Source organism: Ovis aries, chromosome 15 (genome assembly GCF_016772045.2).
Source record: "Ovis aries strain OAR_USU_Benz2616 breed Rambouillet chromosome 15, ARS-UI_Ramb_v3.0, whole genome shotgun sequence".
In the NCBI taxonomy this organism is placed as follows: domain Eukaryota; kingdom Metazoa; phylum Chordata; class Mammalia; order Artiodactyla; family Bovidae; genus Ovis; species Ovis aries.
Genome location: NC_056068.1, coordinates 30,523,042 through 30,625,841, shown reverse-complemented (window position 1 = coordinate 30,625,841; position 102,800 = coordinate 30,523,042). Strand labels below are relative to the sequence as shown.

At 47.5% G+C, this 102,800-nt stretch overlaps 1 protein-coding gene across 3 annotated transcripts; it reads right to left on the bottom strand.

The window, feature by feature from the left end:
* Positions 1–1,275: 1,275 nt before the first annotated feature.
* Positions 1,276–90,377, bottom strand: POU2F3 (POU class 2 homeobox 3). 3 transcript variants are annotated; one of them, XM_015100962.4, is made up of 13 exons: positions 90,204–90,377; positions 83,018–83,086; positions 58,966–59,000; positions 26,214–26,318; positions 24,898–25,000; positions 21,790–21,872; positions 18,751–18,933; positions 18,205–18,346; positions 15,876–16,012; positions 13,748–13,909; positions 7,849–7,915; positions 6,471–6,606; positions 1,276–5,520 (listed from the first exon to the last, which is right to left on the bottom strand). In XM_015100962.4, the coding sequence occupies exons 1-13, from the start codon at positions 90,229–90,231 to the stop codon at positions 5,481–5,483; spliced, it is 1,290 nt and encodes a 429-aa protein (XP_014956448.1). In that variant the 5' UTR covers positions 90,232–90,377; the 3' UTR covers positions 1,276–5,480. The 3 variants fall into 3 exon arrangements, with proteins under 3 accessions (XP_014956448.1, XP_042088928.1, XP_042088927.1); XM_042232994.2 differs by lacking the exon at positions 13,748–13,909; XM_042232993.2 differs by lacking the exon at positions 58,966–59,000.
* Between the last annotated feature and the right edge of the window lie 12,423 nt (positions 90,378–102,800).

Below are 102,800 nucleotides of genomic sequence, written 5' to 3'. Positions count from 1 at the left end.
AAGTTCTGGCCTGTTCAGGGAACAGGAAGCTCTCCATCAATTTATTTTACTAACAATAACAATCATAACCATAATAATCACAATAATAACAGATAACACTTATTAATCAAGCATCGTTCCAGGCACTTTACATATATATACATATTAAGTCATTAATTCTCACAACAACTCTTGGAGATGGATATTGTTGTTATCCCCATTTTTGCAGGTGAGAAACTGAGTCACAGAGCACTGAAGGAAATTGTCCAAAGTGACATGATTAGTAGGAGGCAGATCTGGGTAATGAACCCAGGCAATATGGCATTGGATGTCATACTCTTAACCACAAAGGTAGGCTGCCTCCACTCCCCTAGAGTCTCCTCCAAGATGGTTCTATGTGTTCTTCATTCACAGCTCCTATTAGAAGTTGTTTAGAGGTTAAAAGAAAGAATTCAAGTTTTGAAAACCTGAATTGCCTATTGCGTCCTTGTCACAGTACTAGTCATGAGGATACAGAGAAAAAGACAGACAGCTACAAGGAGCTCCCCACAGTCCATCAGGAAAACAGAAGAGTCAGCAAACACAGTCCATGAATGTAGCCAGGGGAAGCAGAGTACACAGTGGGAAGGGGCACCGAGCCAGCAGTCTGGGGGCCCAGGACAGGATTCTTTGTTTTTTTAGCTTATCTATTACTATTTTTTTTAATTATCAAAGATTATCATTGTACAATATTGAGAGGTATAGAACAAAATACAATTATTGGAGGACAGTTGCTCTTCAATATTGTGTTAGCCTCTGCCACTCATCAACACGACTCAGTGACATATATCCCCTCCCTCCTGAACTCCCTCCCATCTCCCTCCCCTTTCCACCACTCTAGGTTGTCACAGAACATTGGGTTGAGCTCCAGGACAGGATTCTTAATTTGAGTCTGCAACTAAACTCATCCTCTCACCTCTCAGTTGGACCAAAAGCTCTTAGTATTAGGAGCCCACAGCTGAACCCATCAGTCTTGAGTCTACTAAAGATCAAAGTTTGAAAGTTCACAAAGCAGCAGCAACAATTCTTTTTCCCTTTCTTTCCTCCTAGACAATGACTGGTTGTTGCCCTTTGATTCTCTTGTGCCTAATTAGATGCTGAAGAAGCTAACCAGGCTTCAGTTAAACTTGACTGGAATGATGAGTTTTACAGGATCTTGCAGACATGAAAAGTAAATTGGTACCCCCTTTTAGGTTTGAGTCTGTTTAGCAACATTCCAAGGCAACAGTTAATGGAAGCTACTGGAGGCTTAGCAGGTAGGCTACAATTCTGTTTATTTCTTTTATAAAAAGCATGGTCAAATAGCCCAGAAATAGACCCCCATAAATATAGTCAACTGATTTTTGACAGAGGAGCAAAGGCAATACAAGAGGATAATGATACTGTCTTCAACAGAAGGAGCTGGAACAACTGTACATCCACATGTGAAAAAATGAACCTAGACTCAGACCTTACACCATCACAAAAGTTAACTCAAAATGATCACAGGCCTAAATGTAAAACACAAAGCTATAAAACTCCTGTAACAGAGGTCCCTGACCTCCAGGATCTAATGCCTGATGATCTGAGGTGGAGCTGATGTAATAATAATAATAGAACTAAACTGTGCAATAAATATAATGTGCTTGAATCGTCCTGATATACCATGATGGTAATCATACCATTTGCTCCCCCCTGGTCCATGGAAAATTGTCTTCCATGAAACTGGTTCCTGGTGCCGAGAAGGTTGGGAACTGCTTTTAGAAGATAATGTAGGAGGAACCCTAAACGATGCTGGGTATGGTGTTGCCTTTTTAGATATAACACCAGAGACAGACCATGAAAGAAATAATTAACAAGCTGGACTTCACTAAAATGAAAGGCTTCTGTTCTGCAAAAGACAATAGCAAGAGAATGAGAAGAGAAATCACAGACTGGGAGAAAATATTTGCAAAAGACACATCTGATAAAGGACTGTTATCCAAAATATACAAAGAACTGTTAAAACTCAACAGTAAAAAAACAGACAACTTGATTTAAAAATGGGCCAAAGATCTTAATAGACGTCTCACCAGAGAAGATACACAGATGATAAATAAGTGTGTGAAAAGTTGTTCCACATCATATCATCAGGGATATGCGAATTAAAACAACAACGAGATACCACTGTATTCCTAGTAAAATGACCAAAACCCCAAACACTGACAACAAAGGCTAGCAAGGATGCAGAGTGACAGGAACTCTAATAACATTGCTGGTGAGAATGCAAAGTGGTACAGCCACTTGGGAAGACAGTTTGGTGGTTTCCTACAAAACTGAATGTACTCACAATCTGGCAATCACACTCCTTGGTATTTGCCTAAATGAACTGAAAATGTATGACTACACAAAAACCTGTTCACAGATATTTATAGCAGCTTTATTCATAATTGCCAAAATTTGGAAGCAACCAAGATGTCCTTCGGTAGGGAAACGAATAAATAAACTGTGGTACATCCAGACATGAGAAATGAGCTAGCAAGCTCATGAAAAGACATGAAGGAAACTTAAATGCATATTACTAATTGAAATAAGCCTATCTGGAAAGGCTATATACTATGATTCCAACCATGTGACATTCTGGAAAAGGCAAAACTATTGTGACAGTAAAAAGGCTGTAAGGGTGTGGCAGGGAGAGATGAATAGGTAGAGCACAGAGGGTTGTTAGGGCAGTGAAAAATACTCTGTACGATACTATAATGATGGATATGCGTCATTGTACATTTCTCCAAACCTAGAGAAGGTACGACATCTAGAGAGAACTCCAAGGTAAGCTAACAAATGTTTAATGCTGGACTTTGGGTGATTGTGATGTGTTGGTGTAGATTCATTCTTGGTTAAAAACAAAAATTACTTCTTGTGAATAACGTTGATCATGGGGAAAGCTATGAATATATGGGGGCAAGAGGTGTACAAGAAATCTCTGTAGCTTCCTCTTAATTTTGCTGTAAACCTAAAACTGCTCTGAAAAAATAAAATATTTGTTAAAGGGTCAAGTGAGTGAACACCAGACTCATGGACAGTGCAGGACGTAACTTTCAGCACTCACCTGAACAAGGTGTCAAAGTAGCCAATACTGCTGCAGGAAAGTGTCTACTCTGGCACCCACAAGTGTACAAAGAACAGTGCACACTCAAGTGTGTATGCACAGATGGGCCTATGGGTGGCAGAGTAGTTTCTTTATACAATTAAATTATTGCTGCAGGCTCCTCTTGTCTCTTTGGTGCATACCTAGCTCCTTTCAACTAGATCTTTTCTTGACAAAGTAACCACTACCAATAGGCTTTCTCCCACTTCACCAAACGAAATATTACTTTTTATATAAGCCCCATCCAAAAAAGAAAAAAACCCAGTTAATTTGTGGTTATCTGGATATAGATTTCCCCTTTGGATATTACTATTTGCAACAAACGTTTAATGCTAATTTTAGTTTCTTCCCTTCAGTCATTACAGTTTTGAAGTGTCTCTTTTTCCTACAGCTCAATGTTTGCCTCAAAAATGGTTAAGTATTTAAATTTTTATTAATCCAAGAAAGACCACAAGGATAGCTTCCTTGCCTCTCAACTGCCTCTTCAAAAGTCACAGTGCCTTCAAAAGCCAAATATTCTTGACTTTTGAATCATCCCTTGTCTCAAATATCCATCACTTTCACGACCTTTAGGATTTCTGAGATATGAGGGATAAACCCCAGACTTCAGCTCATAAGTCTCCAAACAACTTGACCTTATACGTTTACCATTTTCCCACTTACAAAATGAGGAAGCCAATCTCGTACCTACACTTCCCTCAAGGCTGCTCAGTCAAAAAGAGTAGAATCTCTGACCTCTCCAGAGCCCTGTATTAATGTATGTCATCTTCAGCATCAGTTGAGGGAGTAATAAACTTAATCCACCAATTTGAAACACTTTATCCATCCTGTTTCATTATATGCATTCACCTTCCCCCACAACAAAAGACACAGAATAATCTAAACCTCTTCTTACCAATTGGAGAAGGAAACTGCAACAGACTCCAGCATTCTTGCCTAGAGAACCCCATGGACAGAGGAGCCTGGTGGGCTGCTGTCCGTAGGGTCGCACAGAGTCAGACACAACTGAAGTGATTAGCATGCATGCATGCCTTGGGGAAGGAAATGGTAACTCACTCCAGTGTTCTTGCCTGGAGAATCCCAGGGACAGAGGAGCCTGGTGGACTGCTGTCTATGGGGTCGCACAGAGTCGGACATGACTGAAGCAACTTAGTAGCAGTAGCTTCTTACCAATAGTGGAATACTGTATATATCATTATACAAATTTATTTAGGAACAGAGAGATTCCTTTGAATCTCAACATTTTCTTGGCTATGCAGTCTTTAAAAAAAAAAAAAAGTGACCATTTCTACAATGGCTTCATGTTACAGGTCTACACACTGGCCCACAAAGAAAGAGACTGGAGAAAGAATGTTCCTGCAGAAATCAACAAGGATTCCCAGCCCACATGGGAACTCCTGTGGAAGCTAGCACAGTAGTTCACACTTTGGTATTTTTCTTTCTTTCTTTCTTTTTTGTTAAAGAAGATAATATATTACAGAGACATCTTCAAAATTCACACCTGAGTTAAACATTTTGCTGGAAAATTCCACATTAAGGAGAGAAGAACATAATGCAAAAAAAGGAAAGGGCTATATACAGGTATGTTGCCAGCATAATTGTTGTGTGTTTGGTTTCGTGTTCCTCCTTCTGCAACAGGAGACAGGGGAGAGAAGGAGAGAAGGAGACACACAGGGAAGGAGAGAAGAAACAAGTGTTCCTGAACTCTGGAGCAGACAAAGCAGACACAAGAGCACCTGTGGGCAGAGAAATGTGCCCAGGGGACTGAGTAAAGAGGAGGGAATTTGGAGAACATGATTATGAATGGATTTGGTTCTAGAAGAAGGGACAAGGCTAAAGAGAAAGTGGGGGGAAATGAAAATTTTGCTGAACAGAAAAAACATCAAAGCTTTGGTGGAGACATCAGATTCAAATCTTTTCGCAGATTCTAGAATCAGTTCTTGGACTGTGGCTAAGTTCAGAGTCAAAACCCGTTCTCTCCCCTCTGGTAGTTTGGCACCAGGTGAATGGCTGTGCCCAGAATGAACTGGAGACGAGCTGGAGAATAATAAAAAGTCCTTTTTCAAAGGCCACTGCAGCAGGGAAACTGTCTGAAATATTTAGAGAAGGGTGCAGGTGAGGAAGGCAAAAATGACCAACTCCTAGGAGGGATGTGCGTTTCAAGAGCGCTAGGAGTCAGCACACGGTTCAATCACAGTTTGGATCTCTGGAGGCGCTTGCTCTGAAGAAGACAAGAGTTTGGGTTCGTCCTCTTCCGCTCTCTCCTGAAAGTAATCTGTCCATACAGAGAAGGCATGATTCCCTTCCTTCTGGTGGGGAATACAGGGCCAGGTGGCAGAGGAGAAACTTTTTGGTCTCAGTGGAGGTACGTGGGATGACTCCATCGATACCAAGATCTAGAAGGAAGGAAGGAACGAGTCAGTCGGACAGCTTCTAACCATGAGGAAAGGGGAATGAGCAGCGAGCACTGGCAGGTACATACAGGGTTTTTTCCTAGGAGTGCTGAAAGTGTTCTAGAATCAGATATGGCGACAATCGCACCATCCTGTGAATACACTAAAAAGCAGTGACTTGTACACTGAATTGGTAAATTTTATGGAATGTGAATTATATCTCAGAACAATTTTTTTAATGTCCATTATATGTTTTCCTCTCTTCTTTTTGGTGGGGGTGGTTGAGGAGCTCCTAGCTTTGGGGGTATGCCACAGTTGGCCCTTAAGAGCTGGCTGCCTTGCCGAACAGTTTGGGTTTGGACAAACAGGTTCATTTCTTCAAACAAGCTCACGTCTTTAATTGCCTGACTTGCAATCTCTTGTTTTGTTCTGTACTGGGGAAGAAACCTCTTGAGGCATCCACTCTGGGAACACTTTTTAGAGGAGAATCTTTGCATCAAGGCTCTGGAGGCTGCTTCTGTCATTGCATCCCGGGTGGGAGCACAAGGTTAGGATGGAGCACCCCTCCCCTCTCCCAGGGCATCAGCTACACAGGGAAGCTCAGGCTTGGGGCAGAATGCCCCCACTGCAGCTGGAACTGGCGTGAAGGGGAGTTCTCTGAAGCCCAGTGAAGGACCTGACCCTTTTCAACAGGAGTGTTTGGAAATTTCCACCCTCCCAGTGAGGATGGAAATTTTGGCTTTGTTGACATCAGCTCTTTGCCAGGACTGGCTGAGGCTTCTCTTTTAAATCCCACTCCCAAGGGATAGAGTCCAGTCTGGCTCGGCACCCCGCCCTCTCCCTGCATCCCCCGTGACAAGCCTTCTTCCCCAAGGTGTTGACCCCCAGACGCAGCTTCTCACATGTCCCTTGGCCCTAGAGGAGGTGTCTTGGTTCTCTTCCCTCCACCTTACCCTGAAGAGTTAAAACTGGAGGAGGAGTTCACGGCCGCTTTGGAGTTATTTTGAGATGCAGTGGGGCTGCTGGCCTGGAGTCCTGAGCCGGGAGAAGATGGCCTGCTGTTGTTCCCAGGGGAACAGGATGACGTTACTGAGCATGAGGAGAGGCAGAAACAAGGGGGAATTAATGAGGCTGGCTCCAGGGACCTCGTGACCTTCAGGCACATATCCCCCAAGGGGTCTCACCCTCTCCCTACTCCACTCCCCCTTCCACCCATCTGCCCACCTCCTATCACGGTAGCATCAACACCCTGCCCCAGAGGGGCCCTCATCATACATACTGCTCCCCGGCCCAGGCCCTGAGAGTGGCATGGCTGGTTCCACAAGTCCAAGACTTGCCAAACACAGGGAGGATGGATGCCAAAATCTTCCCATTCCAAGGGCACACCCTGGGCTGGCTATATCCAGCCTGGGACCCAGGGGCAGGATAAGAAAGAGAAGCGGAAGCTTAGGGAAGGAAGCGAGGAGGAGAGAAGAATGCTTGGGGAGGAAAAGAGAAGCTGAGAGCACATTAAGATGGCCAGCCTCTCTGGGGTTCCCATCTCCACATGGTACATGGTCTTCCAGAAGGAGCATGGGAGGAGTCCTGGGCATCCACTATAGAGCTCTGTGGCCTGTGGCAACTTGCTTCATTTCCCTGAAACCTCTTTGTGACCTCTCTAATATGGCAAATCTGGATAAAACTGAACTCCTGTATTCAGGTTTCCCAAACAACATTCCATGGGTAAGGTGACATAGATTTCATCCTCCAAGCTAAGATGATTTGAAGGGTCGAAGGCAATAGTATTGATAATGAGATCAGCACAGGGGACCATCAGATACTGGGGCTGTCCTGGGCAAATCCAGACATATGGTCACCCTATCTAATTCTTTGAAATACTTTTTGAAAAACAGAGTTCTGTAGAAAATTGGTTTAGAAAACCCTGCCTTCTGTTCAGCTCATTTTTATGTATAAGGCATTTGTAGGTAAAGTGGGCCAAGAAGTGCAACAATTAAAACAAAAACACTTGTTCAAACTTTACCTACTCAGCATTCCCCAAACTTACTTGATCACAGAAGACTTTTCCTCCTAGAAAAAATGTTAACATCTTCTAAAACACATTTTGGGAATGCTGAGGATGAGATGGTTGGATGGCATCACTGACTTGATGGACGTGAGTTTGAGCAAGCTTTGGGAGTTGGTGATGGACAGGGAAGCTTGGCGTGCTGCAGTCCATGGGGTTGCAAAGAGTCGGACTGAGCAACTGAACTGAACTGACTTAGGTCAATATCTTGCAGTTCTGTTATCCCATTATCTAAAAGAATGTTAGTAGACCTTATTTTTAGAGCTCACCTGTTCCAGGCATGGTGCTGTGGACAGGAGGGACAGAGAGGGGGCCCAGAGATCCAGAGGGAGACACCTGAAAGGTGAGAGAAGCTTGTAAATTCTCTTCTGCTTCCGTCTCCATCTTCTGGAGCTTCTCCCAGGGTGCTGGGCCGTAAACTCCACAGAGATTAGGGCTTCACTTCCTGGATGGTTTCCTAATCCCAAACCGATGCCCTGTGCTCTGTGTCACAGGAAAGGCTCTGGACCATGTACACCACCCAGCTCCAGCTCTGCCCTGCTCCTGCCACTCCCTGCGGACCCCTGGCCAGGGCCTCTCTGCAGTGTGACCCCTGGCAAGGCTGCTTGGCCACCAGACCAAAGAGGCCTTGCTCAGATGCCCTGTGAGGAGAGGACCATGCCTCCAGGATGCTGCTGTGGCTGACACTGTGGGATGGCTACTTTATTTCCAGTCCCTTCTTCTTCCTTCTTAAAAGACCCCTGTGGGGACTTCCCTGGGGGTCTAGTGGTTAAGAATCCACCTTCCAATGCAGGGGATGCAGGTTTGATCCCTGGTCAGGGAACTGATATGCCATGGGGCAACTAAGCTCACGTGATGCACCTACTGAGCCCTCACACTGCCTCAAAGATCCCACATGATCAATGAAGATCCTGCATGCTGTAACTAAGATCTAATGCAGCCCAATATATAAACGTTAAAAAAAGAATAATGGAAATGCTTGTTTTTTATTTTTAAGACCCCTGCACTTGCTTGGGCAGGAGAGCTCAGCCCTAACCATCCTGTCACAGGCTTCACATCTTGATGTATGAGAGGACCATCCACTCTCCGGAGGTCCCTGGAGGAGATGAACTGTGTGAGGTCTCTGAAGCTTTGCATCTTGCCCTGGAGACCTCACAGCATCATCAGCTCTGGGCTGGGAAGGGACCTAAGATACTGTAGCTTAACCTTCCCATACAGTCCAGGAATCCCTACCCTCAGTATTACTATCCTAAATAGACATGGGGGCCCAACAGATCTGGGAGTGAGGCCTGGCTCCACCACTGTCTATGTAGCTGGGGCACATTACTTGAGCTGAGATTTGGTTTTCTCATCCGTAAAACAGCAGTAAAACCTCCCTCATATTTTCTTTTAATTAAGGTTTAACGAGATAATGTCCATTAAGCTTCTAACTCAATGCCTGGCAAAGAGTACCCGGCTTGTTAAATGTTAGTTCCCTGCCCTCCTGCAGAAGCTGTCAACTCGTGTATCTTGAGCTGCTGTTTACCTCTTCATTGGAGCTGAACTCGGCATACTTTTCCTCCCCCTTCATCTTCTCATGCTGTCCTGGGACACTCGGATCAGCCTCCACCCAGGACCTCGCAGGGAGGTTCTGCTCAGGGAGCTGCGACTGGGCACCGCTGCCTTCCCCTAGTTTGGAACACCCCGTGCCGACAGGATGCAGCATGTACTCATTTCCTAATCAGTCTGCAATGGTTCTGCTGCTTTCATGGACCTGCCCTTCCACAAGGGGCCTCTTTAGTAGGCTGGGGGCCCATGAAGGGCGGAGACAGGTGTGGGGCAGCATGGTGAGAGATGCTATCAATAATCTCCCTCCCTCTTTTCCTCTGCCTACCCCTTGCTGCCACACCCCAAGCCATTTGTTGTTGTTTTTAAATAATTATTTCATCACTGCAACCAGCTTCTTCTCTTCTGTCTGGAGACAGGCTATACATGTGCAAGCGGAGATATGGCTCTCCCTTTTTTTATATAAATAGTAGCATTCTGCCCATACTGCTCTGAATAATTTTGCCTTTTTTGCTTTCTTTCTTCTTCTTTTTCTTCTTCTTTTTTTTTTTGCTTAACAGTATACCTTGGAGATTACGTCACACCAGAAGTAGAAGAAACTATGTCCCAGTCCCAAGGACAATGTTCCAGTGAGACCCGAGCAGAAGACCGGATTAGAGCATTTTCTCTACACTCTTACTTCAGGACGCCACAAGTATTGTTGTTGCTGTTCAGGAGCTCAGTTGCGTCCGACTCTTTGCGACCCCATGGACTGTAGCATGCCAGGCTCCTCTGTCCTTCACTATCTCCTAGATTTTGCTCAAATTCATGTCCACTGAGTCAGTGATGCCATCCAACCGTCTCATCCTCAGCTACCTGCTTCTCCTCCTGCCTTCAACCTTTCCCAGCATCAGGGTCTTTTCCAAGGAGTCTGCTCTTTGCATCGGGTGGTCAAATTATTGCAGCTTCAGCATCAGTCCTTCCAATGAATATTCAGGGTTGTTTTCCTTTAGCATTGATCGCAAGTATTAATGTGACTATTTATTTAACATCTTTCTCCCTGACTAGGCTGGAGCCTTCATGAGGGGAATGTGATGCTTGTGTGGTCCCCTGCTGGATCCTCAGTGTCTGCCACAGCACCCAGAACTTGGCAGGTGCTCAGTATCCAATGCACGATGAGAAGGCATGATGCTCCTTTACGGGTCTTCCATGCCTCCCACTTCTTTTCTCCACGTTGGTGTCCCCAGCTCGGATTGAACCAAGGTGATAGCTACCTCCCAGCTATTCTAGACAAAGCCCCATCTTTAAAGATTCCAAATCTCTCATGGCATGGTTCGGTTTCCTTCACGTGGCCTACCGTGCCCTACAGGATCTAACCCGCCTACTGCTCCAGCCCCCTCATTCACACACTGTCTCCCTCCCTGTGTTCCAGTCCAACCTTCTGTGCTTCCTCTCCCTGCCCACCCCAGCCTTAGGGCCTCTGCACACAGTTTCCTCTGCAGAGAATGTTCTTCCCAACACTCCCTCCGCCCCGCCATCTTGCTCCCCTTCCCCACCTCCAACTCAGACCTTTACCCCATTCGGGTCTACTCTTTCTTCTGCCATCAACGTGACCATCATTCCAAAGAGGAGTCCCCGACACCTGAACTAGGCTTGGTCCCTCAAATACCCACACGCCTTCTCTGGAGGCTTCATCACAAATTGCATTTTGTTTAATGTCTGTTTTCCTTGCTAGACTCTAAACGGAGATCACCAGTAACGATCCTGTGCGCTGCCACATCTCAGTGCCAAATAGATGGTGTGTGCTCAATAAATACTTAAGAAATGAATGGTCAATGAACATCATATTGTCTCCAACTCCAAATTGTCAATGGCTCCTCATAGCTTCTAGGGTAATTTAGCATCCATGGCCCCCCATGATCCAGCTCTCATCAACCTCCTGTCTTAGGCCTAAACCCTTAGCTCCAGCCAGAACAAAAAGCTTGTGGTTCCCCAGATGCACCATGTTGTTTCAGAGCTCGATGCCTCTCCCAGACTATTCCTTCTGCTGGCTATGCTGTTCTTTGATGAATTCCTAACCTGTTCTCCAAACAAATTAGGGAGTCATCCCTCCTGCATCCCATCCTGATTTGGGGGTCTTTCATCGGTGTTCCCATGGCTATCCTTCAGGGCTCCTTACAGCTGCTTCACCCACTTCATTGCAATTTCTTGCCTTTTCTGGCTCCACCTTCTCATTTTCTCCCCTTGGTCCTCTTCCTTTGCCCAGCCCTCAAATGCTGGTGTTTCCCAGGGCTGGGATTTCGATTTTCCCCTTTGCTTCTGTACAAATTACACAGGTGAGACCCTCCTGACCCAGGATTCCAACCACCACCTGTGTGCTTATGACTCCCCAGCTCACTTCTCTATCCTGGCTTTTCCTTCTGAACTCCAGACCCATTATTCCAAGTGCCCAGGGACTTTCCTACTTGGGTGACCCATAGGCCTTACTGTATATCATAATGGTGTAAAGAACTAAAATCGGGACTTCTCTGGAGATGTGGTGGCTAAGACTCTGTGCTCCCAATGCAAGGGGCCCAGGGTTTGACCTCTGGTTAGGGAACGAGATTCCACATACTACCACTAAGACTCAGCACAGCCAGATGAAAAAAAAAAACAAAAGGAACTGAAATCATTTTTTCCTACTCCTAAGCCAGCTCCTCCCCTGTGTATAATCATTCCGTCATCGGCACCAACTTCTACCCTGTCAGTTCGGCCTGAATGCAGAGAGGCATCCCAGAGTGCGCTCTTCCTTTTGTGGTTCTTCCTGCGCCCACCCAGTTTTCAAGTCATTAACCAAGACCTAATAATCCTACCTTCTAATTACCTCCTGAATCTCTCCCATCCCCCTCATTCTTACCAAATGGCTTTGCTTCGGCCCTCATCATATCTTTACTGGATAACTGCAGTCACATCTAACTCATCTCTGAAACCAAACCTGGTGCCTCTCAAGCCACCCTCTATGACTGCAGTCAGAGTGACGGTTCTAAAAAGCAAATGTGGTCATGCCAGCGCCCTGCTTCAAATCCGTCAGCAATTCCCCAAGCCCTCACCTCCCTCAGCCCTGCCCACAATCCCGTCCATCTGGCCCTTGCTGATCTATGCAGTCTTATCCGTCAACGGTCCTCCACATGGACCCACCTGCTGTTCTGTGCACGCGCCCTCTTCACCCTGCTTCACACCACCGCACCACGGTTCTCCTGCTTTCTCCTCCGGAACTCTACCCCCTATACACTTATTTGCCTCTTCACTCCTTCTTATCTTTTTAGACTCAGCTCAGGTATTAATTATCTCCTTGGGGAAGCTTTCCCTAACCACCACCTCCCAAGGCTTTGTTAGCCGCTGCTCCTAAATTCTCTGAGAGAAACCATCGTGTTTGTCATTTGTTTATTTGTCTGTCTCCTCTGCTAGGCAGGGAGGTCCTCTGGGAAGAACAATACATAGTAGATGGTTGATCAATGTTTGGTGAAAGAATAAGCAATAGTATGCCTTTATGAAATATGCCAGGACGAGGCTGGATTTCAGCCACCCTTGAGTGCTAGAAACATGGGGACAACACCATTATCCCCACCTCCCTTAATCTCCAACCTTCATCAATCCCAGGGATGGAGAAGATATTTTCTACCCTCCAGGCCTCCCAGTCTGCCTGAACTTCTCCCAGCCCTGACTTCTCCCCCTGCACTCTAGATTCCTAGATATAACCATCTACTTGACGCTTTCTCTTGGATGCCTAGGGTGTTAAGTCTATCTTAATATAACCAGCTCTAAATTCTCCGCTCATCCCCCCACCCTTCAAACCTGTTCCTCTACAGTCTTTATGATCTCAGAAAATGGCAACACCTTCCAGTCTGTTGCTCAGGTCAGAACCGCTGAGGTCATCTTGGCCTCATTTTTCGTACTTCCTGTCTGAGCTAACAGCACACACTGTCACCTTCATGGTGGAGATCCATTTAGAGTCCAACCACATCTGCCCCCGCCATGCCCTGCACCCTCGCCCAAGCTTCCCCCCTCGAAGCCTGACTGTTGTACCTCTCTCAGGTGGTATCCCGCTTCCACACGGATTAATCTCCGAATGGCAGCCCGTGGCAGCTCTCTAGTGGTACCTTATTTCACTTAAGATGAAGGCCAGGGTCCTCTGATGGCCTCTGAGACCTTTCCTTGGTGAATAGCTTCCTGTCACTTCTCTGCCTTCATCTCCAGCTCCTCACCTCCTTCCTTGCTCTGCCCTGGTGACACTGGCTTCCGTGCTGTTCCTCAAACATGCCAGGCCTTCTCATTTTCTGGTCCTGCTACCTGGAACAACTCTTTCCTCCAGATATTTATATTTCATTCCCTTTCAATACTTAGATCCCTGATAAAATCTCACTTTATCAGAGAGGCCTTCTCTCACCCCTCTACTGAAACACCAGCTCCTTACAATCACATTCGATCTCCTTATTCTTCTTTACTCTACTTTATAGTATATATATTTGATATACAGTATCTCTTAGATATTTATTTGCTCCATACTCCTCCACCCCCATCTTCCTTAGGATGGGGAAGATTCTTGGCCCTCCAGGCTTCATCTCCCCCAGTGCTTGGCAGGCAGTTTGGCTCCTGGCCACTCACCAGCCGGGAACTGTACATGGGTGATTTGATAGGTGTGGCCACAGGGCAGTTGATTCGCTTCTCCTTTTGTCGTCGGTTGCAGAACCAGACCCTCACCACCTCCTTCTCCATGGACAACTGCTCTGCAATCATGGAGATCTCCTCAGAGCTGGGTTTGGGGTTCTACAGAAACCAAAGGGGCAGAGTCATCAGGAGGAGAAGGGAACAGGACCAAGAATTGAAGGTGGGGGAGAGATGTTCCAGGAAGCAGGATAGAATAATAGATGGAGCAAAAGCTTTAGAATCAGACCTAAGATGGAATAGTGGTTTTAGCCCTTATTCTGTGGCCTCAGGAAACTTTCCGAACCTCTCTGAGCCTCAGTCTTACCATCTATGAAAGGAGAGTAATAATGATTACTGTATAGGATTATTGTGGAGACTGAAGGAGGAAATGTGTGTCAACTGCCAAGTGCAGGGCCTGACACAGGGTGGAGGCTCTCCTCTCACTTCTCCAGAGAAGTTCTGAATAAAGAAGCTGATGAGCTTGGTGGGGCAGGCTGCATCCCCAGAACCCATGCTCCCCTCTTTCCTCATAATCTGAGGAAACCTTCTCTCAGCTGGTTTCTTCCTGCCTACCTCAGAATAGGAAATGCTAGTTAAAACGTGTGGACCCATCAAGACTATAGAGGAGATAAGCGTGTGTGTATGTGTGTGTGTGTGTTAGTCAATAAGTTGTGTCTGACTCTTTGCGGCTCCATGGACTATAGCCTGCCAGGCTCTTCTGTCCATGGAATTTCCCAGGCAAGAGTACTGCAGTGGGTTACCATTTCCTTCTCCATGGGATCTTCCCAACCCGGGGACTGAACCTGCATCTCTGTGTCTCCTGCGTTGGCAGGTGGATTCTTTCCCACTGAGCCATCAGGAAGCCCATACATTTGTATACACACTCAAATATACATATATATCCGTCACTCCTTTGTTTTGACCACTTCCACCCTCAACTCAATCTTTGATCTTAGCCCCCTTCCTCTCCTTTCTACAGCCTCCCTGACTCTTGCTCCTCTGAGAAACTTCAGCAAAAGGAAAAGCCAGCTCTCATCATCCTGCCAGCAGGATGCAGCCGTCAAGTCCACAGTCACATGCACGGGGGAATCTGCTGGGCGGGCAGCAGCCCTGGAGGCCTGGGGCCTGCAAGGCAGAACTAGGCCACGGGCACATCCTTGAGGGACCTGAGCGGTGTGGATGGAAACTCTGGAGGCCGGTCCCTAAGGGACCCTGATTAAAGGCTCTTTAGGCCACGCATGTTTATCCCTCTTCTCTTCCCCGGCTCCCATGGGGCACATAACTGGTATTATTAGCTTCCACATATTGACTCCAGAATACACTTTTGCTGCAAGTTCAAAACAACGTGTGTATGTAATATGATCACAAGTATTTAAGTGCATGTGAAGTGAAAGTGTTAGTTGCTCAGTCATGTCCGATTCTTTACAATTCCCTGGACTGTAGCCTGTCAGGCTCCTCTGTCCATGGAATTCTCCAGGCAACAATACTGGAGTGGGTTGTCATCTCCTTCTCCAGGGGATCTTCCTGACCCAGGGATCAAACCCAGGTCTCCTGCATTGCAGGCAGATGCTTTACCATCTGAGCCACCAGAGAAGCAAGTGTATGCAGAAGAGAGAAACAGAAGGACATACGTAGATGACATTTGGTGGTGAATTTTTTCCTACTTCCCCGTGTTTTCCAAATTCTTTACAATGAGTATTTATTTTAGGTATATAATTTGAAAAATACAAAGCAATGTGAGGAAGGTAAAGAATATATACACAATGACCTGGCTTTGCTTCCTTTATCTCAACTGGATACAGATACAATCCTCTCCACTAGGATTCTAGATCCCAGTCTAAATCTCTCGGCTCAAGGGATCATGGATACCAAATAGAGGTCAGAGCCAGCAGGGTCTGTAGGGGAGGAAGTTTCTGGAACCCAGCCTGTTGCTCAAACGCCTGGAGAAGGAGCAGGTCTCTGTTTTCTGACCCTTTCCCAGGGCAGGTGTTGGAGGGCTCAGGGGTGGTGTCCAAGGACCTGTGCGTGTATGCTCACCCTCCTGTGCAAGTCAGCCCACTTGCCCCCACCCCAAGGATCTGCTCACATCTTGAAATCTCTTCTCCAGAGTCAGACGGATGTTGGTCTCAATGCTGGTCCGCTTCTTCCTCTTCCTCCCGAACACCTCACTGAGGGCGGGGTAAGAGTTGGGGGTGCTCATGGAGGGGTCCGACGGGGAGGATTCTGCGTGGAGTGGGAGAGGAGAGGAGGCTCAGAGAGGGGAAGGCAGCCGGTGCAGGCTCTGTCTCCCTGGACCTGAGGTCCCATGACCCTCTCCCAGCAGGTCCGTGGACCCTCCCCTCGCAGGGGAGCAGGAACAGCCAGAGAATCCTGCTTCTCCTCGCTGCTCTGGGCAAAGGTCCTCCACGCCTCCCACCTCGGTGCCTCCAGTGTTTGCGGTCATGGTTCAGGGACACCCAGACATCAGCGGCATGTGTGGGTGTGAGTGGGTGAGGGCAGGGCTCCAAGTGGCACTCACGGGTCTGTCTTTTACAAGGAGGCCTGGATGTGAATCCTGAGGGAAATGGGAACTGGGGTTTTGAGCTAAAAGCAATGGCCCTTGGCGGTGGGAGGCTGGTGTGAGGCCACTTCCTTTGCAGCATGAGTGCTGCAGCTGAGGTGATGTGAGGGGTCAACTGGGAGGGCCCTCCAGAAGCATTCAGGTGCAGACGGGAGTCACGCCAGAAGAGATCAGCAAGGTCCTTTCCCAAAGACCCTAAGACTCTCTCTCTGGTCATCTCAGTCCAGCGCTCCAGTCAAACCTGCCAAAGGGACAGCCTGGTGGGGAGGCTTCCTTACCCACTCCCTTGTTTCCATGTGGAAGGACTTCCGAGAGGGCCCCACCCTTGGCTGCCCATCTCCCACTCTCCTCTCTCCATAGTAACCACTGGGAAGTGAAGTGTTAGTCACTCAGTCATGTCTGTCTCCTTGTGACACCATGGACTGTAGCCTGCCAGGCTCCTTTCTCCATGGGATTCTCCAGGTAAGAATACTGGAGTGGGTTGCCATTCCCTTCTCCAGGGATCTTCATGACCCAGGGATCAACCCCGGGTCTCCTGCATTGTAGGCAGAATCTTTACCATCTGAGCCACCAGGGAAGCCCTGTAGTAACCATGAACCCACACTATCTACAGACTAGAGCCCAGCCCCACCACTGGCTCTGCTCCTCCCTCTCCACCAAGACCAGTGGTTCTCATCCTGGGATGACTTTGTACTACCCCCATTCTTCCCCCAGGGACATCTGGCACTATCTTATGGCATTTTGGATGTTACAACAGGGGGCGGGCATCTAGTGTGTAGAGACCAAGGATGCTGCTAAATAGCCTACAATTCATGGGACAGCTTCCATGAAAAAGTATTATCTGTCCCAAGATGCTGCTAATGCTGTGGTTAAGAACCCTGTCCCACGCTGTTCCCTGACACCAAACTCTTCCATTCATTATTCCAAATGTTTTGCCCTTGGCTTATACCCTGGGCCTCCTGGAATTGCCTCCATGGCCACCACGCCTGACTGAATCTTCCTGCAAACCCCACTCCTGCTGGAACGCTTTCCCAACCAGTCTTCTGCTGCTGCTGCTAAGTCGCTTCAGTCATGTCCGACTCTGTGCAACCCCATAGACGACAGCCCACCAGGCTCCTTTGTCCCTGGGATTCTCCAGGCAAGAACACTGGAGTGGGTTGCCATTTCCTTCTCCCAACCAGTCTAGCTTTCAGTAACTTGCTGTCCTCTGAAAACCTACTCAAGAATTAGCCAGATAAAGATCTTTTGTTGTGCCTGTTGCCTCCGCCTCCCAGCCATGAGACCCTGGAGAGCCCCCTTCCCTATCCCCCTGCTCTAGACACAGTCCAGACAGTAGTCTGGATGTGTTGGCTCTGCAGACCCCACCTTTGTCTATGGTGAGGCCAGGCAGGTCTGGAGTAGGGAATAAAATGGGGCAAGTCTTTGTGGCCACAGACCTAAAGCCATGTCCTCTATGGCTTTTTCCATAATGAAGCTGACACCTTCATCTCTATTAGCCTGTCCCCAGTGTCCTATTTTTCTGTTGGTTCCAGACTCAGGAGGAGAGGAAAGGGCCTTGTGCGTTGACCACTGAAAGCCCCAGCATAGACCAGTCACCAGCCCCTTTCTGCAGACCTTCAAAGGCTGGGGCCCCTCACCTCTGGGATCTAATGCCTGATGATCTGAAGTGGAGCTGAAGTAATCATAATAGACATAAAGTGCACAGTGCACGTAATGCGCCTGAATCATGCCGAAACCACTCCGCAACCCTGGGTCCGTGAAAAAATCTTCTTCCGTGAAAACCAGTCCCTGGAGCCTAAGAGGTCGGGGACCACCGCTCTAAGGCATCATCCATCGTCACGTCCCCAAGGCCTACCTGCATCGTTCAGCCACTTCTCCAGCAGCGGCTTGAGCTTGCACATGTTCTTGAAGCTCAGATTGAGGGCCTCAAATCGTGAGATAGTCGTCTGGCTGAAGTCGTTTCCATACAGCTTTCCCATGGCCAGACCCACATCCCCCTGCACGTAGGGGTGGAGAGGGGCGACCTTGATTGACAGGCCCCTTCTCCCCTTTGTCCACATCCCCCACCATCCTAGCTCCTCGCCGCACCTTTCGCGCTCCCACCCGTCCCCCTGGCTCCCTTCCAGGTTTCTTCCCCTAAGATGGAAACCTGGTTACTTCTCTTCTTAGACTCTGAGTGGTCTGTGCCTTGCCCCTGGCCTGGCTCTCATTCCTCGCCCCCTCCACCAGCAGGGTCCCCGGCTTCCCTACCAATGGCAACTGTGCCCCATTGTTAGGGGACACAGGGGCACAGTGGGTTTGTCCCAAACACCATGAGTTTGAGGTGCTCTTAAACCTACACTTAGGAAGTCCAGTCTCTATACAGCCCAAGTTCTTCCACCTCCCCAGTCCCAAACCAAACCTGTGTGAAGCCCAGCTTAATGCGCCTCTGCTTAAAGGTCTTGGCAAACTTCTCCAGCTCCTCCAGGTCACTGGGCTCATCAGCTCCTCCAGCGCTGGGGAGATGCTTGGGCACCGGGAGATGCTGAGATGCTTCCAGATGGGGTTCTAAAGAAGATCCTGGTAGCCCAGGGCGCCCAACTGCCTAAGAGGAGACACACACCAAGCTCACCCACAAATAGTCAACAGATGAAATGGCATTCTCTGAGCTTTTTGCACTAAAGGCCCGCTTAGAGGCTAACAGGTTAGATTCCTATTATTTCAGTGTTGTGGAAGTGGAAATTGGAGTTTCTGGGAAGGGACTGGGCTTCCCTGGTGGCTCAGTGGTAAAGAATCTCTGCCAATGCAGGAGATGCGGGTTTGATCCCTGGGTTGGGAAGATCCTCTAGAGAAGGAAATGGCAACCCACTCCAGTACTTGCCTGGGAAACCCCACGGACAGAGGAGCCTGGCGGGCTACAGTCCATGAGGTCGCTCAGACATGACTTAGCGACTAAACAACTAGATGAAGGGACCAGCAGGAGTAGCTGGCGCAGAAACAGCAGGAGTGTGGGACAGGGCGGTGGCCTTTCTGGGTTTTAGCCTATGACTCACAGTTTGACTCTGAGCAGGTAACTTCCTCCTTTCAGTTTTCCACCATAAAAGGAGCTAGCAGGGTTGTCTACAAAGATCCCCAAAACACATCTCAAAATGGGATAAGGCAAAGGTTGTCTGTCTCGTCTGTTCTTTTCCACAAAGCAAAGTGACTGAGGTGTTCAACAGGCCTTAACTGAAGATAACAGAGGGCATCTGAGACTCATTATGTTAATGGAATTTCCATAAAATTCCAAACTCTCGAGACCACCATTTTACTTTCTAAACCATCATTTTCTTTCATGAGAATATTTTGCTTTCTGCTTTTCTTTTTTTTTAATCAAAGGTATTCCACTACCATCCAAGTGCCCCTTGATCACATTCATCAAGGATGTTGCCAGGAGATGTTCTTTCTTTAATTTATTTTCATAGAACAGACTCTTATACCTGGAATCCAATTTATGCCTACTGGGGTCAGGAGTAAATCCAACTCATCCATGAAAAAGGAACAGAGCCCAGGCTTGGGGTCCTCAGGGGCTTGTATCCAGGGCAGCGGCTGCTACCTGAGTGGATGAAGTGGCCTAAGTCCACTCTTTTCTCTTCCTTCCCAGTTTACTCCTTTCCAAGACTGGGGTTACCTTTAGTCTTTTCTTCAGGCCTCCCATTCAGACAGACAACCTTGTGGTAACCAGGGAAAAGTCAAGGGCTCTTTTCCTCGAGGGAAGCTCTTTTAGAACAGAATGATTTGAAACCATTAGGCTTTGAACCTTTTCAGTGGGAGACTGGGTGGTGCAGACCAGACCCTCAGGACAAAGCCTATTGCCCACCTTCAAATCCAATCAGCTGCAGAATTGCTTTGAGTCAGCTTCCCCCACATCCTCTGTCAGCCCCTCCTTTCTGCCCTTACTTGTTGCTGTTGTTCAGTTACTAAGTCATATCTGACTCTTCGACCCCACGGGCTGCAGCACACCAGGCTTGCCTGTCCTTCACTGTCTCTTGGAGTTTACTCAAACTCATGTCCATTGAGTCAGTGACGCTATCTAACCGTCTCATCCTCTACCCTTATTGCTACCACTCTAAGCAGGTCTATTTACTGCTGCCTCAGGATGATCTTAATAATCTTCCAAACAGTCTTTCTGTTTCTAGTTTCACCCGGCTCTTGTGTTATAAGTCATATGAGTTGATCTTCAGAACCCTCTAAGATTTATTCCAGATCCAAGTCTGGTGATGAGATTCCGCTAGCAGTAAGGAAGAGGTCTGAGACCTTAGGACACTGGTGTCCTTGTGTCTCTTAGCCACTAGGTGGCACCCTCGGCTCTTCCAGAAGTTCAGTGGACTCCCGCACTGTAAAGTGAAGTGAAGTCGCCCAGTCGTGTCCGACTCTTTTTGACTCCATGGACTGTAGCCCACCAGGCTCCTCCATCCATGGAATTTTCTAGGCAAGAGTACTGGAGTGGGTTGCCATTTGGGGCAATCCACGGGGATCTTAGCACAGAGAAGGGATTAGGATCTCTGCAGTCATTCCCAGCTCTTGTTCACGTTGGATTCTGCAGAGCCATCTCATGCAGTGGTGCAGGGGTTAACTGCACAGGGGCAGCTAAATGAGGGGGAGGGGTGGCAGCTCTGATGTAACTCCAGCTGCTCTGGCCAAGCCACATTCCCTGGTGTGAGGCTGCCTCTGGCCAGAGGAAGCGGTGCCTTTTTTTCTCACTGGCAAACAGGTGCTGTGGGGCGCCAGGGCAGCTCTGCAAAGGGCCCTCTTGCAGACCTCAGTCCTCCTAACCTAGGCACCTGTCCACTGCAGAAGCCAATCTAGAAAAGCAGTTATATATATATATATATTTATTTATTTATTTATTTTTATTTTTTATTTTTTTTTTGGCCCTGCCACGTGGCACATGAAATCTGTTTCCTGACCAGGGATCGAACCTGTGCTCCCTGAAGTGGAAGCGCAGAGTTCCCTGGTGGTGGTTCCCTGGACCACCAGGGAAGTCCCTCAAAGAATGGTTCTTAAGAGAGGCCCACAGATGAGAGACCTTGTCTTGATGTTCTCCTGACATCAAGCCTGTGGATCTCTGGTCTCCCCCTTGGGACTTGAGAGTACCAGGAGGGCTGGCAGTAACTTTAGTGTCCCTGGAAAGTTAGTTGAGCCCTGCAGAGGACTGATGCAGGGGCCTGATCGGGGATGGAGTGGAATGCATGGATCCAGAGCAGGCTAGCCCAGGGGCTGGAATATCTGGCTTCTAATTCTGGCTCCACAAGTGACACTGGGTCACTCATTTCCTCCGACTGTGGCTTGAATTTCCTCCTCTTTGTCAATGGGGACAATCCCTTGCTATTCGCTCTCCCCAGAGGGAGAAACCAGGGAGTGTAACTCCATCAAGAGCTGAGAAGTTCCTAGAGGGGACAGGAGGAACACGCATGTTTACCTGGGATGTGAGGCCAGGCCCCGTCTGCGGGAGGAGGAGCGAGCTCTGTTGCTGCGGAAAGGGGAGAAGGTTTGGCTGCAGACCTGGGTGAAAGGGGAAGAGCAAAGCAACAAACGCATAAAATCCAGGCCAGCTGAAAGACATGCTCTACCCGATAACTGTCCCCACCCTCCTGCTACCTAATCCCCCCAACCCCCCATGGAGCCCTGAGGAGCGGCCCCCACGGGCACTGTCAGGATTGCCACACGCAGGTGGAGGTGAATCAGACATGGGGATAAGCAGATGTAAACAGCAGTCCCCAAACCAGTCCTTCTGCCTGCCTGCCTGCCTGGAGTGGTACAAAGGCCGAGGAGGGTCAAGGAAACCAGCTCTGGGATCTGATAACCGGGCCTGAAGAAACCCAAGGTGGGAAGGAAATGAGGGGGGTGACTACTCAGAATTCAAGCTGGGGCTGAGGGTTTTCCTTTTGCCTGCAGAAGTAGCTGGGATGGCTAGAGAGGCCTAGCCACATCTGCAAAGATGCCAGGTCAAAGGAACCGAGCAATACAGCTCTAAAGGGCAGCAGACAAGTGCCAGAGGCTCTTGGCCGGACCCAGACGTTGTACACTTGGGAGGAAGGGCTAAGAGAGAGAAGGGAAGCGCCCAGGCCAAGCTTCTGGCAACTCTCTCTGGTGGTATGGACTCTACCTGCTTGTTCACACTGCCTGAGGTCTGCTTCCTCCTTCTTCCTCCAGGAAAACTGTCCATGAAGCGCTCTGCCTGGTTGGTGGTCATGACAATGGCCTCCCTCTAAGAAGAGCCACAGCCAGGAACTGTCACTCTCCTTATGGGAATGGAGCCATCCGACTACCAAAGCACGTGACGGGGCAGGTCACCCCATACACTCAGCACAGAGCTGAACCTTGGGGTCTCTGTTGTCCCTAAGCTGTTCTGGGTCACTGATGTGTAGCATCTACTGAGGCTGACCACTATACTCTTCAGAATGAAGAGCTGCTGCACATCAGTGACCCAGAACAGATTAGGGACAACAGAGACCCTGAAGGCTTAATTTTTCCTTATTAAAATACATAGGTAAGAAAAATAAAATACACAGGCAAATTTGCAGCAACATGGATGGGCCTAGAGACGCTCATATTGAGTGAAGTAAGTCAGATAGAGAAGAAACATCCTATGACATTCTTTATATATGGAATATGAGGAGAAGTGATTTACTCAAGACAAATGAACTTATTTACAAAACAGAAAGAGACTCAGTGGCTTAGAGAACAAACTTATGGTTGCTGGAGGAATAATGAGGGGGAAGGGACAGCTAGGGAGTTTGGGGCGGACATGCACACACCACTGTATTTAAAATGGATACCTAACAAGGACCTACTGTCTAGCACAGAGTACTCTGCTCAGTGTTTTGCGGCAGCCTGGATGGGAGGGGAGTTCAGGGGAGAATGGATACCTGTGTATGTATGGCTGAGTCCCTTCATTGTTCACTGGAAACATCATAACATTGTTAACTGGTTATATCCCAACACAAAATAAAATGTTTTTTTTAAATAATAATAAAGTTTAAAAATACATAAGCAAGAAAGCTCCTATATAGAACCCTGTACTGAGAGTCAGAGGCATGAGAACTAACAGTGGTCTGATATTTACATTGCATTTTGAAATGTACAAAGCCCTCTCACATGCATTATTTCAAATAGCTCTCAGTAACCTTGTGAGGCAGAGTTTTATTATGATTCCATTTTTAGGAAGGAGAAAAAGGAACCTCAGAGAGGTCAGGTAAGGTTCTCAAGGAGACCCAGCTAGTAAGTGACTTTTTTAAACCAATGAGTTTTTCTGATTCCAAATACTAAACTGTATTCCCCCTCTGTGTCACACACTAGCCTCATTGGTTATATGCCTGAGCCAGTTTCACAGAACCATTTTTCAAAAGAAATAGAATTAACTGTTATCTTCCCTTTCCTATGCCAGGAATAGGATGTATACTGTTTAGTGAATGCAGAGACTCACAGATTCACATATGTCCTCATTCATCATCATCATAGCACTCTGAGATGACTTGGAAACTAAGGATACCTATCACTGGGGCAGGTGCTAAGGACAGAAGGCAAGGTTGCGTTTTCGTCGGGTTCTGGATCTCCAAAGCCTCTCTTTGGGATTTGAACAGTGGAGAGAAGCTTAGACTTCATCACTTTCAGCTCTAGTTGGTGGAGGTGGGAGATGGCGAGGCAGTACCATGCAACGCCCAAAAAATGGGTTTCTGACAGACTGTCACAGAACTTTCTAGTAGGTCACTGGTGACCTCATAGGACCACCTACCATTCGAGGTTATTTTTAAAGATGTCAGAAAAATCCCTCCACAGAACTCCTGGCATGTCAAGCTCAAGAAGTGTTAGTTATTACTGTGAATATTCTAATCTGCTTGCTCTTGCCGACGAGAAGTTCTCTGCGAGGAACTTCCCTGTAGGAGGAAACGCGAGAATGCTCTGCATAGCCTGTGGGTGGCGCTGCCGCCCCACACAAATGGAATTCCAGCTTCCCGAGAGCTGGCATCTGTTTCCACATCCTGAGTCCTGGGGAGGTTTCTAAGGAACTGGGACTGCATTTCCCAAAGAGCTCCTCCTTCCTTGCTCTGCCCCGGCTCGGCTCTGCCACCCTTTACCTTCGGTCTCAACTGGTCATGAAATTAAGGAAGAGGGGAGAAGGAAGAGGAGAAGGATTCTCCTGAAGGGCAAGACCAGGTCCCTTCTTCAGGCCCTGAGCTGGATAAGCCGCTCTTAAAACCAGAGGGTGAGCCGATCACCCACCAACCCTAACGTAGCAATAGTGGTAAAGAACCCGCTTGCCTGTGAAGGAGACATAAGAGACTCGGGTTCAACCCCTGGGTGGGGAAGATTCCCCTGGAGAAGGAAACTGCATCCCACTCCAGTATTCTTGCCTGGAAAATCCCATGGATTCCCCATAGGGATGCCAAGAGTTGGACATGACTGAAGTGACTTAGCACACACACACCCACATGAGTTGGTCACCCACACCCCACACTTGGGTCCCAGCAGGCAGGAGCAGCCCTTCACCACCCTTATCTATATAGAAAACCCCCAGGGTTCTCACCTTGCTGCCCAGGCTGGCTCTGAGATAGCAGGAACTGGGAAACAGACTGTAGGTGTCCGGGAACCAGCACGAGCTGCTGGAGTGGGTGGAGGGAGGCCATGTCCTATGCGGGGCGACACAGACATCATAGAATTTACAAGCTGAGAGTGTGGGCTCCATCCACCTGCTGCCTGTCTGTCCCAAGGGTATCCACTGGGAACTTGCCCTATGCCTCTGTGTGTCCCTGTATTTGGCACATAGCAGCTACCCCGTTAATGTTGCTATTGATACACCGCCTGCCCTCAGTCAAGCCATGCCTTGCAGCCTGTTGTTACTTAACCTTGCCTTGTTATTTAACTCTCGTGTGTGTCAGAACTGTCTCCCAGCTAGACTGATAATGCCCCGAGGACACAGACTGTGGGTATTACCCATCTCTCAGAGGTTTACCCTAGAAATGACACGCAATACACACATTTTTTTTTTTAATCTCATGACATTTGATTATACTAAAAGCCATTTTCATCTTGGCCGTTTCCAGGGTCTAAACCATTCCTGGAGGAAGAAGCCCATTACTTGCTCTTAATAAAAATGCTTTGATGAAACAGAAAGTCCATTTCCCCTTGGGGTTCCTCCCATTAGCCCCCGCAAAGAGAAATACCAGTCCCAATATCCAGGGACCTGGGAGTCCTCTGTGATCTGGACCCACGGGAGTCTGTGATCCCCACAGGACCGAGCTTAGGTCTGTGCACAAAGAAAAGGCTTGGTAAATCCTTGCTGAAAAGAAGTGAAATAATAAATGCACATTCTATCCTTAAATATTTCCAGGGAAGGGGCGGCTCATTCTTCCCTGGGGGAATCCATATCAAATCAGGGACTCACCCTGTGGACATCCAGCCTTCTCAGACATTTGTCATTACTATTTCAGGAGCCCCTTTATTCCTTCTAGCATGACAAACTCTTGAGGAAGAAGAATGGGCTTATTGGGGACAGAAGTGCTCTGTAACCATAGCTGTCATCGTGGGGCTCCACTGAATATGGCTGGCAGACCCCAGCCTTATAGCTGTGAGCTCTGTCATTTTGGCAAGACAGGCTGCTTTTTCTCCCAGAGGGGTGGAGACCTCCCTCTTTGCCTAAGTAGCCAGGCTTCATCTTTCTGAGGATTGTCTGGTGACCCTAGCCCCATCTCAGACATCCAAGTTTCCCTGCAGGGGATTCTTTGGCCTGATCTGGATGCACTGAGAGCCAGGTCCGGAGGTGAAGCATTTTGCAGGAGGCTTGCCTGAAACTCACTGGCCTGATGAGACTATTAGGGCTCCCCGACTTGAGCTGGCATTTACCCCAGACATTTGATTTCCGGGCATCATGGCAGGTCCTTGACTCAGGTGGCATGGTCGATGAGAGAGAGTCTGCTGTAGGGAGTCGCTGAGGTCCTCAGTTTTAATCTGTAAGCGGAGGCAGGGAGGAGAAGCGTCAGTTCAGGACCCCTCAGGCAGACGGCAGGCGGAGGCAGGAGATAGATGTTCAACAAGCCCCGAGATTCAAAGAACTCGCGCAGCGCCTATTGGGCTGCAACTTGATTTTCCTGCCTGTGTGAGTCCTTTAGGTCAGGGCAGCTGGTAAGGGACAGAGGTTGAGAGGTTCTCAGGGGTAAATGTCCTCGAGACGGGGGGAGGTCCACCTGGATTGATTGCTCCTGAACACCATGGCCTGTGCTGGTATGCACAGCAATATACGTTCTTGCTCACTAAAACTCAAAAAATGAGGAATTTTTGTAGTGACTGCAAACATTTCTTTCAGACTGTTCCTTTTTCTTGGGGGTGGCATGTTAGAATCTCTTTTTGGAAATGATAGTGCTCCTCAATGGTGTTTTTATTCCATTTTATTTATTTAGTTACGGCTGGGCTGGGCCCCCACTGCTGTGCAGGTTTTTCTCTAGTTGTGGTGAACAGGGGCTGCTCTCCAGTTGCAGTGCACGGGCCTCTCTTGTTGTGGAGCATGGGCTTTAGAGTGCACAGGCTTCAGCAGTTGCAGTTTGAGGGCTCAGTGCTTGTGGCGGGCTTAGTTGCTTCACAGCATGTGGGATCTTCCCAGATCAGGGATCAAACCCATGTCTCCTGCATTGGCAGGTGGATTCTTTACCACTGAGCCACCAGAGAAGGCCCCTAAATGGTATTTTTAAAACTCCTCACTTTATAAAGTTTTAAAAAAGGAAAAGGCAGTTCTTTACTAATCTAAAGTTTAAAAAAAGGAAAAGGCAGTTCTTTACTAATCTTCCTTATATTCTGTTTTTTATTTTCCTGGTCCACAAAATCCCAAACTCTGGGAACCAGCTTCCCTCCATTCCCCCATGTTTTCTACACTAACCTGCCCTCTGCGAGCTGAGTTGCTTTGGCAGTCAGCTTCCTTAGCCATGCGGCTTGGGTGACAGACCTTGCCTGTCTCTCTACAGGTGGGGACATGCTCCCTCACAGTCACTGCTGAAGTTGCAGCCTGAGGGGCCTGTGGTGGTTTCCACACTCTCTTCAGCCTCTACCACCCTTCAGTGGCAGCACCAACCACCCACCTGTGAGTTTTCCAGGTGTCCAAGGGCAGGGCAGGAAGTTCTACCTGTGCCCACCCCTCCTCCCACCCTGAGAACAACTACCCTCTTGCAGCCTTTCAAAAAGTCCATTGTGGGGGTGGAGGGTGGGTAGGAAGTATGCAAGGGACTCTGAATTCATATAATACAGCAGGGAGCTTGGGATCCAGACAGAACCTTATAAAAGACATGGTTGGGTGGGGGGGGGGGCGGGTATGGCTCTGCTGGAAGCTCTTGTCCGTAGGAATCTTGGCTTAAACCGTTTTCTTGGTCTGTGCTGGGAATATCACTGTCATCCTGGAATCTTTCATGTCTGCATTAGTTTAACACAAGTCAAAGGTTCAGACTAACAGCTCTACTTGTGCTCAACCGCTGTGGGAAGTGGTGCTTTGGATCACTAAAGAAAGAACTCCGCATGGTTGGAGAGTTAGGAAGATCTTGTTGAGTGACACAGACCAAGGGGGGAGCCTATGTCCTAAGTGTGGTACTTTGTACCTAGCGGGAACCCAGTGCGTGTTAAATGAATCAAAGACACAGAGTCTCCATCGGGATACAGTGAGGAAAACATCAAACAGGGAGCTAGAACCTGTTTCTAGTCCTAACTCTGACCCTTGTTTACAACATAACCTTGAGCAATCATTTCGTCTCTGTGAGACTTGGTTTCCCCATTCTACATGATTTTCTACATGATTTTTCTTTCGCTCCTCCAGGTTGCTACAGTGCTCTTAGATAAAGCAGATCTAAGCAGCGCCAGGGAAGCCCTGCTTGTACCAAAAGTGATAGGAAGATGGTCCTTTTAGAGATGGTCTTTGTACATCTTTCCTCTCTTTCTTCACCTAAGGAGACTATTCTGGAAACTTGGAAGCAAAGAGGAGGAAGCCAGAGTGTCAGAAAACAGCCCAGTGGGGGCAGAGAGTTAGACATCCAGAAAACTTCAAAGGCACTGCCCCCCAGGAGTGATCTCCAGAACATCCTCCATCCCCACCCTCAATGCCCTTCAGCTCTCCCCACCCACCATACTTGGCATCCCCATCTAAGAAGCTCCGGTGACCTAGTTCTTTCCCCAGAAGTTAAGAGTTTTCACATCCTAGATTCTGGGGAAACATTCGTTAGCAGATTTTTGAAAGCTCAAAATAGATGATAAACTACTTATTTCAGATCACCACCAAGCTCAAGCTTTGCTCAGAGAGGAGATTTTACCTAAGCAAAGCCTCCCTTCCCCACATGCCTGCCTCTTTTGCAGGCCCCTCGCGCTCCCGGGCATCCCTTATCCCCAGTGGGGATAGGTGAGACAGGATGGAGGAAGGGAGATGGAGGGAGAACATGGAAAATCGGAGCTCACAGCACGCTGGTGGAACCGCTGCAGGCAGCTTGGCAGGGCTCCAGCTCGGAGGGAAGTGGCAGGGTTCCTTTATAGACTCATTATGCGCAATGGGGAGATAAGAAGGTGCAGCTATGACAGAGCTTGAAAACATGTGCTTTGCCTCCAACCTGAGTGCTATCTGTTAGAATCAGTGCCAGGTCTTCCTGCAACACTTAATTTCAGAAACCAGCGCCATCATAAAAGAAAATGCACCCTTTCATCTGCTTCCTGGATCAATTGCCCTCCACGTTCTTTCAGGGGCCCTGCCGACCTCCCACTTCTGAAAATGAGGTTCCTGATAGCAAAACATCCCCCTGAGTGTTAGCCTGGGGGTGTTCTGACAACTCCGTGTGTTACTCTTCTGAGTTTTTGCTTTATTGACACCTTATTCTTCCATTTTTCATCATTTACTACCCCTTGGATATGAGTTGCTGATGGTGAACCCCAAAGAAGGCAATACTAAACAAACCAATTTGAAAGACAGCAAAGCAGAAGACTTTTTCTGTGACAAGTTCTAAAATCTCCGCTTTGGTCACTGAGTCTCAGAAAGAGTTGACCTGGACGAGGAGGAGGAGAGACACAGCAGCAACTCTGTCTGCCTCCCATGCCCCTCCCGCCCCCCTGCACACTTCTCTGATTACTCTCTGAGAGTTCAGAGGCTAAGAAACTAAGAAATCAAGTCCCTTCCAAATCCAAAAATCCCTCTCATGGCTGTCAAATGGAAAAGACTGGAGCCTTTCCAGGCAGCTGGGTGTTGGCTGTGGGTCGGGACGATGAGATAGAGAGACTTCTGTTGGGTCCCACTGACTTATAACGTGAGAACCAGAGGCAAATTGGACGAAAACCCAATTTTCCGCATACTTGTGAAAACCCCACCAAACCCACAGCCTCCCTGAAACCGTGCAGACCATCTGCAAGGTCCCTTTGGAGCGTCTTTTTACGCCAGTAGATTAATTCTCCAGGCCCTGTTGTGATGGACTGATCCCTGGGGACATGAGCCACCACAGAGGGCTCTGCCAGGTCAAGGCCCGGTCAAGGCCATCGATCACTCTGTCCATCTATTAGACACAGTCAGTTAGTTTAGGATCTTCTCCACCCATTGTGCTGTGCAAAGGTGTTACACTGAGTCTTGGGTAGTGACCAGAGAGGTAAAGAGGTATCATGGGTGATTATCTTTTCTAATCCCAGCAAACTCCCTGACATCACCTGCTATAGGAAGCAATAAGTAGTCTCGTTCTGGGAAGAGAGGGCCCTTTATGATGAACTGGAAACCCTTCAAACATTCCTTGCTTAGCTTCACCTCCCAGTCAGGAAATTTGAAGACAAGTGCTTATCTTACTCTCTCATGGAAACCAGGAGTGCTTCAGAGATGGGTGTAAAGTTATACAACAGGACACTGGCTAAACCCTGGCAAGGGAATGGTCCTCTGACCCTCCCCTGGCACTCTTTCTACAAAACAGTACTACACACTTTCCAGGGATGAGAGAGAGAACAGATTATAGGTGATGGAAAAGGTGATGCTGTGGTCCACCCATACACTTGAACCTCCTTGTTAACCATCTGACAGGGCATGGGGGGCTGGAGTACTTAGCCTTAGCCCCCTCCCCGTGACATTTCACATGGCCCTCTCCTGGGGTGAAAACAGCCCGACACTAATGAATATATCACTGGTGATGAAAATGATCAAAGCTGTAGTGCCAGTTGCATAACTCGTTTGTGGAAAGTGTTTCATAAACATTTCACAAGAAGGAGAATTTCAAAGCGTGAACATCTCCCAACCTGCCTTCAATTACAGGCAAGATTTTTTTTTTTTTTTTGGTTGTTATTTATCCCTCCCCCCGCCCCTTCTATACTTCTCCAGAGCAGTGAGGAAGAGTTTCTGTTTTGTAACTTATCTATAAAAGGGTTGACAAACATTTTGCTAATGAACGATCCTAAAAATACATTCCAAGTAGTGGAATGGGGCAGGCAGGTAACTCAGATGAACAAGGCTGAGAGTCCCCTAAGAGATGCTGGCTGTATTTTTGCCCAAAGGACTCTCCTTTCTCCAGGGCTCTTGATTGCTTCCCATGAGTCCGAGGCTCCCGCCCTTTTGGGTGCCCGTGGGAAGTGCCTGGGGAAGAAGAGATGGACTGGATGAGGTCTAGTCAGGTCTATGACAGACTAGCCTAGATGCACCTTCTTTAAAAAACAGTTTTGTGGGTGTTTTCTTTTCAGTTAGGTGTGCTGGGTCTTCATTGCAGTGTGAGGGTTTTCTCTGCTGTGGTGAGTGAGGGCTACTCTTTGTGGCAGTGCATGGATTTCCCATTGTGATATCTTCTCTTGTAGAGTGGGCTTCCCAAGTACGTTAGTGGTCAAGAATCTGCCTCCAGTGCAGGAGATGCGGGTTCGATCCCTGGGTCGTGAAGATCCCTGGGAGAAGGAAATAGCAATCCACTCCAGTATTCTTGCTTGGGAAATCCCATGGACAGATGAGCCTGGTGGGCTACAGGCCGTGGTGTCACAAAAGAGTTGGACACGACTTAGCCACTGAACAGTAGGAAATCTCGTTGTGGAGCACAGGCTCTAGGCATCCAGGCTTCAAGAGCGGCAGCACGTGGGCTCGGTAGTTGTGACCCCCTAGCTTCGTTGCTCCGCGGCATGTGGAGTCTTCCCGGATCAGGGACGGAACCCCTGTCCCCTGCATTGGCAGGTGGATTCTTATCCACAGTACCACCAGAGAAGTTCCTACATGCACCTTTGCCTGTACACTTTGGAATCTTCTCTTGGACAGCACTGAACTTCTAGACCAAGAGTGATGAAGTGAGGAGACATGGAGTTCTTTAATAAACATACAATTTCTTAGGAGGGTGGGGCCACTTGGAGTTGTTCCTTCCTGAAAAGAAGCTTCCCATAGAGGCCTCCTTGTTCTTCCTGCTTGTGCCTCCTCTGGAAATGCAACATGCTTATCAGTCCTGCTATTTAATGCTTTGGCTTCAGTTCTTAGCACACAGCACTGCTAGTACTGACACATGTCTGAAAAAACCCCATCATTTTAAGCCCATAAAAGTCTTCTTCTCCCTCTGGCATTCAGGTCCATGCATTCAAGCTTAAAAACTCTTGGAAGGGGCTGTGCTCTCTGGGAGGTCACATCCTCATGGATTATTTTCGGTGCCCAGGACTTAAACCACTTTAACCACTGTGCTGCTTTCTAGCCCTCTGGAGACACCAGCAGCATCTGTTTCCAGTGAAGAGCTGGATTAATGCTAGCTCTCTTTTCAGACCCTGATTTTTTTTGTTTGTTTGTTTGTTTTGGCCTCTCCACTTGACTTGCAGGATCTTAGTTCCCTAACCAGGAACTAAACCTGGGCGGCAGCAGTGAAAGTGCTGAGTCCTAATCACTGGACAGCCAGGGAATTCCTAATCCTGATCTCTTTTGAATCAGAGTCTTCTAGTTATTCTGGCCACCTGCCTGGTCGATAAGAGGTGTGGAGTGCCTCTCTGATTCTTTGACTGGGAAGGAGTGCCACAGAGAACTGTTGATTCACCCCCATAGATGGCTGTTCTGCCTCCCAAATATGTGAAATGGCCAGAAGACGGGGTGGGGTGGGCTGGGGCTAGAAAGGCTGAGCATGGAATCAAACTGAAAATCTTTTGCTAGTGGCTATTCTTGGGAACTCTCTGATGTGTGAATGCTGGTGGTCGTCACACTGGGTTCTTCTGCATACACTGGGCTGCCCATCATGGAAGGACCTTGTGATTCATTTCAGAGCAGGCGGTAGGGAAAAAAAGAACACATCCAGGAAACAAGCACAAGGCTCAGAATTAACCAGGAGACCTGACTTTGGGCTCCATGTCTGCCTCTAAAGACCTACATGATCTTATATTTAGTTATTTCACTCATCTCTCTAGGCCTAGATTATGCATCCATGAAAGGAAGAAAATACACCAGATGGAATCTACTTAAGAAATCTGTCATGTACAAAAGAGAGAGTTGGAGTTGACTTGTGAGCACACAGGTATCTTTATTGAGTCACTAGACCCATTTCGGAGAAGGCAATGGCACCCCACTCCAGTACTCTTGCCTGGAAAATCCCATGGACGGAGGAGCCTGGTGGGCTGCAGTCCATGGGGTCACGAAGAGTCGGGCACGACTGAGCGACTTGACTTTCACTTTTCACTTTCATGCATTGGAGAAGGAAATGGCAACCCACTCCAGTGTTCTTGCCTGGAGAATCCCAGGGACGGAGGAGCCTGGTGGGCTGCCGTCTATGGGGTCGCACAGAGTCAGACACGACTGAAGGGACTCAGCAGCAGCAGCAGCCAATTTTACTAGACTGAGGTTTAGAAAAGTTAAGAAACTTGCTAAAAGTTACTGCTGGTAAATCTGGGATTTCAATCCACATCTGTCTGATTGCATAGTTCTACATGAACCTGACTACCATGTGTGATGAAACCATAGACGCTTCAAGGCAGCTTTGTGCAGACTGCTGTCAAGTGCATGGCAGACATGCAACAAGTGTTGATTCCTTCCCTTTCCCATCAGAACTCAAAGGAAGTGTAGATACAACCTGGTTCAAATGGTGCATTTTACAGCGCTGACTCGGATTTCTCCAGAGGAGAAATCACCTATCAGGGCAACCCAGCTAGAGATGCAGTCAAGCCAAGTCTGGAGACCAAGTCAGGGCCCCTGAGAACAGGTCTCCGAATGTTCCAGCCGGTGTTCAGTCCACTCCCCTACACAGTGGCATAACTCTCTCTCTTGTTTCTATCACTCTGGGGTTGTTGCCCATTCTGGCTCCTGAAGTAACTCAGTAGTAACCCTAATCCCATTGCTCTAATAAGATTTAATCTCAATCCTGCTTCAGAGTTCTCCATTACTTCACAGGGTAAGGTTTAGATGCAGATAAAGCACACATCTGCCTGATGCGTAACCTGATACACTTGGTTTGGGAACCAGCATTTTTGTATTCCCTTGACTTTCACACGGACAAATTAACTCCAGGATTTGCTCTTTTCCTCCCTCATCACGAGGAAGAGAGGTGGGACAGGAAAAGAGAAGGCTCAGACACACCGCGATATTCTCACACTACTGTATGTTGTTCTCTGGGGTCCAAAGGAGACTACCTGTGCACACACACAGCACCAACTTGCAGTCATGGAGTGCTACGTAGATTAGTTCCAAGAGCATCAGCTCAAGAAAGGGAAAAAGTAATATTTTAAAAATACTTTAGGGCTTCCCTGGTGGCTCAGCGGCAAAGAGCCACATGCCAGTGCATGAGACGCGGGTTCGATCCCTGGACCAGGAAGATCCCACAAGTCACGGAGCAACTAAGTCTGTGTGCCACGACTACTGAGCCTGTGTTCCGGAGCCTGTGAACCACAACTACGGGCCACAACCAGTGAGGCACACGTGCCTAGAGCAAGTGCTCCACAACACGAGAAGCCACCGCAATAAAAAACCGACTCACTGCAACTAGAGACTAGCTCCTGCTCACCACAACTAGAGAAAAGTCCCCGCAGCAACGGAGACCCAGCACAGCCCAAAATGAATAAATAAAATTATAATAAAAATAAAAGTACTTTCAAATGGATCAGCATTTGTTCTTCATGATAACTCAATGAGGAAAATAATCTTATCAAGCCATTTTTACAGATGTAGGAACCAAGACTAGAGAAATTAATAGACCCATCACACAGCCAGGAAGAGCAGAGCCTGACTTTCTGTTTGCATCTTTGGCTCCCAGACCCTCCCTTCGTTTGCCCGTACCACTCTGTAAGGCATCCCATTCTGTTTCCGCCTAGAATTTCCTACCTAAAAATGAACTTGTTGACCTCTGCCTCTTCAGTGAGCCATGCTGTTTTCACATGTGGTACACAGTTGGTGTACAGGTTTCCACAAGTGGAGCCTGGGATTTTTGCATGGATGTGGGGCTGCCACAGTGATCAAAAGTAAACTTTCAACAAGTCTGAATGGGAGTCTCTTTGACATCCCCTGGGGAACTGCCTGTGACCTGGAAGCCTGTCTCTGAAAGGCTGAGCTTTGGCTATAAGTGCAAGTAAAAGGCTTTCCCTGGTAACGTTCATGTTTGAGAATAGTCTTCTAAGTAAGGCTGAGGTCCTTGTCTCTTGTATTCTTCTGGTGCCCTGGATAAAGGGATGTGTCTCTGTGGCCCTCTGATCCTGCATCTTTTCCAGTAGCAGTGGAGCATATGGTCTTCCAAGCGGCTTTAGATATAGCTTTTTCTGCCCCATAAAGTTCCCCTTTCCAGTTTAATTCAATAAACATTTAGTATGCACCTATTGTATTCCAAGAGTAACTGTGACACAAAGGTGAACAGGGACCTCCCAGATCAATTAGGAGATGGCAAGTAAAACTGCAGTCACCTACACAGCCTGGTTAGGAGGGGAATTTGGCGGGGAAGGGATACATGTATGTGAATGGCTGAGACCTTTGCAGTCCACCTGAAGCTATCACAGCAGCATTGTTGATCACTGCCACTCCAATGCAAAATACAAAGCTTAAAAAAATAGATAAGTAATGAAACAAACAAAAACATCACCTACAGTGCAGTACTGAAGGCAATGGGGATGCGGTGCTGCGGTGGTCGCACGGGAAGGTTGTGAGTTGCTTTGTCAGGGCAGAGGACAGATAACCAGAAAAAGAGGGGTTAGACAGGAAGGCTCCAGAGAAGAGAAGTGGGAGCCTCTGGGAGCCTTGAAGAATGAAGAGGGGTTCAGCAGAAGGGAAAGCAGGGCATGCCAGGAAGTGGGAGCAGCTTGTCCACAGTCACAGACAACGAAACGACTTCATGTTCAAGAGCGACGAGCAATTCAGCGCTGCCACAGCGTGGAGTGGGAGAGGCCGGGGCAAGCAGCCAGGGCCTGATGACAGAGGCCCTGTGGATCACGCAAAGAAGCTGAGGCTGGACTCGGGGGCAAAGTGTAACTCGAGCAAAGGGCAGGGACATGCGAGATTTTGTAACAGCTGTACGGGATATGGATTTGAAGAGAGGATACCTGTGAGCAGGGGAATTAATTAAAGAGCTGTTTATCACAACAGTCTAGGAAAAGAGCTGCTGAGGACATGCCTAAGGCCAAAACAGTAAGAACGGAGAGGCAGATATGGAATGGCACGTTTTTAAGATCGAAAATATATTTCCGCCCCTAAAGGTTTATCCTCTATAACAAAGGACTATTTCAGGAATCTTCTGTTGAATGCCTGCAGGACAGAAAGAACCAACACAAAAAAAAATTCTGAAAGACCAGAGTCAATCCAATTACTAAGAACAGATACATGGAGGGTATTTGGGGTTACAGAAGGTATTCACTAAGTCAAATATTTCTGTAATGTCCAAATTTTCAAAGGTAATTATTCATTTTAAACTAGAAAAAAAAATATTAATAAGATTAAAAAGAGAAAGAACTCCAAATTTCAGTGCTTGAGTTTGGAAGATTTCAGTTCCTAAAGTATTCAAGTTAGTGATAGTTTCCTCTTTTACCTGGTGAAAGAAATGTCTTGAGACATTTAGGGGCACATTTTCTAAATAAACACACATATATGCAGATAGATATGTTTGTTGTATGTGTGTGTGTATGTGTTTAAATCAATAACTGAGAATCCATCTCCTTCTCCTGCCATAACCTGAGTCATCGTCTACCAAGAGGCCACACCTGGATGTGGCCTACAGCCCTCACTTACACCTTTCCATGACGTTCTACAGTTTACAAAGCACTTTCAAACATATCAGTTTGGTTGATTTTCAGAATATTCCCATGAGATTGAAAAGGCAAGTGATGCTATTCTTGTTTTACTGTTAAGGAAAACAGGTTCATGAAGGTAAATGATGTATCCAAGGTACATGGCTGGTTAGCAGGGGAGCTCTGATTTGAACTCAGGTTATCTAATTTAAAAGTCAACACATCTATCAAATTTTTAGGATTTTCTGAGGAAGCTTCCCAAATAAGTGGATTTTCAGTCCCCGAAATCTATCTCTTACAGATCCAAAGACTTTATTTCAGTTTTGGATAGCTATTTATTGTGTTTTTTTTTTTTTCACCTTCCAGTATTTTAATGGGGATTGCATTATCTATAGATTAATTTGAGGGAAATAGATACTTTTATTATAGTAGACCTTCTAAATTATAAATTTAGCCTGTTATTTGAATATTCTAATTTCTCTCAGTAATGTTTTATAGTCTTTAGAATACAACTATTGCACCCCTAGGATTTGATTTTTCTGATACTGTTGTAAATGTGTTTACAGTTTCATTTTTAACTTGTTTGCTGTGGAATATAGACATACACTTGCTTTTCATGTACTGATCAGATACTCATTAACTTTATTACATGCACTTATTAATTCTAATAACTTCCTTGTAAGATCTTTTGAATTGTCTATTTATACAATTTGGTCAATAGTTTTCTGTGAATAAAGATAGTTTTTTTTTCCAAAGTTTACACTTTTTAAAAAAATTTTGTACCTTTACTTTATTGCTCTGGCTTAGACTTCCAAGATAATTGAATAAAAGTAACGGTAGTGGATATTTTTATCTTTTTCTCAATGTCACATTTCCTCATTAAGTATGTTCAGTTCAGTTCAGTCGCTCAGTCGTGTCTGACTCTTTGCAACCCCATGAATAGCAGCATGCCAGGCCTCTCTGTCCATCCCCAACTCCCGGAGTTTACTCAAACTCATATCCATTGAGTCGGGGATGCCATCCAGCCATCTCATCCTCTGTCATCCCCTTCTCCTCCTGCCCCCAATCCCTCCCAGCATCAGAGTCTTTTCCAATGAGTCAACTCTTTGCATGAGGTGGCCAAAGTATTGGAGTTTCAGCTTTAGCATCAGTCCTTCCAATAATGTTAGAGGTTGGTATTTTTTTTGAAGATATCCTTTATCAGATTAAAAAAATTTTTTTTCAATTTCTAGTTTTAAAACCATGAATGGGTGTTTAATTTTATCAAATGCTTTTTTTCTTCATTTTTTTGAGATAACCACATAATTTTTTACTTCTGTTTGTGATTACTTACACAACTGACATTTTATTATGAAATCAACTTTGCCTTCCTGGGATAAATCCTACTATATGATTTTCTTCTCTTCCTCTTTCCTATTGGTTTCATTTTTGAACAGAGATCTTGTATCATATATATCTCTACTTTTCCCTAAAGAGTACCTGACAAAGAACTCACAAAAAAGAAAATTATAAGCCAGTATTACTAATGAACGTAGATGCAAAAATCTTCAACAAAATATTAACAAACTGAATCCAACAATACATTAAAAGAATCATACACTGTGACCAAGTGGAATTTATTCCAGGGTGGCAAGGATGGTTCAATATTCACAAATATTCACAAAAAATGTGATCTATCACATTTAATTTATTAAAGAATAAAAAATCATATGATCATCTCAATACATGCAGAAAAAGCTTTTGATGAAAGTCAGCATCTATGACAAAAACTCTCCACAAAGTGGGTAGAGAGGGAACATACCTCAACATAATAAAGGCCATATATAACATATCCATAGCTAACATCATACTCAGTGGTGAAAAACTGAAGGCATTTCCTCTAAGAGTAGGAAAAATATGAGGATGCCCATTTTTATTTAACATAGTCTTGGAAGTCCTAGCCACAGCAACTAGAAAATGAAGAAATAAAAGATACCCAAACCAGAAAGGAAGAAGTAAAACTGTCACTGTTTGCAGATGACATGATACTATAGATGGAGAATCCTAAACACACCACCAAAAAACTTCTAGAGTTTATCAATGAATTTGGTAAAGTTGCAGGATACAAAATTAAAATAAAGAAATCTCTTGCATTTCTAAACACTAACAATGAACTATCAGCAAGAGATATTAAAACAATCCCATTTTAAACCACATCAAAAAGAATAAAATACCTAGGAGTAAATCCAATTAAGGAGGTAAAAGACATGTACTCAAAACTGATGAAAGAAGTTGAAGACGACATAAACAGATGGAAGGGTATACCATGTTATGGATTAAAATAATTAATATTGTTAAAATGATCAAGGCAATCTATAGATTTAATGCAATCCCTATCAAAATACCAATGGCCTTATTCACAGAACTAGAAGAGGTAATTTAAAAATTTGTATGGAAGCACAAAAGGCCTTGAAGAGCCAAAATAATGTTGAGAAAGTAAAGAGCTAAAGGTAGCATGATCCCCCTGACTTCAGACTATACTACAAAAATACAGTAATCAAAAAAAAAAAAAAAAAGGCATGGTAATGGCACAGAAACAGACACATAGATCAATGGAACAGAATAGAGAACTCAGAAATAAACTCATGGATCTACTGCCAATCTACAATACTGTAGGCAAAAGTATACAATGAAGAAAAGGTGGTCTCTTTGGTAAGAACTTCCCTGGTGGCTCAGATGGTAAAGAATCTGCCTGCAATGTGGGAGACTCAGGTTTGATCCCTGGGTTGGGCAGATCCCCTGGAGAAGGAAATCGCTACCCACTCCAGTATTCTTGCCTGGAGAATTCCATGGACAGAGAAGCTTGGCAGGCTACAATCCATGGAATCACAAAGAGTCAGACACAACTGAGTGACTAATACTTTCAATAAGTGGTACTGGAAAAGCTGGGCAGCTACATGCAAAAGAATGAAATTAGAATATTTTTTTTCACACCATATACAAAAATAAACTCAAAATGGGTCAACGACCTAAATGTAAGACCAAGACCCATTAAACTCCTAGAAAAAAACATAGGACAAACACTCTTTAACACAAATTGCAGCAATATTTTTTTGGATCTGTCTCCTAAGGCAAAATACAATTTTAAAAATTAAATAAACAAATGAGATCCATTTAAGCTTAAAAAGCTTTTGCAAAGGAAACCACTGACAAACATAAAGACAACCTACTGAATTCGAGAAAACACTTGCAAACGATATGACCAGTAAGGGGTCATTATCCAAAATATATAAACAACTCATAGAACTTAATGCAAAATAATCAAACAACTCGATTAAAATCTGGGAAGAAGACCTGAATAGACATTTTTCCAAAGAAAACACACAGATGGCCAACAGACACATGAAAAGTATGCTCGACATTGCTAATCATTAGAGAAATGCAAATCAAAACCGCAGTGAGATATCACTTCATGCCTGTCAGAATGGCTATCATCAAAAAAATCATAAATAAAAAATGTCAGTGAGGATGTAGAGAAAAGAGAACCCTTGTGCACTGTTGGCGTAAATGTAAATTGGTGCAGCCACTGTGGAAAACAATATGGAGATTCTTAAGAATACGGAAAATAGTACTAGTGTATGATTCTGCAATTCTAGCACTAGGTATATATCCAAAGAAGATGAAAATACTAATTCAAAAAGATACATGCTCTCCAATGTTCATAGCAAGTACTTACAACAGCCAATATACGGAAGCAACCTAACCTAACTGTCCATCAACAGATGAATGGATAAAGAGGTGGAATGTGTATACGAGTAGACTATTACTCAGCCATTAAGAGAATGAAATTTTGCCATTTGCAACAACATGGATGGACCTGGAGGGTACTATACGTACTGAAATAAGTCAGAAAGAGAAAGAAAAATACCGCATGTTACCACTTTATATTTAGAATCTAAAAAATATTGAGTTGGCCAAAAAGTTTATTCCACTTTTACCATAACTTTTTTTGGAAAAACCCAAACGACCTTTTTGGCCAACCCAATTAAACAAATGAATGAATATAACAAAACAGAAAGAGACTCACAGATAAACAGAACAAACTAGTGGTTACCAGGAGGGAGAGAGAAGGGGGGAGGAACAAGACAAGGGTAGAGGATTAAGAAGTACAAACTACTATGTATAAAATGAACAAGCCACAAGGATATATTGTATAGCACCCAGACTATAGCCAGTATTATATAACAAATAATAAATGAAGTATAATATATAAACATTTTGAATCACTATGTTGTCTACCTGAAACTGATATAATATTATAAATAAATTATGCCTCAATTAAAAAAAAAACAATACATCTTTCAAAATTCCTAAGATTTCCTGAGAAAGCCTCCCCAAATAAGTGCATTTTCAATCACTAAAATCTATCCTTTTTAGCTCCAAGTCTTTCTTTCAGTTTTGAATAGATACTGATTGATTTCATTTTTGAATAGAGATCTTGCTAAAAAGTATTATACACATCCCTTCTTTCGCTTCAAGGGTACCTGAAAGGTAATTTAGTCAATGACGCAATCACAATTGTGAACACATTTTAAAGGCAATCATGCCTTCAGGGACACTGAAGTGTTTGGCCTCTGTTGGCTGTAGCACTAAATGGCTCTGAATTCCTTTTTTTTTTTTTTTTTTTTTGCAGCTCTGCTTTTTTCCATGTTTTTTGTCTCCTTTCTCACAACCAAGTTTTTAGCCTACTGTTGGTATCCTTGCTTCTAGCAGCCCCCCATGCCAGTTTAACTTCGCAACTTTTATTTGCTAAGGGCTAGAAAAACCAGATAGTTAAGTTTGTTACAACTGTTTCTAAAATAAGAGTTTAAGGCTCTTGAGAAACAGTCTGGCTCCAAGTCTCATTGGCTTCCTTCTTACTCTCAGTTGGATTCTAAATAGGTGAGGCTGTGGGCTCTCTGGATAACTGAGGCACTGCAATGGCTCTGAGTAGCTGTTTGATATGGGGTTTGCCTTTTGGTTCAAATTTTACTGAGTGCATATCTATCCTGTTACCCTTAATAGCCTGGGACAGGACTCCAGGCAAAATAGTTAGCTGAACCCACACAATTGACAGTGTAAGCTAAATTCTCTAAGGCTGAGGAGCAGTTACCAAATTTATTGCCAAAAGGCAGTGAACTTAAGCCAAGGGACTTTCTGACAGTATATCTGTTTCCCTACTTATAAAATGAAAATCATCTTTGATTCCTGCCCAGGTGTCAAGGATTTAGGGATAAAGGTCTACAAAACCTGGGCTTCCCAGATGGCGCGGTGGTAGAGAATCTGCCTGCCAATGGAGAGGATGCAGGAGACTCAGGTTCGATTCCTGGGTCGTGAAGATCCCCTAGAGAAGGAAATGGCAACCCACCCCAGGGTTCTTGCCTAGAGAATCTTGTGGATAGAGGAGCCTGGTGGGCTACAGTCCATAGGGTTGCAAAGAGTCGCCTGAGCACTCACACACGTCTATAAAATCTGTTCTAGGAAGGACTCTCACTGCTTTTGTCACCAAACCAATATGAAGAGGATGATTTTGCACATGTATTACCTGGGATACTTATCTTGCTTGCCTGTCACTAAGTGCTTATTGAATAGATAGGAGACTGATGCATAAATACTTTCAATAATCCTGGAATTTAGGAAACTAGGTCTCAGAGAAATCAAAGGATTTCCCCAAAACCATACAGCTAGAAAGTGGCAGAGCTGGAATTTGAATCTAAGTCTAAGCAGACTTGGGCTTCTCAGGTGACTCAGTGGTAAGAATCCTCCTGCCAATGCAGGCAGTGCAGGAGATTCAAGTTCAATCCCTGGGTGGGGAAGATCCCTGGAGGAAGAAATGGTAACCCACTTTAGTATTCTTGCCTGGATAATCCCATGGGGAGAGGAGCCTGGCAGGCTACAGTCCATGGAGTCCCAAAGAGTCAGACACAACAGAGACTGAGCAGACCCAGAATCAACTCCCTTTCCATGGTATCATGCTGACTTAAAAAGTCACGTCAAACTAGGCTCATTTTCTTTTATACAGGGTTTTTAGAAATGAGGATCAGATGAATGCTATAATTATTATATACACACACACACACACACACACACACACACACACACACATGTCCCTGGAGATCAAGATGGGGGTCATAAGGGCTGCTGCTGCTGCTGCTGCTAAGTTGCTTCAGTCGTGTCCGACTCTGTGCGACCCCATAGATGGCAACCCACCAGGCTCCCCCGTCCCTGGGATTCTCCAGGCAAGAACACTGGAGTGGGTTGCCATTTCCTTCTCCAATGCATGAAAGTGAAAAGTGAAAGTGAAGTTGCTCAGTCGTGTCCAACTCTTCGCGACCCCATGGACTGCAGCCCACCAGGCTCCTCCGTCCATGGGATTTTCCAGGCAAGAGTACTGGAGTGGGGTGCCATTGCCTTCTCTGCATGAGGGCTGAGAGAGTGTTAATTAACAAATCAGTGTCATCCAAGGGGGATGTCTCCAGTGGCATGCCATGGGACTCTGCTCATGGTCCAGTCTTGCTAAGCATGTCATCAGTACATTAGGCTATGAAGAGATATGTACCTTGCATACTTAATACATCTCTGTATGAGGAACAGGATTGGCTACTACTACTGTGCACAAAGACATCATGGTTAAAAAAAATAATCTTGGAAAGGTGCAAGGAAGGGAACAAAGTAATAAGATAAAGCATAAGAGGAAAGATAAAAATCTTTTACTTAGAATATGAAAATTAACTGCACAAGTTGAGACAGCAGTTTGTAATTTTTTCAAGAAGACCTTAGAGGTGTTAACTGACACTTAAGACCATGTAAATTGAAAGTGTGATATAGTTATCTTTTAAACAATCTGTAGACTACTGTATAGCACAGGGAACTCAATATGCCGTGACAACATATATGAGAAAAGAATCTGAAAAAGAATGGGTATATGTATGCGTATAACTGAATCACTTTGCTGTATACCTGAAACTAACACAACATTGTAAATCAACCACAGTCCAGTAACATTTAAAGAAAAAAATAAAAATAAAAAATTTGTAGGATAGGCTGTACTATTCTAATGCAATAGAGTGTGGAATGAGGATCCCCTGCTTAACCATGCAAGTTCCACCTGGACAGGCCTGCCACTGCCTTATCTGGGCTTGTAACGGCTGGAATCAAGACACAACAAAGATACAGCACGTGCTCAATTAAATTTTGTTGAAAGAGTAAATGGATAAATGAATAAATCATCTAAGGTGTTCTGGCCTAGCCAGATGTCGTCTGAGTATTAAATGTTGTGCACTTGTGGATACTATACCTAAAGAGGGTGACTGGCAGACCAAAACCTATGCATCTAAAGGCATGAAGGCAGAAACAAATTCCAAGAGTTTGTCACAGCATTGAACAAAAATAGCTGAAGCAACCTAATGTCCTTTGATAGGGTAATAGAACAGTAAAATTACATTGAAACAATAGAATGGCATGTAGTCATTAACAATAATCAAACCGGCCCTATGTGTAACACCAAGGGGCAATCTACAAATCTTATTTTTAAATTTCAAAACAAATTCAAAAAGAAATACACACTGTGTTATTTATACCTACCTACTATGTACATATACATGCATTTTTAAAACTCCACAAATATTTATAATTTCCATTTGTTCCCATATCCACGTATGAGTGGAGAAAAGGTTCTTCTAGACACATACACACAATATTGATAAGAGAAATTCTCTCTGGAAAAGAGGGCCGAAGCTCAACGAAGAACAAAAGTCTTCCTGTTTATCTGTATCATTAAATATTTCTACAAGAAAGCATTCATGCACTTTGTGTGTGACAGCAGCACTAGCTTTAAGTAAGGCAATTAGAAACCTATATATGACTTTGCTGAAGGCATTCTGGATGTTTACATGGAAAGCGGAAGAGTAGGGGTGAGTTGTGTTAGTTGCTCAGTCACGTCTCACTCTGCGACTCCTTGGACTGTAGCCTGCCAGGTTCCTCTGTCCATGGAATTCTGCAGGCAAGAATGCTGGAGTGGGTTGCCATGCCCTTCTCCAGGCGATCTTCCTGACTCAGGGATCAAACCCAGGTCTCCCACATTACAGGCAGCTTCTTTACCATTTGAGCCACGAGGGAGGCCCTGGTGTAGGTGGCAGGATGAGGGGTGAGAGCTCTTCTCAAATACTGAAGGGCTGTCAGCTGAAGTGGACGGATTTAGGGCCTGGAGCATGTGGAGTGACGACCACAGGTGACCGTCACAGAGAGTGGATGGGGTCTCAGGGGAAAGAATGTCCTAACATCACAACCTGCTGAACCCTGCAGTGAACCGCATTCTGGGAAGCGAGTCCCAAATTCCTGGGAGAGCTTTGGCCAGAAGTGTGGGGCCAGGAGCCTTCTGTCAGGGATGTAGGCAGAAAAACGTTGCTCCAGGAGGTAGCTTAAGCTGGTTTTGAGGCTTATGCTGGTTTTGAGGCTTCTGACAAGTAAATTTATTTTTTTTGGCAGAGTTCAGAGAGTGTTCTTTTATTTTGTCAAATAAGAACATTAAAGTAACCAGTATCACCTACTCAGGTCATCACTTTATCACGTGCAACTGATATTTTAACACCCCAAAATGCAAAATCTCAGACTGTTAAAATTGAATATATTTAATTGTGTAAAAATTCGCTATGTTTTCTTCTTTTAAAATGTCACTGCAGGAAATTCCCTGGTGGTCCAGTGGCTAAGGCTCTGCACTCCTAATGTGGAGGGCCTGGTTACAATCCTTGATCAGGGAACTAAATCCCACATGCTGCAACTAAGACCCAGTATACCCAAATAAATAAGTAAAGATTAAAAAAAAATGCTAATGCAGACGGTGAAAACTTAGTCGTACAATGTTGTATTATGAATAAATAAGTGTATCCACAGACAGGATAGGAGAAAAGAAGAAGAAAGCCTTGGTGCCAAACAGCAGAGATCTGTGGAACCCTTCTGGATATAGGGGACAAGTAACCTAAGGGACCCTTCTGCCCTAAGGGTCTATTTGTCTCTGATTCACTCCAGAGTTAGAAACGCAACCCAAATTTGTCTCTACAGCTGATGAAAAATATAGTCACGGTGCTGTCAGGAGTCACTGGTTACCCTCAACCACACTTTCTATTGAAATGTCCAGGAGAGGGCAATCCTAGGAGAAGAAGTTCAGTCCTGTCCTCCGTTAAGGGGCATTTGTAAGGGGCCTCCTCTGGCTTGGGATATGTAGCTTGGGACTGAGCTCTCAACCTCAAAGAGTTTAGAAAGCCAGGTTGGACTGAGTCCTATATGCAGACCCCGGATGCCTAGAGGGTAGGCCCTGGCACCCAGCAGCCACTGAGCAAACAGCTGAGATGCCTCAGCCAAATGCTCCTGGGACCCAGCCAATAAAGCAGCGGAGTTGGGAAATATTTACCAGAGTGGACTGGAGGGAGCCCACTGTACACGCTATATGCAGACACCCAACAAGCTCACCTCCCTGGGAGGAGGGGTGTGTTTCTGAGAATCGCTGGCTGAGAGAATGACGACAGGGAGCAGAGCAGCGTGAGGAGCAGAAGGCCCTGAAAAGCAGAGAGGTGGGATCCTTGGCACCGGGATGGAGGGGCGGGTGGATAGGTTCATCACAGCTATCCATCAGTCCATTTATTTAAAACACATGTACTGAATGTCTGTTCTGCTAGACACTGCTTTACTGTAATCACTACAATACAGACTCTTTCCTCAAATATTTCCCATCTTCTGGAGGGCTACCTGAAGAAGAAGACATCTGAGCTGAGTTTGGAAAGATAAATGGCAGGGTGATGGAAAGTGAGGATGAGGCGGTAAGGGGGTAGGGCTCAGTCAGAACAGCTGAGGACCTCCCTGGTGGTTCAGTGGTTACAAATCGGCCTGCCAGTGCAGGGGGACACGTGTCTGACCCCTGCTGGTGAGATCGCACAAGCCGCGGAGGGAAGCCAGTGCACTGTGACTATTGAGTCTTGTCTGTGCTCTAGAGCCTGGGAGCCACGACTACTGAGCTCACACGCCGCAAATGCTGAAACCCACGCACCCTGGAGCCCGCGCTCTGCAACGAGAGAAGCCGCTGCCATGAGAAGCCCGAGCACCACAAGGAAGAGCGGCTCCCGCTCGCTGCAACCAGAGAAAGCCGGTGCAGAGACAGACTCAGTGTAGCCAAACACAGAATAAGTTAAAAAAATTAGAAAGCAACAGTCTAGATGCTGCCTCTTCCTCTGTTCCTCCCTGTCTTGAGGACATTTCCTTATTTTAAAGAGGATCATTTCTGGGTGGTACTTAGAAGCCCTTAGGACCTGGGAAGAAGGGGGCCTGGAGGTCTCCTGTGAGATTCTGAGTCAAGTCCCAAACCTCAGATCCTTCTACTCCCCACCCTGCTTTATGAGGGAAGAGTGTCTGTCTCTCAGAGGCCATGGGCCTGGCCAGGCTGGGGGGTGCCCTGAAGCCAGGGAGCTGCACTTCTCTTCACTGCCCAGCCAGCATAAGGGGAAGCACCAAATTCTCGAAAAGGAAGTTGGTTCTGGTTCACTTCAGAGAGAAAGGGACTCCATGCCTTTGGGCAGCTGCATGGCTTCTCTCGGGCCAGAGCACTGTTAACTCTTTCTGTCTGGCCTGGGGGCTCATACCCTAGCAGCCACACCTCTGAGAGTCCCAGCCCCAGACAGGGGGCACAGAAGCCTTCCACCACTGGCCCCAGCAGGAATCAGCGTTTACCCCCAGGGACTGGGTGTTCTAATCTTTCTGGGCTTCAGTTTACCAGCTCCCCAACTGGCCCACAAAACCCACTTCCAAGCTCTCAGATGAGTCCCGTCCACTGTGATGGGGTCAAGTTTAAACATTTCCTGGTTAGGATCAGGAAATGTGTGTGGTTAGGATCACACACTTTCTTTGAGAAGATGTCATTGGGGAAAAGCCAAATTAATACAGAAGTTACTTTAAGCAAATCCTATGGATGATGTTTGCTTTAATTCATCGTAAAAGGGCATTCTTTATAGTCTCTGAAAAGATTGAGCATAATATTGCTTTAAATAGCAGGCTCTTGGTGGAAAAAAAGTAAATTAGTTGATAAAACTTTAACTTACATACAATATTTTGGGAACCACCCTCTCAGGTATGGAGAGGCATGCCTGTGTTTACCTGGCACCAACTGAGTCTGGCATATTTTTCTTATTATTCCTCTAGGAACGGGCTGAGTCAGGCACAAGGGCACAGGTTAGGGCACCCAGAAGAAGGCCTGCAGTTGGGGAAATCTGAGTGGAACTATCATCTGGAAAATGGTGAACCTTGGGCCTTCAGTGCCTCCCAAGAGCAGAGTTGGAGCAGGCTGATGTGAAACAGGGCAGCGAGAATCAACTGTGGCAACAGCAACAACAGCCAGTTTATTGAGCACTTACTATATTCCAGATAGCTTACACTCAAGATCTCTTTCACTCTTCATCCTAACAATACTGTGAGGTTGATGCTATTATTTCCCTGCATTTTACAGAGAGAGAAACTGAGGCTTGGGAAGGGTGAGTGACCCCAGCTCCTAGTGGTAGAGCCAAGATTTAAATCCAGGTCTGTGTGATCCCAGGGCTGGATCTCTGACCACTACACAGTCACTTGGAAGCCTAGAACCAGACACCCTGCAGTAGTCCACGCCAGCAGTGTCTGGGGAGAAAATGTTACAAGATGGCAGTGCAGGGGAGGGGCTGCCAAGACAGAGAGAAACAAAACAGGATGCGAATCCTTGGGAGTTGGAAGCCAAGGGGAATTTAGTGGCCTCGCAGTGGGGAGGGAAGGGAGTCTTGACACTGGGTCTGGAAACAAGCAGCAGAGGCCAGAGGGGTGATGGGGGCAATGGGGACAGCCAATTAGTAGAATAAGCTGGAATTGGAGACAGGAGGCCAGCAATGGACACAGCGCATATGATCAAGTAAACACTGAATAAAGGTAAATGGAATAAGTCCTGGCTCTGCCACTTAAGTGAAGTCACTTTACCATTTTGAGCCTAAGTTCCCTTGTTCATTGAGAATAGTGACTCTTGTTTAATAGCTGTTATGAGAGTCAAACTGTTGGCTTAATGGGGTAGGGAACTGAACAAGGCCACAGAGCCTGAGCCCTGAGACCGGCCTCCGAAGCCACTCTCGGGCTAGACTAGGAGAGGGAAGTTTGAGGTGGAAAAGTTTATTTTCTGCCGCAGCAGTGATTCTAGGAGAAGGAGAATCTTCTGGATACTAGAGTTGCCTCGACAGCCCTCCGACTGGGGGCACAGAGAAGCCAGGTCCCACCCCCTGCCCTGTGGGCACACACACAGGCAAACAGTCGTCTCCTCCCTGCACCCTTCTCACGCACAGGCCAGGGAGGCACTCCTCCTCTCAGGGCAGGGGAACCCTCTGGGTGGGAACCCTGCTTCACCCCACCCCTCCCCTGGCAGCCTTCCCCGAGCCTGCAGATAGCATCTCTGTCATGCAGGCTGGCAAGCCCTGGCCGCGAGAGGTCTGCGGTATGAGCACAAGGGCTGGGGACCGGTGGAAAAGTACTGCAGGTGGGGGGCTCTGGGCAACGTTAGGGCTCGTTGCTTCGCAGGATCTCTCTGTCTCAAAAACAGCCTGCCACAGGGTAGGATCAGACAGGCCTGCTGCACATCTGAGCTCCACCTTGGGTAAATTACTTAACCGCTCTGAGTTATAGTTACCCCAGCTGTATAATGGGAATAATCACGCTTACCTCACCCGGCTGTCGTAAGGATTAAGTAATATCAAATAAGATAGAACTTTAGGTAAAGTGCCTGGCACATTCCATCATCCACGGTTTGAATCCAGGAAAGTCTCTTGACCTTTCTGGACTCCGTTTTCTCATCTGTAAATTGGGAATTCTAAAAGCTATTGCCCTGGGTTGCTGTGAGGTTCCAATGAGATACTGCTTATGGAAGGCACAGCCTACTGCCTTTCAACTCAGGATGGTATTAATTTCTTATTCCATTCGAGCCAAATCCAGCTTCTTTTTCAAGACTCCTGCTCCAAAAAAGACTCCTACATGAGAAGGGGATGAACTGGCCCTTCTTTACCAGAATCTAGACCCATCAAAGGCAACTCATTCAAATCTCCAAAGAAAGCCCTCTTTTGGATCCCCGCAGAATCAGGGGGAGAAGGTCTGACCCTTTCCTTCTCCTCTTGTGTCCTCTCTGCTCTCCAGCCCACACATGAGTGGAGAGGAACGTTCGGTCTCCCACTCCCCGTCTAGAGGCACCCATGGGCTTGTGCCTTTGCTGCAGCCGGAACGAGCTGGCCCCACACCCAGTGCCCAAGAGGGGCTTTGTGGCGGTGTTGGTGGCTCTAAGGTCCACCAGGGTGTCCCAGGACCAGGCCTCCTGAGAACCCTGGCTGCTTCTGTTCCTACCTGCTCCTCACAGTCCTGCTCTAAATAAGGCTCAATCCATCTAAATACTGAGGCTGCTGCTCAGGCCACGAACAGAGACCATTGACATCTGAGCCTCAAGCCAAACAGCAGTGGATGATTGGCAAAGGAGGACAAATTCCCACCTCTCCAAAAGCGAAGACATTCATCAGTTGCTTCCCATCCAAGCTTGGGGTGGATAGGGCGAAGCTTAGATGGAGAGATCGTGCATCTCAGAAAAAAATTTTCCTTCTAGTACCACTGGCAGCCCATCTAAACTGGTGCAAGCTCAGCAGAGCAGCCACCCAAGGAGAGAAGGGGAAGAGAAAATTATGGGTTCTCATTCATCAGAAATAATAGCAGCTAATGTTTATTGGTCAATGACTGTATGTCAGGGCCTATTCTGTGTCTTAACTGTAATTAACCCTTACAACATGCCTGGAAAGGAGGCCTGATGACTGTTCTCATCTTCAGGTGAGGACAGTGAAACACGGGGAGGTTGACCAATACAGACAATTGGCTCAACTATGGGACCACCTCCTCCCAGACAAGAGGGGCCGTGGAGCAGAAGAAGCATGGAGTCTGGAGTCTGGCTGGTCTAGCCTTAAATTCCCTACTTCTGGATGAAGGGATGTTGGGAAAATTCCTTAACCTTTCAGTGCCTCAGTTTTCTAATCTATGGAGTTGGAATGACCCCGAAGACCTCACAGGAGTGTTCTAAGTAATAAAAGGAACAATAAAAACGAAGCACATAGCACTCAGCACCTGTGCACAGGCAGGATTTATTATCATTTAATAATAATAAATATCTACTACTAATAAATATTTCTATTGTTATATTATCTTGACTATGATGGGGGAAACACTTTGGAGAAAGGAGTCATTTTGTCTCACCGACCATCTCCTGCCTCAGAATTCTGTCCTCCATCTACCCTGTGACTCAACAAGCCCCGCTTAGTCCCTGTTGAGGCTGCACTGGTTTACATACCCCTTGTTCTGACATTTTAAGGCACTTTTCAGACCTGTCTCCCTGTGGAATAGCAAGCGAGTTCTCTGAGGGCAGGTCTGTGTGTTATTTGGGGTACCTTTTCCCAGTGCTGGGGAGCCTCCATATTTCACTGCCTTGTCTTTCTGTGTGGAAGGATCATAGCCACAGGAACACCTTGCCCTCCGCCTCCTGTAGAAGGCTCTGTGTCCCGGGTGAGTCTAGGTCAGCTCTCCTCATGGTGGAGGGTGGGGTGGGGGTGAGAGGAAACCTGAAAGCCATTCTCTGAAATCTGTGTGGTGGGTTTTCTGTCTTAATAACTAGGAGGTTCTATTCGCATTTACCAGGCAGAGGACAGACATTCTAGACATCCTGTGATGCAGAAGACGGCAATAGCCAAGAAACACTTGCTTGTGTTCTGTACAACTTGTATCTGGCTTTCAAATACCCACCAGACACTTGTGTCAGTAAATAGCCTGCCTATAATCACACGAGCCTAGAACCCAATTTCAGATTTTTTATTTTTCCGTTTGACTCCATGCAGCAGGTGGCATCTTAGTTTCCCAATCAGGGATGAACCCAACCAGTGATTGAACTCACGTCCCCTGCACTGGAAGATTGGAAGTGTGAATCTTAACCACTGGACTGCTAGGAAAGTCCCCAATTCCAGTTTTTAGGTGGGCACACTGTACTTTTTGCATACTTTTAATATGCATTGCCTTTTTCTGGGATGCCATTTTCTGCATAAATTGAAGAAAGATTATATTTTACTTTGTTTGGAAGTTTATCAAGAGTTTGCTAAACATTTTGGAAAATCATGGCTTTTGAGCTGCCAGTATAGCATACCAATATCAGTCTGTACTTGTGTCTGTCCCATTCATATAAACATCATATTATCTCATCAAACCTTCCGGGGGAGTCTTCATGAGGATTTACTTGCTGAAATATATATTATTTAATTTTTTTTCATTCTCCTTTGAGTCATTATTCAAATTAGAGTATCCTACTGATTTTTAGGTATGTTTTCTATAAGTTTCATTCGAGGATATTAAGGGGATTTTATAGCACCCTGTTATAAGGGATATTGAATCTGATCAGGCTGAGAAGCACAGGTTTAGAGTGAAATGGATATGTGTGACTTGGTCCCTTCTGGGACCTAACTCTTGGCTAGGAGGGTACTTGAAAGTCTGTTCTCTACCAACTCTATGTGTGCTGGGTGGATATATTCAGTTCTGGAGCAAGGTCTTTGAAAGTCCATTATGGCAACACATCAAAACCATGTCCCCCAACCAGTTAATTGAAAATAAGTTCTGGCCTATTGTTCAAGTGCAATCTTTTAAAATAAATTGTACCTTTATAAAGGATATCACCTAAAAGTAATACTGTATTGTTGTCCTTCTTTTGTTTGACAAAGAAATAAGAGATATGTTTTGATGTTTACTATATATATTTTGTCCATCTAAGCTCTCTGATAGAATTAACCACTATTTTTGTCATTACTCTGTCTTTATAATTTTGTTGTTAAATGATTTTTATAGCAATGTTTCCTAGGGTGAAAGTTTTACTTTCTTTTTGCCAATAAAAGTGCACTGAGTTAAAAACAAACAATCATGTCTCCCTTGCAGCTCTATCTGTCTGACTCCTGCATCTGTGTTTTTCAATTGCTTTGGTACCTGGGCGGGAGAAAAAGAGGGATGTTATAGGTCAACATACTAAAACCCAACCTTACTGCTTCAGTTCAGTTCAGTTGCTCAGTCATGTCCGACTCTTTGCGACCCCATGAATCACAGCACGCCAGGCCTCCCTGTCCATCACCAACTGCCGGAGTTCAATCAGATGCGCGTCCATCGAGTCAGTGATGCCATCCAGCCATCTCATCCTCTGTCATCCCCTTCTCCTCCTGCCCCCAATCCCTCCCAGCATCAGAGTCTTTGGTTAGGGTTGAGCAAAATGTAGTTGGCTGGCTCCTCAATCTCTTCCCTTAGTCTGCCCATCCACCATCAACAGTCCTGCCTCCACCTGGAAGTACAGGACCGGGAGCTGGATTTTGCCGCAGATGGAAACCAGCCTCAGGGGATCAAGACTTTCATGATCCTTAATTTTCATCCTCCGAGGTCTTTCACAAGGAGGTCTCAGAGTCTCCCTCCAGCTTATTGGGCCCCCTATCCCTAGCTCTATCCCTAGCTCTATCCCTAGCGCTATCCCTATGCTCTAGTCCTTTCTGAGACTCCCTGAATCAGCCCCACTGGCATTAGTATAATGCAAGGACTCCCCTCTCTTCCTTCCCTCCCCCTGCCTTCCTCCAACCCCCTGCATCTTCCACTGTGTTTTCTTCCCACCAACTGGGAGCTCTTGTGGGCAGGGACCTTGTTCTACCCTTCTCTGACTCCTCCTCACTACCCAAGCTAGGCACAGGTTTGTGGGACTAAATGGTCAAATGTGGTCAAGTAATTGCCTCCCTCCTCCCTCACCCTCTGGTGCTCAGCTAGAGTGGGGCCGGCCCTCCTTGGAAGACTCACTATGTCTTCACTGCAGACCTTCACGCCCCAGCTTGAGAGCCTGGTCCTGCCTCCATCATGGAAAGTGAAAGTGAAGTTGCTCAGTCGTGTCTGACTCTTTGCAACCCCATGGACCATAACCTACCAGGCTCCTCTGTCCATGGGATTTTCCAGGCAAGAGTACTGGAGTGCATTGCCATTTCTTTCTCCAGGGGATCTTCCCAACCCAGCGATCGAACCCGGGTCTCCCACACAGCAGGCAGATGCTTTACCGTCTGAGCCACCAGGGAAGCCCAATTACTACTCAGGTGGCTTAGTGAAAGTGAAAGACGCTCAGTCGTGTCCGACTCTTTGCGACCCCATGAGCTATACAGTCCATGGAATTCTCTAGGCCAGAATACTGGAGTGGGTAGTCTTTCCCTTCTCCAGGATATCTTCCAAACCCAGGGATCCAACCCAGGCCTTCCACATTGCAAGTGAATTCTTTACCAGCTGAGCCACAAGGAAAGCTCCTCCTGTTGTAGGAGCAGATGAGTTGAGAATACTGCCAGGCCTGGGGCTGAGACAGAACCTCAGGTTGCTGGCTCTCAGCTTTGGGGGCAGGATGCTCAGAGACAAAGATACCTGCCAACCTGCTTCAGACTCTCTTCTGGCTTCAGAGAGCGTTTGTGAAGTCTTCTGGCCAGACAGCATTCCACAGCACAGGTGGAGACACCGTGCTGATAGTTCTGATGGACACCCATGGCCCTGGATTGATGAGGGGCCCAGAAGCTATCAGCACAGAGCGGCGCCAGGCTGTCCAGGTGTGCTTGTGTCACTGTGGGCTCTCCAAGCCCTGTGAGTCAATAATACTCCCTAAAGTTCTGAAGTTAGCTGCTGGTCCAAAGAGCAGGAAGTGGAAGCAGAGAAACTCCGAGACTGGAAGGCTGTCCCTCGGGCTCCTGAACTCGCTGACAGGGTGCTTAGCCCTCACCCCCGCCCCCCTCTTCTCGGCTAAATCCTCCATCCATGTTCTCCCTCTTCTGTCTTCTCTACTGCATCTCCCATCTCTCCCCAGGCCCACAGACCCCCAGAGCCTCCCTCATCCCCCCAGGCCTACTCTCCCCAGGCCCACAGCCCCCCAAAGCCTCCCTCATCCCCCCAGACCGTCTCTTCACACTGTCTCCATCTTCGGCCGACATCTCTGTCTCTTCATCATCCCCCTCCTTGGAAGGGAATTCTGTAGTCCTCATCTCCATCAGGTCCTAACCCCTCCTCCCCTCCCCGCACCCCATAGCAACCTGGTATCTGTTCTCATCATGATGCCACGATGAGACTAGCACCGTTCACCTCACTGCCAGACCATGGCCACTTCCCAGGTGGGGCTGTACAACATCTCTGTGCACTCTGACGCTGTTGTCCCCGCCTTCGTGAAAATCTCTCCTCTGTGGGTGTGGTTCTCCATCCGTCCCTTTCACCACTCCTTCTTAGTCTCATCTATGGGTACCTGTTCCTCAGCCTGTCCCTGACATGTTCCTTCTCTCCAGGTCTTCTTTGGATTCTCATCCCAGTCTGCAACACCTCCCAAGGTGACCTCACTCCTTCCCATCACTAGGATTAACACCATTCAATGGTGACGCCTCAGTATGCATCCTGACCTGTCTGCTGGCTCTAGATCTGAGTTTCGCATCATATATTGAGCACCTATAGAGCATTATCTGCCCTTCTTCCTCCTCCTATCATCTGGAAAAACTGGCTGGACCTCCCATCCTCTTGATCTCTGATCACAGTCCCACTAATGTTCAGCATCCAAGCCAGAAACACAAGAATTGTGCCAGACCTTTCCCCTTCCTTTGCTGCCCATCTCCAATTTGTTGCCAAAATCCTCCTGATTGTATACCAGAAATATCTCCCAAACTGGACTCTCTTTTGCTCTGGGTTGGGAAGATCCCCTGGAGAAGGAAATGGCAATCCACTCCAGTACTCTTGCCTGGAAAAATCCCATGGATGGGGGAGCCTCGTAGGCTCTAGTCCATGGGGTCGCAAAGAGTCGGACATGACTGAATGACTTCATTTTCTTCATGCTTGCTGACACAGGAATAACAATTGCAAATACCTATACAGTATATATATATTCTAGACATTGTCAAAGAGGTACACACTCACAACAGTCCTGTGAGATAGGTACCAGTATTCTCCCCAGAGAAATACAGAAGTTGAGTAACTTATACAAGGTCACAATGCCAGGTAGTGCAAAGCCCAGGACTCAAACGCAGGCCATCTGGCTCTATGTCTGGGTGCTTCATCCCACTCCTTGGCATTGCCCACTTCCTCCTACTTCAACAGCATCCCATGGGCCTCTCTCACATCAGTCCGTTCATCTTTCCTCCCTCCTCACCCATACCTACTTCTAACACTCTTCCATTAAGCGAAACTAGTGTTGTTTGAAAAACCCTAGTGGCTCCCTACTGTCCACAGGATAGATCCAAACTTCTTTGCTGGGCATTCAAAGTTCTACACAATCTGTCCAGCCTCATCTTCCACCATCACATCCCATGCTGACCTTCTCATAGTTTCCTTTTATGTAGTGAGACTTCTTTCACAGCAACAAGAATATTCTTGTTGTTCCTCTCTGCCAGTCAAATCCCATACTCTTCCCTTGTCACCCACTTTGGATGCCATCTCTATGGTGACATCACTGTGCAGTATCTCAGAACTCAGCACTCTTCTGTCTTAACAGAATTCACTACAGAATCTGTTGGCAATTTATCATCTTACAAATGACACCCTCTATCTAGCCCTTAGGAATGATTAAGTATTCAAAGAATGAATGGTTAGCCCCAGATCCAGCCTGCTGGGTCCTTCGGTCTCTGACCCTTAAATTTCAAAAAGATTCTTTTCTCTGGGTCACACGAGATCATAAAGGCTGGAAAGATTTCATGTGACATTTTCTCCTCACTCTCTACAGCTCAGAGTAAAGAAATGGACACTTTCTTCCCTGTTTTTCTTCAAAGAAAAACATGAAAGGAATGCGGAAGCATAACCAAACAGAATATGGCATGAGAAAATTGATGGGACCATAACATACAGACTGCAGGGGCTTTGGCGACCATGTCATGCAAACATCTTTCTTTTATTCGTGAGGACACCAAGGCCCAGAACGGAGACGAGGATCGTGTACGGTGCAACAGCACTGGCCCTCAGGGCCTCAGACTCCCTGTCCAGGGATCTGGCCTTGTCCTGGTGCCTCCCAGCTCTGAATTAATCTTTCCGAGGGACTTAGGGGTGGCCCTGCTTCTGGGTCAGCTCACTATTATCTCCCAAACAGGCTCAGGCTGCTTTCCTGGGATCAGGAAGCTAACAGGCTCAGCATGAAACTTCCTGATGAGTAAACGTCCCTTGTTCATGCAACCTCAAGATGGCAGGCAGTGTATCCAGAGCCTGGCTGCAATTCCCCATGGCACCAACTGGCTTGGGGTCTTCCAACCAGAGCTTCTCCAAAGGCGGTGGCTTAGCCTTTGCTTTCCCGTGTCCGCCAACCCTTCTCAGTATCAGACACAAAGACGACTCCTACACAACACTGTTTCTTCCCCTCCCTGTTCCCTGCACCTCCCACTTCCTCCAAGTTAGTCACGGTGAGGTCACGCTCAGCTGCTGGCTCCCAGGCCTCTCCCTAAGGACGGTGTGCATTTTCAGGGACAGGGGAATTGAGGGACTGGGGAGGAGGGTGCTGCAAGGCATCATGGGAAAAATTAGCTTGGGAGTCAAAGAGATGTGGGTTCAAGCCCTGGCTCCGCCAGTTAACCAATGTGTGTGACCTTTGGCAAATTACTTAACCTCTCAAACCCTTCCCCAAATCAGGTGGGGCTGCCTGGGAAGTGATTTCCTTACCTATGTAAGGTGAGAATAGTAAGGATCAAATGAGACAAAGTGCCAGAAGCACCTCACCTACTGCCTGAGGGTCTGTAAATGTTGGCTTACTTCCCTTGTCATGAAGCTCGAGGGTATCACTATCAATTTAGGGACCTGAGAAATTCTAGTGCCCACCTGCAGGTCCACAGGTGAGCTGGTGTGAATGTGAGGGTGTGGGTGCTGGTATCTGATGGCATCTGAAAGGCAGAATGAGAGGAAGCTAGGTGGATTCATAGGGAGGGCGTGGATGTGTGTGTTTGTGCACAGAGGTGAGTGCCAGTCTAAGTGTGTAAAGGAGTGTGACCAGCAGAGCCTCTCTTACTCCAAAATTCCCACCCCTCTAAAGAAAAGGTCTCTTGTGGGACTTCTCTGGTGGTTCAGTGATTAGGAATCCACATTGCAATGCAGGGGATGTGGGTTCGAACCGTGGTCGGGGAACTAAGATCCCACATGCCATGGAGCAACTAACCCTCATGCTGCAACTACTGAGCCCACACGCTCTGGAGCCTGCGTAACACAAATAGAGAAGCCTTTATTTCCCTTTATAAAGGGAAAAGAAAAGGAAAAAATCTCTTCTGTTTGTTCTTGTCATTAATGAGAAATGCAAAAACCCTTCCCAGGGGAGGGTGGGATTGCCCTCCTCTTCGCCCTGATGAGGCTTATCCAAGAGAAGCAAACTCCAGTGAGGTCCTCCCCTGACAGAAACCAGGAAACTTTCTCCCGAATGGTGAGGAAACCTTATCCCTAAAGAAGTTCAAAGGATCAGGGGCCTCTCGGTAGGCTGCTGGGCCCAGAGGGGATGCCCCCAGCCCTGTCCTAACTGCAACGTTTTCCCCAGCTTCAAAAAGATCACACAGGCAGCCAAACCCACCAGGCCTGTGGAGCAGGCCCCCTCCAGGCTGGGCTAGTGCTGCCATGTCTTGGTGTGGATGGGCTACTCCGTGCGCATCTCATCCAAGGGACTGGGAGAGGCGTACCCTGGGCCGCGATGCTCAGGAAGAACAGGCAAGGGGCCACACCCCAACCATGGAGGGCTCCTTCAGGGTCACAGAATCCTCAGGCATATCCTCCATCCTCCTGCCCTGGAAACACACCTGGCCAAACTATCTCTTAGGTGAGAATCTGTTTCATCTTTTTTTTTTTTTTTTAATAACTACTTATTTATCTGGCTGAGCTGGGGTTTAGCTGGGGCACATAGGATCCTAGTTGAAGATCTTTAGTTGCAGCATGTGGGATCTAGTTCCGTGACCAGGGATGGAACCTGGGACTCCTGCATTGGGTGCTCAGAGTCCTAGGCACTGGATCTTAGGCACCAGGGAAGTCCTTGTCTTATTTTTAAAGATGTTGAGAGAGAAGCTTATTCTACAGCCTCCTTCCCTTGGTAGCTCTTCCAGTGTTTGATAAAGCTCAGTGGCTAGAAGTCCTTCCTCGTAGTTTACCTAGATGTGTCTTTAACTGAAGCCTACCCTTTTGTCTTCTTCCCAGGTAGCTTAGTGGTAAAGAATTTTCCTGCCAATTCAGGAGATGCGGGTTGCAAAAGCTCTTGAAATACCCCTACCAATCCTGAGAGTGATGAGTCTATAAATAAACACCCTTGAACACTTCCCTTTATCTTCTTTGTGTCCCCACACTTGACATAGTATGAATGACCCCTAAAATTTATAGAATAAATTTTTCTTCTGAATGTCCTTACCTGCCTGTTGAAATCTAAGCCATTTCGATCATTTCCTGAAAAGATAAAAAAAAAAAAATATTAATAGCTAGCAAGATTGGAAGAGACTGAAAGTTAAAGGGAAACAGGATGTCAGGATGAGCTTCTCTTTATTTTGAAAAAGTACACTTGCCTGCCCTGTGGCCAGACTTTTTTTGTTTATTCTGTTTCCTGGGACAGTCTTTGAAAATTTTTCTTCAAGAAGGGAGTAACCAGACAAGCAAAGGGGAGACTGACTTGTCCAAAGTCATCTAGAATCTAACTGGGATTAGAACTTGCCATACCAGAATGCTTCTGCCGGATGTCCTCAGACAGAAGTTCTGAAACAGGCTTTCTGGAAAAGCAAGGGATGACCAGCCATGGGTCCTAAAGGAATTGCCCGAAGGCAAGAAGTCCCTCCACTATCCCAGCCCTCCGGGGTTAATGGGATCTAAATCATGTCAGGTAGATGACTGTCACCCCTGTTTCTATCACCTGTCCCCCAACTTTCATTCTTTGTTTTATTCATCTTTTTCCCTTTATAGTAAATGTTCAGTTGAAAAATTAAAGGTGTGCTTAATAGAAAAAAATTTTTATATAGAAAAAGTAGCAGAAAAATCAACTTGCAAACAGCTACAATGAATATTTTTGTATATTTCATGACCTTTTTTATGCTTGCTTTTCCTAATTGATATATACCACTCTGTACAGATTTTTACTCTGCTTTTTCTAGTGAGTATCATAAACCTTTCTCCTACACCATTAAGGAACATCATAAACCTTTCTCCTGTGCTTGCAAAGATAATTTTTAATGGCTATATAGTATTCCATTTATGGACAGACCAAAATTTGCTTAAATATATAGCTATTAGAGAAATGCTTCCATTCTTTGCTAAAATTAAGTTTCCTATTCATATACCTCCTTAGGGCAGAAGCTACCAAACAATCTTCCTTTGTGCCCCATGGATAACTGGCTCTATAATGGCAAGAAAATGATATTAAATGCCATACACCCCGAGCCTAGCACTGGGCTTAGTACATAACAGGAGTTCAAATTATATTGGTTGGGACTTCCCTGGTCATCCAGTGGTCAAGAATCTGCCTGACCAAGCAGGCGATGTGGGTTCAATCCCTGGTCAGGGATCCCACATGCATGAGATAACTAAGCCTGAGCCACAATAAAGATTCTACATACAGCCAATAATAAATAAATACAATTTTAAAAACAATTTTAAAATATTGCATCGGTTGAATGAATGAATAAATGAACATGTGAATGAATTCAGACCTTAACAGATTTGCCACAAATGCAGAGGGTGCACATCTGGCTTTGGCTTGGTCAGCCCTTAATAAAAATGGCAGAATGCAACTTAAATAAGAAAAGAAATTCTCCAGGAAGTAAGAATGATAATCATCTGGCATTGGGATGACAAAACTTACTAGAGGAAAAAAGAAAACCTGAACACAATGACATTATGTAATAATGTATATTCAAGTTTATCACATTCTGGTAATCCTCGACATATTTGAAACTTTTTCATTATTATTATATTTGTCATGGTGATCTGTGATCAACAATCTTTGATGTTACTATTATACTACGACTCGCCAAAGGCTCAGACGATGGTTATCACTTTGTACTAACAAAGTTATTTTTCATTAAAAAAAAAAAAATTCTGCTTTCCATTGGTTCCTCAATAGCTTTGGAATGAAGTCCAAATTTCTTAGTATAACAAATAATTCCCCGTATGATCTGGTTTCCGCCTACCTTCCCTGCTCTGTCTTCCGCCTCTCATGATCTCACCTTCCTCCCTTCCAGGTACCCTGTGCTCCAGTCACATGGAAAGATCCACACGTCCAAACACGCCACACCTCTCCCATTTCCATGCCTCCATGCCCTGTTCCCTTTCACAAAGTTGGTCCCTCTCCCCTCTCTACCTGCCCTATGGCACCTGTCATGGAACTCCTTTTCTTGTCTGCAGGTCTCTCTCTCCCTCTGGTCTATGAATTCCTTGAAAACCAGAATGATGACACTACTTTTGTCCTCAAAGACCACTGTAGTTCCTAACATTGGTCAGAGGCTCAAGAAGCACCTGATAGATGAATGAATGGGGTCCAGGAGAATCCTCTGGAGCTTTAACTGAAGCCCCCTTCCCTCTGCTCTGCTCTGCTCTAAATGATAGATAAGCTTGGCCCTTGCCGGTATGATTGGTTGTGAAGCATCCCCGAGAGCAGCTGGGCTGGCAAGATGACAGCAGAAGTTAAGGGCTATGGGATTCCGAGAAAGAGGCAATAGGTGGGACAAGAAGTCATCTCTGAATAGCAGTCTGATTTTGAGATTAAATAAGCTAATCTGAGAGGGGAGCTAAAATGGGAAGGGCCCAAGGACCGAAAATAGTGTGTGTGCAGAGACTAGACTTAAAGATAAAATTGCTTTTGTATTAAAAAATTTTTTTCATGACATTGTAAATGTAGCCTTGTAAGGGGGTAATTTTAAAATATGACCAAAGAACAAATTCATTCATCCCACAAAATACACTCTATATACCAAGCACTGTTCTAGGCACTTGAAATATCATGCTGGAAAACCAGATGAAGTCCCTGGCCACACAGAGCTTCTTTTCTAGTTGAAGAGACATAAAAGGAATATGAAAACAAATACACAATTTCATTTAGAAAGAGTTACTATGGAAAACAATAGTGATGGTCAGGAGAAGAGTGTCAGAGGCTGTTCATAATCAGGGTGGTCTGGGAAGATCATTCTAGACAGAGGGATCGAGGCCTGTGCGAGGCAAGAACAGGCTTGCCTGTTGAGGAACAGTGATGAGACCAGTAGGGCTGGAGAGAAGGGGATGGGTGTGGCCCAGGGCAAGATGACGTGGCTCTGGAAGGCAGGTCATGCCGAAGACTTTGGCTTTCATGCCAAGGACGCTGGGAAGTGATCAGAGGGTTTTGAGCAGAGGAGTTACTTGAATTGACTTCAGTGCTTAAACCTGCTGTGATCAGGGACTTCCTTGGTGGTCTAGTAATTAAGACTCCATGCTCCAAATGCAGTGGGCACGGGTTCAATCCCTGGTTGGGGAAGATCCTGTATGTCATGTGGCATGGCCAAAAATAAATAAACCCGTGGTAATCAGCTGTAGGGATAAGCAAGGGGGAAGGGAGGCCATGCAGTCGGTCAGGTGAGAGAGGGCAGTGCACAGGACAGAAGGGCAGCCGTGGAGGTGGTTAGAAGGACTTGGATTTTGAATCAATACCTGACACAACTAGATATTTTAAAAATATATTTAGTTTTGGCTGTGCTGGGCTGTTGCTGTGCACAGGCTCTCTCTAGCTGTGGCGAGCTGAGGCTATTCCAGTGGCCAGATGTGGACTTTTCACTCTGGCGGCTTCTCTTGCTGTGGAGCACAGGCCTTGGTTGTGGCACATGGGCTCAGTAGTTGTGGCCCATGGGCTTAGTTGCTCTGGGGCAGATTCTAAACCACTGGATCGCCAGGAAAGCCCTACCACATATTTTAGAGTCAGTGTTTTCTGTGTCTGTTTTCCTCATGAAATTGTGAGTTCCTAGAGGCCAGGGTTGGAGAAGGCAATGGCACCCCACTCCAGTACTCTTGCCTGGAAAATCCCATGGACGGAGGAGCCTGGTAGGCTGCAGTCCATGGGGTCGCGAAGAGTCAGGCACGACTGAGCGACTTCACTTTCACTTTTCACTTTCATGCATTGGAGAAGGAAATGGCAACCCACTCCAGTGTTCTTGCCTGGAGAATCCCAGGGATGGCGGAGCCTGGTGGGCTGCCATCTATGGGGTCGCACAGACTTGGACACGACTGAAGCGACTTAGCAGCAGCAGCAGCAGAGGCCAGGGTTATTTCTTCTTACTCATTTTTGTACTCTGAGAGCCTTTAACAGCATTTAACACATAGTAGGAGCTTAATAAATGCATGTTTAACTGATCCAAGTAACTAAGAAACTTCACCTGAAATGGATCTCCTATTCAGATCTAAGAAACCACGGGTCCCTCCATCTGCATGAATCTGAACACATTCTATTATATAAGCTCTGGCTTTGGAAGATGGCAGTCACTTGTAGGAAAAAACAAAGCAGGACAGACACCCAGAAAGACCAGTGCATTATTTTTAGAGTTGGAAGGATACTGAAGTCCAGCCTCAGAGGGAAGCACCTTGTGGTGGTCACACAGCCTCAGAGACTCTGATTTTTGGACTAAAGCTTGGATCTCTCAACTCCTGTACTCATACAATTTTCCCAATAAACTCACTGTGCCCAGAGTCCAACACAGAGGGAACCAAGTATTAGGCTATAATCAATAGTTTAGGCAAGTAAGCAGGATAGATGCTGATCAAATTTGGAGGTGATTTAAAGCAGAGAGCAAAATTAACTCAGCTGGATGATGTAATCAGGATTAGAAAATATTTTGGTTGATTCTAATAGAACTGGACATGAAACAACAGACTGGTTCCAAATAGGAAAAGGAGTACAGCAAGGCTGTATATTGTCACCCTGCTTATTTAACTTACATGCAGAGTACATCATGAGAAACGCTGGGCTGGAAGAAACACAAGCTGGAATCAAGATTGCCAGGAGAAATATCAATAACCTCAGATATGCAGATGACACCACCCTTATGGCAGAAAGTGAAGAGGAACTAAAAAGCCTCTTGATGAAAGTGAAAGAGGAGAGTGAAAAAGTTGGCTTAAAGCTCAACATTCAGAAAACGAAGGTCATAGCATCTGGTCGCATCACTTCATGGGAAATAGATGGGGAAACAGTGACAGACTTTATTTTTTGGGGCTCCAAAATCACTGCAAATGGTGATTGCAGCCATGAAATTAAAAGATGCTTATTCCTTGGAAGGAAAGTTATGACCAACCTAGATAGCATGTTAAAAAACAGAGACATTACTTTGCCAACAAAGGTCCATCTAGTCAAGGCTATGCTTTTTCCAGTGGTCATGTATGGATGTGACAGTTGGACTGTGAAGAAAGCTGAGTGCTGAAGAATTGATGCTTTGGAACTGTGGTGTTGGAGAAAACTCTTAAGAGTCTCTTGGACTACAAGGAGATCCAACCAGTCCATCCTAAAGGAAATCAATCCTGGGTGTTCATTAGAAGGACTGATGCTAAAGCTGAAACTCCAGTACTTTGGCCACCTCATGTGAAGATTTGACTCATTGGAAAAGACTCTGATGCTGGGAGGGATTGGGGGCAGGAGGAGAAGGGGACGACAGAGGATGAGATGGCTGGATGGCATCACTGACTCGATGGACATGAGTTTGAGTGAACTCTGGGAGTTGGTGATGGACAGGGAGGCCTGGCGTGCTGCGATTCATGGGGTCGCAAAGAGTCAGACTCGACTGAGTGACTGAACTGAACTGAACTGAACTGAATAGAAGGCAAAAACCAACAAGATAATATGTAACAGGAATAAATCTAAGCCTTATATTTAGGTTTTAAGAAAGTCACCTGTATACATAAAAGATAGAGGAGGCTGAATTAAGAAATGATTAAGGTGGTAAGTGTTATGTTTAATATTATACGCTTTTCTGCCTTTAAGCCTATCTACATATGATCCGGTAACCTAACTCTGGGTATATATCCACAGGAAATGAAAACAGGGTATCAAAGAGATAGCTTCACTCCCTTGTTCACCACAGGATTATTCACTACAGCCAAGTTAAGGAAACAGTTTCAGTTATAGCCCATCAGTGCATGAATGGGTAAAGAAAATGCCGTGTGTGTATATATATATATATATAAATATATATGTCTAATGGTGGAATATTATTCAGCCCCAAGAAAGAAGGAAATTCTGCCATTTGCAGCTACATGGATTGACCTTGAGAGCATTATGCCAAGTGAAATCAGTCAGACTGAGAAAGTCAAGTAAATACTGCAAAGATCACTTCTATGTGGAATCAAAAGAAAAAGAAGTCAAACTCAAACTCAAAAAAAAGTCAGAGAGTGGAAAGTGGGTTACCAGACACTGGAGGGATGGGAGAAATGCTAAAAGGGTAAAAACTTTCAGCTATTGGAGGAATCAAGTCTGAGGATCTAATGTATAACAAGGTGGCGTTGTTATTTAGTTGCTCAGTCGTGTCTTGACTCTTTGTGACCCCATGGACTGCAGCCCACCAGGCTCCTCTGTCCATGAGATTTCCCACGCAAGAAGACTGGAGAGGGTTGCCATTTCCTCCTCCAGGGGATCTTCCTGACCCATGGATGGAACCATGTCTCTTGCATTTGCAGGCAGGTTTTTTACTGCTGAGCCACCAGGGAAGTCTATAACATGGTAGCTATAGTTAATAACACTGTACTGAACAATTAAAATTTTCTAAGAGAGTAGAATTTAAATGTTCTGTCTCATACATAAAAAGGTAAATATAGAGGTGATGGATGTGTTAATTAACTAGACTGTGGGAATCCTTTCACCATGTATACACATACCAAATCACATGATATGCACTGTAAACATCTTACAATTTTATTTACCAGTAACACTTCAATAAAGCTTAAACAAAAGACTCTGGGTTACGATGTGAAACCTCAAAGAGTTTTTTCAACAAAACCAATAACCAATCTCAAACTAAAATTATAGAAATAATCACAGCGAATAACTACAGTGATTAAAAATTCATGGGTGCATACTTAAAGATAAATGACCATCAAAATATCTGTACTCCATATTTCACATTTTCAAAGAGACTCAATCTCCTAAAGAAATATAATACTGGATTGGCCAAAAAGTTCTTTACAGGGAAAAACCCAAATGAACTTTTTTGGCCAACCCAAAAGGAGTTGGACACGACTGAGCGACTTTCACATCACTTCACTTCAATATATCTCTCCCATCCCAACGAAAACAAAACAAAAAAAATGATTCCCATTTCTGTTTATTGGCAGACATGTTTGGAAATAAACAAACTGCAGTTCCTTGTGGGGAGGGGAAGAGAGAGGAGGCTGGTGTTCTTCCCGTGAAAAAGAAACTGGAAAAAGGGAGCACTTCAGTTGACTAAAGCCAATGCTGGAGATGTGGGTTCAGTCACTGGGTGGGGAAGATCCCCTGGAGGAGGAAAAGGCAACCCACTCCAGTATTCTCGCCTGGAAAATTCCATGGACAGTGAAGCCTGGTGGGCTATGGCGCATGGGGTCACAGACAGTCAGACATGACTGAGCGTGCATGAGCGCATGAAGCCTATATTGGTCGGAGTGTGCTACACGTGTGTGGTAACCTGTGTGTTAGCAGACATGCAGATTTGCAGATCTCGGCTGAGAGCATCAAGCCCAGTTCAGGGTACCATTTTCTAAAAGGGACCCTGATGAACTGGCTGTAGAGCATGAGGCCCAAGAGTGGGGCCTAGAAGTCACACCAAATGAGGAAAGGATATCTAGCCTAGAGAAGAGGACACTTGCCCTTAGGTCAACCCTTCTTCCTAGGATGGCCACAAGAATTATGTGAGATTAATTTTGTTAAGTGTGATAACAGTACTGTGGTCAAGAAGGAAAATGTCTTTTATGGCTTAGAGACACATACTGCCATATTTAGGACTGAAATGTTTATAATGTCTATAGTTTGCAAGAAAATACTTCAGTGACAAGAATGGCAGAAACTTGATGGCTGTTGACAGTAGGCAATGAGTATATGGGGGCTCATCATTTTAGTGTCTACCTTCAGGTATGTTTGAAATGAAAAGTTAAAAATAAAATATTTCCCTCCCCAAATGGATGAAACAAATATGGCAAGATGCTAAGTTATTAAATCCAGGTGGTAGGTATATGGTTGTTCGTTAACCTGTTTCTTCTCTTTTCTATATATTTGAAGTTTTTCAAAATGAAACTTTTTAAAGTAATTCAATGAGGGAACATTTGAAAGCTCTACCTGGCCCAATGCCTGGCACATAGTATGTTCTTAGGTAAATGTCAGAGTACTTTTCTTTCTTCCCCAAATATTGGTTTGGATATGAAGCAGGCTTAACCTGCATCTCCTAAAACCCAGCTCCACAAGGGTCAGTGGCGGAGGCTGCCAGGAAGCAGGCTCACCTCAGGATAAGGAAGACTTGTGTCAAATGTGGAGTTGTCCAGCAGTGAAACCCATGGTTTCATGTCAATAGAGCTCAAGCAGAGACTGCTTATTTCAAAGATGTTATAGAAGTGGTTTTTGAATTGAAGGGTTCAGATGGTAAAGAACCTGCCTGCTGTGCGGGAGAACCAGATTCGATCCCTGGGCCGGGAAGATCCTCTGGAGAAGGGAATGGCTACCCACTCTACTATTCTTGCCTGGAGAATTCCATGGACAGAGGAGCCTGGTGGGCTACAATCCATGGGATCACAAAGAGTTGGACACAACTGAGTATACACGCATAGTCAGTGACTAAAAGAGGGTAAGAGGCATCTTGAATTGGTGGGGAACACCAGGGTTCTGGATAGAATTTCCTTAGACCAGGATGGAGTAATACTCAACAGAGTCCCAGTGAGAAAGGTCAATGATCTGTCTATAGGAGGAACACAGGGGTCAAGGCAACTTCCATCTCTGTCTCTCCTCCCTGGCATCTGGTGAACACCAGGTCAGCAGTCCCAGCCACCTGCAAAGACCCCTGTTGGGACCGGAGACAGGAGGAGCTGGCCAGCCCTCCGCTTTCCCATCTCTGAGCCACAGTCTTGCAGGCCCACTGATTTGCATGCTTTGGCAGCACTGGGGTGTGAGTTTGCCTGGGGAGCAATTCTCTGGGTGAGGGAGGTGGAAGCACAGGAATGGAGAACTGTTCCAGCAGGATTTTTCACTCTTGACTGGTAAACACACAGGGAGCATTCTGCAACGAGGCTGAAACGCTCCCATTTCTGGGCTGCTTCTCTTCTCACTAGCTCCACTCCCAGGTAAACCCACTAAGACTTCCCCTGTCACTTTATGATTACTTGGCAATGTATTGGCACTTCCTGGGATAGCAGTGATTAAAATAACCAGCACCTTTGGAGGCCCTCCTGGGCAGGCAGCCACCAGAGCAAACCAAGAGACTTCCCAGTGAGGTCATTCCAACCAGTTTTTCCCAGGACCCCACAGACACTATGCCTACCTTTTTTATTACTTGAGATTCCTCCAAGGGACTGGGCACTGTGGCCTAATGGCCCGAGTTCTGTACAGAGAACACACGGTAAACTGAGCCCGAGGGTTACTGCAAAGGATATTTTCTGCTGGACTTTGGGCAAGTTGCTTGATCTCCAAAGCCTTCAATTTCCCTTACATACTAAAGCCAAAAATTCTGTCTGTATTCATGCCACTTTCTTCGTGGGAGCAAAGAAACGCCTTGGCGTTTCTTAGTTTCAAAGAAAACTAAGGCTGGCCCCTGAAGGCACCTGAAGAACAGGCCACAGGAGGACCTTGATGGGCTGGGGGAAGAATGCTGGCTTATGGAGCGGGAGATCAGAGCTGCAGTTCTCCACCAGCTGAGTGTTCTCAGCTGTGGATAGCAGGTGCAAAGGTGCAGCGAGGGAGACATGCCCTGGGCAGGCATCGCTGATGAACTGCTGTGCTCACTTCCTTCTAAACTCAGTGCATAGCGCCCACCAGCGATGATCAGAAGTGGCTCTCCCAAAGAAACCCACTTGCTACCCCAGGACTGGAAGATCTTCCCAGGTCCCTCCAGTTCTGACTATCTGTGGATTTTCATGATTTAAAGCTTCTTCTCTAGAATGGCAGAGTAAACACAACTGATGTCGCAAGGGCAACATGGCCTGTGAGTGTCCCAGCGACTTTCTCCACCTGGGCCATTATGCAAAGCCTTGCTCTCCAGGCCCTTCTCACAGATGTCAGGGGCATGGGGCCGGGTGACCATGGACAGAGGGTGCCCACTCATGCACCTTTGCTGAAACGGAGGCCCAGCCTCCTCTGGCTTCCCTTTATAATTTGTTGTCATTACTTGATACATGAAAGGCTCCTCCCCAAGGTCTTCTAATTTTTTAGGAAATAGAATCCTCATTTCCTCTCAGTCTGAGCTATGGAGGGGACTCCTGGGGCCCCCACTTTCTGCTGGCCACACACTCAGGCCCAAAGTGGGCAGCATGATCAGAGGAGCTGAAGGAGCATGCGGGCAGACGTGTCAGGTTCCAATAAAAAGAGACTAGGGACTCGGGCCCTGGCCTGGAATGGGGTCAAAGGGCCAGGTTCCCCAGCCCAGTCTCCATTCATCATCCCTTGACCCTGGAAAACAATAAAAATCCAACTTGAAAGGAAAAACTCTGTTAAGGAAATCCAGTGTCTGGGCACAGATCAGAGAAGTACCTTGGCTGCTATTTTTCTATTAGCACTTTCTTGTGCTGAACGGGATCACATAGACTCCCGGTGCTGCACTCACCACTGACAGGTGAGGAAACTGAGTCCCAGACAGGATGAGTGATGAGCTAAAGGCCACACAGGTAACGCATGGCAAGGCAGGAACAGAACCCCAGCTCCGATGCTCGAACTTGCCTTCTGACCACAGTCGAGGGGTTCCCTAAAGGTCTCCTCCAGACCAGCCCCCAGCCTACTCCTCCCCCAGTCCTGAGAGGGGAAGAGGTTTAAGGTTGGTAAGAGACACTGCATAGATGCAGTGGGGCCCTGGGCTTCACACAGGCACACAGATGTCCTTTGTGTGGCTCAGAAGGGCATGTGTGCGCTGGGAAAACTTAGATGGAAGAGGCTATCTCACATTTGTAGAACAGCTCACACTTCCTTCAGTTGCCACAGATACACTCCCGCCTCACAACTCGTTTTACAGATAAGGAAACTGAGGCTGGGTCACGGAGCCCAGCCTGGAGGGATGGAAATCTGATCTCTCAGCTCTGGAGGCAGGGCCCATGGCTGGCTGGCGAGCATGGGCCTTGGGAACTTGAGCTGGGTTTGTTCCTTTCTGGGCAGTACGCTTTCGTTTCCCATCCTTAAGAGAGCCTCGCCTGCCTGTGAGGTCTACAGGGCCAGGGATTCCAGAACTCCTACTTCATCAGTGAGGAAACTTGAGGCTCAGAGACAGCGAGGCCTGTTAATGTCCTCTGCAACCAGACACCATGCCCGTGCGCTCACCCTGTGCCATGCCTCTTCCTCCCCTTCTGGGGCCCCTGTTCCAAGCGTTGTAGCGGCCACTTCTGAGGGACAGGTGATGGGGAGAGATGAGGCTTTGTCCAAAGAAACAATAAAAAAACGAAGGACAGAGGACTACCTCTAGGGTAGGGAAAGGCTTCTAAAGAAACAGGGATCTCAATCCTCTGCTGTGACCTTGGGAAAGTCATTCCCCTTTTTCTGACCCCAGTCTCTTTCCCCATAAAGTACGAGAATAGAACTAGACCAGAGAATTTTTCAAACATTTTGGCAAGAGAACACTGTTTTCAAATAACAGGGATTAATTAATAGTTGGCATTTATTGAGCATTTACTATGCGCCAAGCTTTGTATTAAACATTTTATATACAAGACAGCATTTAATCCTCACCATCACCCTATGAGTAGGTGCTCTTATTATCCCATTTCACAGATGAGGAAAACCAAGGCTCAGAGAGGCTAATCAACCTGGCCCAAGGTTACCGGTTAGTAATTTGTCAAGTAGAAACTCAAGCCCACAATCTGTCCACCAGCCAAGAATGGCTACACCACAGTTTTTATATTATCTATCTCCAAATGAAAACACATAATGGAATTGCTGCAGAAACCTGAGAAGGAAAAAAGACCTTTAGATTTTCAGAACTATAAACATCTTCTAGTCTCCTTGAAATCTGTCCAATCTCTAAGCACCGGGTGCGGGGAGGAGGGGTCTTGGCACTAGCTCTTCCCCCTCCTTCCAGTCATTTCTGGATTGCCTTATGTCAGTTTGTTTGAGGGCCCTTCGTTGATGCATGATTCCCATTCCCAAGCACAGGTGGCTGTGACAGTGTGTGGGCCACGAGTGAATGAATTCACAGGTAGGTCCATTCAGGAGACAGCCCATATTCCTAACAGAGGGTCCCTCGATTGGGTCACTGCTCCATCGTGTGGACAGTTTGTCCTTCTGATACTAACACTGGCAAATAGCATTCCTGTATTGCATTACTGTACGACAGGCTCCGCTCTAGCGGCTTCCCTGTTAGCTCAGGTGGTAAAGAATCCATCTGGAATGCAGGAGACCCCAGCTCAATTCCTGGGTCAGGAAGATCTGCTGGAGAAGGGATAGGCTACCCACTCCAGTATTCTTGGGTTTCCCTTGTGGCTCAGCTGGTAAAGAACTGTTTGCAATGTGGGAGACCAGGGTTCGATCCCTGGGTTGGGAAGATCCCCTGGAGAAGGGAAAAGCTACCTACTCCAGTATTCTGGCCTAGAGAATTCCAAGGACTGTACAGTCCATGGGGTTGCAAAGAGTCAGACATGACTGAGCAACTTTCACTCAGGCTCTACTCTGAGTGCTTTACAGATGCTGGCTTATTCAATCTTCACTGGAACCCTATGGACCCGTCTCTACTATTACCCCTGTTTCACAGTCTAGGAAACTGAGCTGAGACATTAAGAAACCAACCCAAGGTCCTATAACTAGTAAGTAGAGAAGGTGGGATTCAAATACAGACTCTGGCTCCAAAGTCACTGCATTTATGGCCTGCACCTTGGTAAGCTGGGGGACAGGGCTGCTGTTCCTAACACATTAGAGGAACTAGGGGTGCAGCAACTCACACCTTACAAATAACGACCGGTGAGCACATAGGATCAGCATGTGCTCACAGACTTCAGCATCTTGGAGCCGGAAGTGATCTCAGAGACCCTCAAGTTCAGATCCTTCGTCCAGTGCACAAACCCAGGGCCTGGAGATGGAGGTGATTTTTTGGCACAGGTTCATGGCAGAGATGACTCCAGAATGCCTGTCTCCTCACATCTCCTCAGCCGGACAAGGAGGTGCAGACTGCTTCTCCAGTTTCACTGATACAAAAACTGAGATGACCAGTCTGTTGTCAGCAGAGGGTGGTAGGCCTGAGCCCAGAACTAGAACTCATTAACTCACTCAATGGTTTTTAAGAATCCAAGCATCTTTTAGGTCCCTGGGAGGTAAACTGAGTCTGGGACAGGAGGGGTAAAGACCTAGCCTTCTCCTGGGAGGCCAAGGCCACTAATACCCCACCCACCCAACCACCCTCAGCCTCCAGGGGCCTGTGGTGAGGGGATGAGGGGACGGAGACAGGGGTGGGAGAGGCCAGCCCAGAGCAGCCACCTCCCTTTGATATCTTGGAGCCCTGAGCAGACGCTTCCCAGCTGGCTTAACCCCTTTTGTCCGCGTTTCCCTCCTCAAGAAAACCTTAATCATCCTCATTTGAATTTCAAATAACCTCTCCCCTCTCCCCCTCCTGGCTCCAACAGGCTTTGAGGCAGGGATATGGAAATCCACCCTGCAGTATGGAAATCATTGCCCTATGCAAATCAGGCACCAGTCCCCATCGTCATGGCAACCATTGGGTTTCCTCTCCTTTGGGTGACACCTCTCTGGGCTCCCCGGCTTAGGGTTTTTTTTGTTCCTCTCCCCAGTCCAAGTAGGTGGGGTGGGCAAGCCCCCTGCCTACCAAGTAGGCATCACTGCAGCCACCACAGGCAAGTGGGGCGCCCCTCACCGAGGTGCCCAAAGAGTTCCCAGACCTACCAGGCCACCTGCCTGCTTCTCTAGTACAAATCTGGACCCTGCACACCCAAGCGAGGCCCACTGCTGTTTTTTTCCCCAGGTTGGCCTAATTTAAGGATGGGCTGGGTGGTGAAAGTTCTGGAGTCTGGAGGACACAGCGATGCTCCTAGAGGGGGTGACAGGACAGGACAGACCCGGGGGGTTTCGGCCACGCATCTCCAGTGGTAGGAGATGGAAAGCAGGGCATATGTAAAATGCCATGCAAATTAACACCTATTATTTTTTGAGTCAACAGCACTACTGCTTTTTTGGGAGATGCCCGCAGCCCTGTTTCCCACGTTCCTGGCTTGGCACAAAGGCCTGCCCTCCCTGAGTCTCCCAGGGCTCTGCTGCTACCCAAGTCGTGCATGCTAAGTTGCTTCAGTCGTGTCCGACTCTGTGTGACCCCATGGACTAGGCTCCTCTGCCCACGGGATTCTCCAGGCAAGAATACTAGAGTGCGTTGCCATGCCCTCCTCCAGGGGATCTTTCCGAAGCAGGGCTGGAACCTGGGTCTCCTGCATTGGCAGGCAGATTCTTTACCATCTGAGCCACTAGGGAAGTCCTCAAGCCCTAAGACAACTCTAATTTGGCTGCTCATTTCTCTGCAAATTCCTTTCCCACTTGCTGAGCACTTTTGCACACCAGGTGTTCACTGCCCTAATTGTTTCTTGAGGAGCAAAGTGGCCCCAAGAGACCAAAAGAATCTACTCACAGCTTGAGAAGTGAGGCTGCAGTTTGGGTGCCTTAATGCAGGGATCCAACCCAGAAGCTACAGTGTTGAGTTGAGCCTCTGGACACTGCTCAGGAGTATGTGTGTGTCTGTGTGTCTGTGTGTCTGTGTGCCTGTGGTGTCATTCCACCCCTGACAGCAAAGGACTGCCTGGACCTACCTCTCCTGCTGGATCTCCCTATCACTGCCCCCACGACACCCACAGTGGGAGCAGGAGGGATGCTCAGAAGCCCATAAAATATATCCACTGCCCATGGGAGGGCATTCTTGGACACATCCTTATCCTCTAAGGCAGGGCACCTCCAAATGCGGTCCCACAGCCAGGCTGGTCTGACTTGTTCATTGAGGTCTGAGACCAGATGCATCCAAACACAGAGAGTCAGAATTTAGACATGCTTATAGCACCCAGAGCACATGATTAGTGAGCACTCTCTGTGGACGTGGTGTAGACCAGATTGGGTCCTATTAAATGTGTATGGTGGGTATAAGCTTCCTTACCAGTCACAGATGGTGGGACTGCAGACTGGTCTGTGACTGACCAGAAATAAAATGACTGGTCTTGCAACCCACATTATTTAAGAAGCAGTGCCCTAAGGAATGACCACTGATAAAACCAGGATGATAAAAGACAACGTCCTGACGGCCCCCCACGTGGCCACCTCACTTTACTCCCTCTTAGATTGAAGAGAAAAGGAGGTCCAAGCGTTTCAGGGCTGCTTGGGCAGGGAGAGCAGTTGGGCAGGGAGAGGGGTACATCCTTCAAGGGACCCCAGAATGGAAGAGGGACAGGACTGGCCCAGCCACCTATCATCTGAGCAGCATGGCTCTGCCCTGGAGGGTTGGATTTGGGACTAGACTGTGAGAAGGTGTCTGTGAGCTGTGCAGCACAGGTGTGAGCTGCTGGAGTAGCTGTTTTATTTGCTGAGGTTCTCTGTGTGCTGGAGGCAGATACCTCCCGACACCACAGGCTGCTCTCCTGAGGTCTCCAGCACACATGGCCACACTAGGAAGCCTGGATGGTGAATGAGTACCTCCTAATCTCCCAGCCACAGAAACTGGCAACACGGTGAGACAGAAGCCACTTGTGGAAGGCCAGAACAAAAGGCAAGGGGCTTTTACTGCAGCAAGCGTGTCGTAGGCAAGAGATAAGGACTTTCAGACACTGAGAATTGCATCCAGTAAGGACAGGTGGCCAAGAGAAATGGTGGGGTTAGCTTTTCTTAAGGATGGATGATAAATGGGAAAACAGCTCTAAGAACAACAGATTCTTTCATTTTCCAGGGACAGATTTGAAATGTCTGCAAAGGAAGAGTGAGGCATGACTGAGATTCCCTCTCAGAATCCTGGCCTCCCCAAGAATTTGTCAGTTCCCCCTGGACATCTGCAGAGGCCATGACTTCCTTTTTCTCCTCCAGAGAGGTAAGGGACAGAGTAGGTTCAGACTAAAGCACAGGACCAGAGTGTCTGGGCTTGAGTCCTAGAGCCCACCTGGCCCATTCCCTTCACTTTATTCCTGCAGCCAGCCCTCTCCTCCCCATACTGTGACAAGGAAACTCAGGTCTAGGGCACCAGCAGACTGGTCCCACACTGCTAAGTGGCAGAGCTTTATCTTGTCTCATGAATGTTTCTGATAATTATCAACCTAATGATGGATTATATTTGTATGGTGACAGACACTTTGCAAAGTGCTTTCACATCTACTCTGTCATTTACTCATAAAAGATGTGCATGTGAGTGTGTGTGTCTTTACCCTCATGCCTCATTAGGAAGAGCTATCAAGAGGAGACTCTTGCGCACCTTCCCCCAAGTCTCACCTCACCCCAGGTACTTCCTAGACCCCAGATGTCCTCTGTGTCATTGAAAGAATAGTTTTATTGCATAAACATTTGGGTTAAAAACCATACACATCTCCAGAGTCTTCTGCCTGTTTCTGCCTGGAAGTGTATCTCTTGGTTGCAATAAGCTGTAGTTTCTTTATCCTCAGACTTTTTCTTGGGGACGCAGTGGGGTGGAGACAGTGAGGTCCCAGGAATAAACAAATTGAGATGGGGTTTTTCATCCTGAATCAGGTTCCTCATTCTTTCTTTGGGCCTTTATGAGAATCACTAACCTCTCCAGGCTCCCCTATATAATTGTGTCCATTGCTTCTTAAAACCATGCAGATGTCAGATTTAACATAACTAATGAGGGCCAGCAGTGGCCACAGGACTAGAAAAGGTCCATTTTCATTCCAATCCCAAAGAAAGGCAATGCCAAAGAATGTTCAAACTACCGCACAGTTGCACTCATCTCACACACTAGCAAAGTAATGCTCAAAATTCTCCAAGCCAGGCTTCAACAGTACGTGAACCAGGAAATCCCAGATGTTCAAGCTGGATTTAGAAAAGGCAGAGGAACTAGAGATCAAATTGCCAACATCTGCTGGATCATCGAAAAAGCAAGAGAGTTCCAGAAAAACATCTACTTCCGCTTTATTGACTATGTCAAAGCCTTTGACTGTGTGGATCACAACAAACTGTGGAAAATTCTTCCAGCCAGGAGAAATATCAATAACCTCAGATATGCAGATGGCACCACCCTTATGGCAGAAAGTGAAGAGGAACTAAAGAGCCTCTTGATGAAAGTGAAAGAGGAGAGTGAAAAAGTTGGCTTAAGACTCAACATTCAGAAAACTAAGATCATGGCATCTGATCCCATCGCTTCATGGCAAATGGATGGGGAAACAATGGAAACAGTGAAAGACTTTATTTTGGGGGGCTCCAAAATCACTGCAGATGGTGACTGCAGCCATGAAATTAAAAGACGCTTGCTCCTTTGAAGGAAAGCTATGATCAACCTAGACAGCATACTAAAAAGCAGAGACATTACTTTGCCAACAAAGATCCATCTAGTCAAATCTATGGTTTTTCGAGTAGTTACATATGGATGTGAGAGCTGGACTATAAAGAAAGCTCAGTGCAAAAGAATTGATGCTTTTGAACTGTGGTGTTTGAGAAGACTCTTGAGAGTCTCTTGGACAGCAAGGAGATCCAACCAGTCTATCCTAAAGGAAATCAATCCTGAATATTCATTGGAAGGACTGATGCTGAAGCTGAAACGCCAATAATTTGGCCACCTAATGTGAAGAACTGACTCACTATAAAGACCCTGATGTTGGGAAAGATTGAAGGTGGGAGGAGAAGGGGTCGACAGAGGATGAGCTGGTTGGATGGCATCACCGACTCGATGGACATGAGTTTGAGTAAGCTCCGGGAGTTGGTGCTGGACAGAGAAGCCTGGCGTGCTGCAGTCCATGGGGTCGCAGAGTCGGACACGACTGAGCGACTGAACTGAACTGAACTGGATGAGAACCTACTGTGTGGCACAGGGAACTTTACTCAGTGCTCTGTGGTGACCTAAATGGGAGAGAAATCCAAAGAAGAGGGGATATATGTATGTGTATAGCAGAACAGCGGAAACAAACACTACATTGTAAAGCAACTATACTCCAATACAAATTAATTGTTTAAAAAAAAAAAGTTTCCAGATTTAAGTGAGGAGAGATTTTCTGCAAAGGGACCCCACACAGCTAACTTGCCCGGCTGGTCCTTCTGGAGAATGAGACACAGTGAGCAGTTTTACCGCACAGATAAGTGACTGAAGCAGAGAAGGGCAACAGGAAGGCATGACTGATGGAGTCCAGTCCCTGCCCCCTTTACTTCCTGTTCCCCTGCTCCTCCCCGTGGGCTCCCCTCACAGAGTCCTTCCTTTCCGGATCTCTGAGCAGGACAGAGTGCCGAGGCATTTGCTCCACTGTCGTCTGGGCCTGCAATCCCCTCACCCCGCTGATGGCAGCTGAGCCTGCAGACTGCGAGTAGCTGGGGCCAGTACGTTGGTGAGGCTGGATGAGAGAAGAGAGGAGACACTTTTCTCTGAGGCCAGATCCTCAGCCTCTGCACTTCACCAAAGGGAGTGAGTGGACTCCAGCTCTTTCTCTCTCTTTCCCAGCAAGCGCCTTTTGGCAGCAGACAAGGCTTCCGCCTCTTGGAAGAGACTGCTCCCCGCCCCCCAACCCCCGGCCCGGCCCGCGCTTGGCTCCCCTCTGGCCCTTTTGGCTGGAGCCACCCGCCATCTCTGATGCTGCCTCTGTCTTGTGTCATCTGTTTCTTGTTCCCCGTGAAGGTCTCCAGTCTTCCCACCACCTTCTTTAGGTGAAAAGACACTAGAAAGAGAGCCGAAAGCAAGGAGCCCACGAGCGGCTACTGCTGAAGTCCGCACACCCTAGAGCCTGCGCTCTGCAGCAAGGGGAGCCACCGCGATGAGAAGGCCACACATCACAACCAGAGTGTGGTTCCTGCTCTCCACAGCCAGGGAAAAGCCTTGCAGCAACGAAGACCCAGCACAGTCAAAAATAACTAAGTAAATAAAATTATTTTTTTTAAAAAAAAAAGGTCACTAGAAAGATCCAGGTTTAATTTTGTCACTTGCTAGATTCAGAATCTTGGGGAAATTTGCTAACCAGCCTCAATTTCCCCATCAGCAAAGTGGGACGGTGCCATCTAGCTGCATAGAACTGTTGTAAAGGCCAAATGCTTTGTTCAAAAGTGCTCTTGGCAGACACAAGTTGGCCCTGTTATCCACTCCACCGTGACGTCCTGGAGAAAAGCTCCTTGAAGACAGGGACTGTTTCTTCATCTTTCTGAACCCAGGTTCTGACACAAGGGGACCTGCCAGCAAGGTCAGAGGAGAGATCGGAGCCTGAACTCAGCAAGGCAGCTGGAGGAGTCGGAGGAGAGTGGACCGAGAGTGGATGTAGGGGCTGAGGCAGGTGATCGGGTGGACAGGCAGGTCGGGCCTGAGGAGGCCCACACACAAACGCCCCACGTGGGTGTGCGAACCGATGAATGAGAGTTTTGAAAAGCAGAGCTGCGTACACATCTTTTAAAATCCAGCCCTTAAAGATTATCCAGCCCCAAACCCTCCTTTGTTGTTGTTATTTAGCTGCTCAGTCATGTCTGACTTTTTGCAACCCCGTGGACTGTACCCTGCTAGGCTCCGCTGTCCATGGAATTTCCTAGGCAAGAATACTGCAGTGAGTTGTCTTTTCCTACTCCAGGGGATCTTCCCATCCCAAGGATCAACAACTCTCCTCACCTGTCTCCTGATTCTTTACACTGAGAAGCCCCCAAATCCTCTTTAATGGGGTGGAAAATCAACATCCAGGTAGGGAACACTTGCCCAGTAATCTGCAGGGAGTTAATAGCCTGAGTCAGGCAGGCCCGAGTTTGATTCCTGGTTAGAAACTGTGAGATCCTGAGCTAGTTAATTTCTCATTCTGAGTCACAATTTCCTCACTGATAAAAACGTGGATTGTAAGAATGAAATGAGGTGATGTAGTTACAGCTGGCTCCATGGGCCTGGGTATGGGAAGGAAGCTCCATGGATGTGACTGGTCTTTATCTTCCTCTTCCCAAGACCACCCCATCTGTCCTCCCCTTTGTTGGAAGCTACATCATGACCAGTGTGGTCAAAAGTCATAGGGTCAGCTGCGTGGGTGCTTGGGGCTGGTCAGTTACAGAGCCGGGGGCTTTTGAAGTGTGGGTAAGCTTATTTTCTTATCAACCACTCAAGTGAGAACAGAAAAAAAAAAAAAAATATGTATATAATGTCAGCTTAAGAACGAAGGAAAAGTTAAAACAGGGATTCAAAGGAGGGATTCAGAAAAGTTTAGAAGTCTAGAAACAGCTTTGGAGAAGGCAACAGCAACCCACTCCAGTATTTCTTGCCTGGGAAAATCCCCTGGACAGAGGAGACTAGTGGGCCATGGGGTCACAAAGAGTCAGACACGACTGAGCGACGAAACAGCAACAATAGAAACAGCTCGATTCCAGTCTTCTGGGCGGCGTGGAAACAGCACTGGACAGGGGATCGGGAGCTTTCTCTGATCCTTCATGCTGTCATTAAGACTCTGAATTTACCTCTGTCTGCCCAGATGGCAGGAAAGGGAAGGATGAGTGGCCTTGCCAGGTCTCTACCAGCCAGGGAGGTCTGCGTCTGGACCCGAGAACGCTCTCCTTTGTCAGTCTGGCCAGTGTGAATGGGAAATTCACTTCCCTTTCTCAGCTCCCACCGTGTGCCCCTCGGGGATTTCACACAACACCGAGGGTGTTCTCTGGGAGCTGGGGCTTTCTAGGTCACCCTTGTTTATAGTTCCTTTAAAACCCAGAGACAAACTACCCCTTAATTCATGCACTGCCTGGAAGGGTAATCCGCCTTTCAAAAATCCAAAGGAAGCCATTAAACCAGGTTGGTAACCACTGTGACTCACCATGAGCTTTCCTTCATAAAAAATGAGTCAGAACGACTTTCCAGGAAGTTTGGTTACTTTAATTAGCTACCTCTTTTTTTCTTGCCCTTAAAAACATACCGTAATTTGACAATCACCCAAGTATGGATACTACCAGCTACCAAGCTGAGCCCCTAAAAGTGAAGGATCTGGGGGTACAGGTGTTCCAGACAACATGGACTAAAGGGTCTCCTTGGAGTGTAGGACCCATACAGAATTCTTCCCTGAGTGGTGGAAGAAAGGAGCAAAATCAATATCTAGGGTTGACCCTCGAGGCCTGAGTGAAGGGGTGACGGCACTCTAGCTACCTGCAGCCCCAAAACACTTAGCAGAAAGGTTAGTTCTGTACATTGCCTCTTTTTCCTTTTTTTTGCCCAGGCTCGTGGCATGTGGGATCTTAGTTCCCCCACCAAAGATTGAACCCATGCTTCTTGCAGAGTCCCAACCACTGACTACCAGGGAAGACCCCAGAATCACAAAACCTTAATGATGCCATTCAAGCAAATGATGGCCACAGCTGTCATAACTGTGCTAATGGCTTTAAACATCCCAGCTCTCAACCTACTCTCTAAGGATGGACATTAATTGTCCCCTTTAAAAGGGATGAACTGGGACTTCCCTGATGGTCCAGTGGCTAAAACTCCATGTTCCCAACGCAGGGGGCCTGGGTTCAATCCCTAACAAGGGAACTAGATCCCACATGCTGCAACTAATCAATAATCAACTAATCAACTACGTGCAGCCAAATCAATAGACAAAAATAAATTTAAAAAAAGAGAAAAAGATGAGATTAAATTAACTTATCAGATCACACAGCCAGTAAGCAGCAAAGCTGTTTTCTTTACCCTACATCTGTTTGATTCTAAATCCATACTCTTCAAAGGTCATCTGTTTCTGCCTCTTGGGGAAGCAAAGTGGTCTAAGGTCACATTTTGAACTGACAGTCTCTGGGATGACAGTTGTATTTGAAAGATCCAGTTTATGTTCAGATTCTTGGACCTACAACCTAGTCTGTGCGAGCTCTTACACTCCCAGACAGGAGGCCAGAACTGTAGAGATGGCCTGTTAAAAAATAAACCTTCCTGACCCCACTCAGTCGTGTCTGACTCTTTGGGACACTATGGGCTGTAGCCTGCCAGGCTCTTCTGTCCACGGAATTATCCTGGCAAGAATATTGGAGTGTGTTGCCATTCCCTTCTCAGGGGATCTTCCTGACCAGGAATCAATTGAACTGTAGCTCCTGCATTGGCAGGTGGATTCTTTACTTCCCTGGTGGCTCAGCAGTAAAGAATTTACCTTCCATGCAGGAGACTTGGGTTTGATCTCTGGGTCGGGAAGATCCCCTAGAAAAGGAAATGGCAACCCACTCCAGTATCCTTGCCTGGGAAATCCCGTGGACAGAGAAGCCTGGCGGGCTACAGTCCATGGGATCGCAAAGAGTCGGACACGACTGAGCAACTAAACAACCAATCCCTACTCAGGATCTGAACTCCCTCCATCTCCTGGCTCACTTTTCAGGGTTTTATTATAGGTCCTTCTCACTCCCGACATAGGCACCTTGACTTGGTCCCATAACTAATAACAGAGCACCAGAGCTAGCCTGCTAAGTTCACTCTTCCACCCATATGGACACTCTCTTAACTGTGTCCTCACATACCTGGGACAATATACTTGGCCTGGATGAACAGAGTTGGCTCCAGCCAGCCTGCTACAGGGGAAGGGTGACCCAGCTTCCCTGAAACAAGGCTTCTGGACTCTCCTTTTTCTAGGGAAGAGTTCAGAACAGAGACAGGCCTGATACTCTTCAGGAGAACTGATTTGAAAGCCTTGCTTGAGTTCTGGAGATAAAAGGTAATTTTCTTCACAACTGGGAAGAACAGATGCCCCACTCCATAGACCCTATAGTAACACATTCTCAGCTAATAAATCAATTGGCAAATGTTTGCAACTGGCCCACCCTCTCCTAACTTAACTGTCCCCAGACACAAAGCAAAATATAAAACCTGAGCCACCACCTGTGCAGACACAGCATCAATACTAAACTGGGGGGGGGGGGGCGGGCAGGAAAGTTTATGGTAAATATATCCTACAGATGCCTCCACAAGACCCCTAGTTTTCTTGTCACTGATTCGGAGCCTTTTAGCTTTAAGAATGGAACTAGACTGGGACTTCCCTGGTGGTCTAGTAGTTAGGAATCTGCCTTCTAATGCAGGGGATGTGGGTTCCATCTCTGGTCTGGGAACTAAGATCCCATATGCCACAAGGCAACTAAGCCAGCCCGCCTACCGTACAGAACCCATGGGATCCTATGTACCACAACTAAGATCCAGTGAAGCCAAATAAATAAATACTAAAGAAAAAAAAAAAAAAAGAATGGAATGAGACTGCACCTGAAGACTTAGGAAAAGATTTTAGCTCTGGGGGACATTGATTCTCTTCCACTTCTCATTTTTACACCTCTAATGATCTAGATGAAAGACTAATTGAGGTCTTGTTGGGATGCTATTAAAGTTATTTGGTGGTGTTACAATTTATACTCATCTTTCTTTAAGTTCTTTTTAATTATATGGAGCTTTCAAAGTAAGGATGACAGAGTTAAAAGCAGGGAGCTATGAAACTTTCTTCTCAATTCTTTTCTGTTCTCTTTCTCTCATTCACAAAGCAAAATCATCTCCAGGCACTAAGCCTTCCTTTCTGGGTCTATTTACCACCCACATGCATGTAATTTGGAAGACGAACACTTGTACATGGGCCTCTTTGGTTAGATCCTTGAGTAGGATTATTGAGAAATCTGGGGTTAAAAGGCCTTAGTTCCCATTTACCAAAGACAGGTTCTGCTTCCGTCAGCCAGTAGCAGCTGGGAACACAGCCTGCTGTTTCTAGGGGTCTTGGAATGGCAAATGAAGAAGTGAATCTCAGAACTTTCCTGGGGGTCCAGTGGTTTGATAGCAAGCTTCCACAGCAGAGAGTGCGGGTTCGATCCCTGGTAAGGGGACTAATAATCCCATATGCTGCATGGTGCAGCCACAAAAAAAGGGGGGCAGGGGAGAAGGAGAAGTGAATCTCTTCCCTAACTTGTTTGTTTCTAAGGATCTAAGGCCCTTTCCTAGCCTAGTTCCAGAGACTTCGTTCTACTGTAGACCAGTGTTTACTGTTCAAAGGCTCCAGGATCATACCCACATCTCTAGGGAACGTCTTCACTTCCTGACTCAGCCTTTGGGTCTGATTGGCTGAAAGACCAAGCCAGAAAGGATACATGAAACGAATAAGAGATTCATTATTCCATGAATTGCAGTATCCCCCGCCCTTGCTTTTCTGTTTCTGTCCCCAGAAGAGAAGACCCTTACCTGTCTCCACCTGGCTGAGAGCACTTTGAGCATCTGTAGAATCTGCTACGTCCCCACTCATCTTTATATCTGCAGGGAAAACACAACTGACTTTAATAACAGGTCACAATTTTTCTTGCTCTGACATATGCGGCTGTAACTAAACAGTGAAGATGAATGTGTAATTACAACAATCATCAGACTTTCAAATTCCTGATTCCTGAACATACAACTATTAGAATATTCATAAGCTTGGGGGCACATATACTCTTCTCTCAGGCTAGCCTCCTTTCCCCCCTTTTCCGGGCCACTATAGGGTCTCTCCCACTTTGTATCATTCATTGCCACTACTTTCCATCGCCAGGCTCAGCTGGTAAAAATTTAAACAAGGGGAAGGGTACAACAGGGTGGGTGGAGCATGGGGGAGAATGCCTCCCATTCTTCATCCTCATTTCATCTGGGATCTGGAGAATGCAAGCAATTTTTAAAGTAGCATAAGAAATCCATCTCCCATCCTGCCCCCCACCCCCACCAAAATAACTCTAACCTGGGAGGTAAGAGTACACTTGAACCAAGGCCTGCCCTTCTCCTCTTTCTCTCCCAGTCCTGCCTCTGTTCTCTGTCTGATTCTCAGAGGTCAGCCCACTGTCTAGGGATCAAACCCTAGTATCTGTGTGGCCCTCTGTGGGGATCCTTACCTTCTCTCCTACTCCTTCAACATTTTCAGTTCTTAGTAAGAGAGGGGTGGTGAGTGGGTCAGTGCCCTGCAGCAAGAAGACCTACACAAGACCCCCTGTCTCAGTCCCCAAGTGCTGCTGGTCTGGCCTGTCTGCCCTGCTTCATTTCAATAAACTACACATTTATCCACAACAGACAGCTGCCACTACCTAAGAGGCCCCTAAGTCTCCTCCAGGGTGTGCAGAGAGAAGGAAAGATGTCACTTTGAACTAACTCTTTTTCTCTAGACTCCTCTCTTTATTAAACCACTCAAATACTGAAGCCCTTAAAGACAGAGGAATATTTTATTCAAATTGGGTTGACTCCCCACACACTCACCCACCCACCTTACCCCCACCCTCTTCTCTGGGGCAGCATTTTAACTCTTTCAAATCTGATAAAGTCTGGGTGAGCCAATTTGCATATCCAGCTCCCCAGCCAATGTCGGGTAAGCAGGCCATCTTCATTTGCATCAGGTAATCAGGCAGTTGGCAGTCTGTATGCCTGAGGTCTGGAGAGGATCAGGATGAGGGAGAAGGGTGGACCTCCCCCCCGGGGGAAAAGTGGGAAGAAACTCATTTATTTATTTAGTTTATGGCACTGACGTGTGTGGCTCTGGCAGAGATTTAAATTGTGGTCCCAGGGGTAGCAGTGACTGCAATGCAGAAGGGGTGACTGTCACAAAAGGCAAGACAGAGATGGGGAGTCCCAAGGCTCTCCAGACCTTGGAACACTCCAGCAGCAGGGGAGGGGGTAAGCAACCTTAGGAGCTGCTGTAGTTTGAGGAGTATTTTTGAGATCAGCCTAAGTGACCACTCCCAGATAAATACGTGGAGCTCCGTATAGCCTGCCTCAGACATCCACGCTGTCCTGTGTGGTGGTTACAGACGTCTAGGGGAAACCCTGCAACCACACCCGCCACCCCTCTCAGCGCATGACACTTGAGAAAGCATTTCGTGAGCCTAACCAAAGTCCTTCCTGCTGCAGTTTGAAACTTTCCGTACAGTCTGTCATGCATCAGCATAACAGGGTGGGCCACCTGGACATACCTGCAAAGGACTTGTGCTAGTCCTCACTTTCTGCTCCAGTGGGAAAACAGGCTTTGCTTTGTCCCACCAATGAAGTCCCACCCTTGAGCTGGGCATTGCCTACCACAGACAGGCTCAGTCACACTCCTCCATAGGGATTCTCAACAGTGCTGAGAAAAAGCCAGAGAGTGATGGGGGGGGGCGGGGGGGGGGGGGGGGTGTTGTGAGTTCTCACCCTCATTGGGCTTTTAAACCTGCTTTAGCAGTCCTGGGAATTCAGAGCACAGATTTTGACAGCAGACAGACAGACCTGGATTTAATCCCAGTGTCATCCTAACTAGCAGGGGGAACCCTGGCCACACATGTGAACCTGTTTTCTCAGCTAAAAAAGAAAAGAATGATACTTCCCAGAATTATTGTGATGAGCAAGTAAGATATTGAATGGAAACAGCCTGGCACAGCACTTGGCACAAAGAAAGCATATGATAAATGAATGAACTAACCAGATGCTTAGGCTTCGATGGGGGTCCCCTTCTCCCATTACAATAAACAGCTTTGGTTTTCTGTCTCAGCACTATCGTAATTTGTCCTTTACCTGGGAAGGCATCTGCATTCTCCAAATTCTGACTTCATTAGAAAAATGCTCATGGGGACAGGAAGAGCTAAGTAGTAGTAAGGCTGGGATGATAACCAAGTATTCTGAATCAACTTATTTCAAACTTCTGATGTTTGAGAAGGGTAACTTTTTAGCTCAAGCGTAATTTTATGCCTATAACGCAGACTCTCCTCCAAAACCCATTCCTTGCACCATCTTTAAATCTATCCAAAAGCCATCTCTCTGAACTTTTAAGTTAGCATAAAAGGTAGTCCTAATCATATCGAAAAAAAACTTTTGAAGGAGTCAAAGGCTCCACACTCTACCAGGACATCTCCTTGTTCAACGTACCCATCATGGGAGCAACACTGTGATACTTGGGGATCAGACAGAGCTGTGGGTCTGCATGGAGGGGCAGGCTGAGATGATCTGTAAAAGCTCTTCAGTGCCATAGGATGCTAAGATCCTGAGAACCTGTTCCTGTCAGGTAGGAGGTTGAGGCTGATGGGCGGAACGAGCTCTTGGGTCTCAGCCTAAAAATGGGCCAACACCGAAACTCCCCGAGAGGCCGTAACCCTTTGCCTGTCGGACAACACTTGCCGGAGGTGAGTGGGGGAGGTGTGGGGTGGGGCCAGGCTTCTCTGCTGTTCTTATCTCAGTTGGCACTGAGTAGGCTTCTTCCATCACTCCCTTCCCTGGGGAGGCTCAGCTGCTCTGTGTAAGAACCCAGATACCAGACAGCCCCTCATCTGCCTCACTGGCGCCATCATTCTCTGAAGCTGGGGCAAGGTGTTGGCTGCCGGCCTTGCCCTCCTGATGCCTTGGCATGACCCAGGAGCAGCCCCTCCTGACACACTGGTGAACCAGGATGTGTTTGTGAACCTGTAGGAGCAGAGTCCAAGGGGCAGCACTTCCGCAGGCTGCAGGCTGAGTGCCCGCAATGTCCTGGACCTCCCAGACTCAGGCAACACTGGGAAAGCAAAAGGCCCACTCCCCGCTCTCCTACGGTCCATCTTCAACTCTTTGGAAGGGACTGGAGCTCCTCCTGACTTCTCCTTCCCACACCCACTGCTGGAGGCACTTCTCCCAGAGGCAGTTCAAGGAGCCCACTCATCCTACTTCTAAGCTAACCATGTTTCCAACTCTTCTGTGGAGGAGACAACTTTTGCCTTTACTTCAAGAGAAATGCACATCCTCTCATGAGACCTTCCAACCCTGGGGTCCCGAGCCATAACTGGTATCAGTCTGTGAGACTTGAATCTTCTTTCCCAACCCTGATGGGGAACAGCTCACAGTGAGGAAAGGGGCAGAACAAGAGGTGCCCTGGGACTAACTGAGTGTCCCCCTTAGGCTCAATTCCACTGTCTCCTCTGTCTCTTCTGCCTGAGATTTTTGATTTTTTTTTTTTCCTCTGGCTACACTGGTCTTTGTTGCTGTACATCAAATTTCTCTAGTTTCGGAAAGTGGGTACTGCTCTCTAGTTGCCGGGTGTGCAGGCTTCTCGTTGTGGTGGCTTCTCTTGTTGAGGAGCACAGGCTCTAAGGTGAGTGGGCTTCAGTGGTTGGGTGCACGAGTTTAGTTGCCCTGAGGCATGTGGGATCTTCGTGGATCAGGTATCAAATCCCTGTCCCCTGCACTGGCAGGCAGGTTCTTAACTGCACCCCCAGGGAAGCCCTCTGTCTGACTCTTGTCTACCCCTCCACCTGTTTGGGGCCTGGGAGGGAGGAGCCCCTCTTTGGCTGGGGTGCCCCTGTGTCTGGTGACCTCATGCATGCTCGGGTGTTTGTGCTGAAGGAGAGGCACTCTACAAAATACAAAGTGCTGAGGCCCCAGGCAGACCTGGATCATGGCTGGCACCCAGGTTATCAGAGAGAAAAGATGGGCTGGCACAGGGGCTGACATGCTCGCGGAGCTGCTGAGTGGGGGACTTCAGGGTAGCCCACACCCTACTTTGTGTACTCCCACCCCTCCTCCACACCCCACCCCAAACTTTTGTAGCAAATCAGTGGAGGAGGAATCCACAAGGGCTCAGACTGGGAATTCAAAGGGCAAGTGCTGTTTATAAAGTATCCACAGGACACAGGATCACTAGGAGGCGAAAAATAGGGTTCAAAAGAGACCAGATTTCAGGATTTTCCTGGTGGTCTAGTGGTTAAGAATCTGTCTTGCCAGCCTGGATGGGAGGGGAGGAATGGATATATGTATGTATGGCTGAACCTCTGCTGTCCACCTGAAACTATCAAACATTTTTAATTGTCTATACTCCTCTCTCTCTGTCTCTCTCTCTATATATATAAAAGAATCCACCTTGCAATGCAGGGGGCACGGGTTCAACCCCTGGTCAGGGAACTAAGATCCCACATGCCGTGGAGCAATTAAGCCTGCACATCACAACTAGAGAGTTCACGCTCTGCAATGAAAAACCCTGAGTGCCACGACTAATACCCGACTCAGCCAAATAAATATATAAATAATTTTTAAAATGAGAGAGAGAGAGACCAAATTTCCGCAAAGAGGATCCTGAACTGAGAGACCCTAGAGAGGGGCCCACAAGGAGACACTCCATAGACGGACCCTCCCTCAGAGACCCCACAGCAAGGCCCTCAATGAAAGACCCTAAAAAGATGACCTTGGAGTAAGAAGCCCACTGAGAAGACGCAGCAAAGGGAACCCTCAAATGGAGACCCAGTCAGAGAGGCTTCACAGAAAGTCCCAAACTGAGCGGTCCCTTTGAGGTGCTGTCAAAGGGGAACCGGACACCACAGAGGGGCCAAGAAACCTCACAGAGAGGCTGCACAGCCCCAAGGGGAGACAGGCTGAAGAAGTGGGCTGGGGAGAGGCAGCAAGCAGTTGTAGAGAGATGACTCAGGTTGCCCACACCGGGTAGACACAGACCCCACCTGAGGAGGCAGCGCCCCTCAGGTTTAGCTTAATCACCCCCTCGGTGTCTGCCTGCAGGGGACAGGGCTGGGGGAGGTGCTGGGCTTCTGATAAGCATCAGCCTGGAGCTTTCTCCCAGGCCAGGCAAGGAGGGCTCGGCCTTCTCACCTCAGCCTCACCCTCTAGAGCTCTTGGCAAGATCCTCTTCACCCTCAGGAGGCCTCCCTGCTGGGTTGCAGGGTCCCCCCTCCTCCCACTTCCCCCAGAGAAGGAGCCTCCAGAAGACAACGAGGTGGAAAACCCCCAGGAAGTCTCTGATCTTCCTGAGGTCTTGCTCCCCATGTGTGCCGAGCCCTTCTTGGTGGGAAGTGGAGGAACGAGAGCCCAGGATCGGCTCCTGGCCACGTCCAGCTCTGTACAGGATCTGGAAATGGACTTTCCCCAGACATTGGATGATACCCAGTTGGATGGCTCCTTCCGCCTCACTGAGCCCTTCCTGGCACATCCTAGCACCCAGGGATCCACTCAGAGTTAACACCTCACTGTCAGCTGGCTTTCTCTTAGCCTCATCAGGACTATGTCTGGGGAAAATGGGGTCCCGGGGTCTCCCCCGTGCATCCACTGCTGCTTGATTTCAGGACTGGCTGCTCCAGGAAGGGCCAACAAAACTCTCCAGCCTGCCCTGCTCCTTGGGTTGGGTCTTGAGAATTGCTTCCTCCATTCTTCCTCCAGAAAGAAGAGCAGGTAACAAAATTCCACCAACAGCCCTGAAGTCCTTAATAAAGGCCATGCATTGGGTGCTGCCCCCTTTGAGAGGCAAGTCGCTGTTTTGAAATGGCTAAACCAGGCTCAGCTGTCTTCACCTGGAGTCCTTCTCTGCTCAGGCCCTCAGACCTCCAGAAGGCCGACTCCAACGCCAAGTCCAGCCTCTGGTATTACGAGCCCCTGTCCTCCCCTGGATGGGGAAGGAGGGATCAGCAGGGTGAATGGAGAGGCCCCTGGTTCACTCCATGCTCACAGACCTTTCATGCAGGGAAAACTGACTCCCAGAAGAGTATTTCTATGGCCTAGGTTCCCACCCCTGGGGAGAGGAGAGCTTGGAATCTAAATCTATGGGACATGGAACAAAGAACAAAGGAATTGGGTACCCCTGGGTCTCACCGCCACACACCCACTGCTGATGGATCTCTCATGTCCCCTCTCAGACAGAGAGATGGAAGGACTTCCCACAGGCCCCTGAGCAGGCTACTCCTCCGGTGAGGTCCCACAGAGCTCCAGCCCAGCCCCTGCACATGGACTCCCCAACCCCACTGTGCACCAGCCTGTAACACCATCTAGACCCACAGAGCTGGGGAGCAGGCACACTTTCATCCATGGGGTCTGCCCCACCTCCTCTCCCAACATACCTGAGGACAGGTAGACTCCCCTCTGATATTCACCAGAGGTACTTCCCTAAGCCCTAATATACGTGCGGCGTAGCATCTGCCCCGGTTGTGCCTCTGTAAATGCCCAGTTCTGTCCGCTTCTCCTAGGCACCCCTAGTCGGCACAAATGTCCATTTGGTCTCCACTTCATATAAATGCCGGGGACACCAAACACCAACATGTGGATACAAGTACTTCCCTCACTTCTGCACTCCCAGGTCCACACCCGTGGTTAAGCCAGTGAGCCACCCTTCTGCAGTACGTGAACAGGGCAACTTCCCCGAGCCTAGGACAGCCCAGCATGCCCAGGTCCCACATAGCTGTGGCTCTCGGGGTGCTGCGAGCCCTCAGAAACCCTGCCACCCCCACGCTGCAGCCTCCACCTGCATTCTTCCCCCAAGTCCCCCAGACCTTCCTGGCGCCCGCCCGCCCCGGGTGACTCGCTGTCCACACCGCCCTCACCTGGCCGCAGGGGAGCAACACCCCCGAGAGCGGCGCCCCTGTCCTTCGCCCCTTCCCGCACGCAGGGACACCTGTCAGAGCTCGCGCCCTCAGCCCCTCACCTGGGTGCATGGGTTCCAGATTCACCATCCTGCCCCAGGCGGGGCCAAAGCCAGCGCCCCCCCAGGCCCCTCGCGTCTGCCCCAGCCGGGCCCCGGGGGAAGCCAGGGTCTCCTGCCTCCCGCCCCCGGCCGCCACCGCCGCGGGAGCCGCCGCCGGAGCCGTCGCCGCCGCCGTCGCGCGCTCCGCTGCTCGCTCGCGGCCGCCCGGGCAGCACTCGGCGCGGCGGGATTGCCACACTCCCCAGGTGAGCACGCCGCGCGGCGGGCGGGGGCCGCGGGCCACGCCCCCTGGCAGGGCCCCCGCGCCTGGCCCCGGGCCCAGGCAAAGCAGCGATTTGCATTCGGGGAGCCGGGGGCCGGCGGAGGGGGCAGTCCGTGCTGCCGGGGCGGGTCCCGACCCCGCGGAACACCTGTCCGCCCCAGACCGGCCGGCGGCCTCTCCCCACCGCGCCCGGCCCGCGGCGACCCAGGCTCCCGGTCCGGCTCGCCCTACTGAAGAACCCCAGCTTTCCTCTGGATAGATGCCCCAGCTCTTCGAGGAGTTCTGGAGTGTCTGGAGAAGCCACGAGAGTGTGCTGGAAAGAATCTAGAGTTGGAATTCTACCTCTCAGCCGCTTGCCGGCTGTGTAACAGGAGAGGAGGCTCATCACCTCCCTGAACTCAGTTTACTCATCCATAAAATGGGACAGGTGCTAATCTTAACTGCATCTAATGATAGGAACTTAGCAGGTGGCCAAGCTCACCTAAGTCCCCATGCATCCTCATCTCCTCCTGGGACCTGGATGGGGCCCAGCTAATTATCTCGTTTTCTAGGTGAAGATTCTGTCTCTTGCCTGCTCTATCAGGTTCCAGGTTGCTGTGAGGCTCTTTGAGGGAATGATGTGAAAGTTATTTATTGAGTGACAGGGGCTGTGGGAGCAGCCACCTCCCTTGTGTACAGAGCTGGGAAGTGACTTGTCCAAAGGCAACACAATACCCTAGTGATGGAAGGAGCCTGGCTGGGGGTAGGATCTTGGCCAGGGGTAGGTCTCTGGCCTCCCACTCCATGCTCTCTCCAGCACCCATCATAGACTCATCCTCTGAGCTCCCCTACTCTTCTGCTCCACTCTTCAGGTCCCAGTAAGAGGTGCCAAGTCAAGAGACGACCTGCCTGTAAGCCTAGGAAGCTGGGTGCCCCCAGCAGAAGCAGCCCTCGCTTTACTTTCCATGCAGGTCTCCCTATCAAGCTGCTTACAGAACAGATCTTGGACTTTTCTGCCTCTATGCATTGTTTGCAGTATTTTTTCCAGTTAGTATATCCACCCACCATCCACTCCCATAATCCCCGTCATAACATCCAGCATTTACTGAGCTTTCAGTGTCTGTCAGGCAGTGTGCTAACCAGCACTTTAAAGTCACTTGATCTTGTTTAGTCCTCATAACAACTACACATTGGACTGTTATATTTCGATTTTACAGATGGGGAAAATGAGCTTTAGAGGGTTTAGCTTGCCCAAAGTTACCCAGCCAGTAAGTAACAGGGCTCCTATTTGAAAGCTCTACACTCTATCCCCTCTGTACATAATTCAGATGCCACCTCCTTTCTGAAGTTAGAAGTTACCTGATCTGTTATTAAATTACCATAACATTTCAATGTTCCTAATAGCTCTTGTGGCCAGCTCTGTGGGACTTTTCTTATTCTTCCTCCTGGTTGTTAACTGATTGTCTTCCCCACTGCACCAAATACCATGTAGGATACATGTCAGGTGTCAGAAAGGGCTCAGTGGGTGCCACAGTGGCCCTGCAGGGATAGGAAGTGTTTAATAAGCACTTCTTCGGGTCCATACAACCACTCACCCCCTGTTGCACCTTCCGCTCCTCTCTCCACCCTTGTCAAGAAGGCAGGAGACTTTCTACCTGTTTCTTCTGGCAGAGGAAAGACACCAGTAGGTTTTTGGAGGCCTAGTGAACCCAGGGATGTCCCCTCCCCCATCTGCCTCAGGACACTGCCAGGCTGTCCCTTCCCTTCTCTTTCCTCTCCTTTTCCTTCCCTCCTCCACTTCGGGTTTGGCCCCAAACCTGAGGCCATTGCTTATCTATAACTGCACTTCACCTACCGTCATCCTAGAAAAATGCCTGCACATAGTTTATATACCCCTGTGTGCTTGCAATTTCCATATCTCTATTTGCATACCATTTGCATAGCCATGTGCACTAGGGGTCTGATTCTCTGACCACCATTATCTGGAGCCTGTGTCTCTTTTCTATGTGCAAAGTTACATTTCTTTCTGGGGCTTTACTTTTCCAGAAGCCAGAGGAGCATGTACCTAATGACTTCTAAGAGACTTCCAGCTCTAGCAGCCTAGGATTCTCGGGTCCTGGGGTTGGGAGGGGTGGAACTCCTGGGGATGGGGCCACAGTGGAAGAGATGGGGCCGTGTGGGGCCTTATAGGTTCATAATTGGAAGGACAGCTGTGGGTTCCAGACCATGGGAGGGGAGATTGTGTGCGGGAAGGGACATTGGATGGAGGATGGGAGGGTGGGGGAGAGGTGGCAGATAGGACTTCACCTTCATTCATTTAATAAATATTGACTGAGCACTTCCTATATGTCAAGGAAGTTCTCCATGCTGGGCATATGCCTTCTTACTTCATCAGCACACCTTTAGGAGAAGCATACAATTTTTAGGTTCCTTTTATAGATGAGGAAACTGAAGTTCAGGGGGATTAATATAGCTAGTAGATGGGAGAGTTGAAATTTAGACTGGGTCTGCCTGACTCCAAAGCTGGTGCTTTTAATCCTGCTGTCCAACGTCTGAGCCTGTCTCCTCATCTCTTCTTTTCCTTTCTATGATCATATCACTCGAAGTAGAAGGAACCTAGAAACAATCAGATGAGGGACCTTGAGGGACCTCCCCGAGGTCCCTTGCCCAGGCTTTTCAGGTGGCTCAGTGGTAAAGAATCCACGTGCCAATGCAGGAGACACAGGAGACTCAAATTCAATCCCTGGGTTGGGAAGATCCCTTGGAGAAGGAAATGGCTACCCTCTATTCTCTTGCCTGGGAAATCCCATGGACAGAGAAGCCTGGCAGGCTACATTCTATAGGGTCGCAAAGAGGTGGACTTAGCTGTGCGACTGGGCACAGACGCACACAGGACTCGCCCAAGGCCACACGGCAAGGATAGGAGGAACAGAGACCCTCTATTCTCTCTGTCCCTTCGTCATGTGTTCTTCCAGGGCCTTCGACAGTTGGGTAGGGCGAGGGGCAGTGTTGGACGATTGTTGTTCCTTCCCTTTCTGACTTGCTTGATGATTGTTTCCACTAGATGAACTAGAACAGGCGTGCAAAAGACCCCTTTGTCTCTCTCTCCTTCGTGGTGACTGTGAGTGCTTCTATGGAACACTCAAGAGCCTCTGTGAAATCAGCTCTCCGAGTTCTGGGCAGATGGCAGGTGGTAGGCCCCAACCCCTGCGGCCTAATACTCACTCCTATCCTCTGTTTAGTGTGGCAGAGAAAAAGCTGTGGGGAGAGGAGAGAGATAGGGAATCGCCTAGAGGTTGGAAAGGAACAGAGGAAAGAAAAGGGAAAAGAAGCAAGGACAGGAAATTTCAGTGCCTTTGGACATCAAAAGCACCACATGCAAATCACATGTAAATTTTATGCAAATAACCACTTCCTCCTCTACCCCCACCCTCTCAACAGCTGGAGGGCTTTTTCAGAAAGCAGCCAAATCTTTGCTCCAAGATCCTGTTGTCCCCAAATTGTTGAGGGATCAACTTGGATCCCTCCTGGGGTCCTTCTGGTCCTCCTGGAGTGACATCTGATCCCTTCGGCTGCACCTCTAGAAGTCACTAGCCCCCCAGCCCCATTTCTACTTGAGCGAGCTGTCAAATTCTTTTGCTTCAAGGACAGAAGGCTCTGGGAGTTAAGTCTACCCTTCCAGACACATTTCTGGAAACAAGCTTTCCCCCTGGAGAAGGTGCTCGGGGAGGGAGGTGGGGCCACAGCCCTGTGCCCCACCTCAGCAAAGTGGACTCCTCGGCTGCAGGCCCTCCGGCTCATTCTCACTTCCTGTCATGTCAGCCGGATTGAGTTGTCAGGCCTGGGAGAAGGGTGGAGAAGCCAGGCAGCCTGGAAGGCCACCAAGTAACAAGCCTCATCTCGTTCTTTCTGTCTGCCAGATGGGCTGTAGGGCCCCGAGTGTAGGGGTGTGGGGTGCGGGGTCAGCCCCCTGCCTTGGGGTGACCGCAGGGAATGAGGTTCGGCTCAGGTTTCCCACAAGAGCAGACGGAAGGAAGACAGAGGCCAGGAAGAAGGCCTGGGCCTCTTTTAAAATCAGACCTAGAGTCCATCTGATGGCACCATTGCCAGGAGGCATATTGGCAGAATGGGACTGGAGGGGGTTAGTGTCGGGGTGACAGAGTAGAGGTGCTCCGGGAACCAGAGTAAAGCAGCTTTCCTGGGAAGTGGACAGGAGAGGCCATGGTGGTCAAGACATAGCTGTTCCCTGCCCCTGATATCCGCAGTGCTGAACCCCAAGCCCAGTGCTGAGCCCCACCCCCTCACCCCCACCCCCCTCTAGGGGGAGTACACACAAACTTGTTGCCCGCTTTGCTCTTGAAGTTCTCAAATAATAGATCATAGTATATGTATTTACAACTCTGATTTCCGATGAATTTTTTTGACCTTGGGGCCAGCACTGGTCCAAGGTCTGGCCACTCTAATCACATCTTCTGCAGAGCCATGCCTCAGCGAGCCCTTGCCTGACTCTCAGCCTCTCTCAGACCAGTAAGCCTCCCCGTCCCGCTGCAGACTCAGGGCAATCTAAGCCCAAGGCGCCCTCTTGTGGTGACTGGAGTGTGATCCTGACTCGAGCCCTCACCCCACCAGCTCTTCCAAGATTCTGGAGAGGTGTCCCCAGTGTCTCCGGTGGTGCCTGTCCATGTCTGCGGGAACCACAGGCAAGGGTCCCGGGTCCACGCCTGTTGGAGATACTGAGTGTTAGTTTCCGGCCGCTGTAGGGTCTTCTAGTCCATGCTTCCCATCAAAGGCCAGACTTTACCGCGGAAAGCCCAGTTGGAGTCATGCCGTCACTGCCTTGGGGTGTCAGTCCTTTTGCTGGACAGCTCTGCTGGCTAAACTGTCCCACCTCCCACACTGCCCTCTGGAGCTTCTGAGCTCCATGCCACCCACGCACATAGGAGGTCAGAGCCGTTAGTCTACGCATCCATCTAGAGCTGAGAATTGAGTGCCCCCTGGAGCTGTGCATTAGGCTAGGGGCTGGGAATGGAATAGAGACAAAGCAGTGTCCCTGACCTCAGGAAATTCATGGCCTGATGATGCTTGCAGACCATCCTGGGGCACGTCCCTCGTCCTGGGACCTGTGTCTCAGGGAAATAGAGGGGACTATAGGGCCCACAGGTCTTCCCAGGTGGTGCTAGTGGTAAAGAACCACCCCCAGCCAAGGCAGGAGATGTAAGAGCCATGGGTTAGATCCCTGGGTCAGGAAGACCCCCTGAAGGTGGGCATGGCAATCCACTCCAGTGTTTTGGCCTGGAGAATCCCATGGACAGAGGAGCCTGGCAGGCTATGGTTCATAGGGTTGCAAAGAGTTGGATGTGACTGAAGCGACTCAGCACACACATGGGGCCCACAGAGGGGCACACCTTACTTGAATCTGAGGGTAGGCATCAAGAAAGTCTTCTCTGAGGCATGGACATCTAAGCAGAAACCCCCAGCAAAGAGAAAGGAGGAGGAATGGAGTGTAAGCCGTCCAAGCAAAAGGAACAGCATATGCCAGGAGGATGCGTGGCACCCCGGAGGAGCCCACAGTACAAGCCGGCTGGATCACAGAGTACAAGAGGTGGAAAACCACAAGCAAGGGAAGGTGATGATGTCTGCACAGGGAGAACCTTGAATCGGGCCTAACTTGGGTGGAAATAATCCACTGGTTTCAGGAGCAGGTGACTTCTGCTGATTGCAACACAGCCTAGGCTTGAATGCCACAGCACGGGGTGGGAGCGGAGAAGGAGACTGGCAAGAAGGTTGACTGCGAGGGCACAAGGAGAAATAGGGCAGAGGTGGAGCGGGACTGGGCTTGGGGTGGTTTTGATTTCTCTTTTAAATGGGAAAGAGTTAAAAACCTTTTCAGGGCAGATGGGCAGGAGGTGGGAAAGAGGGAGATGCAAGGGAAAGGGGAGTTCTCCAGAGAGGAAGGGGGAGCCTGGGATTCAGAGCCGTGGAGTAGGGGGAGGACAGGCGGGAATCCTGAAAAGCCGGGGTAGAGGCAGCGGGTGGAGAGGCTTCTGCTCCTGGAGTGCAGAAGAAGAGGGGGCTGTGAGTGCAGGGTCCCTTCACCCCACCCCCTACCCCTGGGAGTCCACACATTCTCCCAGCAGGAGACACAAGGCAGGAGCCAGGACCCAGACGGTGAGACCACCATCTCTAGGCATGCAGATGCCACCCCAGAAAAGCTCTGGGCCCTAAGATAGCTGGTGATCTGCCGTCTCTCCCTAGCTTCACTGGAAGCCCCCTGAGGTCTGGACTTCCTCCCAAGGATCAAATAGGCCTGTGCCATCCATGTTCCTTTGGCCCTCTTCCCATCCACTGTCCGTTTTTTCTGGGTCCCCACCTGGGATAGCTATTGTCGTCAGGATCTCTACAGGAAAACAATCAGCCTGACTCAGAGGTCCTTTGATGAAGGAGTGCTTATTTACAGAGGTGCCCGTGGCCTATGGTCTTTCCATTAGTCATTTATGGTTGTGAGAGTTGGAACATAAAGAAGGCTGAGTGCCAAAGAATTGCTGCTTTCAAACTGTGGTGCTGGAGAAGACTCTTGAGTGTCCCTTGGACAGCAAGGAGATCAAACCAGTCAGTCCTAAAGAAATTCAATCCTGAGTATTCATTGGAAGGACTGATGCTGAAGCTGAAGCTCCAAAACTTTGGCCACCTGATGTGAACAGCTGACTCATTGAAAAAAAAACCTAATGCTGGGAGAGATTGAGGGCAGAAGAAGAGGGTGACAGAGGATGAGATGGTTGGATGGCATCATTGATTCAGTGGACATGAACTTGGTCAAACCCTGGGGGATAGTGAGGGACAGGGAGGCCTGGCGTACTGCAGTCTATGGGATTACAGAGTTGGATGCAATTTGGCGACTGAACAACGGTGGAGTTAAGGGACACTGAGAAGCTAGGGCTGAAGAGGACCAAGGAGGAATGGTGGTCTAGGAGCCCACGGAGGTCTGGAGCCTTGGAGGGAGAAAGCCAGGAGCCAGAGCTATGGTACCGAGGGAGCCAGGGGCAGGGAATCCAGGTCTTAAATCTCTCATCCTGCCCTCTGACCTCTGCTGCTTCTCCTGGCTGAGCCACAGGTGAGGGAACCTAGGTCAGGCTGATCCAGAGGCTGGAGTCCTGGGACACAAAGCAGGGCAGAGGGAGGTGGAGAATGCAGGGGCCCAGGAACAAACAGGGAACCAGCGCAGCCAGGCTCCTGTCTATGGTTGCTTGTTCATACAGGAAAGTAAACTTGTAGAATACGCTGATGCTTCTCATAGTCAAAATACCAACACTTGGTGATAATATAAAGTGATAGCAGATGTGGTGGTGAATTTTCTGTGTCAGCTTGGCTAGGCTACCTTGCTAGTTGTTTGGTCTAATATTAGAGTAGGTGTTGCTGTGAAGGTATTTTGTAGAAATGATTAATGTCTAGTGTACAGTCAGTTGCCTTTCAGTAAAGGAGATGATCCTTGATAATGTGGGTGGGCCTCATCCAATCAGTTGAAAGCCTTTAAGAGCAACGACAGGTTTCCTGGAGAAGGAATTCTGCCTCAAGACTCAACATGGAAATTGAGTGAGTTTCCAGCTGCTGACCTGCCCTACAGATTTCAAACTCAAGGCTGCCACATCAACTTTTGCCTAATCTGCCAGCTGCCAGGACTTGACTGGCCAGATCCCCAGTCTCATGAGCTAAAACCAATTAGTGTGTGTGTGTTTACCCTTGAACAAGATGGGTTTGAAGAGCCTGAGTACAGTTGTCTGGGGATTTTTTCAATGGTAAATACTGTAGGACCACACGATCCACAGTTGAATGTTAGGATGCAGAGCTGCGGAAACTAAGGAACCATGGGTATGGAGGGCCAACTATAAATCATACTCAGATTTTTAAAAAATATTTATTTATCTATTTATTTGACTGCATCGGGTATTAGTTTCAGCATGCAGGGTCTTTGGTGGTGGCATGCAGGCTTAGATGCCCTGTGGCATGTGGGATCTTACTCCCCGACCAAGGATTGAACCTGTGTTCCCTGCATAGCAAGGTGGATTTGGAACTACTGGACCACCAGTGAAGTCCCCCATACTTAGATTTTTGATTCTGTAAAGGGTCGCTCTCCTAGCCCTTGCCTTATTCAAGGCTTAACTGGATATTTGTTGTTGTTCAGGCGCTCAGTCATGTCCGACTCTTTGCAACCCCACGGACTGCAGCACGCCAGGCTTCCCTGTCCATCACCATCTCCAGGAGTTTGCTCAAACTTGTGTCCATTGAGTTAGTGATGCCAACCAATCATCTCATCCTCTGTCATCCGCTTTTCCTCCCACCTTCAGTCTTTCCCAGCAACAGGGTCTTTTCCAATGAGTCAGTTCTTCACATCAGGTAGCCAAAGTACTGGAGCTTCAGCTTCAGCATCAGTCCTTCCAATGAATATTCAGGACTGATTTCCTTTAGGATTGACTGATTTGATTTTCTTGCTGTCCAAGGCACTCTCAAGAGTCTTCTCCAAAACCACAGTTCAAAGGCATCAGTTCTTCGGTGCTCAGCCTTTTTTAATGTCCAACTCTCACATCCATACATGACTACTGGAAAAACCATAGCTTTGACTATATGGACCTTTGTTGGCAAAGTGATGTCTCTGCTTTTGAATAGGCTGTCTAGCTGTGTCATAGCGTTTCTTCCAAGGAATAAATGTCTTTTAATTTCATGGGTGCAGTCACCATCTACAGTGATTTTGGAGCCCAAGAAAATAAAGTCTGTCCCTGTTTCCATTATTTCCCCATATATTTGCCATGAAGTGATGGGACCAGATGCCATGATCTTAGTTTTTTGAATGTTGAATTTTAAGCCAACTTTTTCATTCTCCTTCTTCACCTTCATCAAGAGGCTCTTTAGTTCCTCTTTACTTTTTGCCATTAGGATGGTGTCATCTGCATATCTGAGGTTATTGATATTTCTCCCAGTAATCTTGATTCCAGCTTGTGCTTCATCCAGCCCAGGATTTCACATGATGTACTCTGAATATAAGTTAAATAAGAGAGGTGACAATATACAGCCTTGACGTACTCCTTTCCCTATTTGGAACCAGTCCATTGTTCTGTATCCATAAGTGTTGCTTCTTGACCCACATACAGGTTTCTCAGGAGGCAGGTCAGATGGTCTGGTATTCCCATCTCTTTAAGAATTTTCCACAGTTTGTTGTGATCCACACAGTCAAAGGCTTTAGTGTAGTCAATGAAACAGAAATAGATGTTTTTCTGGAATTCTCTTGCTTTTTCTATGATCCAATGGATGTTGGCAATTCGATCTCTGGTTCCTCTGCCTTTTCTCAATACAGCTTGTACATCTGAAAGTTCTCAGTTCACATATTGTTGAAGCCTGCTGCTGCTGCTGCTGCTGCTGCTGCTAAGTCGCTTCAGTCGTGTCCGACTCTGTGCGACCCCATAGACGGCAGCCCACCAGGCTCTGCCATCCCTGGGATTCTCCAGGCAAGAATACTGGAGTGGGTTGCCATTTCCTTCTCCAATGCATGAAAGTGAAAAGTGAAAGTGAAGTCGCTCAGTCGTACCAGACTCTTAGCAACCCCATGGACTCCAGTCTACCAGGCTCCTCCATCCATGGGATTTTCCAGGTGAGAGTACTGGAGTGGGTTGCCATTGCCTTCTCCACTGTTGAAGCTTAGCTTGAAGGATTTTAAGCATTACCTTGCTAGCATGTGAAATGAGTTCAGTTGTGTGTGTGTATCAACTGTATATATATATATGTATATATCAACTGTATGTGTGCTGATATATATACACATATATCACACATATATATCAACTGTATCACATACATATATATATATCAACTGTATATATATGTGTGTGTGTATATATGTTTATATATTTACCTATATATGTATATATGTCTGCATGTATACACACATATAATCTGTTCTGATTCTCTGAAGATCCCTGACTGATACAGCCCCAATGTGGGGAAACGGGGCCTTTCACACACTGCTAGTGGTAATGTAGAATAAGCTGGAATAGCGCCACCTGGAGGTGATTGTATAGTATCTACCGAATACTGGCCATAGGAACCAGTCACAGGAAGCAATTCAATCGCCCAGCTTCTGTGGTGGCTCAGAGGAAAAAGAATCTCCTTGCAATGCAGGAGACCCGAGTTCGATCCTTAGGTCAAGAAAGTCCCCTGGAGAAGGGTATAGCAACCCATTCCAGTATCCTTGCCTGGAAATTCCATGGACAGGCGAGCCTGGCGGGCTACAGTCCACGGGGTCTCAGAAGAGTGCGACAACTTAGCAACTCAGTAACAAGAATTCCGGGAGATGGTGATGGACAGGGAGGCCTGGTGTGCTGCGATTCATGGGGTCGCAAAGAGTCGGACACGACTGAGCGACTGAACTGAACTGTCTGAACGAGTCAAAGGGCCAGCAGTTTACAGTAGGATGCCCAGCAGCCACTACATGGTGAATGCCAGCGTTTGGGAAGATGCCCTAGAGAGGGCATCTGTTAGTAAGCAGATGGAATTGGGGTCTTGGAAGGTGGTGAAGTCATCCAGAGATGGGGCTGGGCATTGTCAGCCTCAAGCTTTGCTTCTGGGGAGCAGTCCCAACCCCAGTTTTGGCCAGATTCCTCTGTGGCTCCACCCACCCTATCCAGGTGCCTTGAAGACCCTGGGCAGAGGAAAAGGCTTGGGGAAGAACACCTCCCTTGCTTGTCCTCCGGCAGGACTGAAGCTGGTCCTTGAAAACAGGTACAGAAAGAGGCATGTCCACTTGAAAAGGATATCTCCCCACCCCTCAACCCCTAACGTGACCATGGCCAAGCACACCTGGCTCCCTGCACAACTCTCTGACCAGCACAGTTCAGGCAGCAGCAGCAGACTGTTCTGGGGGTGCGGGGGAGCAGAATAATGGGGCCGCCCGGCTAGCCCCTTTCCCTCTGCAATATCTGTGGGGAAGGCACCTCCCTCTAAGGAACTGTGACCCCTGGAACTTGCCCACCCCTGCAACACTCGTCTCTTCCCCGTGCTCACATGGTCCCCTCTACCTTGACAAATCCTGACCAGCCTGTGGTCTCAACCTCTTCCCATCCCATCCCATCCCAGGAAACCTTCCCTAATCAACTCAGCCATGCACATCCCTCCTCCTTGGAAGTCCTTAGTATCTGGCCCAGCACTTCATATTACAGCCTCTTTATACTAGGAGATACTCTGGAAGTGAAGAGGCCTTTGAGTTCCTTGGCTGGGACTTGCCTGTTGGTCCAGTGTCTATGACTTCACGCTCCCAATGTAAGGGACCCTGGTTTGATCCCTCATCAGGGAACTAGATCCCACGTGCTACAACTAAGAATTCACATGCTGCAACTAAAAAAAAAAAAAAAAAAATCTTGCATACCACAACTAAGACCCAGCACTGCCAAAATATGTAATAAATTTTTTTTAAAAAAGTAGATGACTTTTAAAAAGATGCCTGGCTTAGTTGTCTTGGGTTTATAAATGAGGAAACAGCTGCTCTTCTCATGAACAGTAACAATATTAATGGCAGCTAGCACAGTGAGCATGCTTTCTGTGAAGGGCACTTAACACATATAAATCCGCTGGAGTCTCACAGTTAAGCCCATTTTGTAGCTGAGAGAGCTGAGGTGCAGAGAGGTAAAGTAACAAATCAAGACTGCAAAGCAAAGAAGAATCATGGCCAGCAGTAGACCCATGAAAAGATGTTCAATCTCGCTAATTGTTTGAGAACTGCAAATCAAAACTACCATGAGGTATCACCTCACTCCAGTTAGAATCAGTTCAGTTCAGTTGCTCAGTCATGTCTGACTCTTTGCGATCCCATGGACTGCAGCACGCCAAGCCTTCCTGTCCATTGCCAACTCCTGGAGTTCACTCAAACTCATGTCCATTGAGTCTGTGATGCCATCCAGCCATCTCTTCCTATGTAGTCCCCTTCTCCTCCCGCCTTCAATCTTTCCCAGCATCAGGGTCTTTTCCAATGAGTCAGTTCTTCGCATCAGGTGGCCAAAGTATGGGAGTTTCTGCTTCAGCATCAGTCCTTCCAATGAATATTCAGGACTGATTTCCTTTAGGACAGACTGGTTGGATCTCCTTGCAGTCCAAGGGACTCTCAAGAGTCTCTTCTCCAACACCACAGTTCAAAAGCATCAATTCTTTGGTGCTCAGCTTTACAGTCCAACTCTCACATCCATACATGACTACTGGAAAAAACCCATAGATTTGACTAGATGGACCTTTGTTGGCAAAATAATGTCTCTGGTTTTTAATAGGCTGTCTAGGTTGGTCATAACTTATCTTCCAAGGAGCAAGCATCTTTTAATTTC

Bases quoted from the DNA above. Each gene is read 5' to 3' on its own strand.
- POU2F3 (XM_015100962.4), bottom strand. From the start codon at position 90,231: ATGGTGAATCTGGAACCCATGCACCCAG. The intron at 18,347-18,750 runs GTTTGGTTTGGG...CCCTACGTGCAG, and splicing joins TTAAGCTGGGCTTCACACAG to GGGGATGTGGGTCTGGCCAT. The intron at 7,916-13,747 runs GTGAGTGGCCAG...CTCACCTTTCAG, and splicing joins CCATGTACAGTTCCCGGCTG to GTGTCTCCCTCTGGATCTCT.